Raw genomic sequence first — 142,109 nt, forward strand, 5'->3', positions numbered from 1 at the left:
GACATCTTCCATGTTCATATCTACAGACCTATAATCATCATCTCAATCAGCTTCATATTATCCTGTTATAAACTTTGAATGTACATATGATGGAAACCTACATTGTTACCAGCTTTTTAATATCAAAAATAACATTGCAATGAGTGTGCTTGTACTCATGTTCTCTCTCCCAACTGCACGTAATTGCCACCTGAAGATAAATGCCAGTAACTCAAAACCATTGTATTGGCAATGGTAACACCTCTGTGTCCATTGCATTGACAACTGTAAGGCCTCTGACCACGTCAAGTCTTGGCCAGAATGTGGAGTACTGGGTGCTCTTGCCCACTGCTGACCCAAAGGAAAAACGCTGTTCTATTGTGAGGTCAAACATGCCCATATCCTAGGACCCAGCATTTCTACTCTTGGGTATAATACACCCTAGAGCTATGAATATCCAAGTGTGATTTCCCCACCAGTAGCATGAGCATTTGGAGAAGGCAATGGCACCCCACTCCAGTACTCTTGCCTGGAAAATCCCATGGATGGAGGAGCCTGGAAGGCTGCAGTCCATGGGGTCGCTGAGGGTCAGACACGACTGAGCGACTTCACTTTCACTTTTAACTTTCATGCATTGGAGAAGGAAATGCAACCCACTCCAGTGTTCTTGCCTAGAGAATCCCAGGGACGGGAGAGCCTGGTGGGCTGCCATCTATGGGATTGCACAGAGTCGGAAACGACTGAAGTGACTTAGCACTTAGCATAGCATAGCATGAGCATTGGGCTTCTCTGGTGGCTCAGATGATAAAGAGTCCACCTGCAATATGGGAGACCCTAGTTCAACCCCTGGGTCGGAAAGATCCCCTGGAGAAGGGAATGGCAACCCACTCCAGTATTCTTGCCTGGAGAATTCCATGGACAGAGGAACCTGGCAGGCTACAGTCCATGGGGTTGCAAAGAGTCAGACATGACTGAGCGACTAACACTTTCACTTATATAACTTATATAATGAGTGTCACCTGGGATCTTGTTAGAAATGCCAATACATTCCTAATCAAACTGGGATCTCTGGGGGTGAGGTCCAGCTCTCTTCATTTTAACAAGCCCTCCAGGGGATTCTGAAGCCCACGGAAGTTTGAGAACCACTCACCTCAAGAATCTCTTGTCCATGTGATCAGGAGATGTGTACAAGAATTCCAGAGCAGCCTTGTTCTTAATGGCACAACAATCAGAAGCTCACCAAATAGTAGAGATGAGGAGAAGTGGCCAGATCTCGGTAGCCCCAGCTTTGGTGGGGACAGCTGTGGGAGGAACAGGTTTGGAAGGGCTGATAAGGAGTTTGATTTGGGTCACCAAATACAATGCCTAATCAATGTGCATTGAATAGGCCTTGGGATATAGGAATCTGAAATTAAGGGGAAAGTCGAGTTGGAGATGTAAGTTTGGGAGTTATCAGCCTTCTGATGGTGTTTAAAGACACAAGATGGCAAGATGAATAGAAATCACCATAATAAAGAATATCATTGAGAAGAGTTTCAAGGACTGAGTCCTGGTAACTTCCAAAGTGAGGAGGTTGGAAAGAGTGGAGACAATGAGAAAGGGTCAATCAAGAGTAAAGCGTTTCCAGAAGGAGTGACTCCTGTATCCAATGATGCTAACATATCCAGTAAAAGTAGAATGAAAGCTGACCACTGGACATAGCAAGATGGAGAGCACTGGTTTTAAAAAGAGCCATTTCTGTTAAGTGCTGTCCATGAGATAGAAGGGAAGAAGAGGAGTAAGAGAAAGTGTAGGTTCTTCTCTTCATGGTTGCTACTGAGAAATGGAGGAGGGAAATAAATGAAGAGTAGCTTGCATTTTGATCAAAATGATCCAACCAAGTGGAAATAATTGATGACCCAAGTAAAAGGTAGAAAAAACATTAGCAGGCCAGAGTAGGTGATAGGATATGGGGTCAAGAGCCCAAGCCAGGACAGGTCATCCTGAGTATCAGGACAAAAGTCATAGATAATGGTGCTGGCTGGTTGGCAGATGTTTATATCCATCACATTTTATATGATATACATATATACCACTTTATTGATATCAGATGATAAAAAGATGTTTTTAATTTTTGAAAAGTAAGCTTATTGAAGCAGAGTTGATTTACAATGTCATGTTAGTTTGAGGCATACAGCATGGTGATTCAATTTTTGGTTTGTTTTGGCCACACCACGTGGTTTTCAGGGTCTTGGTTCCCTGACCAGGGATCGAACCCATGTCCCCTGCAGTGGAAGCACAGAGTCCTAACCACTGGACTGCCAGGGAATTCCCAAAAAGAATTTTAAATGTTGGTATTGCTAGGTCAAAGGGAGTCCTCATAGTTCTTGTTACATATTTCTACAAAAGTTACAATTCATCCTCCCACCTCTAGGACCCTTGAGGCTAAGGATGACCATTTTACCACACCTCGGATAACCCTGGGTTTTGCAGATCCAATGTAACTTTAACTTCTCTGAGACTGTATTTGCATTTCCTTCGCATGTTAATGGGGCTCCCGCAAACCTTGTTTTGTGAATTGTCTGTTCCCTTCTTTGCTGGCCTATGTTTCCTATTGCTGGCTTTGAAAGGAGCCCGTTTTTATTTTTTGAAGACTAAGTCTTTTGCTGTCACATGCAGTTCAAATAAGTCTTCCTTGTTTGTCATTTGTCTAATGACAGTTATGATGGGTTTTGGCATACAGAAGTTTTTAATTTCTCTCTTTTCTTTTATGGTTCCTGGTTTTCATGACATACTTAGAAAGGCTGTCCCCATCCCAGGATTCCTTCTAGTACTTTTATGGTTTCACTTTTTTTTTTTTTTTTACATGACATTTCTGAGCCATCTGGAGTTTACTTCAGTGCGGATTTTGAGGTAGGAAATCCAGCTTGTTTTTCCACAGGACTAGTAGTTCCAATGTCATCTACTGAGTGATACAGTTTTAATCCCTGATTTGAAAAGTCAGTGTATTGCTTGATAATATATCACATTTGACATGAACTTTTATTCCTTCTTTCATTCGTTTGGCAAATATTTCGTTTGTGACCACTCAGGAACCCTACCAGTGCTTGAGTGAGCAGGCAAGCATAAGACATGTTTCCTACATCCAAGAGGAAAGGAGGAGACAGAAGACAGTGATTCTGTAGGGTAATGAGTGCTGGGACTGAAGGGCAGCCCAGGAAGAGACATGGTTAGGGACAACTTCCTGCTAGAGGTGTGTGCAGAGTAGGAGTTAACCAGGGCAGGGGGACCTCAGTCAACACCAAGGCTTGGAGACAGAGAACAAGGTTTCTGTGAAGATCAGTAAGAAGTCCAGTGTGATGGGAACCTGGAGCTTGGAAGTTGGGAGAAGAGGTTGGAACCACAACAGGCATCAGACCTGGAGGGTGACAGGGAAAGAGAAGTCTCAGAGGGTACCCCGATTTCCAGCTTGGACAGCTGGGTGAGTGAAGTCACCAGACTGACAATACAGGGGGACAATAGATGTAATGGGGCAAGAGTGGAAGCCAGAAGACTGTGATGGGGGCGGGGGGATCAAGGGTGATGGCTTGGACTAGGAGGCTGGTGGCAATGGAAGCAGGAAGAAGTGATCAGGCTCTGGGTATATTTTGGAAGTAGAGCCATAATCAGGACTTGCTGATTGATTGGATATAGGAGATGAGGGCCAGGTGCCTGGGCCTTTGGGCATGCACAGCTGGGAGGTGCCACTGATGGGGAAGACCTAAGAGAAGAGAAGTTTGAGGGGTGTGGAGTTTTTTTTTTTTTTTTTGATGTGTTTAGTTTCAGTCAACCCTTGGACACTGTAGGAATCCCTGGCTAGATCTGAAAATTAGACTGACAAGAGAAAGAGTACCCATTTATTTAATATAAGGTTGAGAGCCTTCATAAAAAAATGAAGACCTGAAGAAGTGGTTAATTCTGGGTGTTTTTTTTCTAGGTTTGATGGAGAACAGAAAGTCATGCAAAGCCAAGATAGGGTGAAGAGTTTTGAGCAAAGTGCAGTAAGTTCAGGGGAACTTAGCAAAGCCTCTTTGTTTGGATTCTTCTTGGCCTTATCCCTGTCTTAGAGATAAGGATGCTCCTTTTGTCCAGGTATCAGGAGGGCACCTCTCACCTGAGAGTCTTATGAACTGCTTCCAGGAGAAAGGTGGGAGTGTAGGGAAGGTCAGAGAGACCTTCTTGTTTCTGCCATTTTCTCAAACTCCCTCATCTTAAAATATTCAACATGTCATGTTTGCTGGTAGCGTGTCTCAAACCCCATCAGCACCCATGTGGTGGTTTCATTGAGTGTCTCTCAATGTAACAAGCTCTATTCTCAGCACTCTCTGTTACCAATGTAACCTTCACAACGACCCCAAGAGGTAGATGCTGGTATTCTCACCTCCTTCATACAGGTGAAAACCTAGAGGTGGCAAGTGACTTGCCCAAGGTCACACAGCTATTAATTGGCACAGCCAGGATTTGTACCCACACAGTCCAGTTCCAGAGTTTGTGCTCCTAACCTTCAATACACTTGGGGAAGTGGAGAGTCAGGGAAACCAAAGGATGAATGTTGTTCTGGCATGAAGGAATGATCAACTGTGGTTAAGAGGTTAAGTGAAGGCAGAGATGTGAGCACTGGGTTTGGCAACATGGAGAATCACTGGTAACCTTGAGAAGAACAATTTTAAGGAAGCAGTAGGGTTGAAATCCTGACGGGATTGGGTTTATGAGGGAATGAGAAGCAGAGACAGCCCGTGTAGACGACTCTTTCGTGGAGTTTTGCTCAGTAGAGGAGCAGAGAAAAGAGACTAAGTGGAGCTGAGAACAGGGTCAAGTGAGACGACTTTCCTTTTTTTTTTTTTTTAACATTGATGGATATGCTCCAAATAAACTGGACCTTCTTATGATGCAGAAAAGAAAGGGACAATTACAAAGATGGAAGTCCTCACAGAGGTGAGAAGGATTACGATCCAGAAATGGATATTGGCACCATTCTGCAGTTATATGACCTTTGCCAGCACCGTCATCACCTTGGGGTGGACAGGAAGAAAGCAGATGTTTAAACTTGTCCAGATCTGAGTGTCAAGTGAAGGTGACAGAGGGTCTGTGGAACAAGGGAAATTCAGATGTTAACAAAAGAGGTGTTAAACTGATGGGCCATTGATTCTATGCTGGACAGAGAGGGCCAGGAAGGGAGGAAAGAGCTAACAGATGGGAAGAACGCAGACCAACAGACAGGAGATCCCCATGAGCTGGAAAGAGAACTGACTATACGTCTCATCAGGAAGTAGAACTAATGTGAACAAGCCCACTGGAAAGAGAGGAGACAGGGGTCAGAAAGTGGAAGCCTTGCAATACAGGCTTCAGAGGTGATAACAAGATGTAGGTTGCCCCTGTAGGGCATCACTGACAGATTCTTCAGTGATGTTGGGGTTGAAGAACTGTGAGGCCTGAGGAGGATGGATGGTCCACTGGCAGGGATGCTGAAGTCCCACACTCACTGCTCCATACCATTGCACACCCTTCCAATTCTCCCAGTCACCTTCTCACATGCAGTGAGATCTGGGTGGAAAAGAACAATGTGTCCTGTGCAAACACTTGCCTGAATATTCGCTTGAGCCTCAAAGGAGGAGAGGTGTTCATCCAAAGACAGACTAGTCTTCTCCAAGTAAGTGGCGTGTGGGAGAAGGGAATGCCTCCCTTGGCTGAGGTTGTGGGGGGACCTCACTTAGTGGAGGGACCTCAGGCTGAGTTAAGAGGGAAGTTGAGAGCTTCCTTTTAAGGAGAAGTGATGCAGCTAGACTGCTGATATACGACAGAACTTGCTGCAGGGATGAATTCTTGTCTATCTCTGCTGTCTGTTACAGGAGCCCATGGCCACATGGGGCTAAATATGATTCTTGTGACTGAGGAACTAAAGCTTCAATTTTATCTCACTGCAATACATTTAAATTGAAATAATCATAAGTATGGAGAAGGCAATGGCACCTCATTCCAGTACTCTTGCCTGGAAAACCCCATGGATGGAGGAGCCTGGTAGGCTGCAGTCCATGGGGTCGAATAAGTAGCCAGTGGAGCTCTAGAGGTATGCTGGTGTGGGAGCAGCAGTCCTAAAGGTCACAAGGGGGGAAGAAAGGGGCATGAAGGAGGGTACAATGCCAGGGAGCCTAAAGCAATGTGGCAAGTTCATAGTCTCCAAGTTCAGGCTGCTGTGATTCCCTTTCCTCCACAAGGAGAGGGTGGTCTGCCCAGATGGACGAGGAGGCCGCTGAACTATCCCTCTCCACCCCCAATCTCTCGAAGGCTGCTCCCCTTGAGGAAATCAAGGCAGCTAGGCACCCAGGGAGGTTTCTGGAAAAACTAAGGTGAGTCATAGTAACTTGGCTCTCCTGCATTTCCCCTTCCCAGGTGGGCACGGCCCCTAGTGAAGGAACAAATCAGCAATTCTTGGAGCTTGACAAACCTTCAGGTTGCTGTGGCCTCAGCTCCTCCCACTAGTGGTTTAGCCAAGCCAGGCTTAGCAGGGCCCCTGAGCGAGAGCATCCTCCCTTGCTGGATGGATCCAGCTGTTCAGGAGTCACTTTTCCTGTGCATCCTGCATGCCCCGCTAGGTCTCCCAGCCCAGGGCCCCACCCAGGTGGAGGGAACCTTCCTGTTTCTTGATCAGGTGGTAGCTTTCACACCTTTCCTCTTCTTGGCCTGTGATCACCACGCTCAGTGGGCACCAGGCCTGCCAGATAGTCCAGGGACCTGGGCTGCTTCTGGGGCAGCAGTGGGGTCTCTGGGGGGAAGCAGGGCTTGGGCCCCAGCCCAGGAGGACCAGACAGCCCCCAGATCTCCCAGGCATGGCCCCTTGCTGAGAGCAGCTGAGCTCTGGGGACGAGGGGGCACTGGGCAGCCTGCCCACTGTCTCCTCCTCATGACTTCCCTTCCTCCTCCTCCCAGGAGCCTCCTTGCCGGCCAACTGTACTAAAACTCCGGAAAACCATGGCGGGAAGGTTTTCCAATTAGAACATTATTTTTCCGATCTGTGGATGATTTTTAAAGCAGCAAAAAGCCATTCTTCAGGGCATGTGGGGATTATCTGCCAGTGAGGCCTTGGCTCAGCTTGTGCACTCGTGCTCTGGAGGCCTGGCCTGGGGCTGCTTCACAGCCAGAGACAAAAGGCAGTCTGTGTTCCGGGCATCAGGTCACAGAGGCCAAGACGGATTGCGGAGTGTTTCCTGGGCTTCTTCGAAGTACTAGTTTCAAAAGGTAGCGGGGGAGTTCAGCCTGCAGGGGTGGGAGATGTGCACGCGGCCGAGGAGGCCTGCCTGTACAACCTCTCTGCTCCCAGAGGTGAGGCACTGTCTACAGGGCAGGAACTGCTTGGGCGTGGATTCTGCACCATGAACCTGAACTGGTCTGCCTTCCCCACCAGATCTGGGTGCAGGTGGCAGTGTGGTGGGGAAAGGAGGTCCTAAATGGGGCATTTGATGATTAAGAATAAGTGTGTATGTCACACACTGGAGGGGCCCAGCCCCTAAGCCTGCAGTGCAGGTCAAGGGCAGTGCAGGGGCCTCACAGGCAATACCCAGAAGGCAGGGTCTTGCTCCCAGCCACATGGAGAGCTGGTTATAGACTCAGAGGCCGGGCCTGAAGGTTTGGGGCTCCATAGGGGCCACTGTGGCTACAACCACGCCTGGGGACCCCTGTCATGAGGGGACCCACCCTGCTTGGAACCAGTGGAGTCACCCAACAAGTGGAAACTGGTTGAAGAGCTTAGGAGGATGAGGTGTCAAGGCAGGCCCTAGAAAGAGGGAGGGCAGGGGGGGATTAGGGTGCAAACAGGAGCCCAGCCCTACTCACATGTGAACCTGAGAACCCCAACTGGATGGGGGTTCCATCCACAGCAACCAGAGCCCAAGTTTTAGTCCTATTTCTGTCTCAGAATGGCTGTGTGGCCCCTGTGGGCTATGGTCCATCCCTCTCTGGACCTGTTTCCCCATCTGCACCATGGCAGGGTTTGGATCTGGCATGGGTCTCCAGTACCTTCTGGTGTGAGGACACTCTGCCTGGGCTGGTTTTGGTTGTTTTCAGGTTCAACTTCAGCCTGAAAACTGTCAGGCCCTACCCGTCGTCCCCCTCCCTTACCTGGGAAATCTTGGGCTAGACTGGCTTGCCTGGGTTCTGTTCCCAGCCCTGGAGACCTGAATGGGCTCCTGGAGCCGATGAGCCCTGCTGGCCACTTCCTTCCAGACTGCCGCCTGTCCCCCTGTCATCTGCTTGCTTCCCAAAGAACTCGCCTCCATTGCCTGCTCCTGGTTCCTGGCTCCCCTCAGCATAGGGGGTCACCACTTGCCCACTGCTGCCTCTTCCAGGCAGCCCAGACTGGCTGCACCCTCCAGCCCATCAGTGTTAGAGGCAGCACTTTTATCCTCAGAGCAAGGTCTTGCTGTGGGGAGACTACTTGAGCTGGGGGACTCCAGGAGGACTCTGCCAGAGCCTGGAGGGCTGGTCAGCCTTGGAGCTAGAGATGGTGGTCAAGGCACAAGAGGAGCTGAGAGTAGAAAGGGACAGGGCCAAGCTCAAGCCAGGCAGGGGTAGAGCCCAGTCTGGGGGCAACCAGGAGCCACCAGAGTCTTGGCCCTCCAGCTCTAATCCAAGGGGAAGTTCACGAAGGACCCAGTGTTCTGGCTAAGAATGGATGGCAGTTTACCAGCAAGGAGACATCTTGTGCAGGGCCCTGGTGGGACAAGAGCACTCAGTGTGTCTGGGTCCACATGACCGAGAGCAAGGAGTCAAAGAGGAGGCTGATGAAGTTGGCAAGGGCCTCGAAGCCTGGCTGAGATGGCTGGGGGTGGCCCTGGTGGGGGTAGGGGGGGCTCCATTGGCACAGTGAGCAGGTGGGCAGGGCAGGGCAAGGTAGGGCAAGGCAGTCACCTTTCGAGTCAAACTCGTTTGCAGGCAAGATCAGCTGCAGGGCCTGGCAGCCTGGCAAGGAGGGAGGAGTTAAGGAAAGGCCAATCCCTCTGGCTGGTGCTGTCATGGTGGGACTGACCCAGTGGGGGCTGAATCACCTGGTATGTAGGAAGAGCTGTGAGGCCCTGGGGCAACCCAGCCCCAGGCAGCCCTTGCTCACTGGCCATTGTTGGCTTTGGACACCACTCTCGCTTGTGCTCTCTGGAGTGAGCTTTCCATTTCCTGCTGGTGACCTTCGAGGGGGGGGGGCCACCCTCTTTCTCATCCTTATATCTACTGCATCCCTCTGACCTCTACCTTCTGCCTCTTTAAGTAAGGGGCTCTGGAAGGGTAAGGGGACCCAGAGAGGGGGTGAGACATATCCAAGGACATATAGTGAGTATCATCTTTAGGAGCTAGGATGCCAAGTCAAATCCATGGTGACCAGCAACCTGAGATCAGGGGCAGGGAGGTATTAGATGCTGGTCCCCAGACTGGAAGCAGAGAAACATTTGTTGGCAAGAGATGCAGATGAGCTGAAGTGACTTTATACTTTAGATATAATCCCTACTCCCACACCCCACACATATATTCACTCAGATATAGGGCCACTTCCTCTCTGCCTGATAAAGCCCGAGAAGAGCAAGGACAGCTTCCTGAGTGTTGATCACCTCCCAATCCTCCCCAACCCCCCATGTTGGTTTCCATGTCCCAGTGATGACTCAGACAGGGCCCTGCCCTCCCCAAGCTCACCATCTAGAACAATAAAAGGTGACAGCCATTATGCTTGATTGATGCAGTCAGAGGGAACTGGGGAAGCATGGACAAGGAAGTGATCTACTTGCCTGGGTGACCCGTGCAGTCAGGAGAGAATTTACAAACACTTGAGGAAAGTTTTGAACAGTGACTAAGAGCTCACTAAGCAGACAAGGGGACAAAAGACATTCTAGGGAGTCTGAGCACCAGGAGTAAAAGTGTCAAGGAGACAGGATGTATTCAAAAATCGGAAGGAGGTGAGTGTGGCTGGAACACATTGAACCAAGGGAAGAGAGTGGCTGGGTCTGCAGCCAAATCATTGAGCCCCTTAAAGAGGTTGCCTTTTATCTTGAGAGCAATGGGAAGCCATCAAAGAGCTACAGGCAGCTTTGGAGCCATGTGCAAAGTCCTCGACTGACTTCTGTGTGGAGACTGGATGGGGAGGAAGGCAAGACCAGAGGCAGGGAAAACAATGAAGAGGCTTGGACTAGGGTGGCGGCAGTGGGCGTGGAGAGAAGCAGATGGATTGGAGGACCCTTGGGACCTAGATTCAGCACTGTTTGTTGAAGGAGAACCCGTTGCTCCATGGTTTGGATGCTCTCATCCTCATAGACCATCTCCTTGCCAATTCTGTGTGGTCTCTTGGAGAGAGAAGCCCCACAGGTAAGGGTAGGGGCTTCTTCTGACACTCAGTCCATCCTAGCCCCTAGCCCAGTGCCTTCACTGTCACCAGTACTCAGCAAGCATAACAATGACACAAGTACACAAAAAGCAGGAATGAATGAATGACACTCATGAAACCGCACTGGACCTCTGGATCTGGCTGTGTCCCCCCACGGAGTCTGCGGGGATGCCCTGGCTAGGCGGACAGGGTGTTCGCTGCAGTGCCTTTGGAACCCCAAGTTTCCCAGGAGGGTTTCCCAGCGTGAGAACTCAGGCGCCGCCGGGTAGTAGGCTCTCTGCCTTTCCTCTCCTTTCCAGCCTCCGGGACTTCCTGCATGATCTGAGCCGACAGCCCCCAGTCCCCCTCCCCACCCCTGTCTGGTATCTCCATCTGTAAAATGGATCTAGGAACAGTAGCTCTCCACAGAATGAACCCGCAGCATCTGCGCAAGTCATCGCCCCGATCCGGGGCCAGATCGGGCCGGGAGCGGGCTGGGGCGCAACTGGGCAGCCCGGCCCCATCACGTGGCGGCGGCCTCCCAACTCGGGGGCCGCGAGTGCGGAGGAATTTGCCTGGAAGTTTTCCACCGCGGCCGAGCCTTCGGGAGCTAGCTCTGGGCTCGGTGCGGGGAGCCCCGGCCTTGATTTCTCCAGCGGCCCCGGGTTGGGGGGGGGGGTGGGGGGGGCGAGAAGTTGCCTGTGGGCCGAGGACCCTGGCGGGGGAATGTCCGGAATGTGCCAGGCGCATCTACCTACCCCAGGAGAGGGCAGAGGAAGGGGGCCGGCCGAGAGGAGGGGCGAGGGGCGAGGCTCTGGGCGCAGGAGAAAACCTGTTTGTTCTCCTGAGGGCGGAGCCCAGTCCGCGCCTCCTCGCCGGCCCGCTTGCTCCCCACCGCGTCCCGCGCCCCGCGTCCTCTCCCCAGCCCGGCCAGGCCGGCGCTGCCCACCGGAGGGAGCCCGCGCCCAGAGCCCGCCGGACCCTACGCCCGTCCCGCGAGCCAGGCACCTGTGCCAGGTAGGGCTGTCGAGTCGCCGTCCGCCGTCGACGCGGCCGGCAGAGTCCGTGGTGGAGGGAAACTCGGGCAGAGCCCAGCCGGGTGACAGCGACGACTTGGGGCCTCAGTTTCCCCATCCATAATCTTCACTCTCTCTAAGGGATTCTGCCGGCTGAGGGACGATACTTTTCTGATTTCGCTGTGAGTGAAGAGACTAAGAAGACAGGCACCTAAGGCTGGCCTGGCCCACCCTCTTTCTGCTAGAGAGGGTGTGATTGTTAGTAAATGGCCTGGGGCCAGGGTGCTCTGCGAGTTGATTGCAGGCCGGGGGAATAAGGGAATCTGAGATCAGCTAGTTCTCCCTGTGTCCATTTTGTAGATGAGAAAACCAAGACCCAGAGTCTGGCTCACCCTGATGCCCAGACCAGGAGGCTCACCGGTTACTTGTGATGAGTGTGTGCTGGGCACCAGGCAGTCTCCTGAAGGGCCACTGGGAAGGTAGCTGCTCAGACCTAAGGCACCGAATCAAGCGCCGCTGGGTGTTATCAACAGGATCTGCCATGAGCAGGCTCTGTGGCTGGATTGTTTCGGGGGCAAGGGAGCCAAAAGCCTTGTCCTCTTTGGAAAGGCACAGTGATACCTCTGCCTTGGAAAGAGACTAAAAACTCAACTCCTCTGCCTACTCTGCTACTTCTGAGCAGGGGGTGTCCAAGAGGGTAAGATGCCTGGTTGCCTCCCACCCAGGGCTGCTGGGGGCTCACATGAGGTCAGTGGTAAGTGTGCCAGGGCTTTGCAATAGGAATTGTGCTCACGCTGAGCCATTTGCACTTGGTCTTCACACTGTGGAAGGCCACATAGCCACATCTCAGGACCACTCAGCAAACCCTGAGAGAGAGCCCCTCACAACCCACCCAGAGGTGGTCCAGACCCCTGGCACCTGGACCCAGTCCCACCTGGGCCTCATGGCCTTGTGGACTTCTGATCGTGGTACCTGGCTGGGAACAGAAAACAGGGCCCCATGGGCCAACAGGCCTGGACAGTTGGGAGGAGCTCTGCATTCCCACTCGTCATTACCAGCTCACTTAGAGCTGTGGTGGAAAGTGGGGGTGGAATAGTGCCCTACCTTCCCAGGGTCTCCACTGCCGCATCTGAAAAATCAGGGGCAGCTCAGAGACTAGTTCAGAGGCCCTGCTTACTACTTCAAAGGAAGGGGCCAGGACATAGATGCATAGACCAGGAGCCAGCCTGCAGGTTGGCCCTGGCACTTGTGCTGTTCACCTCATCACCCCGGACCACCCCAGGATAGGAAGGAGCAGAACCATCTCACCTACCCTACCCTCACTGTCCATCAGTTCCCAGACCTAGCCCTTGTGCCTTCAGAAGCCAGGACCTTGCTGGGGCCTCTGTATTCAACCGGGGGAGCTGATGTGAGGCGCCAAGCACAGGGCCAGGCACATAGCAAGTGCTCAGATCTGTTCGTTTGTACCCTCTGGACACATACAACTCAGTGACAGAGGTGGACCACGACCACACTGAGGGCTGCCGCCCTGAGTAGCATTACCACCAGGGGCTGTGGGAGCCTGGGATAGGGGAGCAGGCCTGGCTGGGAGGATCAGAAAATACTTCCTGGAGGAGGAGGACTTGGAAGCAGCAGAAGGAGCTCAGGAACTGCCCAGTCAAGGCCTGCGCATTCTTTGAAATTGTCCACCTCCCTTCCTTCTCAACTTGAGCCAAATTCCAGACTGAGTGCCCCAACCTGAGGGCACTGATCCCAGGAGCAGCCAGTGCTTCACCTCGGCCTCCAGCCTGCTTTGTGCTTCTGCTTAGCACCCCTGTGGCCTAGGATTCAGTGGGACAGAGAGTCTAGGCCCCCAGCAGTGGGCCTGGGACCTGCCCATGGTAGGCATCGGCACCTGGTCCCCGAACTGCCCTCAGTTGATGCCAAGAAAAATTTCAAATCTGGCCCAATGCACTCTGGAAGCTGGAAGCCTGCTGTCTCCCTTCTCCACTCAGCCTCCATGGCTGACTGATCCCTTTGGACTGGATCTTGCTTCAGGCCACAGCCCATAAGGTGCCAGCTCATGCGTAATACCCGCTTGCTTTCTGCTTGCTGAATGAGGCTGCCCCAACTGCCAGCCCCTGCCCCTGGCATCAGACAGGAGTGTGGTTGAGGGAGAGGAGAGCTGCTTTCCATGGTTCCAGAGTCCTGAGCAGCAACCCATATGGTGCCCCAGGTCTTTGGGTCCTGAAGTTTGGGATCCATCAGGGATTCTTCATTCCTTCCTGCTGCACTTGCAGAGAGCTGACCTATGCCAGGACAAGGGCAGCCACCCAGAGACCTGCGTGCCTGAAAGTGACCCTCAAAAGAGGTTGACTGGTGGTCATAGGGTGTGTGATGGGACACGCAGGCACCTTTACAGTCGAGTGGTAGGAAAGCGGCTGGGAGACCAGACAGGGTTAAGACCCCAGCTTGGACACAGTATAGTTGTGCAAACCTGAGCACATCATGAAAGCTCTGGAGGCCCCGTGTCACCTGTCCAGAAGGGAGGCTGAAGCCAGGAGCACTGTGCTTTCAGAGCTGTCAGTGGAGCCAGGGTCACCATATCCTCCTCCAGGAGCCATGGTCACCAGGAGTGAGGTTGAGGCCAGGTTGGAAGGGATATGGCTTCTCCACCCGAGGAGAAACCATTTTAAAATCCCTGCTAGTCTGTGCCAACGATGCACATATTGTGTGCACCCACAGTTAAGTGATTTGCCACAGTACACTTCATTCTTGGTCATTTCTGGATGCCTACTAACTAGCATCTGATTTGCTTTCTTTGACGATTTTCACTCGAGTTTTTAACTTTTATCTTGGAGTAATCAAAAGCTCACAGAAAAGTGGTAAGAATGGTACCAAGACCACCCCCTATCTGGATCCCCCACTGTGAACATTTCTGGTCATTTTCTTCAGGAAGGGGGACGCTGATGTGGGAGCAGTTGTGTGACTGTCACCTTCCAGGGGCCACAGCAGGGCCAGGAGGTGGGACCGGCTGGACAATGAAAGGACCAGTGGCCCAGCGGGTGTCATTCTCAAACTCTATAAGGAATTAGGGGAGCCGGAACCTACAACTTAAGCACACGTCCTGGGAGACCTAGATGCCAGAGGGACCTAGAGGCCACTTTTCCTGTGGGGAGGGTGCTCACAACCCACTGCAAGAGGTGGTGGCAGCCAAGGTGGCTCTGTGGCCACAGCCTGGGTCTGAGAGGAGGCCTGGCCTCTGGGAGCAGTGGTGTGTAGGCCCCCCACCACTGCTGCTTGTTGTCCCTGGCAGTCCCTGGCTGCATCGTGGGTGCACCGCGGGTGCTCTGTGTGGCCCCTTGATCTGGTCCCTGGGATTGTTGGCTCAGCACACGACTTTCTGATGACTCGGTCAGTTTCCCACTGAGCAGGCCTGAGGATTCCTACCACCAGAACAGGTATCCCGGGTACAAATGCTCATATCAGGCAGGGCCTGGTTTAAGATTGAACTAAAACAAAATGCAAAACCAGGACTTGCCTCATTACTTCTGCCCAGCGAGCTCCTACTCATTCTTTCATTTTTTTCAGAAAGACCCGAGCCAAAGGCACCTTCTAGGGAAACGCAGTGCTGTTCTAGGCCCCTGTCTGTCTGCCCGGCACTGGGTCAGGCTTCAACTTTCTGAATAAGCCTTATGGGATAAATGAAAATGTGGCCGTAAATGAAAATTTGGGAAGTTGGGATCTGCAGTGGACAAGAGTGAGGAAGGAGGGGGCTGGGAAGGCAGATGACAGCCTCACTCGTGATCTCCATGACCAGGGGCAACTGGAGAGGACTTCCCTGTCACTGTACCTGCTCTAGCAGAGGCTGAATGGGTGGCAGGAGTAAGGGTGCAGGGGTGTTCCTGGGGTGGAAAGAGTTTGTTGGGGTGGAAGTGGGCTCTGATGACCCCTGGGTCCCTTTCAACTCCCTTGACTGTCCTTGGGCCCCACTGGAATGAACTGAAGACCACCTTGGTTCCAGGCTGCAGAGACACCTGGAGTGTGTGCTGGGAGGCTCAGCAGGGGAGGTGGCCACACTGGGGTAGCTCTTGTCAGTGGCTCTGGCAAAGGGTCCCCGGCATGTTGGTTCTGCCCAGCCCCCTGGCCTCCACAGAGACATCTCAGAGGGTCCTGCCCAGAAGCCCTTGCTGGTCCTTGATGCCAAGCCACCTCTTCAATAGCCCAGTTGCCCAGAGCAGTTGCTTATATCCAGCCTGCTGAGAGCTAGAAAGTGAAAGTGAAAGTGAAGTCGCTCAGTCATGTCCGACTCTTTGCCACCCCATGGACCATAGCCTATCAGGCTCCTCCGTCCATGGGATTTTCCAGGTAAGAGTGCTGGAGTGGATTGCCATTTCCTTCTCCAGGGGATCTTCCTGACCCAGGAATCGAACCCAGGTCTCCCACATTGCAGGCAGACGTTTTACCATCTGAGCCACCAGGGAAGTCCCTGAGAGCTAGAAAAGGGGCACAAAAGTGATGGGTGGCCAGGTGGTTGTGTCCTACTGGGGCTTGAACTCCCCACCTCCTGGAGGGAGCTGGCCAGCCTCAGACATCTGCCTCCCCGGGCCCTTCTGGTGCTGACGCCAAGAAGTCTATATTCTGGTGTGTTGAGGGGTGGAATGAGGGGAGGTAAAATTCCAGACTTTCATGCAGAAGTCATTTACCTGTAAAGCACATTTACAAATATTCCCCCCAGTCCATGCATTTTTTTTCCATATTACATTTTCCCCCTCTGCAACCCAAGTCTTCTCCAGCTCTTTTCCACGTGATGTGCTTCCTTCCTGCCACTCCTTGGCTTCCAGGCATGAGGCCTAGGATGGGAGCATCATGGGCCGGCAAGGCACTCTGCTCTGCTGCTCGCACAGGGCAAAGAGGCTGGCCAGGGCTCCTGGGAGCTGTGTGCTGCTTAGCCGACTGAGGGGCTTGGACATGACCCAGCTGCTCAGCCATCAATCTGGAAGGCCTCTGAGGGGCCCCTTCCCCCTGAACTGCTGCTGAGAATCTCTGGATCCCAGGAACCCTTGGAGGAAAACAACCTCTCTGCTGACTGTCCTCTTGCCAGCTCCCGGGACCGGGAATCAGGATGTCCTCGTTCCTGAGAGCTGGTCTCGAGAGACTGTCTCACAAATGGGATGTTTGATAATTCCACCCCTTTTGGCTTGGAGAATCAGGTCAGCTGACCCAGTGGTGGCTTAAGTTGACCGGGGTCCAAACTTCGATACTCGGCCAAGCTTGTGCATTGAGAAAAGGACCGGATGAGGATAACCAAACAGGGATCCCCAGCCCCCTTCCTGCTCCCTTCCACATCCTGCCTGGGGCCTCAGCATTGTTTGTCTGGGTGCAGGTCCTCGCTAGGGTGCTGGGCCTTTGACCTCTAGGGATGCTGCCAAGGAAGAATGGGAGGCTATGGCCCTGGTTATGAGCTTCACTGAAACCGGTGCCGCCCCCTCATGGACAGGCGCAGGGGTCTGGGAGTGCTTTGAGACCCGGGCTTCATCCTCAGCCAGACAGGGTAAGAGATGGGTCTAGTGATTTTTTCTGACACCGTGGGACTTGGACTCTGTGTCTCTTGCTCCTTCCTTTGCAGGTGAGTTGGAAGAGAGCAGGTGTGCCTCTGCTGTGAAGTCAGTGTCCTGTCAGCTTCTGTTTCTGCTGCTCCTCCCTTCAGGCTCAGGGCTGCTGGGCCGCCTGCAGAGGGAAGCTCGCTAAGGAAGCCCCTTGGCTAGAGGCAGGGCTCTCCAGCAGGTGGGCTTTGACTACCTTGTTGTCACCTGTCCCCTGGGACACATCATTACCCTGAAGGACCTTGAGAGGGGTCTCTCACAGGCATTCATACACAAAGGTGAATCCTCATCTTAAAGCTCGGAGGCATTTGCTTTAAACACAGCCAAAGAGGACCCAGCTGTCTCTTATGGGAGGTGGCTATAAGGCACAGGGACTTTTCTTTGAGCCTGTTCCCCAATGCTGGGACCCCTGGAGGCTCTTATTCATGGAGTACATGAGTACCAGCCCCACCCCTGGGCCCATATCCCCCATCGGCAGGGCCAGTCTTCTGGTGTGTTGAGCTGTTGCACAGCCTCAAGGATCATGCACAGGTGTCCTCCCCACCTCCCTATCTCCCCTTCTCACTGAGGGTGGCGGCCCCCAGGTTGAATTCAGCCAGGAGGTAGGCATGGAAGGACTCTGGCCAGGGGAGCTGACTGGATCCTCAAGCAGTTTGTCATAAGAGGGCCAGAGGAAACAGGTGTGACAGCCGGGGTCCTCCTTGCAGGTTTTGTTTCTCCATGGTTTAGTCACGACACCTTTATCCAATGGTGGGGGAGCCAGAGCCCCATAAAAATGCTCACAGACAGAGCTTTACTAAAACACTGCCTCAAGTTGGCCCAGCAACCATCCCCTGCACTGGGTGGCCCAAGGCCTCAGTGACTTCTTCCAGATGTCCCTGTCACATCTGTTTTCAGTCACTGGGCTTGGCTGCATGGGTCACGGTCAGCTATGCCCTATTGCCCTGTCCCACCGCTTCCTCACTCTTGAATTCTGAGCCATGCCTAACGTGTCTGCCCGGAGCTGAGCCAAGGACTCTGGTGCCAAGAGACTGCATTGTGTCTGATCCTTGCCAGCCAGAGATGGGGCCCTGCAAAAGGTCCATACACATGCGGAAACACAGCTGGACCTCCTGTCAGCTCCCTGGCTGCAGAGTGTCCCAACTCCTCTCTGGGAGGAAGGCCTGCCCCTCGCTCCCCTGCCAGTCGTGCACCCACTCATGCTTGCTCATGGTGGCCAGAGTCCAGCACATACACATGCAGAGAAGCCCCAACTCCTGTGCCCTCTGGCTGCAGCTCCTGGAAGGCAAGGCTGAAGGTGTTTTGTTCCTCTTCCCTCCCAGTTCACCTGGGAGGTCCCTGCCTGGTACCCAGCACCTGCCGCCCAGGGTGGGAGAAGGACAGTCACTCAGCCTGCTGTCGAACTTCATGTGAGCCCCACCGCCTTGCCCCCACCATGGTGTTCTTCCCATTGTCTGGAAGAAGGCAGCCCATCCTAGATGGGCCAGGGAGCACCAAGGAAGAGTGTGGGGGCAGCAACAGCACAGAGGGACCCCAGGGGGACATGAGGACTCCTGTGAGAGGCGCTGCCTGGGCTGAAGCTCAAGGCCTTTTGTCAAGGGTGGAGACACAGACGCCTGCTTGGGAGAGTGGGTAGACATGACATGGGGAGTCAGGCAGGTTGGTAATTCCAGAAAACTTTCCCCCAGTTAGTTTTCTCATCTTGGAGGCAGAGCGTGTGCCTGTGGGGTGACGGGGTGACCCTTCCTCCTGCTGTTTCTCTCTCCATCTCTGTCTCCTCATACATCAGCCAAGCACTGGTGTCCTTGTCTGCCAGCTCTCCAAGGTCCCTCCCTGCCACTAGTCTGCCTTCACCAGCTCCTCTGCCTCAGCTCTGACTGCACTCGCTGATGGCCTCAGATGCCTCCGGGCTCACTGTGCCTGGGACCACAGGCTCCGCATACCCCCCTCATTGGCTCTTCACTTTTCTCTATCCAGTCAAGGCCAGAAGCTCTTTTCCTGGGAGGTTGCCAGGCGGCCTTGCGAGGCTGCAGCAGCTGGGAGGAAGGTGTGGGGCAGCTACCCGTGTCAGAGAGAGCCTGTCCCTGCCAGGGACACTGCCCCAGCCTGCCCCAAGAGATAAGTGCAGGCGAATGGAAGAGGGAGGAAGAAGGGAGTAAAGGGCATGGAGGGTGGCCTGACTTGCTCAGGAGGACTTGCACTTAGTCCAGAGCTGCCCTGGGACAAGTCCGGATGTAGGGCCTTGGTTGGATTTAGCAAGGGAAAGGGTCCTGCCTAGTGGAACTGAGAGAGAGGATGAAAGGTGGTAGGGAAGCCACCCATTCCTTTGGTGGCCCAAGATAGGCACTTGGGCAGGGTGATGTGACACTTCCTAAGAAATGAGAAGCCATCTCCCTATCAAGGTAGATTCAGGCTGTCGTCCTGAAAAGGTGCACAGTGAGGACACCCATTAGCATCCAGATACCAAGCCATGGCATGGGATAGAGCTGGCACCAAATTACAGGGATGGGCACATCGTCTGGCTTGGGGGTGTCCTGCCACAGGTTTGGTGGCTCAGCACCACTTCACAGATGAGGCTCAGAGAGTGGGACTCATGGGCCAGGAGAGCCTAGAAGAGTTTGGAAGAAGCCCATGTGCCCAGAAAAGGAAGAAGACTTGAAGGCCTGATCAGGCGGGAATTCTGCCTTTTGAAGGTGGCTGGAGGTAGAGGCTTTGGGTGATGTGGCATCCATCTTGTCTTGTTCTCTACCTTCTGCATGGGGTAAGTCGGGAGGTGCATGGGTCTGCAGTTAGAACAGTTTCTTCCCATGTCTTCTTGAATTCAAGTGCAAGCCCTGGCCATGAGAGACCTTGGTGTGTTGGACATGGAAAGGGTAGAGGCTGGGGCTGCAGGGCGTTGGCTGCCCACTTTGGAGAGGATGCTGGGGTCTGGGGCTTGGAGTCAGTCATGAGGCTGAGAGGCCAGGCAGACACCATGTGCATGGCTGATCCAAGTTCTAGGTCTCCTCTGTGTAGCCAGAACCATACTGGTGCCTGGCCACCTGGACCCCAGGCTCTGTGATGTCGTACCTGGGGTCAGCAGGGCTACTGTGCAGCCACAGCTGGGTGCTTAGGTTCTAGCTGGGTCCACCACCCTCTGAAAGTGTTGGAAGTGTGGCCTGGAGCCACTTGCCCAACCTCCCCCAGCTGAGTTTGCTCATAGTGAAGCAGGAGGATGGCATACTTACTGCAGGCGGGTTGCCCCAGTGTCAGAGCCTGTGTCTGCAAAGTGTGCTCCTTCTGTCCTACTGTGTCCTTGTGGTTTTGAGCTTCTAGGAGTGTGTCTCCTGCCATGTGCATGTCTGACCTATCTGAGAACTCAACCCATAATGCAGACAGGGACAGCTTTGCAGGATGGGGTGTGGAAGATGATCATATACAGAGGAGTAAAATGGTTTTGTATACATTATTTAGATGTCTCTTTTCCTGTGCATTTTTATATAAATACAGTTTAAGGAAATGAACACATCCTACAGATATTGTTTTAAAAGCTGCCTTTCACCTAATAATATATAGAAACCAATATACATGAAAGTTTGTTAAATATAGCATATATCAATATCATTTGTAATGGCTGCCTACTATTTGCTTGAACGGTAGATCATATGTTTAAAGACAACTATTGGGAATTTGTATTATCACCAAATTTTCGCCATCATGTTCAACACTGAGATGACACCCTCTTGTATACTGAGTTCTACTTATGTGCTTGTCTCCTTAAGAGAGGTTGCTATGAAGGGAATGGCTGGATCAATGGCCTTGCCCTCTCTGAGGCTTTCAGTACACAGTGAGACTTGTCCTCCAAAATGATGCCCTGACTGATCCGCCGGCCAACCCTGTTTGAGAGCCTTCCAGGAAAGAGCCCTCTTGAGTGGTCCACACCCAATCCTGCAAAGCTGCCCCTGTCTGCAGTATGGGTTGAGTTCTGAGATGGGTCAGACTAAGGGAAGGGATGGTAGGTCTGAGAGGAGAACTGGGTCAGAAGACTGGTGGTGATATTGTGTAAGTCAGGAGCATGATCCCCGCCAACCTCTAGTCCAGTGGCATAAATGGGGGCAGGGGGCAGGGGGTGGCAGGAGGGGACTGACCTGGCAAGGTCAGCTCCCAGGGATGCTGAGGCGTATGGTCCACTTGGAGCACAGTGTTGACATTGAAGTGAGAAGAGTGACTGGGTCAGGGGAGTTTTCCCCCAGTCTTAGAGATGGTAGGGAGCCAGCAGAAGCTGAGTGAGAAGCGAGGGCTGATGTGGACCAAGAAGAATCAGGGGGCAGTGAGTGCTGCCAGAAGAAAGCACAGATGGCAGCTGGTAGTGACTGTGGCCTGTGAACTGTAGGTGTGAGGGGAGTGGTAAAGTGGAGGGAGAAGCTAACTAACTGGGACACGGATTCAGACCTCAGGTGTGTGTCCATCTGGCTGGGACTCATCACCTAAAAGTCTCCGTGTCATAAAGAGCTGCCATCTTCAGTCCCATGAGAAGATTTTTCTTCCTGACTCAAATTTATAGTCCCATCAAAAAAGACTTTTGACTTCTGAGACGAAACATCCATCCTGGTCTTTGCCTGATGAGGTAAGACAAGAAACTGTGAAGATGGAGTCTGGAGCAGGACCTACCAAACTCCACTCCCTTGTCGTGGGCTCTTGTAAGTGCCCCTGCCACTTTGGCCTGGGAGTCCCTGGTGGCCCCTCTGCCTGTATCATTGGGCATGTGCCTGCACCTGCCCTGATTTGGGAAGTAAGTGGCTTGTTTGGTTCTGATTTGACAGAAAACTTCTAGGCAGCGTGACCAAGAGGCTTGTCAAGGGGAAACTGGTGAGTTTCCAACCAAGTAGTGGGAGGTCCTGAGCTGAGGCCCAGAAGAGGTAAGGGCCCACCCCCCGCAAGGCCTGTCAGTCAGTCACCAGCCTGAGACCAAGATCTCAGGCGGCTCAATGGGCTGCTCCAGGGGCTGCTGGGATGGGCCAGTGGGCATTGTGGTCCTAGGATCTCCTCTGGAGTGAGCTGTGACGTGGCAACCTTAGTGCAGGGCTAGGCATGCAGGGCTCCCACTCGCAGTGATGAGGTGCCGTTCCTGGCATGCGGCAGGCTCAGGCCTCCTTGGCTGCTCCGTCAGTACAGTTTATGGGAAATCCAGCCCTTGCTGACATGGCAAATTTGGTTTGCTCTTGGCGCCCTGCCCTGCCCTGCCCATTTTAATGTGCCCCTGACCTCCGTGAAAACATGTCCTGGACTTGCCAGCTAGCAGCATGGCCCAACTGCTCAGGCCCTGGCCCTACAGGGGCCCAGAAGATGGCGGGCCTCTAATAGGGAGACCCTTGTGCCTAGGACTGTGTGGGCAGAGCCAGGAGCCCTGCTTACTGTCATGACCACTCACCGAAGCCTCCTGCCCCTCTCCTGAGGCCCAAGGGACAGGCTGTGGTGGGTCAGTGCTTTGACTCAAGCCATCTTCTGTCAGTTCCATCCTGGAGAGCTGGCTTCCCTTCTCCAGCCCCTCCTGGACCTGGGAGGCCCTCACAGGCCACGGAAGGGCAGCACTTGCCTCAGGGGCAGAGAGGCAAAAATGAGGCTAGAAGACAAAGTTAGGAAGAGAAATCAGAGCACAGGACACCTCACCTGGTGCCCAAGGGCTTGCCCATTGGACACAGAGCCTACCCTTGAGCTACACAGGGCTGACACCTCCAGGCCATGCTGACTAAGGACAGGCTGAGAGTCACTATGATCACTGTGCTAGGTTGTGCTGGGCAGTTGCAAGAATATTGGTGTCTTCTGTTCTCACAGCAGTCCTGAAAGGTGGACTTTTTTTTTTTTTTTAATTCCCATTTTATAAATGAGGACAATGAGGCAAGTCAGAGGGAGAGGTTAGATGACCCATTCAAGGTCTGTCAGATGGCCACTAAGGAGTGAGAGAGACAGCCCAACCCCAAAGAGACTGTCCCCCAGCCTCTATCCTTCCCCATTCCTCCTTCTGGATCCACTAGTGTTGACCACTGCTGCCAACACTCACCAGGCAGAAGTCTGGCCATCAGAGTTCTCTAAGAGAGTTGGTGGCCTGCCTGTCTCAGCCATCTCCCCAACAGACAGGCCATGCGTTCCCCAAGGTGAGTGGCCCTGGGCAGATGTAGGATGTGCTGCCCAGAGGGGCCTTTTGGCCAGACTTCACCAGCTCTGGCTTCCCCATGCCCAGAGGACAGTCTGGAAGGTCTCAGTGTGCCAAGGACCTTATGGTGATGAGCCATTATAAATACGAGAAGTAACAAACCGTGTGCTTGCCTTTGCCCCCAGGAGCCCTGTTGAATCTACTGAGAAGAGACGTTCACAATGAACACCATGAGCATCTCAGCTCTTGGAGGAAGCAGCAAAGGTGAGGTCTGGGTGCCCCCTGGGCCTGGACTTGGACACAAAGTAGCAGAGTGAGAGCAGTGTATGGGGAGGGCTGCAAGCAGGCCTTGGGGCCCTGAGGTGGAGCGCCCCTGCTGAGGCTGCCTGGCCTTGCCACCGCCAGGGAAGCCTCTCCCAGCAGGCGAGGAGGAGCGCAATACTGTCCTCAAGCAGATGAAGGTTCGCACCACGCTTAAGGGGGACAAGAGCTGGATCACCAAACAGGATGAATCGGAGGGCCGCACCCTGTAAGTCTGGGAGGCTGGGAGGGCCAGCAGCAACAGGCTGGGTCTTGGATGGCACTCCATGGGTTACATTAAACCAGTCCCAGGGTGGGAAAGGCCCTGTGCCAGAGTGTGCAATGTGGACGCGGGCCGGGGAAGGAGAAGGTGCAATGGGAATGGTGGGCCAAGTTCCTGAGGTACATGTGGCAGTCCCCTTTTGTGTTCCCTCTTTGCTCAGTGAGCTGCCCTCCGGCTGGACTCATGCCACCTCGCTTTCATCAGCTGGGGAGGTCCCGAAGGCCAGGTGAGAGGTGCTGCCCAGATGGCAGGTGGGTGGGCCTGCACTGCAGTCTTCGGGGGGCAGGGAGGCCTTTGAACTCCACTGGAGGGACGGATTTTCCACTTCCTGGGAAAAGGAGCACAGAGATGACTGGATGCAGGTCCCCTGGGGCCAGCTGCCTCTCCAGCTACACCTCCGTGACTTCAGCTATGAACTGAGACCAAAATTGTCACTGAACACCCCCAAAGGGGTGCAGACAATGTCTCTGAGATACTCTGGGGCCTTTAAGAGTCACACATGACTCTGTTGCATAGGTAATCAGAGTGCCAGGGCAGACTCCAAGTTCAAGATGACATGTTTTGACAGCTGGCTCTCCTCTCTATTTCAAGGACTTTTGCATAGAGGTGTCCAGGGTGGTTCTGAAGTGTCAGCACATCCTGCCCAGATCAGGGGGAACTACTCCTAAGAAGTAGGGGTTTAGCATTAGGGGATAGGGAATTAGGTTGAGGTTGGCGGGGGGGTGGGGGCACTAAATTCAGTCTTGATCCTTGTTCCAAAGAGACAGCAGTTGGCAGTTGAGGACAGTGGCCACAGCTGGAAGGGTGGGGTCCAAGTTCAGTGCTAGCCCAACGGGCTGCCTCTGGTCACGGTGGCCTTGCCCAGAATCTCTCAATGACTCAGCACCTGTCACCTACCAGGTCCTGTACTGGGCACAGAGGACACAACCCTTTCCTCAGGGAACTGACATCCTAGCAGGGTAAAGGGGCCTGACCCAAGTAGAGAGATGAGCTTAAAAGATAGACTTGCCGATTGTGATAGCAGTTGGCAGTTGGCAAGGGCCTGAGCATAGTTCAAAGATAATCTACTCATTGTGGGGTATGTTTACTTTGGGGGTGCAGTTCTCAGCTTGGGCTTTGGTTTGGAAGTATGTTTGGAAAACACATGGGATAAGGGACATTTTTTGCTCTGCTCCCAGCCCAAGTGAGTTGTGGGGATGGAGGGCAGTGCCCCTGCCACCTGCCCATGTGGGTCCCTTTAAAGGGGTGGTCTTAAGACCATCCCACGCTACTCCAGCCTAATCTTCCCTGCCCACATCCCTCACCGGACTCCTCTGAGTACTCCCTGCTCCCCAGGCAGGGAGTGAAGGCATCCCACCAGCTGGAGGAGGGAGGCTGGAGCAGAATGGGAGGTAAAGGATAGCAGGCCTTCTCTGGCTCCTGCCTGGGCTCCACCCCTTGGGCCCTCATGAGTCTTCCTGGAGAGTACTGGGCAGAGTGGGGCATCAGATCAGGTTAGGGTTTCTACCTGACATGGCTTCAGCCCCCAGGCTCTGACCATAGAGCCTCCAGCCTGAGCTGGGTCAGCTCTGAGGGTAGAGGTAGGGAGTGTTGTCATCCATCTCAGAAGAACACCTGCTCAGGGGAGCACTGGGGCCCGGCAGAACAGGGAGAAACCTGACTTTGGATGGAATACCTCTGTGTTCATGCCCAGCCATGGAACATACCTTCCTGGGCACCGCTGTGAGCCAGGGCCCAGAAGAATTAGCCTTTCCTGGGAAGCATGAGGGAGACAGGCAGACCAGGACAGGCACCCTGGCTAGGGATGCAGATATGGCTGGCTGCCTTGAGAAGCAACCAGGGCCTCTTGCTGCCCTTGTTCTGACCACACTGGGATACCCACCAGCCCACCCCCTTTACTGTCATCAGGCAGCCTGGGCCCACCTATGAGACTTCAGTTCACATCCTACCTTCTTTTCCCTCAGCAGGCCCCTGAGCACGAGGGCTCCCACAGGCTATATCATCCGGTAGGTGACTGCAGGAGCCCGCCCGCCTCCCCATGCCTACCCACATGGCCCTGGCTTCTCCCAGGGGGCTCACCAGGCTGCTTCTCCCGGACTCTCTTTCAGCGGAGTGTTCACCAAGCCTGTGGACAGCTCGTCCCAGCCTCACCAGCACTTCCCCAAGGCCAATGGAGCTCCAAAAAGGTGTGTCCACAGAGTGCTGGCCAGTTGTCCAGTGGGAGGTATGGGAGTCCACTGCCTGTCACTGAGTGGGTGGTAGGTGTCAGGTGTCAGGTCTCTTCCTGTGTAAGGAATGGCCCTGGACCACACAACCAGTGCCCTTGTCCTTGTGCCAGTCGTGGTACAGGGTCACCAGGACAGAGTCACAGGGAAGAGGCTGTGCAGAGCCCAGACTTGCTGATCAGCTATGCTGAGTTGTGTGCTTTGGGCCGCCGTCTTCTCAACAGGCTGACAACAGGCTGAACCTGGTGTCAGAAAAGCAGGACCAAGGGGGCTGGGCCTGTCTATGGCAAGAGGGTGGCCCTGCTCAGGGTGGTGCACATGTCCTGGGTATCTGGCAGGGCTTAGAGCAAAGAAGAAAGGGCACCAGCACTTACTTGTCCACCTGCCATGTGCCTGCTGGGCCATGTAGGCAAATGTGGAAGCAAGAGGGGGCCTGCAGGCACACACCTGAAAACTCCTTGTCTCTCTAGCATGGCCAGTCTGGGGAAAGCAGCTCCCACTGGCCCTCCCCGCCCCTTCTCCTCTGGCTACAAGATGACCACGGAGGATTACAAGAAGCTGTGAGTAGGCAATCGCAGACCCAACTTGGTTCCCTTTTCCCAGGGCACAAACATGGGGCCCGCTGAGGGCAGCTGCCTGCTTGCCTCTGAGCACAATGCAGACTGCTGTCCTGCCACTCTGACCTCCTTGCCAGTTGCCACTGGGGCCTGGACCCCACCAGAGGGTGGCGAGCCCCAGAAAGTTGGACATTGTACACCTTATACTTCTGATCTCAGGCAAAGCAGGGGCTGTAGGAAGCTTGCGGAAGGAGCTGGTGGGTCTAGAGAAAGTGTCTTGGGTCATGGCCCTGACTATTTCCTGGACTGGGCCGGGCTGGCCTAGCACCTGATGAGTCCAAGCATGCTGCTGGCCCTGGCAGCCTGTCAGCTATGGGCACTTTGTAACTAAATGTGGGTTGCTTCTTGTATGTCAATCTTTGGGGTCCCCCTTGGAGCTCCCAATGTGGCCCCACACAAGACCCCCTCCTGTGGACCCAGCAGGGCGGGGTCTGGACAGATGTGGATTGTGCCTGCATTCCCAGGGGCCCAACATCTTGCTTGTCCCCTGTCATCACCCATTGACATGGAGCAACTAGGGAATCTCTCTGCAGAAGGGAATGAGGCTTGAACTGGGTCTTGGGGGACAGTAAGGGTGGGAACAGGGAGGGATAGCAAGCCTAGCTTTCCAAGAGGAAGGAGTGGCTTGAACAGAGTCCAGGGGCAGCCAGGCTAACACATGTTGTTGTTTTTATAAGTTAGGAGGCCAAGCTGCAGAGGGCATGACAGAGAATGGTGTGAGGGTGGTCGAGGGAGGAGGGGCCATGACTGGCAGCATCTTCAATCCCCCACACCAGGGCCCCCTACAACATCAGGCGCAGCTCAGCATCAAGAGCTGCTGAAGAGGAGGAGGTGCGCTTCTCTTCTGATGAGCAGAAACGGAGGTAATGGTGCCTGATGGGTGTCCCACGGACAGGGCAGGGCCCAAGTCTCCACCGCCTGGGGAGACAGGGGTCGTGCATGACATATGGAGCATCTGTCTTGTCTGTTGGCGGAGGGTGGCCGCCAGCAACAGGGAGCATTCCTGGAGTCCCTGAACCACCCACTCAGTGCTGGGCCTGCCCGGGGGCCCCCTCTAAGGAACTTTCTATGAGGGCAGAACCGAGGTAACGAGCAATTTCTCTATCAGTTTGTTCAAAAGGGTCCTGAGCAAATTGGACCAAAGTAGGCAGTGCCTGGTGCCCAGGGACAAGCCACCTGCATATGGCTGGGGACAGGGCCAGGCTCTAGAGGGGCCCATGCCCTTTGTCCCAAAGTGAGGCCTGGGTGCTTGGGCACAGCTAGGCCTCAACCTCAGCCTGTTGCCCCCCAGTGCCAACATCTGCTGGCCTGTCCTTGACATTGGAAATGCACCGAAGGCCCCCATGCTGGAGGCCCAACAGACGGGCAGTGCTAAGGGCAGAGTCAACAGTAGCAGAGGGAAGAGCTAAGAGCTCCAGGGCCAGGGTGCCGGGCATTGATTTCCCACTGTGCAGCCAGCTAAGTGTGGGCTCTCAGGCAGGTCACTAAAGCTTTCTTTTGCTTCCTGAGTAGCTGCCCTGCCTCATCCATTAGCTGCCCCCTCTCTGTGCCACCCCAGGTCCGAGGCTGCCAGCAGTGTGGTGAGGAAGACAGCTCCCCGGGAGCACTCCTATGTCCTGTCAGCGGCCAAGAAGAACCCTGGGTGAGCAGCTCAGCAGGGGACCCAGCAGGGCTACCCACCTGCTCCATACTCTGGGCCAGGTCCTTTCCCCTCAGGGTTCTGCTCTTCCTCTGCCTGTGACAGTGGGTTTACAGGGACCCCATGTGTACTTTCTGGAAACCTGAGAGGTCTGGCTGCTGCCATCAGGGCAGGTAGGGTGCTGGGGATGATGTCATGTGTCTGTGGCTTCTGTGAACATGTCACCTTTCTGTCTCCTTCAGCAGCCCTGCCCAGGAGACACTAGCCCCGTTCATTGCCAAGAGGTAAGTGTGGGCAAAGGGAGGGAATCTCCTGCACTCATAGGGGTGGAGTGTGCAGAGAGTGGGTGCCGGGGGGATGCAGTTGCTGTCCCTGTGCAGAGGGAGTTGTGCAGAGTTGGTGGCTTCTGTTTTGAAGCCAAGGAAGCCCATGGTTGGCCATGGTGTCACAGAAGACCCTGGCAAGCAACGCTGCGTAAGCAGGAGCCTGGTTCAGAGAACACGGCTGGTGACAAGAAACTTCCATTTGCCAGTGGCCAATAGGACCAGGTCCCTGACCCAAGATGGAGCTGTAGTGTTTCTTGGAAACACTGGGGTTTTGCACACTGGCCTCTGGGGTTTTGCAGCAAGAGTAGGTACCAGGGAAGAAAGCAGTTGTTCCTTTGCACTCCTTCCCATCCTACCATGGGTTGGCTGGACAATGCCTTGGCAGGAGGGGTAATTGAGAACCCCTGCCAGACCAGGCCCTTGGGAGTGACCATGACATTGGAGATGGGTCCTAAAGGCTGTACAAGAGCCAGTGGGCCACGATCAGGACATCAGTCCTGCCGCTGAGTGAGGGGACAGGATATCTTCTGGGAGAGGAGAGTACTTGGGGAGGACAGGGAAAAAAAACTTCTGGAAAGCTGAATTTAGGGCTAGTCTGTTGGATAGAGAGGGAAGACATATATGACAAGCTGAGGACTGAAAAACAAGGGAAACTTGGCATGCCAAGTGTTCCAGGCAGAGGGCCCAGCTGTGCAGAGACTCAGAGGTGGGAAGACCAAAAATGCTGACCAGAATACAGCCAGCATGATCTTAGAGACAAGTTCCCACCAAGATTAGCGAGTACTTTGTCATGGCAGCCTCAGGAACCTCATAGAGCTGTCCCAGGCCTTTCTTCCAGCTTCTGGTGTCACTGGCAGTCCTTGCCTTGTAGACACATCACTCCTACCTCTGCCTCCACTCTCACAACACCTTCTTTTCTCTGTGTGTCTGTGTCCAAGTTTCCCTTTTACAAGGACACCAGTTGTTGCATTTAGGGCTCACTCTATCCCAGTATGACCTCACTGTAACTTGATGACAAATTGATTGCAAAGACTATTTCCAAATAAGATCACGTTGCCAGGCTCCAGGCAGACATGAATTTTGGCAGGACACTACTCAACCCCGTGTCCTGTCCTTATCCCAAACTGCAGTCACTCAGCCACCAACATGACTGAAAGAAAGCATGTCTTTCAGGCCCCAAGTGCATCTGTTTCTCTCTTTCCCAAAGGGTGGTTGAGGATGGGTCTTCTGAGAAAAGCCAGGACCCCCCTGCTCTGTCGAGATTCCTTGCTGGCTCAAGCAGGTAATCAATTGCTCACCTCTGCCCATGGCTGGTGACTGCCAGGTCACCTCCCTACAGGGCCTCAGGGTCAGTGTCCCCATGTGCCCAGTGACAGGATGGGACACTGAAATCAGTAAGGGCCTGTCTGGCTAGATGTCCTGAGGTTTAAAGGAGCAAAACAGCCTGGTCTTCTGGGAGAGAGTGCTTCAGTCTTGTCTGTCTGGTGCTTATCTGTGTCAACTTAACCCTTGCACCACTGAGCACTGTAGTGGCCAACTGTGGGATGTGAGGTGGTCTGCAGCCAGGGTACTCGTCTAAGGCTTTCCTGTAAGTTGGTCAAGTTCACCCTGCCAACGCTGTCCTCCCCCTCCTTCTTTGCCAGTGCAGACAGGGGCAGAACCAAGGTGTCACAGGCCATTTGGGTGGAGCTCATGCTGAGCCCAGGTGGGTGCCAGGAATTGGGTCTGGCCCATGAGCCCATGAGATGGGAAGCTCTGGCATTGAGGTGACAGGGCAGGGACAGTCTGAGTGCGGGTGATCTCACTCCAGGCAGGGCTCTGATTTGCCCTGATTTCTGAGCCCTAGAGTGTTGGGCAGATAATGGTGCTCTCTTTTGTCTGCAGGCAAAAGGCAATCAATACCTCTTTGTACTCTGAGCTGAATCATGCTAAGTCCTGTGAGAACGCCACTGCCCCTGGGGCTGTTATGGGTCTTGTAATGCCCCTGCATGTCCACACGCCCCTCCTTGACTCAAGCCCCTCAACCATTTGTATGTGACCTTGGTCCTTGGGGCCACCTCTTCTGTGCCAGGAGAGAGATATGATAACCTGCTACAGCCCAGACTGGTGGAGGAGAGAGAAAACTGCAGGAGTTCAAGGCCAGCCGCAGGTCACAGCCAGAGCAACAGGAAAATTTAAGAGCTCTTCACGAGGTAGCATTGATGGGACATGGTGACTAATGGAATACAGGGGCTTAGTATGCGAGCATTGCTGGAACAAAGGGTCACAAACTGGTTGACACAAATAGCCAAATGTATTGTCTCCCAGTTCTGGAGGCTGGAAGTTTGTAATCAAGATGTCAGTAGGGTTGATTTCTACTAAGACCTCTCTATTTGGTGTATAAATGGCTGTCTTCTCCCTGAATTTCTTCACAAGGTCTTCCTCAGTGTGTCTGTGTCCTGACCGCCTCTTTTTATAAGGACATTAGTCATATTAGACTAGGAGCCACCCTACTCCAGTGTGACTTCATCTTAATTATATCTGAAACATCCTTATTCCAAATAAGCTCACATTCTGAGGTACTGGGGATTAGGATGTAAATATATAAATTTTGGAGGGGACACAATTTACCAAAAACAAAGCACATTTCTGAAAAGTGAAAGAGACAATCTCTCAGTCGTGTCTGACTCTTGTGACCCCATGGACTATACAGTCCATGGAATTCTCCAGGCCAGAATACTGGAGTGGATAACCATTCTCTTCTCCAGGATCCCCAACCCAGGGATCTCCTTAATTTCTGTTTTGAAAAAAAAAAAAAAAAAAAGCAATTAACATTGGTTTCACATGCTTTCTTAAAGCACAGAGAAGGAGAACTAGGTTGTGCTATCAGTTGACAGGCATTTTAACATTTATTCCAGAGAACTCCTTTGGATGTTTACTACCCATCACCTGGCTGTCACAGCAAAGTGGCTGTCTGTCTTGGTCGGGCCGCCATAACCAAGTCCCCCACCATAAGTATGCGATAGTGGTTGGTCAGGAAGGCTCTTCCATTAGTGTTTGCAAACCACAAGGTAGCTTCCCCATGAACTGCTGGCTGGTCCCAGGCAGCCTTCCTGTCTGATGCTACCCCCATGAGGCCCTGCAGTGACTCAGGGGGTCACCATCAGCCCCCCATGCCTGGCTCCTGCCTGCTAGTTATCTAGAATTCCAGGCCTGGTTGTATCCCTGAAGGAGCCCAGACCACTGGGGAACAGGGATTGAACCAAAATAGCTGGTTTGTGGCCAACTAGGAGGGGAACCCCCGTCTTAGGCGCCAAACCCTACAGGGGAACAGAAAGAGTGCCACAGCAGGATGCACCATCCCGCTCTGGACCCCTGACCTGCCTGGGTGCCCCAAAGGCCCCTCAGTACCAAGTGTCCAAATCTGAGCTCCCATCTCCATTATCTCCTCCATCCTTTTCCCTCTCCACCTCAACAGCCCACCTGTGGCAGTGGCCCTGCCTCCATGCACCATGTGGCCTAGTTTCTTGGGTTCATCTCATTTCCCCATTCTTGATGTGAAAGATAACTCCTGCTCACCTTCCAAAGTGCACTTTCTCGGATAACCCCTCTCAGAGACACTAGCCTGTGTGAGAGCCCCAGGCCTGGCTGCTGCCCCCATCACAGCACTGCTCAAGCTTTCTTGCCTCTCTGCTTCACCTGATCAGATGAGGCTGGGCCCCAGCATGCTGCCTGGCAGAGGAACTAAGGAGCCGTCAGTAAGAGCACAGCTTCTGGTACAAGGCAAAACCCTTGCATTGCCCTCTATGGGCTGTGTAGCCTTGATTAAGTCTCTCTGTGCTTCAGGGTCCTCATATGTAAAATAGGGAGCAATAGGGAGCAGTGATACCTACCTCCAGAGGCTGTCCAAAAGACTAAATGGGATAATGCATGTGAAGTCCTTTGTGCAGTGCCTTGGTGCTGGTACGGTTGGGTGCTTCTTGAGCTGCAGAAAGAAAGTGAAAGAAAGTGAAGTCGCTCAGTCATGTCCGACTGTTTGCAACCCCATGGACTGTAGCCCGCCAGACTCCTCTTTCCATGGAATTCTCCAGGCAAGAGTACGGGAGTGGGTTGCCATTTCTGTCTCCAGGGGATCTTCCTAACCCAGGGATCGAACGGGCTCTCCTGCATTGCAGGCAGACGCTTTACTGTCTGAGCCACCAGGAAGTCCATCATCAAATGAAAAGGCCAATATTGCCCTCTACTGGTGTCAGAGGGAAATGCCACCATGGGAGGCAGAGGAGGAGTTCCTCTGTCCTTCCTCCCTGACTTCTCCCCCTCTTTTAGCTGGATGAGTCCTTTGGCACAGGCCACTTGCATTCCCACCTGCAGCTTCAGCCTCACTGGATAAGAGCTTCTGGCCTCCAGCAGCTCTCAACCTGGCCGACCCCTTCAGATTGAACTAAAGGTGTGGGTGGTTGAGGGTCTGGAGAGGGGCGAGGCTGCTGGCTGCAGAGGAGGAGAGGCTGGAAGGCCCCCGTGTGAATTTGCTGGGGCTTCCTTGAAAGGGTTCCAGAAACTGGGTGGATTAAACAACAGAAATGCGTGCTTTCAGAGTTCTAGAGGCCAGAAGTCCTAAATCAAGGAAGGTGTCAGCAGGGCAAGTTGCTCCTCTGAAGGCTCTGGAGTAGAGTCTGTTCCAGGCCTTTCTCTCAGCTTCAGTCCTTGGCACCTCTTAGCGTGTAGATGCATCAGTCCGACATTTGCTTCTGCCATCACATGGCTGTCTTCCCTCTGTGTATTTGTCCCCTTTCTATAAGGCACCCGCTCTACTCCAATACAATCTCATCATAAGTATTTACCTCTGCAAAGACACTATTTCCAAATAAGGTCACATTCACAGATACCAGGGGCTTTAGCACATCTTTTAGGATGGACACAATGCAGGACCCATGGGGGCTGAGCCTTTAAGTCAAAATCGCTCATGAGGCAAGCGTTGAGGAAAAGGTGCCAGCTGGGACAGCGCTTGGTTCCTGTTTCCTGTCTGACAGAACTAGAAATGCCAGGGAGAAGGTATGCTTTACTTGCCTGTGACATCCCCAGGGACAGTGGAACGTGTCCCTGCTCCGTGGTACAAAGGAGCAACAGGCTGTCTTCATGGTCATCACGAATGGAGATGGACTGAGATCAGAGCTACCCATGTGCACCAGGCCCCCTCTGGGCTTTCGTGTGTAGAGAAGCCCTGTCCACCACAGCCCTTCCATTTCCTCTCGTCATCTCAGTGTCCAGAAGGTACAGAGATTAGCAGCTCACTGACCTTCCCTCCAGGGGCTCCCTGTCTCCATCCTGCCCCGCACGCACCCCTCCTCCTCCTGGGACCCCCGAGTGTCCTTTCTGACGTGCCTGATCATGTCAAGGCCCCACCTCTGCCTCAAGCACATCTTGTGGACTTTCTTTGCCACAGTCGATCTGGTCTCTGTCTTTAAGAGCCCTGCCGGCCTCTACCTCCTCACTCCTTCCTCTGTCTCCCTCCAGTGAGTTTGGGCTGAGCTACTCCTCCATGGAACTTTCCAGGTGCCTTTGGGGCTTGATTTGGGCATGGCCTTACAGGTGACTTGTGTCAGTGCCCATGCCACTTGGCCCTCATCCTGTGTCCTGCTGGGCCAGGGGCTTCACTAGGGCAGGCCTGGGACTCACTCCTACCTGTACTCCAGTGGCCAGGAACAACCAAAGGAAGGAGTGAGTGGCTGTAATGTGGACCTGATAGGTGTCCTGATTGGAGTGAAGAGGAACCCCACAAAGCCAGAACGTTCTAGATTCTCTCCAGCCCTAACCATCAGCACAGCCAGATCCTCTTGGGTGTCAGGCCCTGCAGTGGGGACACAAAATCCAGTGGAATTGGAGGGCTGTGTGCAGTCACTCTCAACCAGGCTCTGAGCAAGGGAGCACTAAAAGGGACCTTCTGAGGGCTGAGAATGTCTGATCCTGCCTGGGCTCTAGCTCATGTGCACCTGCTCTCTGACCTTCAAGCCCTGAGTCTCCCCTTTCACTGGCTGTCACTCCAGATTTGGTGTGTAGGTTTCCTGAGCATCTTGCTCACCATGTGTTCCCATCAGCCCATGAACTCACAAACTGCCACTTTGGATGCTGCAGTGCATCCACTGACAGGGCTCACCTCTGTACCCAGAAGGCCCCTCACTGTGTCTGAAGGAGGCTGGGATCAAGAATACGAGACTGCTAAGAGGTCCTTTGGTCCCCTTCCTCTGGGACGTGGAGGTCAGTGGCCCAAGCTCAGCTGCGGCACCAAGAAGACTCAAGTCCAAAGAGGAGATAAGAGAAACAAAGGGAGGGCCAAGGTCTGGGTGTCCCACTGCACTAGCCAGGACGCTCCTGAGAGAGGACACCCTGGGACCCCCAGCACAGATGGAGAAGGGGAGGCCTTTCTTACCAGCAACTCTCTACCTCTCTCTTTTGGCTGCAGTGCAAGAGGTGAGGAGACTGTCCGCCTGCAGATCACAACACCCGGGGCAGGACTCCACCTGGTGGCCCCACACCTGGAAGGAATAAGGTACACATGATTCTAGAGATGGGAGCAGCAGGGCCAGGCTGCAAGTGATGAGGTCTGCGGGCTGGTTGGTGGGAGAAATAAGCAACCTGGATTCTTTGCCCCATCCCATTTCCCTCCAGAACTCCTGGGAGCAAGCACTTGGTTCCATGGGAGAACAGACGCAGCCCTGGGGACGCCCTGTCTAGAGTCACTGACTGTCTGCCTGGTTGGGGGGAGGCAGACACAGACATATGTGAGGTCAGGCCAGAGATGCCGACCTAGCCATGTGCCAGGAGCCCCTGGAAGTGATGGCTCACCCTGCTGGGCCCTGAGGATGGGAGCAGCCAGCTGTACTGGGTAGGCATCTGGGCTTTGTGGAGCCCCGCTCCCCCCACCAGGCCACTAAGGCAGTTGTGTGTGACGGGCTGAGGTCACTGGATCAGCCTCAACAGTTCAGGAGTGGGGGCAGGTCAGGGAGGTGCACAACCAGCAGGGAGCACAGTGGACTCAGGCTTACTTGGAGATAGGGGGCAGACAGTCAGGTAACATGCAGGCAGGGCTGGGGGGTGGGGGGATGTGTCCAGCAAAGCTGAGGTGGGAGCAATTGGAAATCTGAGCAGGGAGGGGAGACCCGTGAAGGGAGGGAGACTTCTGCGCTTCTCTGCGGCACTTTGACTCCTGCTTATTTAGCTACTCACCTGCCTCCATGCCAGCACCTGGGAGGCTGCAATGAAGCAGACAGATTGGGACCCCATCTCATGAGGCCAAGGTCTGGGGAGGGAGGCCAGACTGGACACCCAGGCTAGTCCCTGGGGCAGTGGGAGCTCCAAGCAAGGGCCTCTCACCCGCATGGTGGTGGGGGTGCTTAAGGAAGGCTTCCTGGAGGAACTGACATCCAAAATGACTCCTGATGGATCTGTGGGTCCCTTGACTCTCTTCTTTGGTACCCCCTCTCTACACCCCAGGCCCAGTCAGGCACTGAGTCCTGTCCATTCTGTTTTAGAGATATTTCTGTCCCTACTCCCTTCCCTGGGGCCAGGCCTCCTCTATCACTCATCCCATCCCAGAATCTTCATATTTCTACCTGGGTGCCATTTCTAAAGGGCAGCAGTAGTCCTCTACCAGGCCTGGGGAAAACCCCTGCAACACCCCCTTCCTTTTAGGCTCTGCAGCCTGAACTCTACCTTGCCTGATGGGGCCCATCCACCCCCTCGTGGCTCCCCTTATATACCCTCCTCCCTGGACCTTGCCTTCCAGCCTTCCCCAGCCCCACCTGGCTGTGCAGGTTGTAGGCTCTGCCGGGGATGCCCTTCCCATTTGCACTGTTCAGTCTCAGCCAGGATGTCTCCCATCTGCTGCACCTCCTTCACCTGTGTGTCTTTCTGTGAAGGGCTTTCCATGCTGAGCTCACACAGAGAGTCTTCTACACAGAGTCACGATTGTCCACACACAGATGGCTCTGCCCCAAGAACCCCAAGTTCCTGGAGAGCCCAGAGCCTGTCCCAGAACAGGACCGCAGTAGCATTTATTGCTGGAATAATTGAGAATTACCCAGTGTGACAATGTCTTTAATATGGCAACACTGGAAGCTGCTTCACTGGTTTCCTTAAGGTGACCAGTACCTGGGAAACAAGGGCAAAGTGACCCTGAGAGACACAGAAGGAAGCCAGGCTGTCTCTGAGGAAGGTCTGCACTGTGTGCCCCATAAGGCCTCTGGCATTTTGTCTGAAAGTGACAAAGCTATAACAGCCCATTGAGATCCCCTGGAGTGCCCCCTCCCACTTTCCAACAGAAAATCAAGTTGGAGAAAAGGAAGAAAGAGGGAAAACTCTTACTCGAATTCACTAAGCCCTGCCCTGCCCTAAACAGCCAAGCCCATGTCCCCATGTAGGATGTAGATGCAATCACTGTGTCCATTTTACAGATGAGAAAACTGAGACCCTGAATAGTTCAGTAACTGCCAAGTCCCATGGTCGAGAGCAGGCAGATCCACAATTCCCACCTAACCTGCCTGACTCCCACCCCACACTTATTGCTCCATAACTCACTACAGTAGTGGGGCTAGGGGTAGAGGGCAGTGTGGGATGCTATACTTAGTACTTTACAAATTACTATTTATGATGACCTTACCAGGAGGCCTTTCAGAGTTTGTGGTTGAGCGCTGGGAGAGAGGTCAGGGTCCAAGAGATTTCCATGTTCTATGCAGAGGGATGAGAGTGGAAATAATGGGGTTTAAGTTTGATGTTTACATGGGGTACAATGTCAAGGGGCTCGAGGAGAGAGGAGCCAGCAAACTGAGCACAGACCATATTGTGGAGGTGGTGGCTGCCTGATCATTCCTCTGGAGGCAGCCGGGGAGGGTGGTCAGTTTTGGCTATGTTGAGGGTGAGCTTCCTGAGGGCCAGTCCAGGAAGTAGTGGGTATATGGAGAAGTGGGAAAAGGCAGATGTCATTGGCTTCAGAATGACAGTTGACACCATGGGAGCAGAGGAGGTGACCAAGGTCAGTGGCAAAGCATGCAGATGGTGAGGAATGCCAGAAACACCAACATTTAATGGGCAGAAGAGGAGAAATAGGTGGAAGAGATAAGGAAGGTGTGGCAAGGCAAGTAGGCAGCAGTGACACAGAGTCATGATGGATGGATGGGGGAGAAAAGGTGGAAGTTACCCACTGGGTCAGTGGTCCTGAATGGTCACAATGACGGGAGTGTTTCTGTTGGGGTTGGCACCATAAGACTCCCTGATGACCTCAGAGAGAATACAGGAAGTTTGAATCAAGAGGGTAGGATCAATTTTACCCCATAGAAGATTATAGCCCAAAACTCTGAAGAAGCCAGACTGCTTGGGTTCAAATCTCAGCTCTTCTTCTTGTTACTTGTGGAACTTGGGGCAAGTCACTCCAAGTCCTCTGTGCCTCAGTTTGCTCATCTGGAAAGTGGGCATGGATAAGAACAGTGACCATGTTGTGGGGTTGATGTGAGTAATGCACGCAGAGTCATGAGAATGGGGTCTGACTGTCAATCAATATTAGTTGTTAGTAGATTTTTATAATTATCCAATCCTGCAACATCAGGATTTAAGCTCTTTGGAGAAAGTTAGAATTTGGGGATGAGGTACCTGCCCCCACTTAAGTGTGGGTGCTTAACTTCTGTTTCTTTCCACTATAGGTCTTCCTCAGGTTCCAAAGACAAAGAGGTCCCTCACCCCAGAGAGCCCAAAAGAAACTTGACTAATGAAGGAGCCTTCAGGAGCCCTGATGCAGACTCTGAAAGGTAATTCAGTGCAGGGACCAGAGGCCATGTGGCCCCCCCTCCAAGGTCAGTGGATGGAGTTGGGACCAGGGCTGTTCCATTTCTCACTGTGTCCCCAGTGTCTGGGGTGCAGGTCCACAATGAATATCTGGTGAAAGAATGAATGAAGAAATGCATAAGGCCTGGAGAAGGGTAGGCCTCCACCAAGATCCCTCAGGGAGCCACTTGGACAAAACTGTAGGCCAGGCCACCACAATCCCAGCCCTCAGTCCAACCTCATTGTACCTTTACTCTATGGAAAGCAACCCTGTGGACAGCCATGGCAAGCAAGGCCACTGAGCTGGAGGTTTAGGGAAGTCAGTGATCAAAGGATGCGTGGGCCCTTGCAGAGCATCCCACAGGGACTTCCAGGATGGCCTGTGGACAAAGGGAGATGTGGACGGGGTGCAGGGATGGGAGGCAGAATGATATCATGGAATGATGAGTCCAGAGGGGCTTGTTTTGCCCAGCATCATGTAACCATCCAACTCACCTCTCCCTGAAGCCCGACCAGGGAAGCCTGGGTGTAGTGGGCAGGGACTGAGAGTTGGGCATGTCCTCAGTGAGAAGCTTGTAGCTAGTAATGGAGAAGAGCCTACAGGCTTGTCCACCTGCCATTGTCTTCTTATTGTGGAACCTCAGCCCTGGGCTCTGTGGTTTATTAGTGGCCCCAACCGTTTTGCCCTTTGTTCTGGTGGTCATCCCCCTGCCCACCTCCCATTGTGCCCCCTTGCTCTGTTTCTTGGCTCCACTCTTGTTCCCAGCCCATCAGGTTTGGGATGAAAGCTAAAATAGTGCTGGTATCATCCTGGCTTCCGTTGAAACAGTACAGCATGGCAACTGAAGGCCTGGGCTTCTGGTCCTTGAGGACTGCTCTCAGGATGCCTGAAAGTGAAGGTCGCTCAGTCGTGTCTGACTCTTTGCAACCCCATGGACTATGTAGTCCATGGAATTCTGCAGGCCAGAATACTGGAGTGGGTATCCTTTCCCTTCTCCAGGGAATCTTCCCAACCCAGGGATTGAACCCAGGTCTACTGCATTGCAGGTAGATTCTTGACCAGCTGAGCCACAAGGCAAGCACATTAAATTAAATTACTTTATGTTAATTTAAGTAAAATTAAAGCCCATTTTTCCAGTGGTCATGCATGGATGTGAGAGTTGGACTATAAAGAAAGCTGACCACCAAAGAATTGATGCTTTTGAACTGTGGTGTTGGAGCAGACACTTTAGAGTCTCTTGAACTGTAAGGAGATCCAACCAGTCCATCCTAAAGGAGATCAGTCCTGGGTGTTCATGGGAAGTACTGATGTTGAAACTGAAAGTCCAATACTTTGTCCACCTGATGCGAAGAGCTGACTCATTGGAAAACACCCTGATGCTAGGCAAGATTGAGGGCAGGAGGAGAAGGGGATGACAGAGGATGAGATGGTTGCATGGCATCACCGATTCAATGGACATGGGTTTGGGTGGACTCCGGGAGTTGGTGATGGACAGGGAGGCCTGGCGTGCTGTGGTTCATGGGGTCACAATGAGTCGGACATGACTGAGCGACTGAACTGAACTGAACTGAATTAAATTACATCAAATCAAATTTACATTAAATCATTAAATTACATTAAATCAAATTTACATGAAATCAAAACCCATTAAATCAGCAAATGTTTATTTTCCCATCCAGATCAATTGCACAGTCAAGTGATGGCAACATGGGATCGGAAGCCATGGGCTCCCCAGATGAAGACTTGGTTGGAGCAGACGTCAGCTCTGGGAGAGGAGGGTGAGCTACCCTGGGGAAGCCAGTGGCCCCAAGTTGCTGATTCTTTCATGTTCCTGGTGACAGTCCAGGGTCAAGTGTCCACAGCTGCTTGGGTTGCTGGGGGCAGGGCACTGCTCATTTTCCATAGTCCTGCCCACTGCTTCTCCCATCTCCAGCATTCCCACCGCCACCACATCCTTTGTCCCTGGACTTTCCACTCTCGAGATTTACCTCTCCTTGAATCTTGCTTCTTCTCCTACTCTCTTCCACTGGCTCTCAAGTTCCTCCCAAGGAGGCACAAGGTAGACATGGGGAGCTAGGTTGATCTGTGGCAAGGAGAGAATGATGGGTGAATCACTGCCTTCTTGCTTCTTGGCTGAGCTCTAAGGGCAAGCTAGAAGGAAGTCCTTCATCTCTGCTTTTTCCCTTCCCTTCCAGAAGCCCCAAAGCCTCCTCCCTACCCCCACCTTTCTTCTCTGGCCAGCTCTACTCTCAGGTTCAGTGAATGGAAGAGCAGTGGCCCAGAGAGAAAAAGTGGGAGATGAGTGTATCCACCTGGGCTCTGACTTCTTGGACTTGGATGGAGTCAGGGCCCATTTTCTCAGGTGATTTGTGGAGTGGCAAGGTCGCACCTGTCCCCAAGTGGTTTCAAACCAAGCATAACTCTTCCTGGGGGGAAAGGTCCAGGTGTGAAGATGTTGGCAGAGATAGTTCAGCTCCAAGCTGTACTACAGCCCTCATGGTTCAGAGAAGATGGCCAGAGAGGAATGGCGAAAGTGATGCCTGCAGAGAGCCTCTAAAGCATTTGCCAGCCAGCACCCCTGCCCCACAGCAGTCTGTCCAAGGAGGGACTCCTCTGCTTTCCCAACTGGTCCCCTCAGTTGCCCCTACTTGTCCGAGCCCACCAGGAGCTGCTGCCCTCCCTATGGTTACTAGTTTGCAACTGATGCCTGAACCCTGACCCCCACTTCCAAATCAGGAGCTCAAGCCCACCTGGGAAGAGGATGGCAGGCTGGTGCCTCTGGTGCCAGGAAAGCCCATGGGGCCAGGGCCTTGGTTCTCTGAGCTTCCCCTAGTGGGGAGGGCTGTGCAAGAGCCCCACACCTGCAGCCAGTGTCACAGTGCTGGCCAGCACGGTCCTGCAGGTTGACTCCATTCTCTGGTCTAACATTACTGGACTTGGTTCTTGATTACTTCATCTTCGGATATTTATCCAGATCATCCTTCTTGTGCATGCCCCGTGACAAATTGAAGTCTTTGATTTCTGTTTTCAGTTTCCTTAAAATGAAGCTGAAGCTCATATTAACTTGCAGAATTATTTGAAGAATCTTATAGATTTTTATGACTTTTAATGCAGTGTTTTACACTGTCTCTTTTATAGTTATTTTGACAATGACTGTTAAGAGACTTGCTTCTATGATCTTTCCAGAGAAAAAGTTGTTTGTCATGAACAAAAAAGCACTCTCCCTTTCCGTTCATTTTCCTGAGTTTACTTAATAAATTAATTCAGTGATTATGGTGGGTGATTGGGTGGAGTGTGCAGGCTAGTACAGGTGACCAGGTGCTCCATGAGCCCTAACTTTGTGGAGTGCTGTGATTCATGCAGAGACAGAGAACTCAGCCTACACCTGGGAAGGCTGCATAAGACAGCACCCACTGAATCTGTTATCAAATTGACGGGCACAGACATACTGCAAACGGTTGCAGCTTCTGCAGATAGCCACAGGGCCCAGTAATAATCACGGGAGCATTTTAGCACATGTTAGGGCCCAGACTGATGCTGAAGCTGAAGCTCCAGTATTTTGGTCACCTGATGTGAACAGCCAACTCATTAAAAAAGAGCCTGATGCTGGGAAAGATTGAGGGCAGAAGGAGAAACATTGAGTGCAGAAGGAGAAGAGGGCATCAGAAGATGAGATGGCTGGATGGCATCACCAATGCAATGGGCATGAAATTGGGCAAACTTCAGTAGATGGTGAGGGACAGGGTGATGCTGGAAAAGAGTGAAGGCAGGAGAAGGGGATGACAGAGGATGAGATGGTTGGATGGCATCACCTACTTGATGGACATGAGTTTGAGCAAGCTCCGGGAGTTGGTGATGGACAGGGAAGCCTGGTGTGCTGCAGTCCATGGGGTCACAGAGGGTCAGACACGACTGAGTGAGTGACCTGAACTGAACTGAGGGAGGCTTCGTGTGCTGCAGCTCATGGGGTCACAAAGAGTCAAACATGACTGGGCGACTTAGCATACTTGTGCACACGCTGTTCTCAGAAAACATATGAGGCAGACACAGTTATCACCCAATTTCAGAAGCCACTCTCTTGGGGGAAGTAGACATAAAGACACAAAGTCCTGAACCAAGACCAGGCTTGGTCTCCTTCCACAGGCCGTGCTCACCTGCTGGCTTCACCCCTCTCCTGGATGATCAGGAGGTGCCCAGTGCCAACTCACAACCTCTCAAGCCTGCACCAGCAACCATCAGGTAAGGGTGGGCCAACTGCCCAATGATCAACCTCTTTGCCGTTGGCACCTTAGGTTCCCCCTCGCACTTCTCAGCTCTATGACATCTTCACATCAGGCAATCACCACAGGACAGGAAGCCTAGAAGGGGCCCTGACATAGCCCACCCACTGGGGGCAGTGGGAGAGGAGGTACAGGTGATAAGTCAGGTGACCCAGACAACTTAGCACATAGCCACAGGGACTCAAGCTGAGGTGGCAGAGAAGAACACATTGGAAGGTGGAGCTTAGAAAGAGACCCTGCTCTGGAGTACTCAAGGGGAAGAATCCCAGGGACAACCAGTAGAGGGCTCAGTCCCAAGGAGCTTTTGGAGGTGGCTGGGGAGGTGCAAAGGTGCAATGGGAAGAGGTTGTACATTCCCAGGCTGCACTCTTCTCTGCCCTATTTGATCTACCAGTCCACCAGTGGAGAGAAGCCATTTTGCTATGGATTTGTGGAACATTTAGTAAGTAAAGGTCTTTCTGGATTTCCACAGAGCCCCAGGAAATGTAAGTCATGCAAAGATGCTGGAACCCAAAACTAGCAGGACACTTCCCTAGGGATTCCAAGCTGGTCATGACCAGTGCTTAGTCTTGAACTGGAGTGTTAAGGCCACAGCCAAGGCTCACAGGATGCTCTAACTCACAGCAGCCTTTATTGGCACACGTAGGTCCCCCTTTCCCAGGAGAATGCAGCCAGGATAGGGAAGACCCGGGCCCCCAGTCTTCTTTGGTCTGAGGCTTCAGCAGGCCTGTGTGCTTCCTCCCTCAGCTCTGATGCTATTTCGGCCTCTGCTGTCCTGGCCAACAGGAAGAGCAACAGCCTGGCAGACCTGGAGGATATGGAGACAAATCCAAAGGGGTAAGGCATCAGCCAACAGTGCTTCTGTGGTGGAGAGACACAGCTCAGGTGTGCATTAGCCCTTGGCTGGGAAGGTGAGATCAGTGATGCCTACTAGCCAAAGGGATGTGGCGAGGGCTGAAGCTCCAGCTACAAACCTCTGGCCTGTGCCTCCGAGGCCACAGAGCCTCCCAGTACACCTTGTTGCATCTAGCCAGGAAGTCCTCCATTATCAGGAAGTCACCCACTCTTTTGGTCAGCACTCACTTGGATGGCACCTGCCCTGTCCTGGAGGTTGGGACATACAGACAAAACCCAGCCCATACTGGAATAGGGTAAGTGGGGCCAAACACAGCCTTGTGCAACAGGTGATTTTGAGCTGAATTTTGAAAGGTGAATAGGAATCCTCCAAGCAAAGGGAACAGTATATACATAAGACTCCAAACAACCTGGTATTTACTTGTCACTGCATGTAGCTGAGTGTGGAACAGGCTTGTCACTACAGTAGGCATGGGATGACTGGCCTTTAGTACCAGATATCATTAATAATCACAACAGCCACTTCACTTTGGGGAAACTCCTGTGTGCACAGACCTGTACTTAGTTTCTCATACAGTCCTCCCCACAATCGTGAGCTTTGCACCTAATTATAATGAAGAACAAAGGACTAGAAGTCACATCTCTGTGACTCCTGGGAAGAACAGTGCTCTGAAAGAAATAACCAGTTTGCTAAGATAAGAGAGTAATGGTGGCGAGGAGGGTACTACTTAGATGAGTGGAGTGGGGCAATGACTCAGGAGAGCTCCTCTAAGGAGGAGAAGGAACCAACAACTCTAGGAAGAGCAAGGAGAAAAGAACTGGAGATGGGGAAACATAAACTAAAAAACTCTGCTGTGGGAACACACTTAGCAGGTTCCAAAGCATCAAGTAGCTGGAGCCAACTTGATGAGGGGGATCACAGATGGAACTGGGCCCTGATAAGCCATGAGAGGGAGACTGAATCTTATTTCAATTTTTAAGCCAGAGAGGGACATTGTCTGATTTAGGTGTTTAAAAAGTGAGTGAATTCCTGCAATGTCACACCTCATTACAGCTACCTTTTTTTTTTTTTTTTTTTACATTTGTCACCCCTATATAAACCACAATGCTGGGGGTTGGGTTGGCAACAGATCTCTAAGGTATGAGGCCCTATTATGTGACTTTTTTATGTTTTGAATTGCACTGAAAGTTAACAGAGTGAAAACAAAAACTGACACCTGTTACCAGATTTGAGGAGGGTTAAAGAGGACCCTCCTGTGGGCCTCGGTTCTTGGTAAGGAACCAAAGAAGAATCTGAGGTCTTACCCATGGCAAAAGAAAGTTTATTAAGGAAAAAACAGAAAGTACACCTCAACTGAGACATAGGCCAACCCAAGAGAGGCACTGGCAACAGAATGATGAAGTACAGGGCTTTTTCAAGACAGAGGGCTTTTACATATTCACCTAGGCCAGCATGGACTGACAGTTTTGATTGACAGTTGGAAGTTGCATAACAACAGGCTCTATCACACATTCTTTCCCATAATTCAGTCTGTTATAATCATGTATGTATGCATAGATAGATATATGTATGTATGTATAGATGTATGTATGTATGTATAGAATATTTATGAACTCTCAATGGACTCCTGGATGCCTAATGTTAATTGAGGACACACCTGCACATCAAGGGCACATGTGCGGGAATTGAAAAAGCCCCTGTGGGCTTTGTATGGACTGTCTGCCTAAGGCACACGTGCTAGAGCTGGTAAAGTGTGGTTATTTTGTAGCATATTGGTGAGCTCTCCTGGGCCATAGTGGCACATGTCTGGGGTGGGGTTTAGACATCAGCTTGAATTATCCATTATCTTATGTAATATTCCTCAAACCTAGGGAAGGATCTTGCTTCTTGCTATGCAATTTGACAGTGGAGGAAACAGACGACTCCTGTGAAGAGCAGAGCTAACAATAGAGCTCAGATAGGGCTAACTCTGGGCTTCCCTTGTGGCTCAGTGTAAAGAATCTGCCTGCAATGCAGGAGACCCAGGTTCAATTCTTGGGTCTGGAAGATACCCTGGAGGAGGGAATGGCAACCCATTCCAGTATTCTTGCCTGGAGAAATTCGTGGACAGAAGAGCCTGGCCGGCTATAGTCCATGGGGTCGCAAAGAGTCAGACATGACTGAGTGACTAACTCTAGAGCCCAGGTTTGCAACTACTTTACTCTGCTTAAAAGTTTGCAAAATCAAAATTGATCTGTGTTTCACAAATCTAGCTGCACTTGATAACCACCTGGGAAGTTTTTGTTTTTTTAAGTATCCAGAAACCATGCAGAGATTTAGACTTTATTGTTCTAGGATAGTGGTTCTGAACATGGGGCATCTCCCCCACCTCCAACCCCCGTCACTTAGCGATGTTTGGAGACACTGTTGATTGCCACAAATGGGAAAGGGTGTTACTGGCAAGTAGTAGGTGGAGACCAGGGTTGCTGCCCAATGGCCGACAGTGCACAGGACAGCTCCCATCACAGTTATCCAGTCCAAAATTTCAATAATGGTGAGGTTGACAAACGCTGTCCTAAAGCTGAACTCTACGGAAAGTCAGAAGATACGGTCTGGAAAAAAAAAAAACGGCGCACACACTCCCCACCTTCGCTGCAGGTATCTGAGCAGTGGGCGCAGAACGTATACGCCTGCACATGCGCACACCTGCACACCTTTGGCTCTAGGCCAGCGCGAGGCCTTCCTGTGTGCGCCTGTGCGTGCGTGCCCCGCGGGGGGTAGGGGGGAGGTGAACGTATACGTCCAGCTCCTGTGCGCCTGCGCGCGCCGCCATGTCCTGCGGCCGTATGCTCGCGTCGCGGTGCATATCGGGAAATGCGACAGTCCACGCTTCGAAATGGCTACCCTGGGCGAGAGAAACCTTGGCGGCGGTTCTCGCAAACGCCGCCAGATGGCGCTCGAGGATCACAATTCTGCCTGGCCGCCCGTCTTGGCGCTTTGGGCTCACTGCCCATCCCCCTATGGCCTGGAGGATCTGGGCGGTCCCGCCCGCATGGAGTTGACCCAGGCCCCCTGAACCCGATTGCACCATCACCACAGTGCAGGCGGAGGCAGGAGAGAGGAAGGGAGCTGGGTGGCCGCAAAGATCCAAAGGGGCTGTTTGGCGAGCTGCCCTGGAGGTCTCTGGACGCCAGACGCTGGTCTTCAGAGCTGGCCGCGGCCAGGACCCATGGACACGAGGGGAGGGCGGCTCGACCCTTCAACCCCGAGGGACCCTGGGTCGACCTGCCAGCTCAGGGTGCTGGGGCTCCGTGGGGAGAGGACGTCATTATCAAGAAGTCAAGGAGAGAGGTGAACAGGTTGGGTGGTCCAATCTGCACAGCAGTGCCTTTGTCCTAAAGTTGAAGAACTGCGCTAATCTGACTTTGGTTTTTGTTCATCACAGTATATGACAGGTACAGGAAGAGGTGGTATAGTGTAGTGAGCATGTACTCCTGTGCCTGGGCTCTAATGTAAGCTCTGTCCCTTACTTGCTGTGTGGCTTTGGGTATCTTACTCATCTCTGTGCTTCAGTTGCCTTACCTGTAGAATAGTGGCAAAAATACATCATACCAGGCAGGGCTGTTGTGAGGGTTAAATGGTTTTGTGTGCAGGTCATTTCCTGGCACAAAGTACTACATACATGTTGGAGTCTCGTTTTATTAAAAGTTAAAGCTAAATAACCAGCCCCAGAGGAATACCTCTTTCCACCAGAACTATTTAAGGACATGGGGAATGCTGGCCTCTGCTCCTCTTTTCCAGGTTTATTGGCCTGATTTCATTTAATAAGACACAGAGTCGCTCACCCGTTCCCCAGTAAATTTTTGTCATTAGACTTTACATCTAAAGCATATGCTGTTTTCCTCTGTGTTGCAAGTCTGGGCTTTTCAGATTTATGTTCTCTCTGCATTAGGAACATGTGAACTTTAAGCACGTGTATTCACTGTGGACAACTGCTGTCAATCATTGGAAGAGTCTAATGGAGGTACCAAGAGTGGAAGGAGCTGTTGTTTTCTATGTAAAGAATATGACTGTGTCCACGGTTGGCAGTAGCTGGACTAGGCTTCCAGATTTTTGATCTAATTACAGCCAGAAGTATTATAATACCTTTACTATCTCTAAACACTTGACTTCTAGGCAATTTATTAGGGGCCAGGAGGACTTCTGGGTTGTTATATTGCTCAGCAAGACTTCTTGTGACTGTTTTACTAAAATTTATTTTTCATGGGTCAGGTGGGTTATACCTTCTATAATTGTAGTGACTCTGCTCTGAGGCCTAGGGCAAAGCAGCTTTATTCATCTACTTGTCCCTTCATCTACTTGTCCCTGTGCCACAGTGGACATTCAAATTGCTCTTTGCTGAGAATCTTGGCTTTATTCACAAACTTGGTGAGGATAACTTCTATCATCATAATTCTACTGGAGCTATGGGTTGGTACAGGACTCTGATTAAGTAAAGTTAGCTCATGGGGTTCTCAAGGCAAGAATACTGAGAACTAAAGAGCCTCTTGATGAAAATGAAAGAGGAGAGTGAAAAAGCTGGCTTAAAACTCAACATTCAAAAAACTAAGATCATGGTATCTGGTCCCATCACTTCATGGCAAATAGATGGGGAAACAATGGAAACAGCGAGACAGTTTTTTGGTCTCCAAAATCACTGCAGATGGTGACTGCAGCCATGAAATGAAAATATGCTTGCTCCTTGGAAGAAAAGCTAAGACCAACCTAGACAGCATATTAAAAAGCAGAGACATTACTTTGCTGACAAAGGTCCTTATAGTCAAAGCTATGGTTTTTCCAGTAGTCGTGTATGGATGTGAGTTGGACTATAAAGAAAGCTGAGTGCTGAAGAATTCATGCTTTTGAACTGTGGTGTTGGAGAAGACTCTTGAGAGTCCCTTGCACTGCAAGGAGATCAAATCAGTCAATCCTGAAGGAAATCAGTCCTGAATATTCACTGGAAGGACTGATGCTGAAGCTGAGGCTCCAATACTTTGGCCACCTGATGTGAAGAACTGACTCATTTGAAAAGACCCTGATGCTGGGAAAGATTGAAGGCAGGAAGAGAAGGGGATGGCAGAGGATGAAACGGTTGGATGGCATCATCAACTTGATGGACATGAGTTTGAGCAAGCTCTGGGAGTTGGTGATAGACAGGGAAGCCTGGTGTGCTGCAGTCCATGGGTCACAAAGAGTCAGACACAACTGAGAGACTGAACTAAACTCAACTGAAAGCTATCTCAGGGCTTCCAGAGTCAGGAAACATGCTCTTTAGGCCTTTTTGGTTTGTCATTGACTCAAGCCTATAAGTCATAATGGGATGAGTGTGTCAGGGTATTCTGCTGGCTAAGGGAGTGGCACTATTGGAGAAGAGCATACTTTCCAAAAGTTATGAGTTCTGTTCCTCTTGTTATTCCAGCTTGAAGGCAGTGAGTCTGTCTACTATGCAGTTAACTTCCATGAATAAAGAGCCCCAAGGCTGGAGGTAGCTGGTGGTATGATCTTCTTGCCCTAATATAGCCTCCCAATATAGTCATCAGCAATTGGAGGGAGGCTGCTGATTGGCAGGGTTGAGTTCAGGATGGACCAGGATCAAGGTGATGGTGAACTAGATAGTAATTTTCTGGAAGGCTAGGCTCATGTTCTCAATAACCTGACTCAGTCTTGGCCGCTGGCCTAGTGGGCGTATGACATCTTTGGTGCCTGAGGCCATCAGGCACCAGCACCATCACACAGGATGTGGAGGAGGCACCAATGATGAGTACAAGGCCCTTGGAAGCATGCCAGGATGATGGTGATGGGAGGGAAGTGCAAGTATACGGTGATGTCAGGCCAGGAAGGATGGAAGATCTCCCAAAGAACTTGATACTGAGGACAGCTGGGAGGCCACTACCTCCTTGCTGGATTCAGAGGGTGGCAAAAGCATCTGGGCTCAGGCTTCATCTTATACAGGGACAGCCTTTGTCAGTTGGAGGGGAGCAGCGGTGCTGGGGTCCTCCTGAAGAGGACATGAGCACTCCCTGACGTGGGGGCCATGCCAGGCTCCTTCCCCACCCTCTCTGGGAGAGGAGCCTGCTGTGGTCATAGGAGGGGATATGGATGTGCAGTGGATGATCAAGGACTCATTCTTCCTCAGCACCTTGGTTGTTTTTGAGGAGAAGAATGTGGTTACCAAGGTGGGAGAGGCATGGCAGGGGAGGCCCCGAGTCCTGCAAGATGATCAAGGACACCCAGCTGTACCCACCCAGAAGTGCACAGACCCCAGCACCTCAGAGCAGAGCAGCCCCAGAAATCCTGAGCAGCGCCTGGAAGTGGATAGCCCAGCCAACAGGTAAGAGCTACTCTGTGCCAGGCTCCTGCTAGCCTGCCTGAACTGGAGTTTTGTCATGGGCCATGACCAAGGTAGGACCCACTTTTGCCCCACATCCATGCCAGTGCCTGGCACATTGCACACCTAGATACTCAGGCTCCTGCCTGGTGAATGCAGTTAGAATGGTGAGTCCCAGGCATGGAGCAGTGTCAAGTGGCTTCCTTTGGCAGAAGGAACTGAGATGGAGCCTGTGATGGGAGCAGTCATCTGTTCCCAGAGGTAAGAAACTCTGGCTAATTTCTTATGTGTGGAGGAGGAAGGAGGTCTCCCAGAGTATAGGAGCACCACAGGTCAGGGTGAGGGTGGTCCCAGGTAAGATGAGGATGATATATGCGTGTAAAAAGGCTCTGTCAGAGAATTAGAAAGGATGAGGGTAAGGGGTGACTGTGAAAGAGTACATCAAGGTGGAGCAGAGAGAGAAGGTCACAGTGACAGGGAGAAAACAGGAGAGTGCAAGCATATTTAGAGAGGTGCCCTGATACTAGCAGTAAAGGTGGGGGCGGGATTATGATTGGTGATGTGTTGGTATGTGGTATGCATGAGTGACAGGGCAAGTGTAATTGTCACTAGAGATGACCTTGTGGTGTGGGTGTGAGGTGTTCAAGTCAAGGCTTTCCTGATGGCATCTGCCTGGCTGAACATTACATTCATGCCCTATAAAGCTTATGGATGTGCTGACAGATGGTTGAAACACTACAGGTTTGTATTGCTTGGAAACTTCATGGAGAGCAAATGAAAGCACTTATCACTTCTGCAGATCCAAGCAAGAGCGAAATGCTAGAAGGGAACACAGGAGTGTTTCACCAACCCAGGAAACAGGGAACAGTAGCTGTGGCTCCTATTGCAGAGACAGATAAAATAAAAAATTAAAGCTCAACATTGAAAATACTAAGATCACGGCATCCAATCCCATGACTTCATGGCAAATAGATCAGTAAAAAATGAAAATAGTGGCAGACTTTATTTTCTTGAGCTCCGAAATCACTGTGGATAGTGACTGCAGCCATGAAATTAAAAGACACTTGCTCCTTGGAAGAAAAGCTATGATAAACATAGACAGTGTCTTAAAAAGCAGAGACATTGCTTTGCTGATAAAGGCCCATCTAGTCATGGTTATGATTTTTCCAATAGTCATATATGGATGTAAGAGCTGGACCATAAAGAAGGCTGAGTGCTGAAGAAGCCTCTTGAGAGTCCTTTGGATAGCAAGGAGATCAAACCAGTCCATCCTAAAGGAAATCAGTCCTGAATATTCATTGGAAGGACTGATGCTGAATTGAGGCTCCAATACTTGGGCCACATGATGAGACGAACTGACTCATTGGAAAAGACCCCGATGCTGGGAAGGATTGAAGGCAGGAGGAGAAGGGGATGGGAGAGGATGAGATGGTTGGATGGCATCACTGACTCGATGAACATGAGTTTGAGCAAGCTCTGGGAGTTGGTGATAGACAGGGAAGCCTGGTGTGCTGCAATCCATGGGGTCACAGAGTCGGACAGTACTGAGCAACTGAACTGAACTGAATAATTTTATAGCTCTGTCATTCCTGATGCCTGAGTATAACAAAGACAGTGTAACTTGAGGTATAAAGGAAGACCTTGGATTTCTTGGATGACTTAACTGGTGAAATTTATTCCTCAGTTACTTGAAAGAATCAGAATTCCTCATGAGGGAGTACTTGTTCCAACAAAAGTTTAGCAGCAGTAGTCGCAATGGCCCTTTTAAAAGCGAAAGCTTCAAGCCAGTGAAGGAACAGACATGGTAGTAAGAACATATTTAAAATCATGATATTTGGGAGATGAGTGAAATCAAATTGCCATTGAAGGAAAAGGTCTTGAACATGTGTATATTAAAAAAATTCTATACGTAAGTGATAAAAATTTCCAGTAGAAACCCACTGGCTTAGAATACCTGAATTTAAATTTTAAAAAGTAAAATTGCAACCAAATTAACATTTTAAAAATAATTGAAATTATGACTGATAACATTGTGCTGTTGTTTTCTAACATCAGGCAATTCAGGGCAGCACTGGGACTCCTAAAAATAAAAACATATCATGGACAGTGAGGGCACTGATAAATCTCTAAGAATTTTATATGATTTCTGAAATATTTATGTAATTAACATTTTACCCATTAAATTTAGGAAATGCTCTGCATTATTATTATTGGATTGATGCTTCTCATGTAATTTATATAATATAAAATATATTGTATATTGTACAGTATAAAATACAAATATACAACTCACAAGACAGCTGTTTTTATTAAATTAACAATATTAGATTAGCTTTGTTTGCCAAGGATTTACCTAAATTCTTTGAATTTGAATTTTTTAAAAATTCATGTTTATAAAAAATTCTTATAAAAGAATACTTCTTCTTCTGTACATTCCAAGTACTAGAAAAATTTTATTGAGTTTTAGAAATATTTAATTTATATAAGTATTTATCCCTAAGTGAACTGGAATAAAGGATAAGTGATCTTGTAAGTTTACTTGGTAATTCTATTCAAAAGTAAAAAGATATTACACATATATAACATACACGTGTACATAAATGTTCAGATAGACATAAATGGAGATCTTATGGCTTTAATTCTAAAATTTCAACCATGTGTCAGGTATAAACACAAAGTAAAGACTCATTGGTTTGTATAAGAGCTGGTTCTCCTTTTTGCCACACTTTATATTTTTATCAGAATTCTGTTTCTGGCAGATGGGACAAGTTGAGGTCACCTGCTCAACACGAAGGCTAAAGCTTCCTGCTAATATTTGTACAGGAGGCTTTAAATTTTTTTGCCCTAATATATAATCTTATGGAGACTGTAGACTAAATTTTGGGTGAGGAACCAAGGAGAAACTAGTCAGTTGGGGTACCTTAAAAGTTATCTACCTGGACAAAATATCTAGAACATTTCCAATTAGGTTTTTCAGCATGTTGTTTTTATGCTTTGTGACCATGGAGAGCTCACTGCCAGTGAAGGCAGGACCTAGAAGGCAATATATTTGTCCTAGACACTTAGGGGAAGAGAAGTCCTTAATCATAGATAGTTTGGGATATTGGGAAGCAATAGTAGGTTCTGTGGAGAGTTGACAGGGAGATGGGAATGAAGAAGTGAGAAGAGCTAGTGCACCCAGCTCTTTCAAGAAGCTTGGCTGTTGCAGGGGGGAGAGAAGCCGTGGAGTTGGAGTGGGGTCGGGTATTTGAAGTTAAGAAAGACCTTTTTGTTTGCCTTAAACGGGCCATCTAAGTTATTAGCCCATGCTTCTGCTTTTATCCCACTTCCATCCGCAGACTTAGTGATGGGAAGTGTAGTGGCAGCTACTTGGTCAGACTAGGGATGAGAAGGGCAGTCGGAGTTACATCCTGAGAGCAATTTGTGACCTGCAAGCAGACCCTCACCCCATAATTTTCATGTGTGGGGGGAAAATAAAAATGCTATTACTTCGTTAGAAATAACTGTGACGGCTTGGCAATAAAAAAGACAAGGAGATCCTAACTGCGATCAACAAACGGGCAACAATGGTACGTCTGTGCCTGAGCCTGTGCATGTGCCTCGGGCTCATGCTCAGTGGAGTTTGGCAGGTGTGCGCCTGCAACAGCCGCCATTTTCTGCAGCTGAGAGCTCTGACCGCGATGTCCGTCGTGAAATACGACTATAAATAAATAAAATGGCTGTCCTAGGCGTGCTCAGCTTTGGCAGGGCTTATTCTGGGCTTTTCCCATGTTAGCCAGCAGATGGCAAGCAAGGATCACCAATGGGTTGAGCCTCACCTGTTGGGCATGCTCAGAAGCCTTTTGGTTTTCATGGCCCTTCCCCCCGCATTGCAGGGTCATCAGTCTGTTTGAGAATGTAGCGAGCCCCAATGATTCTCTTCCCACTCCTTTGCCCTCCTACCCCCGCCCCCCGCCCCCCAGCCAGCCAAAACAGGACGTCCCTGTAGCTCAAACAGTAAAGAATCTGCCTGTGATGCAGGAGACCACAGTTCCATCCATGGGTCAGGAAGATCCTCTGGAGAAAGGAATGGCAATCCACTCCAGTATTCTTGCCTGGAGAATTCCATAGACAGAGAAGCCTGGTGGGCTACAGTTCATGGTGTCGCAAAGAGTCAGATATGACTGAGCTACTAACACACACAGCCAGCCAAAGCAGCTGAGGGCAGAAGCCTCTTGCCAGAGAGCTGGTGCCCTGCTGGATTTTTGTGTACAGGCATTCTGAGCACCTCAGCCTGGGGAGAAGACAGGATGGCTTGAGACTATTTAAGCAGGACAGGTGAACTGGGACGGGAAATTTGGAGAAAGGAGCGATGGTAACAGGACGAAGGGGACAGAAATGCCACTGTTTCCAGCCAAGAGAGGTCTTTGTCTTTTAAAACATCATTGAGGTCATCAGTAGTCATTTCCAGTAGTCATGTATGGATATGAGAGTTGGACTATACAGAAAGTTGAGCGCTGAAGAGTTGATGCTTTGAACTGTGGTGCTGGAGAAGACTCTTGAGAGTCCCTTGGATTGCAAGGAGATCAAACCAGTTCATCCTAAAGGAAATCAGCCCTGAATGTTCATTGGAAGGACTGATGCTGAAACTGAAACTCCAGTACTTTGGCCACCTGATGAGATAAACTGACTCATTGGAAAAGACCCTGATGCTTGGAAAGATTGAAGGCAGGAGGAGAAGGGGATGACAGAGGATGAGATGGTTGAATGGCATCACTGACTTCATGGACATGAGTTTGAGTAAGCTCCAGGAGTTGGTGATGGACAGGGAAGCTTGGTGTGCTGCAGTCTATGGGGTCACAAAGAGTCGGACACAAATGAGCGACTGAACTGACCTGAAGTCATCAGGTGTTCTTGGGGACTGTGTTTGCGATGGGAGGGGAGCAGTGGTGCTGGGATCCTCCTGAGGAGAACATGAATGCTCCCTGAGGTGGGGGCCATGCCAGGCTCTTATGTGCCCCCCAACCCCCCACCCCCAGGAGAGGAGCCTGCTATGGTCACAGGAGGGGATATGGGTGTGCAGTGGATGACCAAGGACTCATTCTTCCTCAGCACCTTGGTTGTTTTTGAGGAGAAGAATGTGGTTACCAAGGTGGGAGAGGCATGGCAGGGGAGGTCTGGAGTCCTGCAAGATGATCAAGGAGACCCAGCTGTACCCGCCCAGCAGTGCACAGACCCCAGCACCTCAGAGCAGAGCAGCCCCGGAAATCCTGAGCAGCGCCTGGAAGTGGACAGCCCAGCCAACAGGTAAGGGCTACTCTGTGCCGGGCTCCTGCTAGCCTGCCTGAACTGGAGTTTTGTCAGAGGACACACCCCAAAGCAAATCCTAACACTAGTCATGCCCGTTACCTTCTGCAGGTGTGATTGGCTAGGAGTCCTTGTGAAGCTGACCAGCAATGAGCATACCAGGGGTAGGTCTCTGTGGGCTTGAGTTTGAAGCCACAGCATCAAATCTGTTACCCCAAGCCTGACAGCCGTTTGGAGCATGAAGACCTGAGTTGACAGAGGGGTACAGAGTGCCTTTGCCACTCATGGGGGTGGAAGATTTCTGAGGAAAGTGTGTTATAATGTGAATAAATTCTTCCACTGCCATAGCCACCAGGATGGCCTTGCATGGCAACATATCCATGTTCCTTAGCTCCCCAGAGATCTTTCCCCAGAGTGGCCACAAGTTTGGGAAATGATATACAAATGAACTTCCCTGGTAGCTCAGACGGTAAAAAGTCTGCTTGCAGTGTAGGCAACTTAGGTGCAATCCCTGGGTCGGGAAGATCCCCTGGAGAAGGGAATGGCAACCCACTCCAGTACTCTTGCCTGGGGTATTCCATGGACAGAAGAGCCTATATACTCCATGTGAGCCAGCTGTAGATAGCAAACAAAATGGCCAGCCCTCTATCCCCACCCTCATGAAACACACAGTGAACCAATGACCGACTACTACAGCAGTAACAACACAGTAATAGCCATTAGCATTTGCTTCGAGCTGAGAATGTGCAGGCGTCCTTCTGATGCTTTATGTGTACTCACTTAATTCTCACACCAACCATATGGGAGAAGTGCTATTATTATCTGTTCTACAGATAAGAAACTGAGGCAGAAGTAGGTTGAATAGCTGGCCAGTAGTCGTCCAACCAGGCAGTGGCCTAATAGGGATTAAAACACAGTCAGCCCAGGGTCTGTGTTGCTAATCACTGTGTCATATCTGCAGCCTCTCCATTTTTGATAAACTGGCTCGTCTTATCCTTCAGGTCTCCTTGCTGCTGCAGCTCTTTTGTCACCTGAACTATTGTGTTGGGTGTGGATAAGTGGATGCCAGACACTTGCTAGCTGCTCAGTCAGAAATGGATGCTGTACTTCCTCTTGTACTCAGTCTTCTTTCCACTGTCTGATTTTGTACTTTATCCCCCCACCTGTCTTTCCAGGTTCCCATGGGGCTTCCCCTCCCAGCTAGTCCACCTCCTCCAGTCTCCATGGTGCATTCCTGTGTCCTAGAGTGATATAGAACCAGCACAGGGTGACTGGGCACATTGAGGCAGGGAACCTCATCCAGCCTGGGGTGAGAAGGCAGGTACCCTGGAAGGGCTTCCCAGAGGAGAAGGTTGTGTTGTGTGCAAATGTACCAGAGAGGTCAGGTGCACATGACATAATCCCTAAAGATGGGGCTTGGGATCTGGGCAGGTGCTAGATCATGATTGTTCCCTACAATCCCCACTCTTAAACTAGTTGAAGTCCTGTGCACTGGATTCTCTGGCAAAGGGGTGGTATCCCAGAGGCTAGGGCAGGTGGATGAAGCCACAAACTCAGACATGATCTGAGTGGCACCATGTTGGAGAGAAGCCAGAATTAACCCAGGGTAGTATGTTCCCATAAAGCTGGGCTGAGAGTGTTAAGACAGGGAGTTGACATGAGGTGATGGCACAAATGGGGAAGGCTCAGGGATGGAACCTAAAAGAATTCCCTGAACTGTAATAGGCAGGCAGCTGCAGCAGCTTTTGGTATGGGACTGCTCATCCAGGAACGGGCAGAATAAAAGCAAGTAATGGCCTGGCCAGAAAAACACCTTGTGAGCTGGCTAGGAGGTCCAATTCCAGGCCAAGGGTTGTGTGTTATACCAAGGGGTTGAGATTCAGTAAAACCATTATACCCATAAGTTTTCTTCCTCTTCTTATGGCAGGTGACTTCCAGAATAAGGTCCATCCACATCTCTTCCTTGGTGATGCCTAAATTAATTTGTCCCTCTCTTCCTCAGCTTTGTATTCTCCAGAGACTTCACTGGAGGAAGGGGGCAGGGAGCTCATTCCAGGAAGGGGCTGTTTGTCAAGTCTGTGCTAGCCCTATAGCTATGCTATAACCAAGTGAATCACAGGCCAAGGCCCTTGGCTGTAGGAGTAGTTATGGGCACATGCTTGAAGGCTGGGGTCTTGCCTCTGACTTACAAAATGAGTGCTTCTACCCATTGATTTCAGGAGCCTCAAAGAACAGAAGCTCAGTGATCTTCAAAGTTTGTTTAAAAAACCTTGGCATTCTTTTAAACTCCTTGACATGGCAGTTTTGGCATTAACCCCTGATAACCCTGTGTGACTCTGCAACACATCAGTTCTCATTGTTGATGTACTTGCCCCTCCCTCCACTTGTTTCAGGATGAGAAACCCCTCGAGCTGTATGGTCTCTGTTCCCAGCCCTGCCCCTCCTGAGCAGCATCCTATTCACATGCCAGGCTCCCCAAGTGAACTGGAGCCCAACTCAACCAGGTAAGAAGAGACCATCTGGGAGATGTTCTCTGGGCTATTCCCTGGAGCTAAAGGACTCAGCTTTTGTCTCATGCTACTTCCTTGACACTAGTTCTAGTGCCTACTGCAATTCCCAGCAGCCTGCTGGTCAAGGGGCCACAGAGTGTAGCCCAGGTTCCCCTAGTATAAACTCCTATGTGGAGGCCTGCATGGAGTCTCCCAGTGAGAAGCTGATGTGTCACTTTCTAGGGCTCTGCTATCCTTTTGACCTTGCTAGTGTTTCTTGGGGAACATGCTTGAAAAGGCCAAAGAAATACCTCTGAGGCCAGGGCCTATGTCATCTCTTTCTCTCGTGATATCTGTTGTGAGAAGAGGCACATACCTACTGCCTCACCTCTGCTCCTGGCCCCCATGCCATGTTAGAGTTCAGGAAGGGAGTCATAGCAAGGAGGCTGAGTGAGGTAGGGGTGTGTGTGTGTGTGTGTGTGTGTGTGTGTGTGTAGGAGAGATCAGAGGAGCCTCTACTGCCATCAAGCCAGCAGGCTGGAGTGCAGAGCATGGAAATGGGGCCAAATTTGGGGTCATTATGAGTCTATCATGAAATAGACCTTGTTTCCAATGATGCCAGTGGCTTGTCCAGGGTGAGGCAACTTCTTGACCTCCGGAACTCCATGGGTGAGAAGGGAGAGAAGGGCGAGATTAGATTGCAGGTAGAGATTTGAAAATCTAGGATTGAGGCTTATAGGCAACCTCAGTCCCAGACAAAAGGGAAACAAAATGTGGTGAGAGAGGAGGATAGAAAATCTACTGGATTGAAGTCTCAGGAGGGTAGTGTACCACCACTGGCTGTAGGGAGCCTCTTTCTAGCATTCTCAAATCTGCACACAGCCGGCTATACCCATGAGCTTTGATTTCAGCCCAAGTCCACTAAATGGGGGTTCTCCCTGCCCTGGATCCCTACTTTAGATCAGGCCCAGTCCCCTGAAATCTTCCAGTATACCTATTTCTGTTCTGTTATGCTTTTTCTACAGCAAAGGGATTCTCTTTGTGAAGGAGTATGTGAATGCTGGTGAGGTATCTTCCAGGAAGCCACTGTCTTCATTCTATGGCAGGTAAGAAGTCCCAGATCTTTCATATCATGGCCTTCTCCTGCCAGGCCCTGTGTTGTTCTCATTCCTGCATCCCCAGTACCTCACTAAGTACATGGCCCGAGTACCTTCATTTATCATATAGGTGGATGATTTAATTGCCCATGGACATGATATACCTTTCCAGCTGTTCTACCTAACTTGATGTCTTGTGCTCCTCTTTTATCATTACTTCATCCTATGCTCCACTTGCAGCCTCATCCATTTCTACCTATCTTTCTCAGTAGACTACAAGCATTCTTTTTGTGAAATCCTGAGAGTATCACTCTTGATAGAGCTGTTGAGGCCCTTAAGAACCGTCTAGTTAATTCTATCCTTCCAGAGCTCAGAGCTCCTCTCTTCAGATCCCATGCTCCTTCCAGCATGCCCGTTTGCTTCATTTGAACACACATTTGACTGTGTGTATTCACACAGATACATGCATAACTTTTCACTCATCTTTTTGCTTGCTTCCTGATGTTGTATTGAAGTCTACCTCTGTGCCACCTAAGCTAAAAACTAACCCACACTGAGACAGTGTCCTCCTGGGAATTTTTGAAAATGACACATCCCCTCACTTCTGGGGTTAGGATTTTAGTAACAGAAAGGAACATCCTGGCTTTATTTCAGGATTCGGCCTCTGGAGATTCCAGGCCAGCTTTCACTGCTTCTATGGAATGATGAGCATGGGCATAGGGATCAAGTTCAAGTACACACTCAACCCTTATTTGTTAGGTCATTTTGGGCAAGATGGTCAACTTTTATGAGTCACAGTTTCTTCATTTGTAACTCCTTAGAATGATTTTTCCCCAGTAGCTTTTTTGAAATATAATTCATATATCATAAAATTCACTCTTTAAAGTGTACAGCCCAGTCATTTTTGGTACATCCACAATGTTGTGAGATCATCAAAGCTATCCAATTACAGAAATTTTTATCACCCAAAAAGGGAACTGCAGACCCATTAGCAACTCTCCCCCTCCTCCCACCTGACACACACACCACCAGCCACAGCCCTTGGCCACCACTATTTTCTGTCTCTATAGACTTTTCAGGGAGGTTTCAATATGAGAAATACTGTTTGCTGTTATAAACCTCCAGCACCCTCAAGAGAGCTATCTTTGCCTCTGTGAACACTGTCCATCTGGTATTTCTTCTTCCAGTCTCACCAGTACTTTGTTTAATTGGACACTTAGAATTGTGTAGTTCAATGTATTTCCCCCTTTTGCTTTACATTCCAGGAGGTTTAGAAATAAGCTTAGTGCTCAAAAGAAATCAAAACCTGGGATGAAATTCTAGTTCACTCCTTTTACTGCAAGCTTGACCTTAGCCAGGTCACTTACCTCAGGAGGTCATCGCACAGCTCCTATGAGAATGGAAGCTTCACCAAAGCATGTCCTAGAGCTTGTAGCTAGTTTTCCTTCCTTGGAAATAGTTTTTAATCATTAGTTTTTATGTAAGAAGTCATATTATTGAAAAATAAAGACATAAAAAGAAAAAAAAAAAAGCCACCCTGAATCACACTCTGTAACTCAAGCACAGGTATTATATTGGAATGTTTCCTTCCTTTTTTGTTCCTATTCTTAGTATCTGATTTCTGCTGTAAGTGGGCTTCTGGTGACTGTCACATTATAACCCAGGTATATATGTGAGGAGAAAAGCCATGGTCCTTTCCGCCTGGTCAGTGAAAGTGACAGTTCTGGTATGCACAGCCTCCAGAATCCTAGCCACACACTTGTCATCTTCCTCATCATGGCAGGTCTTCTTTGTCCCCAAGGCAAGGGATCTTCTCTGCAAGAATTATGCCTTGGTGGCACCAAGTTTAAAGCTTCCCCTACCATTTAGCATAACAGACGATGGCAAGTCAGGCAGTCACGTCTCAGCTTGTGGCCACAGGGTTAATCAGAAAAGCATTCTCCACTAATGACTGCAGTAGTGATCTGCCTCCCATTTTTTGCCCTCCTCTCTCCCATAACACTCCCTGCAGCATTGGCAGCAATGAGGACTCATGCAACATGGAGGAGAAACTCCCATATGATGGTACTCCATACTTTGAGAGGTAAGTCTGCTGTGTTACCAGGGAGCACACAGGTCTACAGATGAGAAGCAGCTGAGGGAGATGTAGCCATTAAGTCCATTTGCTTTTGTCTACTGCTTTGCTACTTCTGATCCATTTCCAGATATGATGTGTCACACCACACAGCACAGGGCATGCGTCCCTCATCTAGGTGTCACACTTGTGGCAACCAAAGCCTTTGAATCCAGCTAAGACCAGAAGGCAAACACAGTGAATCAGTGACAGAGCTAGGACGAACCCCAGGGCCCTGACTGCTCTGCCTTCTAACTGTGAGCTGGAACTGGTGGTGGTAAAATACGAGCGAGGAACAGAGCTGTGACGAGGGCAGGAGTCTTTAGCAACAGTGTCAAGAAACTGAGCCCTGGGCCAGCAGCAGGACAGGCAGGGACGTTCAGCAAGTTCTGTCTGAGGGGGAAAAGCAGGGGTGACTCCAGGAACAAAGGCAGAAATCCTGGAACTGGGGAGATACTCAATCTACAAGTCGGTATCTAGGACTCCAGTATTAGGTCCCAGCAGGCTCCACAGCCACACCGACATCATGATAGTCCTTGGGTCCTTGCTGTCCCTGTGATATTCCAGGCAGGACCCAGTGGTCCCAGGCATGAACAGAAGGGTCGTCAAGACAGGGAGCCGGGTAGGGCATACAAGGACGTGTCTCCTGTAGGAGAAGACATGGGTCTTCCCGTTCTAGAGGGGAACAGCCCACCATGCAGATATGTTTGGTAGGGGGACAGGGAGAAGCAAGCTGCCTGGAATAAGAATCACATTGCAGTGTCCACGTGTATGATAGAGAGTAGGGTGAAGATATGTGACTGGTTTCTGGAAACAGTGTGAGGGTCTACAATGGGCTGAGGTCCAGCGTGGCCCAAGGCTAGACATGGCCAGCTGCACACCACAGGTAAAGATGTCAGGCTGCCTGCATCAAAGCACAGAGTCTGGCTGCATCACATCAGTAGTTTGCATACCAGCCTGACTGTGGATTCTTCTTTTTCATTTTCCAGAACAAGTGGCGGGATCTGTACTTACTGCAACCGGGAGATCCGAGACTGTCCAAAGATCACCTTAGAACACCTCGGCATCTGCTGCCATGACTATTGCTTTAAGGTAAGGAAGAGGGGTGGTGTTGCCGAGAACATCATCCAGAGCTGGGGATTCCTTTTGGGTTCAGAGAGTATGGAGAAGGCTTGATTCTGAATGCTCATGCTCCATCTCTGGGGCTTTGCAGAAGTGGGAGCTGAGTGAGCTCTCAAGTCTAAAGGATTTAATGAATGTTGGCAATTCTATGTGCTGAATACTGTGAGGGAAACAAAATCAGTCTTATGGGGAAAGACTATTCCCAACAGAGGACCAGCAAGTGCAAAGGCCTTGGGGGCAGGAGCATGGAGTATTTTAGCTCACATGGCCTGAATAGCATGAGTAAGAGATTAGTGGTAGGAGATAAAGTCACAAGGATGCCGAAGAACTGGATCATGTAGGTGTTGGAGGACACAGAGAGACTTTAGATTTCATTCTAAATGAAGCTGGAACCTACTAGAGGGTTTGGGTGGTAGAAACACAATGTCTGACTGAAGCTAGAGAAAACAAAACAGTCACTTGATTAGGGAGTTGGCATGGCAGATGTCAAGATGGTGGCTGGATTGGGGATACTGTTTGAAAATAGAGCTGGCAGTTTGTGGGGTGTGAAAAAATGAGAGGAGTCAAAGGATACTCTAAAGTTTGGGGCCCAGCTGTTACCTGAAAGGATAGTGCTGGCTTTTACTGAGAAGGGAAATACTGGAGGGGAGCAGGTTTGAGCAAAGGGGAGGTGTAGATGAGTGAAATTTCAGGGAGAGCTATATAGGGAGCACCTGTGGTCATATGGATATGTGTGTTTGTGTTCCAGGGAAAGGCCAGGGCTGATGAAATCATCTAGGGTGTGTGTAGGTGGGGATGGGGGCTGACACTGAGCCCTTGTGTCTTTCTAGCGTTTAGAGGTTGGGAAGAGGAGGGGGTCTACAGAGGAGGATGAGAAGTCACACAGAATATAATGCCCCAAGTGACACAGTTTCTACAGAAAGTCCAGTGGTCACAGTGTCAGTGGCGCTGAAAGATTGAATGGGATGAAGCCTGAGGACTGCCCTTGAATTTTGCAGCATGGTGATCGTTGATGACCTCAGTTGAAACAGTTTTGGTGGAGTGATGGGGATAGAAGCCTGACTGGAGTGGGTTCATGTGGGAATGGACAGAGTCACTCTGAAACACTCTCCTGATGGGTTGGCTTTATAAGAGAGCAGTGCAAGTGGACAGTGGGGCAGAGGTGCCAGGCACGGGTTTATGCTGATGGGAGTGGTAAGAGTCACAAGCAGACACTGATGATGCAGGAGACATGGATGCTGATGGTGATCCTGATGTACATCTGGAGGAGAGAAAGATGGGCACCAGTTAACACATGGCAGGGACAGAAAAGGCTGAATCTGTGGGTCATTATTATGGAGAGGTTCCCAGGTTGGTGGGTGGAAGAATGAGGAACTTCTTCACTAGTTGCCTCTGTTTTTCTCAGTGAATGATGAAAGGATCACCTTTGAGGGGTGGGGAGGAGTGCTGGACACTTGAGAAGAAAGGGGAGGATTTGAAAATTGTCTCAGAGACAAGGAGGGTGGATGGGCTCTGCAGAGCCTGCTTGAGGGGAGGACTTGTGCAATCCTTTGGAGACCAGTTAGCATGTAGTGTGTTGTTCCCTAGCCACAATCAGTCACAGAGGTGAAACAGGGACACTAGCATTTACTGGGGCAGAGGCTATGCCAGGTGAGTTGGCATGGTTTAGTCTGTGCTCAAGGGAACAATAACAGTAAGCCAATGGCAGAGACTATCTGAGTGAGTTGGAGGACATGGAAGTCAAGGAGATGGGTGAATGACTTATTGGTTGTGATGAGTTCTAGAGCAGCAGTTCTCACACTGGAGCATGTGACTCATACTTCACTATCCCCTGAAGGGCTTCTTAAGACAGAGTGTTGGGCCCCAGCAAGGTTTCTAACTCAGTACATCTGGGTGGGACCTGAGAATTGGTTTGTCTAAGAAGTCCAGACAATACTGAGGCTGCTGGTCCACAGAGAGTCTGGCCAGAGCAGCGGCTGAGGTAGAAAGGGGCCCAGAACATTGGAGGAAAGGAACAAAATGCTAGGTGTTGGAAGCTCTTCTGTCTGCGCAGATGCAGAGTTGACTCAAGAGTAGAGGTGCAGACAGAGACTGTGACATGTGGTTTGGCAAAGACCAGTCTGTTTTCATGATTCCTGGACTTAAGTGAAAGGTTATTAGAAACAGTTATCAACAATTAAATACCAATAAATTGGATAACTGGGAAGAAATGGATGCATTCCTAGAAACATACTAAGATGGAACCAAGAAGAAATTGAAAGCTTGGAGAGACCAATAATAAATTGATTAAATCAGTAACCAAGCACCTCTCAAGAAAGAAAAACTCAGGGCCAGGTCTTCACAGGCAATTCTAATAAATATTTAAAGAAAAAAATAATACCAATTCTTTAAAACTCTCCCAAAAATAGAAGAAAGAACACTTCCAAACTCATTTTATGAATCCAGCATTATCCTAACACCAAGTCAAGCATAATATTAGAAATAGGGCTATGCTATGATCCAGCAATCCCACGTCTATGTATATACACAAAGGAATTGAAATCAGGATCTCAAAGCAGTCTCTGAACTGTCTGTTCACTGCAGCATTTTCGACAATAGTCAAAACATGGAAGCAATCTAAATATGCAGTGACTGATGGATAAGAAAATGTGGTATATACATTAAGATGGGATATGATCCAGCCTTTACAGACAGAAGGAAGTCCTGTCATTTGCAGCAACATGGATGAAACTGTAGGACATTGTGCTAAGCAAAGTAAGCCAGACAGAGAAGGGCAAACACTTCTTAGTACCACTTATACGAGGAATCTAAAATAGCAAAATCCTTAGAAGAGAGTAGAACAGTGGTTGCTAGGAGCTTGGGGAGGAGGTGAAACAGGGAGGTGATGGTCAAAGGATAGACTGTCAGGTTCGCAAGATGGGTTAGTTCTAGAGATCTACACAGCACAGTGTCTGTAGTTAATAATACCATATTATATAATTAGAACTTGACTAACAGAGGGAAAGAATGTTAAATAAAAAATCCCAGAGTATTTTTTCAACTTTTATTTATATACCTTAATCACAGAGCACCCCTGTTAAACACAGCAGAATTACTTAAGCAACTCTTGGCACATTTGGTGCCACAGAGCCCAGTGTTAGAGGAAAGGTACAGTTGGAGTGGGTGGGCATCCAGGGAAGGCTTTGTGAGGGAGGTGGGTCTGGAGTCAGAGATGAAGACGTGTCCAGGGGTATTTTCCAGGTGGCTGAACAGGTATCCATCATGTGTGCAGAGGGAATACGAATGAAGAGGCCAGCAGGAGGCTGAAAGGCATGGGAGGAGGAGGCCCACAGTAGCAGGAATTTTAAACTTGCCTGACTGGGTCGCACACAGGGCAGGGAAACTTAGAATTGTGGCAAAACAGTGAGACCTGGTATTCTTGGAAAATTCTTAGAATGTGGGCAGGGTGCCTGAGACCCACTCCTGGGGACCACGAGCACAGAGGTGGAAAGGATATCACTTTCACAAGATCACAGAGCTGCTCAGAACTGAGGGTCAAAATCCTGGCTCCAAAATCAGAGTGAATGTTGTCCGAGCTGTACTCTATGGCCTCCCAGGAAATGCCATTCCACTGCTCAGGTTCATCTGTATAAATTCATCTGTCACTGTCCTTTATCAGAGGTTTATCTTACCTCTGTTAGATTGGCATAACATTTTAAAACACTAGTTTGTATTGCTACGTTTAGGAATAAAGAGAGGACACTTAATGTCCACAGCATCATAACAGCCTTTTAGACTCCTTGTTCTCCACAGCGTGAGGCACGTTGCAAGCTGGGGTTGTTGATTTTTTTTTTTTTTTCTGTTTGCAGAGGTTATCCTCTAAATGCATCACCACCACTAGTTGGCTAAGTTGAGGTTCAAGCTCTGGCCTACAGTAACTAAAATGACAGAGGGCTCATTAATTTACAGTGAAAAAGTGGCCAGGAGACAGGAACTGAAAAGTAGAAGAAGAAAGATGTCAGAGAGGTGCTAGGTGAGAATAAGCAGAGGGACTTAGGGATCCTAGCAGCTGATCTCCACTACATTCAGCTGGAAGCAGAAGGCTTGTCCAGGGTGTGCCTGGAGATAGCTGGAGCCCCAGATATATGGGGTCATTTTTGGTCTCCTCTTATTTGAGACTGTCTGCAGGCCCCTCTGCTCTAACCTCTCAGAACAGGAGGGGCTGCAGCAGATGGATAGCCATTTCATCCTTTAGAAGTTGGCTGGAGAGGCAGGCCAGAGGGGCTGGACTGCTGAAATCACCTTCCCTCTCACTGCGCCTTCATATCACCTTCCTTTCACTTTCAACATCACAATTGAAGCTGTCCAATAGATGAGGAAAGAGAGCCTCAGTAACTCACCCAAGCTCAGCCAGCTAAGGAGCAGTCGATTTAGGGCTCAAACTCAGGCCCAATTCTGAAACCTGGGCTCCTAACGACCGTGTGATCATTCTGCCTGTTAGTTTTTGTTTTTGTTTTACTGTTTTACTGTTGCTTTTGTTTTTGTTTGGGATTTGTCTCTGTTTATGCCATTTTTAAATTGTCTGCTTCAAAGTCCAGGATGTGACATCAGCTTGGTGCCTTCCCACTCCACTCATTTAGATTGTTGCACTTGTATGTTGACCTCTAGCTTGTTTTCTCTTTCAGTGTGGGATTTGCAGTAAACCAATGGGTGAGCTTCTGGATCAGATCTTCATTCACCGTGATACCATCCACTGTGAGAAATGCTATGAGAAGCTGTTCTAGGTGGGTGTTGCCAAGCAGCAGGAAATTTACTAGGGGGAAGAAATGTGCCCTAGTGTCTCCCTGAGTCTTGACCTGAGGTACTGCTATTTCTCCTAGCCTTTATGTTCAGGGTGCCTGAGTCCTTGTGTCCCTATGCCCTGTGACACTTTGAAGTCTTAGGTGGTACAGATTAAGACCTTTCCCATGGACATTTCCAAGCTGCAGAAGCCACTGTCTTCCTCTCAAGGAGCACCTTCCATGCAGCACCTCACCTAAGCCCCCTAGCTTCCCTGCTAGGTTATTGGCCCATCTAGGGACAAGGAAGTAAAGACCTAAAGGAAAAGGACATGGAGAAGCACTTAGCTTGTAGATGGTACAACCAGGACCTCAACCCAGGACTTCAGATTCAGCTTCTCTGATACAGTCCCCTGGGCTGCCTCCACCATTGCTCAGATAGCATCAGATCAGGACTCAACAGCCAAGATATTCAATAAAACAGGATATTTAGCTGGGGACCAGCAGCAGGTAAAGGCCAGGATAAGTGAGCATGTGTGGGAAGTGATGGTGCTGTCCTGGTGCTTGGGAATCTTCTGGTCCACATTGTCAACTCTGCTTGAACACAGGTTTGCCTGCTAAAAACCAGTGGAATTGACCCCAATGTCTGAGCTTCATGGGGACTGGTGATCCTGGCAGCCCCTCCTCCTTAGCACCTATTCAACTAGAAGCACAGGACAGAGTATCTCTCTTGAAGGCAATGGGAATGGGTAGCAACCAGGCCCTCCACCACCTATGAGCCTGTTCTGCCTTTTCTCCAGAAGACACATTGATCTGGACTATTACTTCCCATGCCTGGAGCAGTCACCCTCCCCAAGATCCTCTGACTGCTCATTGGATTGGGTGTGTGTTTCCAATCTCATGGATACTTCTATTTTCTTTTACTTCCTGCAGGCTGAGAAGAAAGTGATGACTCCTGGACAAGTTTGACTATCCCCAGTTGCCCCAAGTTGCTGGCTCTTCTTCCCTCACTTCCTTCCTCATGCTTTTGATTTGTTCATGTTTTTGCCCTTCTTAAGTTGAACTTTCTTACATCCAGTAGCGTATCTTGATGATCTTATGATAATCCCTTTGTGTGTACCTTTTTTATAGCTGAAAAAGTACTTCCCATCCATGATCTTACTTCAGGTTCAAGCAAAGAGTGTTGAACCATAATTCTGTTTTGACTTCCCTAAGACCGGTCAGCTTCCTGATGAGTTTAGGTGGCCTAAGTGTGCCTTTGGGACTTTAAAGCAGAAGGAGACCCCCCTGAAGCTTCTTAGAGGCCAGGTTAAAGAATGTTGACGATCCCTGGTGGGTAAATTGCATACACTGAATGCTAGGGATCGACATAGGCTAATGTTTAGCTTGTCTATTTGCCATATATAGTTTTTGAACTTTCCATATCCTTTTGCAACTAGTTCGTTGCTTCGAATTGAGTTACATAGCAGATTTTAGTTACCTCCTCCTACCTACCTTTCAGTATAGCTGAGTTCTTCCCCGTAAGTATGTGGGCATGTATTAGAAAGTTTACACATTAGGTTTAAATTCTCTATGATGTAATTCTGAAGAGCCTACTGACCAAATGGACATCTGTGTCTGAATTTTGATAGCTGATTAATACCTTTGATCTCAGTTTCCAACGCCTAAACTTTACACAAAGATCCCCTAAAGTAGGTCTTAGAGTGTATAGACTCCAGCAAGATTATGAAGGGGGGAAATCAGCTAGCGTTCTTGAGGCCTTACTACATAGCAGGCATTATAACAGAGCGATGGCATTAATCCCCGTTCTAATCTTGTGAAGAGGGTATTCTTCTCCCCAGTTTGCAAATGAGGATATTGAGGCTAAGATAAGTGGTCAGAACCATTGCTGTGTCTCTCCAGTAACTGTAGCCATAGTCCTGAGCCTGTGTGGAGGTTACCTAGTCCTCCTGGGGAACCTGCCCCCCTCAGACCTTCCCTGAGGCACACTTTTACAAAGAGAGGCAGGTGGGAAATTGTACTCCTCCTCTGGGCATCCTGGGTAAAATACAAGAAGAGCCAAGCTGGCCCCACTCACCCACCTTTTCCATGAAAACACTTCTGAACTGCAATAATCTTAGCTGGGAAGAGATTTGACTCACAGATCTTCCCAAAGAAGAGCTTGTCGACCCAGGGGAAGCTCCAGTGGGCTCACTGATCTGAGCACAAGGCCCTCAGTGACATCCCATTTTCCAGTCCAGACTCTGTCCCAAGCTAACAGCAACTACCAAGACCCCAGGAACTTGGAACAGGGACTCCTGTTGGCCTGCTGGACAGATGTAGGCCCATGCAACTGGGCTCCTCCACCTTTGGGACCAGGATTACTGTGTAAATTGGGCTTCCCTGGTGGCTCAGTTGGTAAAAAATATGCCTGCAATGCAGGAGAACCATTTGATTCCTGGGTCAGGAAGATCCACTGGAGAAGGGATAGGTCACACACCAATATTCTTGGGCTTCCCCTATGGCTCAGCTGGTAAAGAATCTGCCTGCAATGCGGGAGGCCCTGAGTTTGATCCCTGGGTTAGGAAGATCCCCTGGACAAGGGAAAGGCTACCCACTCCAGTATTCTGGCCTAGAGAATTCCATGGACTGTGTAGTCCATGGGGTCACAAAGAGTAGAATGAGACTGAGCGACTTTCACTTTCACTGTGTAAGTTCCGGAAAAGGACAAACTGACAGTTTTTCTGATTAAATCATTTTTAATGATTGGCCTTTTTTTAATGGCCTTTTCTCTTTATTTCAAAGAGATTGGGTTGTCTGGTGTCCTCCGCTGGTGTTCAGAAGTTGTTTTGTGGATGTTTCTCCACATTCAAATAATCTTTTTTTTTTTTTTTTTTGATGAGCCTGTGGGGGAGAAAGTGGTCTCCCTGTCCTATTCTTCCACCATTTTGGGACCACCCCTTCTCATGATTTAATTAGAAAATGTCTCTCTATTTCTGTCCAGTTTATGAGCCCTGTGCACATTGGATGGTGGACTTGTTCTTGCAAAATGATCAGAGAAGAGCATTCAATTTATTTGCCTTGATGTGCATCAGATTTGCTCTGGAGGGGAACATTGGCACAGCATGCCATGTACTGACACAAAATATGAGCTGGTTTTCCTCAAGACTAGCTCTCAGCCAGGGACTTGGCACATGGTGGGGATTGACACATAGGTGCTGAATGAATTAGTGAAAGGGAAAGAGGTCCAAGATAGGCTGGCTTCCCCACCTTCAAGATACACTATGCCTTTAAGGGAGTTTTAGAACCAATGTGCAAGATACTGATTTCAATCTGAAAAAATCTCTTTCATGGTTAAAATGGCTCAAAATTCTTCAGACATGGAAAAAAGTGGTTGTATTACACTTGCCTTGTTTTTAGTTGCCTAGAATTTTTAATCATACTTGCTTGACTCACGGTAATGTACACAAACATAATAAATGGTGAGATACTTCATGTGTAAATGTTAAGGTTTCCTTTTTTAAGTGTAATAACTTGGTGCATTGGGCTGTGTGATTAATTTTCTCCTATTACTTGAAGCCATTCTCTTTACAAAATCAAATAAATACTTTTAAGAAGTATCAAATATAAAGAGCAAAAAAAAAAAAAAAAACAACCCAGCATTATCTAGAAACTATACATGCACTGGAGGTGTGCAATTCTAGACCTGTCAGATCTCTTTTTAAAAAATTTAATTTTATTGGAATGTAGGAGAAGGCGATGGCACCCCACTCCAGTACTCTTGCCTGGAAAATCCCATGGACAGAGGAGCCTGGTAGGCTGCAGTCCATGGGGCCGCTAGGAGTCGGACACGACTGAGCGACTTCACTTTCACTTTTCACTTTCATGCATTGGAGAAGGAAATGGCAACCCACTCCAGTGTTCTTGCCTGGAGAATCCCAGGGATGGGGGAGCCTGGTGGGCTGCCGTCTATGGGGTCACACAGAGTCAGACATGACTGAAGCGACTTAGCAGCAGCAGCAGCAGCAGTTGCTTTACAGTGTTGTGTTAGTTTGTGCTGTACAGCAAAGTGAATCAGCTATACATATACATATATCCCCCCTCCCTTTTGGAGTTCCTTCCTATTCAATAGACCTGTCAGATTTTTTTTTTTTTTTAGACCTGTCAGATCTTAATGAGTAATGTTTTATTCTTTTGGGCCCATCCTTTCATTGCTGATAGGTGGCTGCTTCATCCTTATTGAGTACTTGCAATCACCAGGAGCACAGTCCCTTACAAGCCCATTCTGTCTCTGGAAATGCATTCCTCAGTTGAGTTATAACCTGTTTCCTTTAACTATCATCCACTGATATCTATAGTCCCTCTCTTGTATGCTAGCCCCTAAAATACATAAATATGCTTATTGGATTCTTCCTCTGTCAACTCTTCCAATTTAAACACCTCTGTTCCCATCAACTCTGGCAGTAATTCTGAATAGACATCTCTCAAACACCCTCCTCAAAGGTGCCCCCTCAACCACACATCCCAACCCATTCCTCCAGATGTGTACCAACAGGAAAGACTTTTCGTCTTGTTCATTAGGGCCAGTGGCCAAGGCTGTCAGAATCCTGTTGAACAGCTATTCTGCATATCAGGTGGTCCATGCTTCCAAGTTTTGTACCCGAAAATATAATTTACATGCCATCTATGTCTTGATCCCACCTGGGGCCAAAAAGGGTTGATTAGGAAATCAGCTCAAAGATAGAAGACATGACAGAGAAATCCCTCCACTACTGAGTAGGGACATTGGGATCCAGTATTCAGTAGATATTGAACTAGTATCCTTGTAGCTACATTCTCACCGCAACCTCAGCCACCATCTTTGCTACATGAGTACCACTGGGAAATGAAGAAGATGCTTTACCAATTCAAAGGAAAAGAACTATAACAATAGCTCCTAACCAGATATTTCTAGGACTCTATTGGTGATAGTAAGTGACACAATCACCCCCAACTCCGCCCAAATAGGGTAGTGTTATTTTGAAAAATGACTCAGCAGAGCAGGTTCCTAGCAAGCCACTTTATCCCCATACTCAGCCTTTGCTATTCTTCCTTCCCCAACTGATACATCCCACATGGGGTCCTCTGGGGGACTCTACTTATGAAGGTAGTCCACCTGTGAATTTCCACACAACACATTCCTCTTGTCCTGTTTTTCTGCACAATATTTTTTCCCCATGAATTTCCCAGTGGAGGAAATCTTCCACCGGGGACCCAACAGTGGTTATATTGAATTCAAAATTGAGATTGCCACCCGGTCATTTGGGGCCCCTCTTGGCAATGAATCAAAAAGACAGGTGTTATTTTACCCGCTGGATGACTGCTCCTGATTATTGAGGGGGAATGGAGTTACTACTACACCATGGAGGCAAGAAGGACAATATTTGGAACCTAGGAGAAAAATATGAAAGTGTCTCGTAGTGTTCCCATATCCAATAATATAATGTAATGGATGACTATAATGACTCATGCAGGCAGGACCAGTAAGGGATCAGATTGGTTAGGAATAAAGATTTGTATATTACCACCACATAAACAACCACAATCATCTAGATGAGGTCATAGGGAACTGAAGTGCTAGTGGAAAAAGGAAGTTATAAATACTGAGTATGACCTCATGGCCAGTTGCCCAAATAACAACTATAGAAGCTACACATACTTTGTCTTGCTTTGTTATTATATTGTTGAATCTCATGCCCATTATTTTTTATTCCTCCCATTTCCAAATGCTGTGTTTGAATTGTGTGGGTGATACTTAAATATAATTTAACCTATATAGTACAGTATATCAAAGTGTAATTATGGCAGAACTAGAGAAGGAACAGACATCCCCCAGAGAATGAGAGTGTATCTAATGGGACTTTTGCCATCCCGCCTTCCTGGAGAAGACAGAAGTGCATTCACCTGTATGAGGAATGGTTGCATCATGCTAAGCAGAAGCATGGTATTGCTACTGTTATCATTTGGAAGAAAATCATGGAGAGAAGAGTATTATGGATGATGAGTGGTCAAAGAGTTGGACTGTGCTGGATTGGCTGTTAGCAGCTAGGCCACATCTCTGCCCCTTTGTACATTTTCTACTCAATATATGGGATAGTCCTTGGAACTACGTGTTCTATAATCCCTCATCAAAGCACCTCCAGGTTTGATTATCCAGCTACTAGAGTACTTTGAGAGAAGAAGAAGCCCTTATTCTCCAGCAGCAGCACTGGGCACTAAGGAGTCTCAGAAAGAGGTTATACCTGGTTTCTTTCCCAGTGACTTCTGGGAAACCTCCTGAGAATCATCCATGACAGTCCTGCCTGCAGCTGAAATCACTGGGGGCTTTTTCCTAGTGTATCAGCAGCAGTCTCCCTCCCCTTCACTGCTCCAACCTTCTACTGGTTGTGAAAGCCACTGATTTCCTGTTCTCAACCCTTCCTGCTTAGGAAAGAGTGGCACTGCTTTTCTGATGGGCTACCCTGTTAATGCTGTCTCCACCCAGCCTTCCTCTGCACTGTATACCCTGCCTGTGAGTGGCTTCTGCACCATGCCATCTGTCCCATGAAAAATCCCCACACCAGGCCTTCCTCACTGTACACACTGAACACCTTCTGCACAGTGCTGTAGCCCAAGAAGCACCTTGTGTGCCAGGCCTATTATCTAATGACATCTGCAGGATTCTTTTTTCTCTGAACATCCTCTGAACACAGCTTCACTCATGAGTGCTCCCTGTGTTCCCTCCTCATCCCATCCCCCACTGCCCAGGAACTCCTGTCTGCTGACCTGCTCCTCTGGGTGCCTACTATATTATTAAGAGTTACAGATAGCTTAAGATAAATGAGAAAGCATTTCTTGTATCCAGAATATAGAGCATGAAAGCAACAGCAATGTTCCAAACAAAACCCATAATCTTCCTTAATCAGTTCATTAAGTCCTATGTAATTAATTCTCATTCTGCTCAGTCTCGGGTTAGCAGTCTCATAATCTATCAGCTTATACCCTAGAGTTCTGGAAACTCTGGCTCACTGCAGTAATAGGATTTCAAAGTTATTTAAGTAATGACATCAGAAACTTGTGCCTCAGAACATTTGGCAAAGTCCTTTACCTGAGGGTCTGAGACAGTCCCTTTTTATTGAAGATAAAGCATTGTGGCCTGTAGGTGATTGCAAGCGCTTTTGGGGAAGCATAAGTGCAAGAGAAAAGATTTAAAATGCCATAGTTAAAGATCTGATGAGAGTTCAACACAAAAATAATGCAACTGACAAGGAAATTTGGTTGTTTCTGTGGCGTGCAACATTTAAAAAGATAACTAGAATTATGATTGATAACACTACACTGTTTGTTGTTGTTCAGTCCTAGGTTGTGTCTGACTCTTTGTAACCCCATGAACTGCAGCATGCCAGACTGCCCTGTCCTTCACTATCCCCCAGAGTTTGCTCAAACTCATGTCTATTGAGTTGGTGATGCCATCCAACCATCTTATCCTCTGTTGCCCCCTTCTTCTACTGCCCTCAATCTTTCCCAGCATAACGGTCCTTTCCAATCAGTTGGCCCTTTGCATCAGGTGGCCAAAGTATTGAAGCTTCAGCATCAGTCCTTCCAATGAATATTCAGGGTTGATTTCCTTTAGGATTGACTGGTTTTATCTTGCAGTGCAAAGGACTCTCAAGAGGCTTCTCCACACCACAGTTTGAAAGAATCAATTATTTGGTGCTCAGCCTTCTTTATGGTCCAGCTCTCACATCCGTACATGACTACAGGAAAAACCATAGTAGTAATAGTGTTAGTCACTCAGTTGTGTCTGTCTCTTTGTGATCCCACAGGCTGTAGCCTGCCGGGATCCTCTGTCTATGGGATTCTCCAGGCAAGAATACTGGCGTGGATTGTCATTCCCTTCTCCAGAGGATCTTTCCAATCCAGGAATCGAGCCCAGGTTTCCTGTGTTGCAGGCAGATTCTTTACGGTTTGAGCTACAGGGAAGATCAGAAAAACCATAGATTTGACTATATGGACCTCTGTCAGCAAAGCAATATCTCTGCTTTTTAATATGCTGTCTAGGTTTATCATAGCTTTCCTTCCAAAGAACAAACATCTTTTAATTTCATGGCTGCACTCACCATCCACAATGATTTTGGAGCCCAAGAAAATAAAATCATGGTTTCTATTTTTTCCCCTTCTATTTGCCATGAAGTGATGGTACTGGATGCCATGATCTTAGTTTTTTGAATGCTGAATTTTAAGCCAGCTTTTTCACTCTCCTCTTTCACCTTCAACAAGAGGCCCTTTAAGCTCTATTCACTTTCTGCTATTTGAGTGGTGTCATCTGCATACCTAAGGTTATTGATATTTTTCCTGGTAATCTTGATTCCAACTTGTGATTCATCCATCCTGGCATTTTGCATGATGTATTCTGCATATAAGTTAAATAATCGGGGTGACAGTATACAGCCATGACATATTTCTTTTCTAATTTGGAACCAGTCCGTTATTCCATGTCCGGTTCTAACTATTGCTTCTTGACCTGCATACAGGTTTCTCAGGAGGCAGGTAAGGTAGTTTGCCATTCCCATCACCTGAAGAATTTTCCACAATTTGTTGTGATCCATACACCCCACTCCAGTACTCTTGCCTGGAAAATCCCATGGACGGAGGAGCCTGGTGGGCAGCCGTCTATGGGGGTCATATAGAGTCGGACACGATGGAAGCGACTTAGCAGCAGCAGCATACAGTCAAAGGCTTTAGTGTACTTAATGAAGCACATCTTGTATAGTTATTTTAGTTTAAGTGTCAAGTTTTAAGTTAGCAAAAGATCTTGTAAACTATCTTTAAGGCTGACATAATATATATAAAACATAATTACTGCTAAAATAAAGTTGTGTGAGAGTAAATTCACTTTCATTAATTTCTGAGAACTTTAAGAGTGTTCAATTCATAAAAAGCACTTTATCTCTAAACCAATCATAACGGAGCTTCTTGAAGGGCTTTCATAATCTAATTCGGTAATACCATCAGGGTAGGACATATTATATACACATACACACACATAAACATAAATGTAAGATAAATAAGTCCTAGGCATGTAATGTACAACATGGAGACTATAGTCAATAAAACTGTAATGTACTGTGTATTTTTCAAAGTTGCTGAGAGGGTAGATTTTTAAAAATTCTCATTGAAAGAAAAAAAAACTATGTGCATTGATAAATGTTAACTAGACTTATCATAGTGATAATTTTGCAACATATACAAATACCTTTATGTTATAAACTTGAAACCAATATAATGTAATATGTTTTCAGACATGTTTCTTAACCTCCACTGTTTTCTAGGATGGCAATCAGAACACCTCTTCCCATGGTATCACCTTTTGTGACACCTATCATACCTGTAATGCCATGTGGCTGAGTGGGGGCTTCACAGAGCCACAGTGGACTTGTGTTATGAGATCCCTCAGGTAAAATGTTCCACTTGGGGGTCTGTGACTTTCTGACACCAGCAGGTAACCACTTTTTCTTGGCATGGGAAGGAGATTGATTTAACAGGCTTTTCAATAGTACTTCCTAGTGAAGTCAGGCATATTTAGGTCTGTGTTCCCCTTCTCAGACATAGGAAATACCTACACTTAGAGGGGATTCTGCAAGTATCTTGCTCAGTAACCACCCAGCTTTCTAGAAAGGAGAAACACAGAATCTCAGTCCCACTCCAGTCCTCCTGAATCAGAACTTGCATTTTTATCAAGATCCCCTGGAAGTGGGATCCCACTATATCAGGCCTGATGCACCAGGACCATGCCGTTTATCAGGCCTGGCATGCACCAGTACCGTGCCATTTCCAGACATTGTGACCAGCTTCGGAATTGCAAGGAAACCTCTTGCATGCCTAACCCTGCTTACAGCCATTGTGGTCAGGACTGGTAGCTCTGGGCCTTACCCTGGAGGGGAAGTGGCTTCAGCGCTTTCTCTCCTGGCCTCTACCAACTTCCACTGATCAGACGTATTCCTGCTCTGGAATGAGGGGTGTTTCAGGTAGAGAGTGTGTAAAGGGGTGGAGGGATTTAGGAAGGTGGGCCTAGGTGAGGGTGGGGACCACAGTGAAATGAAGGCAGAGGCTTTGGGACAGTAGTTGGATTTGAGTGAGGTCGGAGCTTAGGACAGGCATTGTGCTTGGGAAGAGGTGGGGACATGGCTTGAGTGGGGGCAGGGATCAGGCTTACGTAGTGGCAAGGCTTCCTTAGGGATGGGACTTGAATGGGGGTTGGGTCACAAGAAGGGGTGGGGCTTTGTGGGGGCAAAGATTGAACTTCCATGGGGTGGGGATTGGCATCAGGGGCTGAGCTCAGTTGGGGGTAGGACTTCATTGGAGGTGGGACTTGGACAGGGTGGGGCTTGGTGGCTACCTGGGTCAAACGTGCAGGGAGGCTTGGCATCAGGGGTGGGCCTTAAGGCCAGTTGCGCTTTGGTGGAGGTGGGACTTGACAGCGGGGGCAAGGTTTAGGAGCCAGTGAGGGACTGTAGTACTCTGGCCTGGAGAGTCCCATGGATGGAGGAACCTGGTAGGCTGTAGTCCATGGGGTTGCTAAGAGTCAGACACGACTGAGTGACTTAACTTTCACTTTTCACTTTGTGTATTTGAGAAGGAAATGGCAACCCCCTCCAGTGTTCGCCTGGAAAATCCCAGGGATGGGGGAGCCTGGTGGGCTGCCGTCTATGGGGTCGCACAGAGTCGAACACAACTGAAGTGATTTAGCATCAGTAGCAGCAGCAGAGGGACTGCAAGTCGCTCAGTTGTGTCTGACTCTTTGCGACCCCATGGACTATACAGTCCATGGAATTCTCCAGGCCAGAATTCTGGAGTGGGTAGCCGTTCTCTTCTCCAGAGGATCTTCCCAACCCAGGGATCGAACCCAGGTCTCCTGCATTTCAGGCAGATTAAGGTTTAAAAGAGGGCTGGAATTGAGGGCGGAGTAATAATAATTGAGGGCTTCCCAATGGCTTAGCCGGTAAAGAATCTGCCAGAGATGCAAGCAGACGCGGGTTCAATCCATTGGTTGGGAAGACTCCCTGGAGGAGGAAATGGCAACCCACTCCAGTATCCTTGCTTGAAAACTCCCATAGGCAGAGGAGCCTGATGGGCTATGGTCCATGGGGTCGCAAGAGTCGGACACGACTAAGCACGTACACTGCAGTAATAATCTTAACTGCACTAGTGCTGAATACCAGTTGAGCAGTTTCTTGTACCCCTGTACCAGAGTGCTTGTGAGCACTTCTGTAGACTCAGAATTGGCACAGCCTGAGCAGGGTCTTGTGAGGCAGAACCTCGGCCTTGCCTGGAACAGATCCAGTGAAGCAGTGTCCACCGCCCCAGCACCAGGAACTGCCTGTGCACAGTGCTGGAGGGCAGGTCTGGTGCTGCCCATGGGTAGAATTCTAGCATCTGCACTGCCACTGGATCCCTAACCAGCGTGGTGAACAGCTGTGAGGCGGAAGAGGCCTCTGTAACCCTGGCAAAAAGCAGGAGGGGTGGGGTTGCCTGCCAAGTTTTACAGGGTCTGCAGGATAGGGTCACACCTAGGGTCAGAGTCGTCTGTTCCTGCAGTGTGGCACTGGAGACCCTTTTTGGGTCCCTTTTCTGCCTCTGATTCTAGCTTCCAAACATCTAGAAACCATAGGTCCCTGTTTTCAGCTCTTGATCCTTGCTGCCCACCCCCCATCTTCCCTCCCCCACAACAAAGGATACTTCTTTGGTTAGAGGCCAATGACATCACCTGTTGCTCCTTAACCTTATCTACCACATGACACCCCTCAGTGATGCAAACCCACAGCCCATGCTGTCCTCAGTATCCATGGCAATATGACAGCTTGTCACACAATCTCTTCACCCATCAGTTCATTGCCTTGTGCAGAGCTCCAGTCATCTTTCTCATCTGTCAGGCATTTTCTGAGAAAGAAGGGAACTGTACCTCTTCGTCCTCTAACCTTTGCCCCAGAGAAGTGGGTACCAGGTGCCCCGGGATTGCACAGCCCTGAGCCAGGGCATGGGCGTGGGCACACACACACACACACACACACACACACACACACACACACACAGACACCCACAGGCTTTGTCAGGCCCCGCCTCCTACCTCTATCTCTGGCCTTTTCACCACAGGCACCTCCAGGACACACAGCAGAGTCCTAGGACTTTGAGGAGGAGCCCACAGCAAGTGGAGGTCAGCAGGGACAGGATGAGCTGGGGGAAGCTGGGCCTAAAGAAACCCCTCCATCAAATGATTGGGGAAGCCGTGGGAAACAGGGGCTGAATCCCTGTGACCAAAAAAGAGAGGGGGGTAGTGGAGGGGGTTTGGTGGGGGTTGGGAGGGTGGGCATTAATGATGTTCTCATTCCATTTGCATTTATAGGCTGTGGAAAACAGAGATGATTCTGCCTTCATAGTTGGCATTGACCCAAAATTTCTTGACTCCTTGTCACACTTTGTGAGCTGATTACTGCCCTTAGTATTAGACCAGTCCATAGAAACTGGGAGCAATGGCTGTGACTGTTGGAGGATTGGTGCAGAGGAATGGACCTGGACCCTAGGAAGGACTTGCTAATCATGGGGATCCCCATGGAGTGTAGTGAGGCAGAAATTAAAGAGACCCTGAGGAGGGGCTTAGAGTCCCTCTGCACCTACAGGGTGCTGGGCACAATGTTCAGAAGGGAAGACCACGCTAAGGCAGTTTTCCTTGAATTGACTGACACCATCAACTATGCTACAGTGCCCAGCTGGATCCTAGGAAAGGGAGGTACCTGGGAAGTGGTGAAACCCCATAGCCCAGATGAGGAATTTATCAACAGACTGAAGTACTTCCTAAAAGATGAGGGCTGAAGAATGGTAGATGTGGCCAAAACCCTGGGGTACAGCACTCATTCTGAGGGTGCAGAGCTGGAGGGCTTCGCTCAAGTCAGGCAACCAGTCTTGCAGCTTCTGAAAGAAAGCCTGTGGTACCAAAAACTCAAGATGTTTTCAGGAAACACTCTCCCAGGCCCAGGTGAAGAGAGCTTTGAAACCTGGCTAGAGCAGGTGACTAAGATGATGCAGCTATGGCAGGTGTCTGAGATAAAGAGGCAGGGTTTGCTGGAGAGCTTATGTAGCCCTGCCCAGTCCATCATGTGGGTGCTGAGGGCCAGCAGTGACTCTGTGACAGTGGAGGAGTGCCTGGAGGCCCTGAAGCAGATCTTTGGGGATAAACAGGACCATAGAACCTCACAGTTAGCTGAGACCTTCCAGAAGTCTAGAGAGAACATCTCTGTTTTTTTGGTATGGTTAGAGACCCTGATTCAGAAAGCCGGGCAGCACAGCCCCCTGTCAGTGAGAAGCACAGACACGATTCACCTGAAACACATCCTAGCCCGAGCCTCCATGACCACTGCCCTCCGGGGCAAGCTAGAGCTACTGGATCAGTGAGAGTGTGTGCCCACTTTCCTGCAGTTAATGAAGCTCATTCGAGATGAAGAGGAGTATGAGGCCACCATGGCAGTGACTGAGGAGAACCAGAGTCAAGCAGAAAGGGTCTGAAAGGCATCAGAAGACAATGTCCTGATCCCTCAGGTCATGGTGCAGGCAGGGTCATTTGCTGAGAGCAGCACTCAGACCATCCGGGAAAGGATCGTCCCATTTCTGAAGTGCAGGTGGCTGTCTTCCAGCTGTGACACTGGGGAGGAAGGCCACAGCCAGGCATTATTTCCTAGGGCTGAGAACCAGCCTCCGGCAAAGCCCAGGCCTCAGCTGGCAGCAGAAGAGTCAGGGAACGAGAGAGGGGCTGGAGCCGTTGAACCACCCCAAGGCTTAGGAAGCATAGGCTCAACATATTCAGGCACACCCTCTGCTAGCAGGCAACAGAAAAAGTGTAACGGGGGAAGAGGCAGTCCACACAAACAGTGGGAGCCTTGAATGTGGCAGAGGGGCAGGGAAGCCAGGCCCAGCCCCCTCAGCCTCTACCAGCTAGAAGGTGCTCCACCAACCAAGCCAAAATCAATTCAGGGAGGTGTGGGAGGTCCAAGTATGGGGCCATAACATTCAGCAAAAGGGGTGCCCGCACCTCAGACAGAGACCCCAACATAGCAGAGGCTGAAGGTGTAGTCAGGGTCTCTGGCATTGGCCCTGGCTTTTGGCCACCTGCAAATGCCCACCCAGTGGGCTCTGAGCTAATGATGCTGATGGTCCCCCAGGCCACGTGGGACCTAGAGGAGCCTCTCTGGAGGCCATCTCTGCCACAAGGTGCCAGCACTGGCAAGGAAGAGCTGTGGGGCAGACGGGAGATGCTCTGGCGGGGAGATCACAGGATCCAGCCTGTCTTCAGGATCATCTGCCCTAGGGTGTCCCCCAGAAGGCAGAACCCTGGAGCCTTTCCACAATTGAGGGCAGAGGACCCAGAGGCCCATGGCACCCAGCACCAGCCTACAAGCAGTCTTCCCCTACCCTGGCCCCTGCAGCCTGGAAGGACTGTAGGGACAAGGACAGTAAAGACTGTGAGGAGATGATAGGGCCCTGGGTACCTGGTGGGCCAGTACCCCACAGCTGGCTTTGGTGTGAGTGAGTGTGCATGTAAACTTTTGTTCTAAAGGAGGAAAAGGAGAAGGAGGAGGAAAAGGGGGAGGAGGAGGAAGAGGAGGAGGGGGGTTCAGGAAGAGGAGGGGGATGGAGGAAGAGGAGGAGGAGAATTCATTAGCAGGAGGGAGAGTTCTTTTGTTCTGCTTAGGTTTGTGCTTGGTCACTGGAGACCTGGGACTGGCCTGGAGAAGTACCACTCACCAGCTGCCAATGCCAAGGTCAGCCCCAAAGCCTGCAACTGGGAACAGCCCTGAGTGGGCAGTACCTGCCTAGGTGAGGGGTGCCTGCAAATAGCTGCTGCCCATACTGGCCTGAGAGACGTTAAGGGCCATGTCATGGTGCCTGGGCCTCCCTCCCACCCCACCAGAGGGGACCCCTATTCAGCATCCCCTGGGGCAGGCTGCTCCCTGTCCTGGGAAGTCCAGATGTGTCCCTGTAGGCCCCCTAGTGACCCAGGTCTCAAGGAACCCCTCCCTGCCCCAGTCCCCTCTCCCCTCCCCAACAACACACACCCGCAAGCCGTCGTCCATTTCCCCCTCCCACCCCCCACAGAGCCCTGCAGTGCCCATGAACCTGGGCTGGTTGTCCCCACCTACCCAGTCAGCCACCCCTGGGCCCTGCCACGTGCCCTGAGCTTCAGCACCAGCCAAGGCCCTACCCGCTGTGGTCCCGAGTCCTCAGCTCAGCGTGTGCTTTCCCAGTGCATATTCAGGCCCAGTTTTGCTTGCTCTCCTGGAGATGTGCGTGTGTTCTTCTCTGAGCAGTTCCCCCAACTGTGGTGCAGAGACACCCTAGCCCAGTCTCAGGAACTGGTGGGTAGTAGGGGATGGACGAGGGCTTGGCCAGCGTCCACCCCAGGACTTCTGGAAGGAAGATCTGCATTGGTGCCGCAGTGGGGCTTCAGGAGGCCCCCAGGACCTGTGCTCTGTTGGGCCACCCTGTGCTTCCTCGGGATTCTGTGTCCTCGGCTTGGTGCAGCATGCCCTGCTATTTGACTGACTTGTGCCCACCATAGAGCATGTGGGCCCAAGTGGGAGGAGCTGCCCTCAGGGGATTGGGCATTGCCAGCGCCCACCTTCCTGGCAAGACACCACCTGTGAGGCCCTCAGGAAGGGAGAGTGTGGGGGGAGGGAGGACGGCTGCGTGGGGCAGTACAGGCACCTTGTTAGGGACCCTGGGAGGATAAGAGGGGCCAGGACCATGATCTGTGGCCGTTAGTAGTTCTCTGTGTTGTCATCCCCTGTCTTCAATGGTTTCAGTCAGTGCTGCTCTTCAATAAAGTTTCCTCAAAGTTTCAGCTGCTCTGACAGCTGCTCTGGACAGTGGAGGGGAGGCGCTGCCTGAGGTGGGGGTACAGTGGCCTGGTACCCCGAGTCAGCACTGCAGTGTGGTCCCGGCAGGGTCCGAGATGGTCTGTGTGGCCCCCTGGGCTGGACGGAGCTTGGCGACAGGGATTTGTGGGCAGGGACTGTGGCTGGTTGAGTCCTCAGGAACCTCCGGGAGCCTCCAGGAATAAGTGGGTTAGATGTGGGGGAGGGCAGGGTCAGCAGGTAGGACGCCAGGCTCTAGGATCTCTGGCAGCTCTGTGGGGGCTCCAGGCACCCAGATGGTTCAGAGAGGTCACATGTGCCATCCCAAGGACCAGCCAGCCACAGAAAGGTCCTGGTGTGAGATCGGAGGCCACTGTCAGGAGTGTGGTGCAGGATTCCAGGGCAAGGGTGTTTGCCCACCTTCCTGAGATAGGCCTACTCCTGCTGGCCAATGGCGGCCAGCCCTGCTCTGTGCACCCAGGGACGGGGGTCGGGGAGTGGTGGTGTGATGCCCGAGGCAAGGAGGGTGGGCCAGCAGGAGTTCCACAGCCCCCTTTCCTCAGAGGCGGGGAAAGGCTGGCAGCGCTGTCCTCCACCTTGAGTCCAGGGCAGGGTGGCATGCTGAGAGGCATGGGCACCCCTCTCCCTGTTCCACTCCCCCACACTAGTCCTGTGTTTTGGGAGCAGGCAGGAGGCAGGGTGCAGGGCTGTGAGTAGGAGGCTGCAGACAGGGGCCCAGCGATGGCCCCTTCCTGCCCAGAGGCTGACTCGGGGTCTGTGGCTCCCCCAGAGCCCTCGGTGAGCAGTGCAGTCGCCAGGGTGGAAGGCACTACTGATTCGGGAGACATTTTCTCGAGCGTGAGGCCATCCTGCGTGCGCCTGCGTGTTTGTGCCCCGTGAGGTTGCGCGTTTACGTCCGGCGCCTGTGCGCCTGCGCGCGCCGCCATTTCCTGCAGCCGCGACTTTGCGTCGCGGTGCTTACCCGGAAATGCGACCATCCACGCTTCGAATGGCTGGCTGCCCTGGGCGGAGAAGCCTCGGCGGCGGTTCCCACGACGGCCGCCAGATGGCGAGCGAGGATCACAGTTCTGCCTGGCCGCCCATCTTGGAGATGGCCATCCCGGCGCCCTGGGCTCTCGCTGCGCATCCCCCGATGGCCTGGAAGCTATGGGTGGTCCTACCTGCCTAGAGCTGACGGAGGCCCTCTGAACCCGAGTGCACTATCACCACAGTGCAGGCAGAGGCGGGAGAGAGGAAGGGTGCCCGCAAAGATCCAAAGGGGCTGTTTGGCGAGTTGCCCTGGTGGTCTCTGGACGCCAGACGCTGGTCTTCAGAGCTGGCCGCGGCCAGGACCCATGGACACGCGGGGAGGGCAGTCGACCCTTCAACCCTGAGGGACCCTGAGTGGACCTGCCAACTCATGGCGCTGGGTCTCCGTGGGGAGGGGACGTCGTTATCAAGAGGTGGAAGAGGGAGATGGACCGTTTGGGTGGTTCAATCTGCAGAGCAGTGGCTGGCGCCTTTCCTTTTTCAGTGGTAGAAAGTGAGTAGAAGAGAACTGAGAGGATTACCCTGGTTACCGAGTTGTAGAACTATGCTTAAGTCTGCGACCTCTGTTACTGTCATCAAAATATATACTGCTTCCAGTTTGTGGGTAGTTACTACTGCTAAGGCCTTGGTGAGCCTGGTGGACATGGTGCTCAGGCAGTCGGTTCAGCCATGAGTGAGAGGTGCCTTTTCAACTGTCCTATTTGTTATCTAACCTCCTGCCTCCCAGATGCTTATGCAAGTGCACCACCTCTTCTATTTAGACATCTAACATGGTTATGCCTCCTGTTGTCTTCCTTTCTACAGTCAGGTTCTGCTTTTCTGCCTTATTGATTTTTATTTCTTCTAGCAAAAGCTCTCCCTGAATTAAGGCCAGGCACAGCACAGGCCATTTTGAGGTTTATATTTCCATATTTCCAGCCCTAAGGGCCTCCATTTCCCAGAGCCCCAGCAGTGCAGGGAAGAGTAACACTCCCATCCCTTATCATTGGTAGAATTTGGCCTTTCCTTTTTCAGCTAGCCCTTCCTCTCCCCCTTATGTGTGATATCTGGGTAAACTGGGAAGAAAGCCTGGGTGCTCCTTCCTTTAGCACCACAGGGAGATCAGAACCATGTATGCTGGTAACCACATGTGAGAACTCTCACTTTGGCCCCACCTGTCCTCCATGGTAAAATCCCAGGCCACTCTCTGTTCCTTGATCTCAAAAGTCAGTTCACAACTGGTTGAGAGGCTTGTCCTGCTCTCTTCAGAACCCTTGATTCTGAAAGTAATGAACCATTTCTTCACTTCTTGATGTGGGTGGGGTGTGTGTGGGGGGAGGGTTTCATTGGTCTCCACATCCAAACCAAATTTTAGGTGGTCTTTCATTGTCTTTACATTGGTGGAAGTTATGTGCAAGTCTATGGAACTGCACACCACTCACACCCCGTCCCCCCCGGCCCCAGCACACACACACAACCAAGAGAGTCAATTACAAACAATATCACTGAAGACATGACAGAGATTAGAACCACTTTTAAAGATTTAGGGGTGGTGGTCCCCATCATATCTACATTTGCATTGCTAGTCTGTTGACTGCAGAAATTGGATGAATTCTGTAAAATGACTTCACCAAGTAGTAATTCCAGTTGTGGATGCTGTGTGCTGGATGTGGTATAATTGCTCAAGCAGATTAATAAGCCAGGCTTCACCAAGTAGTAATTCCAGTTGTGGATGCTGTGTGCTGGATGTGGTATAACTGCTCAAGCAGATTAATAAGCCCTTAGGGCCATGTTATTTGGCCATTGATTTGATGAGTACATTCCTTTCTATTCCAACCAATCAGAGGAAGAGGATGAGAAGTAGTTCACAATCATATGGACAGACATCTCTATTTAAAGTTTACTCCACTGCTATGTTAACTCTTCTGCCCTACATCATATGCAATCTCATAACATAGTACAAAGAGATGTGGATCACCTAGACAGCCCATAGAACATCACTCAGATCAGTTAAACTGACATGATAATATCGATTGAAGAAGATGAGTAAGAGGGGTCTGTAAGACATGTGCTCAAGAGCATGGGAAGTAAACCCTATGAAAATCCAGGGAGCTGACAATTCAGTGAAGTTTTTAGGAGTTCAGTAATCAGAGGCCTTGCAAGGAAAGTTATGACCAACCTAGATAGCATATTCAAAAGCAGAGACATTACTTTGCCAACAAAGGTTCGTCTAGTCAAGGCTATGGTTTTTCCTGTGGTCATGTATGGATGTGAGAGTCGGACTGTGAAGAAGGCTGAGTGCCGAAGAATTGATGCTTTTGAACTGTGGTGTTGGAGAAGACTCTTGAGAGTCCCTTGGACTGCAAGGAGGTCCAACCAGTCCATTCTGAAGGAGATCAGCCCTGGGATTTCTTTGGAAGAAATGATGCTAAAGCTGAAACTCCAGTACTTTGGCCACCTCATGCGAAGAGTTGACTCATTGGAAAAGACTCTGATGCTGGGAGGGATTGGGGGCAGGAGGAGAAGGGGACGACAGAGGATGAGATGGCTGGATGGCATCACTGATTCAATGGACGTGAGTCTGAGTGAACTCCGGGAGTTGGTGATGGACAGGGAGGCCTGGCGTGCTGTGATTCATGGGTCACCAAGAGTCGGACAGGACTGAACGACTGAAATGAATCAGAGGCATGCCAGGATGTCCCCTCCAAAGTGCAAGACAAATAATTGCATCTTGAATCCTCCACCACAAAGAAGACAGCAGGGTTATTGCTACAGTCCACATGATGATGCAGAAGGCTCAGAGCTGGGGTGCAGGAGAGGAACCTGCAGCAGGTCCAGGCTGCAGTGGAAGCAGTTGTGTGGACCATCTTTTATGACAGTCCTCATGGTGTCAGATGTATCAGTAATGGGCAGAGATGAAGTGTCAAGTTCAAGGCCAGCCCCTGTAAGAGAATTGCCACCTACGTCCCTGGGGTTCTGGAGGAAGGCCATGCCATCAGCATCAGAGATTATATGTCTTTCTAGAAATAGCTTCTGGTGTGCTTCTGGGCCCTGGTAGAGACATATGCTTGACTATGGGACACCAAGTGTTTTGGCTTTTCTCCTGCGTTTGCCATGAAAGAGGAGAAGGAGAGGTACACTCTACCCTCAAATGAAATGTGTCAGTTCAGGTCCTTCAGGAAGTCAAGCTGGAGTTGGAAAATGTGAAAGATGTATGTTTCACCATGCATTGCCCCAAATGTCAGAGATGCAGCTTATTAAAAAGCAGAGACATTACTTTGCTGACAAAGGTCAGCTAGGCAAAGCTATGGTTTTTCCAGTAGTCATGTATGGATGTGAGAGTTGGACCATAAAGAAGGCTGAGCACCAAAGAATTGATGCTTTTGAACTGTGGTGTTGGAGAAGACTCTTGAGGGTCCCCTGGAGAGCAAGGAGATCCAACCATTAAATTCTAAAGGAAATCAACTCTGAATATTCATTGGAAGGGCTGATGCTGAGGCTGAAGTGCCAATCCTTTGGTCACCTGATGCGAAGAGCCAACTCATTAGAAAAGACCCTGATGCTGGGAGAGACTGAGGGCAGGAGGAAAAGGGGGAGAGAGGATGAGATGGTTGGATAGCATCATGGACTCAATGGACATGAGTTAGAGCAAACTCCAAGAGATAGTGAAGGACAGGGAAGCCTGGCATGCTGCAGTCCATGGGGTCGCAAAGAATCAAACACGACTGAGCGACTGAACAACAACAGCAATGCATCACCACAGATGCTCGAGATACAAGGGACATTGAAACTACTCATTGTGCCTGCCATTGTGGAGCTTAGAACTGCTGAAGGAATTGCAGAAATACATATGTAACCATTGTGCTAAGTGCTTAAGAAAAGCAAGTACTACAAGATTTCATTAGAGAAGAACGTAACTTAGATGGGGACAGGAATGCCAGTTGAGGTGCTGTTGGTGAAGGGACAGGAATGCTGAGACATGAAGGATGAGTAGGACTTGGCCAGGCAAAGAGTGAGGGAGGCTGTGCTCAGGCAAAAAGAACAGAGTATGCAATAGGCAGAAAAATGACCTCTACCTCAGTCATCCACTTCCCCTGGTCACTTCCCAGGCGTTGTCATCTCCTATAACTGCCCTCTCCCACCTCGATCATCAGTGATTCAAGTGTCCCACTCTCTGATTACAGACTCCTCACTGTGGTCATTTTCCAACCTCTTCAGAGCCTTCAGGCATTTATTTTTTCTGTCTCTGTCAGCCATCTCCTTCTTGACTTAATCTTTTTATTTAAAAGAACTTACTCAGGTATAATTGAAATGCACATTCTTAAAGTGTACAGTTTGATAAATGTTGATATCTGTATACACCCATGTAACCATCATGACAATCAATATAATAAATATCTCCATCCTCCCAAAGCTTTCTCATATCCCTTAGAAGTCCCGGACTTCTCTATAGCTCAGATGGTAAAGAATCTACCTGAAATGCAGGAGACCCGGGTTCAATCCCTGGGTCAGGAAGACCTCCTGGAGAAGGAAATGGAAATCCACTCCAGTATTCTTGCCTGGAAAAACCCATGGACAGAGGAGCCTGGGAGGCTACAGTCCATGGGGTCACAGCATCGGACATGACTAAGCGACTAACACATGTACCCTGCAACCTTGCTAAAGTCACTTATTACTTCTAGGTTTTTCTTGGTAGATTCTATGGGATTTGGGGGCTTCCCTGATAGCTCAGTTGGTAAAGAATCCACATGCAATGCAGGAGACCAAGGTTTGATTCCTGGGTCAGGAAGATCCCCTGGAAAAGGGAAAGGCTACCCACTCCAGTATTGTGGCCTGGAGAATTCCATGGACTCAGTCCATGGGGATTTGTACACGACTGTATGACTTTCACTTCATGAGATTTTTATATATAGAAACTGTTGTCTTCAGGTAATAGCAGTTTGACTTCTTTTCTAATAATGAATACCTTTTATTTCTTTTTCTTACCATGAAACAAATACTATTATCTGTCTTAGAAAGGCTTTCTGCTTAGCTCATTAGCTTCTGACTACAATGTGACAGACTCAGTCCTCCATCTCTTCTTTCTCATTGCAACCTTGGCTCCTTAAGTCTCTAATTTTGTCTCTCTGGGCCTGTGAGACCACTGAAAGCTACACTGGTTTTTTTTTTTTTGGTCCTCAGATATAGCCATCTACCTGGATGAAGCCTGGATTCTCAGCCTCCTTCACTGTGCCCTAGAATTGGGAAATGTCTCCAGAGGAAAAGAAGTTGCAAAATGTCAGTTTATCTTTCCATGGTTCTCCTTTCTCCAGCATGTTGGCTCCTTAAGTCCTGATCACTTCATTAGTTCTCCAATGGCTTTAAACTATTTTCTGTCATACTTTAAATAATTGTTTGCTATTTATTAATGTTATTGTTGTAAAATATTGCATATATACAAAGGAAAAAAATGTATCATGTACATTAACAGTCCAAGGAACAGTAGAAAATCCCATAAATCTGTATCAGAGAAGAACAAGCCTGATTCCGTATTGGATCTGTTCCTTTAGCTCTAATCTTTGTGCTCTGTCGCCTGTGCTTAGTCATGCTGGCTCTGCACCTTCATCTCTTCAATCAGTAAAAGAACATTGCCTATCACCTAAAATACATAATAGACTTTTTCTCAAGTCTCTGACTCCCAGGCTTAACCTTTAAAGCCATAACACTTTTCATTCATACAGAGATAAAAAGTTGCAGAACAGAAAATAGCATTTGTCTTATTGAAGGTTTACAGGAATTTCATGACCTGACCTACCTGGACACCTGCAAGAACAAGGGATTATCACATTTCCTCCAGGGTCTTCCTGGCAGCAAGAAGTCTGCAACAACCAGCCACACTCTCCCCTTTTACTATAAAAGAAACCTGAATTCTAACTCGGGTAAAATTGTTCTTTTGGATACGAATGAACCATTTTCTTGATCTGCTGACTTTCTGAATAAAGTCACTATTCCTTGCTCTAACACTTTGTCTATTTATTTGGCCTGTCATGTACTTAGCAGTATGACCTTGTTGTGCGTGTGTGCATGCTAAGTAGCTTCAGTCACGTGCTACTGTTTACAATGCTATGGCCTGTAGCCCGCCAGACTTCTCTGTCCATGGGATTCTCCAGGCAAGAATACTGGAGTGGGTTTCCATGCCCTTTTCCAGGGGATCTTCTCGACGCAGTGATTGAACCCACGTCTCTTACATCTCCTGCATGGGCAGGCAGGTTCTTTTCCACTAGCACCACCTGAAGCCCCATGAGCTTGGACTTGGTAACAAATCCACCATGCATATGAGCTTTAGGTACCCTCCTCATTTATAATTAGTCCTAGTCCCCCTTCATGCCATTATCCTATATTATTCTTTTTTAAAAATTCCTTTAAATTCAGATATAATTGACATATAACATCATGTAAGTTTGAGGTATACAATGTATTGACTTTACACATTTATATGTTGCAATGTGTTACTGCCTTAAGGTTAGCTAACACATCTGTCACATCACATAATTATCTTTTTTTTTTTTTTTTTTTTTTTTGTGGTGGGAATACACGATGTTTTAATGGGGTTTTCCTGTTGTTCTCTGTAGGAGCATTTGTCTGCCAAAAACTACCCTGAAAACTGAAGAAACATTTTTAATCACAATAAATGGCATTTGCTGAGTTGTGATAATGCTCAATGAACCAGGCAAACACTATGTCACTTTTCAGAGTAATGCAAATAATTATTTCCATTATTTCCCTTGTATATACTAATAAGTAAATAGAAATCTATAAAGTTTAATTGGTTGAGAACACAGAAGTGAGGAAGCTGGAATTCCCAGTCAGGCCTTTTCAGCTCCAATGAATGTGTTTGAAACACACAGACACACATATCTATATCCGTATCTGTATCTATATCTATATCTGTATCTCTGAATTGTTCAGTGCAAGCAGGTAGGCTGAAGATACAGGGAAGAGTTAGTTTTACAACTTGAATCCAAAGGCAGTTTGGAGACAGAATTTCTTCCTCTTTGAGGGACCTGTCTTTTTCTCTTAAAGCCTTCAACTGTATGGATGCAGCCAACTTAGATTATGGAGAATAATCTATTTATAGTCCACTGATTTAAATGTTGATCACATGTAAAAATAACTTCACAGCAACATCTAGAGACATGTTTAACCAAGCAACTGGGCAGTATAGCCTAGCCAAGTTGACACATAAAAACAGCTACCATGCTCCCTAACTGTATTTTCAACAGTTCAAACAATGGAAAGAATAGAGAAGAAATAGTGTCACACTCTCACCTCTGTCCCCTTCCCTTCACAAAGAAGAACACTTCAACCTCTCAGTGAACATCCTTTCAGAACTCTGCCTATTCCTTTAACACTCATACATATAAATATATGCATATACAATATGGTTAATTTAAATAGGATCATTCTACAGGTATTGTGTCTTGTTTGCCCTCTTGAATGGTAAGTCACATATATTTATCCTTTTATTTACTTGGACAAACATTTATCTAATATTTATAATATTAAATGATACAATTGAGTAAAAAGCAAAAGTCCATATTTGACCCCCTTCCTGAACCTCACTTTCATCCTCAAAAATAAATACTGTTATCGTTTAAGGAAGCAGATCCCTTAATTGGCTGCCTGTCCCACAATCCAGATTCTAGAATCTCCAGACAGTATTTATTGGGCACCCTGACCCTGGTCTGAGGCTCTTCTGCCCTGAGCATTCACTGCTTGGGTACAGAATCCTCCTGAGCTAGACTGGCTCCATGGCTAGTCAGAGTTCCCATGAGGCACAGGCAGCCCAGCTGGCCCTATCAACTGATGGGGAACCTGCAGCAGGGGACTCCCGTGATTCCTCCCCAGATTGAAACGTAGATTGAGGGGAGGTTTTGGAGAAGCAGGGTGAGCAACCTGAGAGCCAAGATCGACGCCTCCAAGACAATCTGCCCCCACAGGGCCTGAACCCAAAAATGGCCAAGGAGGAAGACATCCTTGGGCTGTCCTTTCCCAGGAAGCTCTGGAGGATCGTGGAGGATGCGGCCTTCACTTCTGCGTGCTGGAACGATGAGGAAAACATGGTGGTCATCGAAGAAGATCTCTTCCGGATGGAGATCCTCCAGCGCAGAGGCATGGACCAGATCTTCGAGACAGACAGCATCAAGAGTTTCATCAGTGAACTGAACCTGTATGAGTTCAGGAAAATCCACCCTTTGGGCTGCTCTGCAGGGAAGAAGATGATGATGGTAACGTAGAGCCCTTCCGAGAAGACTAGGCTAGACGAGCTGAGTGCTGGATGGGTTTCATTTTCCAGGAAAAATTTTTCTCGTGAGAGGGTGGTTAAGGAAAGAGGAGAAAGCAGGATGTGTTGTGTTCCACCACCCCTCTTAGACAGGGGTGATCCCAAACCTTGAGGGGCCACTTGATGTCAGGGAGGGCCAGTAATACCTCAAGTGAAGATGGCCTGGGGGGAGCTCTAGGGAGTGACATGCTAGGGCCTCACAACCTGCCAGGAATGAAGAAACGTCTCCACAGTTAGGCAAGGCTGGGATAGTGGTGGGGAGGAGGGCAGCAAGGAAGGGCTCTTCTCCCACCTGATGGTTAAAGTGATTCATTTCTTTCAGATCTATCCCAACTGCAATTTTCAGAGAGACAAGCCTCTCCTCCTGCAGAACATCTGGAGGAAAGGTGACCCCAGAACAACTGCTCAGCCTACTGCCAGTGCAACAGCGACCACAAAGACAAAGAAGCTAGCGGTGGCAACCAGACAGTCTCCTCGACTCCACCACAACCAGTGCACCCAAGAGGCGGGCAAGAAAGTCCAGAAGGGAATGCCACCTGCTCGCAGAATGCCCAGCTGGTGCTCATTTGTGTTCTCTGGCCTTTGGTCTATGGGCAGTGTAGCCAGGTGGGCTGGGAGAAACCATCTCCACAGCGAGCAGGGTGGTCCCAGTGGAGAGGGCACATCCAGCAATGCCACGTCTGTTTCCCCAGCTACTTCTGGAAGTGATTGAACAGGGGAACTGCCCGAGAGCCCCCCAGAGTACCCAGATTATGATTTGGTGATGGCTTTGCACAAGATCTGCTACTACATCCCAATGGTGGCCCTTTCAGTCATGGTCCCAAATGAAGCCCCTGAGGCGGAGGAGGAGCAGGGAGAGTCCTCAGATTACAAGTGTGTCCTCTGTGTGCACTTCAAGGACAAGCCCAATCCCTGAACTGCTAGGTCCCTTAGTTCAGTTCAGTTGCTCAGTCGTGTCCGACTCTTTGTGATGCCATGAGTCACAGCACGTCATGCCTCCCTGTCCATCACCAACTCCCGGAGTTCACCCAAACTCATGTGCATCGAGTCGGTGATGCCATCCAGCCATCTCATCTTCTGTCATCCCCTTCTCCTCCTGCCCCCAATCCCTCCGAGCATCAGGGTCTTTTCCAGTGAGTCAACTCTTCACATGAGGTGGCCAAAGTATTGGAGTTTCAACCTCAGCATCAGTCCTTCCAATGAACACCCAGGACTGGTCTCCTTTAGGATGGACTGGTTGGATCTCCTTGCAGTCCAAGGGACTCTCAAGAGTCTTCTCCAATACCACAGTTCAAAAGCATCAATTCTTCGGTGCTCAGCTTTCTTTACAGTCTCTCACATCCATATATGACCACTGGAAAAACCATAGCCTTGACTAGACGGACCTTTGTTGGCAAAGTAGTATCTCTGCTTTTTAATATGCTATCTAGGTTGGTCATAATTTTCCTTCTAAGCAGTAAGTGTCTTTTAATTTCATGGCTGCAATCACCATCTGCAGTGATTTTGGAGCCCCAAAATATAAAGTCTGACACTGTTTCCCCATCTATTTCCCATGAAGTGATGGGACTAGATGCCATGATCTTAGTTTTCTGAATGTTGAGCTTTAAGCCAACTTTTTCACTCTCCTCTTTCACTTTCATCAAGAGGCTTTTTAGTTCCTCTTCACTTTCTGACATAAGGGTGGTGTCATCTGCATATCTGAGGTTATTGATATTTCTCCCAGCAATCTTGATTCCAGCTTGTGCTTCTTCCAGCCAAGCATTTCTCATGATGTGCTCTGCATATAAGTTAAATAAGCAGGGTGACAATATACAGCCTTGATGTACTCCTTTTCCTATTTGGGACCAGTCTGTTGTTCCATGTCCAGTTCTAACTGTTGCTTCCTGACCTGCATATAGATTTCTCAAGAGGCAGTCAGGTGGTCTGGTATTCCCATCTCTTTCAGAATTTTCCACAGTTTATTGTGATCCACACAGTCAAAGGCTTTGGCATAGTCAATAAAGCAGAAATAGATATTTTTCTGGAGCTCTCTTGCTTTTTCGATGATCCAGCAGATGTTGGCAATTTGATCTCTGGTTCCTCTGCCTTTTCTAAAACCAGCTTGAACATCTGGAAGTTCATGGTTCACATATTGCTGAAGCCTGGCTTGGAGAATTTTGAGCATTACTTTATTAGCATGTGAGATGAGTGCAATTGTGCAGTAGTTTGCTCAGATGGTAAAGCGTCTGTCTACAACGAGGGAGACCGGAGTTCAATCCCTGGGTTGGGAAGATCCCCTGGAGAAGGAAATGGCAATCCACTCCAGGACTATTGCCTGGAAAATCCCATGGACAGAGAAGCCTGGTAGGCTACAGCCCATGGGGTCGCAAAGAGTCGGACACGGCTGAGTGACCACTTTCACTTTTGAGCATTCTTGGGCATTGCCTTTCTTAGGGACACTCAAAAGTACTCTCTTGTAATCAAATAGATTTCTGGCTGTAATAAAGTAGAGCAAAACTCCATGGCAGTAAATAAAAATTGAATGACAACTTCGAGTCTGTGTTCTTTCTGTCTGTCCATGCTATTCACACATGGCACAGGGTGAGCCAGATGAGGTTGGAAGCCCACACCCCAGGCAGGCTTCAGTCCGGTCCCCATGGTTCCTTTTCAACTGAAGCAGCATCATTTCACACGCTCGGCCAAGGGTCTGACCCCCAAGCCGAGCTCAGGACAGGCTGGTCCCTTGGCCTTGCCTGCCACTCAGCAGATGGCCCAGCCGGGCTCCTGACCTTGGGGGTGTCACTTTCCCTGATTCTTGCACCCTGAAGCAGAAGGGGCTCCTCAAGGGTCCCCCAACGATTCCACAAGTTTCTGATCAGCAGCTGAGCATCTCTAGCTCCCGATCTGGGGGCCTGTTTCTGGGCCTGTGGGCCTCTCCGCGTGCTGGATACCTCTCTACCTGCCGACGCACAGCCCAGTCCCCAGCCTTCCCCCATCAGCCCCTGGTCACTGTTCCAACATCGGGGAGTTTGGACCAGAACAGAGAGGAAAAACACTAAGCATTTTCCCAACAACACGTTTCTCTCAACCACCCAGACACAGCAGGGCCAAAACGAGTGGCAATGCCATCTTATCGTAAAGGTCAAATTCCTGCAGACTCTTGCTGAGTCCAGAGCAACACCGCATGAGGGGTGTCCTGGCACCCTGACCCACATCAAGTTGGCAGAACACCCCAGGGTGGGGCCAATTCAGACTGAACCAGACAGGCATGTCCAGGGTGCAATGGTGACGGGACAGTGTCACCATGTGCTGGTCTCTTGGTCACCTTTTGAAAGCCCAGATTGGACAGGCTTCCTGCCCAAAGGGGATCAGGTGCTGGGGGATGTCCACCAGGAAGATGTCCTTCCCACCTCTTCCAGGGATGGGCTGCAGCAGCCAACGGGGGTTGGTGAGCACAGTCAGGTACTTCTGTCGCAGGTCAGGCAACAGGGCTTGATTCTCCAGCTCCTCCACCTCTTCGGGATCTAGGTTTTCTGGGCACAGCAAAGTGTCCCCAATGTCCACGAGACCTGTGTGCAAAGACAGGACACAGAATGAGAACAAGGTCATTCAAAGTCTCGCCTGCTAGAGACTAAAACGTATCACGGCAAGGAACCAGTGAACTGAATCCTCTGGCTGAGCATTTCAGATGGGCTCACCTTGGCAAAGGGAATCTGGGGCAAGGGCAAGCGAGGGAAGGAGCGAAATGAAAGGGAGAGGTCTGGTGCTCCACAAACCCACCAGGCCACAGGCAGCTCTCAGTCTGCCCACTGCAGGCCACAGGGACAGAGCAGGAGGACCCTGACAAGGAACCTGTGGATATCAGGTCCCGAAGCGATTCACCACCAGAGTTATTGCTGTGGGGCCTCACCCCTGGGGAGTCAGGGGACTTGCTCAGGCCTGGCTGCAGGCAGTGGCAGTGGGGAACCCAGGCTGGGTGCTTTCCTGCCTCTCATGGTCTCTGCTGGGGACACACACGTGGGGACACACACACACAGACAAATGCCACACACAGACCTGGACCCGCCTTTGCCTCAGAGCACAAATGGGCATTGAGGCCCAGACTGGTGGTCAGGGACCTTGGGCCATCGTCTCCCAGCCAAGGGACCCTTGCTGCTCCTCTGAAGAAACCTCAGCTCCCCCCTCCCCGCTTACCAGCTGGTTCAACAGAAAACAATGTAGGGCAGCATTGGGGCCATGCAGACAGCGTGGGGCAGGGTGTCACTTGCCCGCAATCACTCCGCGGCCGAACTTGTCCCCATCCCGCAGCAAGGCCTGGATCTGGGCGGGGCTCATTCCCAGCCTCTGCTCCAGCAGCTCCCGCCAAGCTGCATCTTCCCAGTCCCGGCGAGCGATGTGGACTGCCAGGGTACAGTGCTGGTGGCCGCGTAGCACGGGCCGCCACCGCGTCTCCAGGGTCTTGACACCGTTTAAGATGAAACCTGCATAAGGCTGTCTGAAGGACAGACAGCCGAACTTCATCTCCCAGGGCTCCTAGGGCCTCATGTGGCTGTGGAAACACAGAACCACCAAGGTCAGGAGCCTGACACAGTGGCCTGCAATCTCACAGCCCTCGGCTGGACCTCAGCCCCATGTGTCCGAGCATCCTCCAAGCCTGCTGACACAGAATCTGGGGGGTTAGAGAGGGCTGGCTCTTTCCATCCATCTCCACATGGTCCACAGATAGGGGGGTGGTGACCCAGAGGACCCGTCTATCACATGGAGTTTGTGGGGCGGTCAGGAAGGAGGGCAGGGCAGTGGAAGAGAGGTACATGGTGAAAGGCACGTGGTAAGTTCCAAGACAGAGGGACTGGAAACCCTGGGAGCACCGAGGAGGGAGGGCAAGCCTCCTGGTTTCACAGCCCAGTGGCTGGGCTCTAATCTTCTCAAAGCACAGACAGGCACTGTCTTGGGCTTAGCTTCCCCTACCCCCAGCCACCACCCCACCCCTTAGCTCCCGGCCCCATCCCTGCCCATGCTCTGGAGATCTCCATCTTAGCCCAGGGCTGCTGAGGGCAGATCCATGCTAGCCAATCTGGCCTCGGCCCTAGGGTGCCCTGGAGCTCAGACAGCCCTGCCAGGTATCTTCCCCACACCTTTGGCAGCCACATTCCTCCCAGTCCTTCCCACATCACTGCCTCCACTGTCATCAGATGCCCGAGCCCTTGCCCAGAGCCTAGAGAAAGAACGGAGAGCAGAAACTACTGGGAATGGCATGCTTCCTGTCCTTGCCAGGGCCTGGGATGGCATCATGCAGGGATCACAGAATTCAAACCCCAAATTACCTGCTATGTTACTGTCACCTTGTTCGACACCTGAGGAGGAGCCGAGGCACAGAGTCACAGCCCATGACTGCAGGGGACCTGACTACACGTACCTCCAACCTCACTTCTTTCCTTGTACCTGGCGGGGGGGTCCCTGTTCACTGTAGGGGAGTGGAGGTGGAGGATCAGAGCCATGGGCCTGAACCTCAGTAGTCTCAGCACCTCCGAGGGAGCTTCCGTTTCCACATGGCTATGAGCAACTTCCCTTTCACTTTTCACTTTCATGCATTGGAGAAGGCAATGGCAACCCACTCCAGTGTTCTTGCCTGGAGAATCCCAGGGACGGTGGAGCCTGGTGGGCTGCCATCTGTGGGGTCGCACAGAGTCGGACACGACTGAAGCGACTTAGTAGTAGTGGTAGTAGTAGTAGTATGAGGATGGGGACAAGGTCCTAGAGGCACCCAGCCCAGGGCATTCTGGGCCTTTCCTTCCCCTAGCATAGGAGAGCCACAGTTCTCCCAGGCCCATGAGGAACCATGTGATCTGGTTCGTAGCCTGATGGCCTGCTCTCCTTGCCCCTGGATTCACCCCCGGTAGCCATGAAGGCCATCCTTCCATCCTTGGAACACTCCAGTCAGTTCCTACCTCAGAGACTTTGTAGGGTGTGAGGTGTCACATTGTGTCCCCTCAAATTCAGGTGCTGGAGTCCCAATCCCAAGTACCTTGGCAGGACCTTACAGACAAAGGAAAGGTCTTCACAGAGCTGATGGAGGTCAAGTGAGCTCATTAGGATGGACCCTCCTCTAACAGGATGGCTGTCCCCATACAAAGGGCACATTTAGAGGCAGACAGGCACACAGGAGAACTGGGGTGAAGAGGAAGGCGGAGATCTTCAAGGCCAGACACACCCACCATGGCCAGCAATGCCCAGAAGTGAGGGGGTGGATGGGACAGACTCTCTCTACAGCCCTCACAAGAGCCAACCTCCGCTGACACCTCGACCTCGGCTGCTGGCCTCCTGAACCAACACGGTTCGTATTTGAGCCAGCCGGCCTGTGTGACCCTAACATAACTGCCAGCAAATTAAGCCAGAGGGTCAGTTGTCTGGAATCTCTCCGCAGAGGCAAGGGGGATGGCTTCTCCACTCCCAGCACCTTGGGCACACTCCTCCACGTCTGCACATCTATTTTCATGCGTTTGTTTTCACCCTTATATGGTGTCTGTTTACACCTCCCAGTGTTGGGGGTCCCACAAGTTACTGATGCTTCCCTCCTGACGGAAGGGTAGGGAAAACTCATTCTGCCAATACAGCCACTCAACATGACCACACACTGACTGAAGAGTCATGCAGGAGGTGGCCCAGGGAACAGGGCACACACCTGAAGTGCTGACACACACTAGCAAATGGTCTTTCACAAAGGCTCCCCTGTGTCCACTTCACCAACCACAGGCAAGGGTGCCATGTCCTCACCCATTGGCTAGCGCTGAGCATCATCATCCCGCTGAACTTCTGTTGACGTGCTGGGTGACAGAGGGTCACCCTCTTCACTGGGTCTGGCTTGGTTACCAGGGAGCCTGGCTGGCCCCTGGGGCATGGCCATTGCTATGTCTTGTACTGGGGTATGTGATTGGATCCCAGGCTTGCCCAGTTTCCGCCACTCAGTGTCTCAGCCAACCCACCCCCTTCCTCCTGGGCACCTCTGAATCTCATCTGTGTGGGTGGAATCCCTGAGCAAGAAGGGGCTCAAGCTTTCCCACCACTCGACGCAAAGGGTGCCCGCTTGGTGGCCAGAGGTGAAAACACTCTTCCGCCTGCTTGTCTGTGTGTCTTCACCTGCGCAAGGACCAGAGGAACAGGGAAAAAATCACCAGTGAGAAGACAGCAATGTTGGACAACAAGCCACTATGTTCTTCTCCTTGGCAGGGGCCTCAGACCACAGGGATCCAGGAAGGCCCAACTGATGAGAAACACACATGCAGGTTCCCTCAGGGTACGTTCTGCTCATCACAGCAGCTGGCCTGTCATGTGACTGGGACAGGGACCCCACAGTGCCTCAAGGGTCAGCACAGAAATCCATCCCCCAGCAGTGACGGTGATTTACAGCTCAGGAGACTGGGGCAACTACGAAGAGAAAATGATTCCTCCCCTAACACTGCCACTCTGGAAGGATCCGGAGGCCGGCACAGTCAGTCGGCCGCCCTACATGGACTCCTGGTTGGGCCCCACCAGGAGGGGAACGCGTACAAGCAGCTGAGCTATTCAGGTCAGGGCCCGGTGTGGGGAGCTCACAGGGGGCGGGGTGGGGGGGCTCGTGTGAGGTCACAGTCCGGGGGGAGGAGCAGGAGGCTGGAGGGCAGGTCTGCTGGCATCTTCGCATGAGTCCCGGGGCATCGCCAGGACACGTACGTGGAAGGAAAGCAGGCGGGGACTGTGGCCGTGGAGGGGACCGGAAGGTCCGGTTCGGCCCCCTGGCAGGGGCTCCTGGTCCCAGAGTCTGGAAACCCCCGCCCGGAGGTACCGTCTGCACACGAGGCAGGTCCCACCTTCCTGCAAGTAGAGCGAGTCGCGGGCGCTTTTTTGGGATGGCCGGGCAGCGGCCACCAGGCAGGACAGTAGTCCGCCACCAGGACCGCTGTCAGGGGACGGCGCCAGTTGGCCTTAGTCCCGTCGCGCCAACAAACACTGAAGCCCCTGATTTCCGGTGTGTATGGCTTCCGTACTCACGTAAGCACGCAGTTACGTAGACACGCACGTACGAACAAAGGCGCTTTCCCTCGCTGGCCTTGTCTGCTAGGAGACGGAATAGGAGCCGCCACGCTCTGAGGTGCCTGGAAGGTCAGGCCGAGAGGAGCCTCGAGACTTGCGGCCTGGAGCGGGACCCGAGGGAGGACCAGGAAGTGAGCGGTCGGGCGGAAAAGAGGAGGGGAGATGGGAGGAGCAGGGAGAGGAGTCTGGGGCTGAAGCTCCTCCTCACCTGGGTGAGGAGGCGCTTCTGGAGAAGGAGGCGCTTCTGGAGAACGAGGCGGGGCGGGGCGAGGCGGAGCGGAGCGGGGTGGAGCCACCGGGAGAGCGGAGCAGGGCGTACAGTAATGGAGCTGTGGGCCTGGGGAGCCCACGGAGGTTGGGCTTGTCCAGCTCCATGGCGGAGCCCAGACTGTGCCCTTTTGAGTCCGTACCATAAGCGTCCAGTCCGCGAGATTCGGCGAGAGTCAAAGTGACCGCGACCCAGTGTCCTCAGCGACTGCATCCGAGCTTCAGGGTGGACCCCAGGGGCCAGGGAAGCGGGAAGAGGCGCAGCCTATGGGCGGAATTCCCCAACTCTGGGTTGAAAGCCCAGGCTGGCTCCCCTCCAAGTGACCCTGGGGCTGCTGGCCCAGTGCTGAGCAACAGTCTGTCTTTTTGCAGATGCGAAGGAAAATCCTCAGTTTCCTGCTGCCCCTGGGACCTGAGATGTCCCATAGAAAAGAAGCTTCGCTTTCAAAACAGTTTCCTGTCCTCTTCCTCTTGTCTGAGGGCTCAGCCCACCCAGGGCAGCCCCCTGACTCTGCTCCTGACCGCCGCTCTCCCTGCTGTGCCCCAGCCTCCCAGGTGCCTGATCAGAGTAAAGGATCCTCTTCCTGTCCCCACTGCTACTAGCTGAGTTCAGGCTTCACGGCCTGGGGCCAGTTCTGTCAGCCTAACCCCCACCCCTCACCCCCGCCCCCGCACTCTCCTGGACCCCTGCTGTCTCTCCTCCTCCAGCTGGAGTTGCACACACTATCGGTTCTGTGTCACAGAGCACACACATCTATCCTTGTCAGTCCCGGGTTGAAAGTGCAGCTGAGCCCTCTCCTGTTTAAGCTTCAACCCGTCCATGGTGCCCTGGGGGACTTCCGGTGGTCTGAGGTCTCCTTCCTCCTCACCCAGCACTCTGGGTGGCTGTGCTGGTCCTACACTCTGTGCAGAGCTCATCCGGGACCCCACACTTTCTCATGCAGTTCTGCCCCTTGACTGACTACTGGCTCCTCTTGTCCTGACAACCAATTGTCCTCCTTCCAGGCATGACTGTAACATTCCTTTCTCTGTCTGCCCGAGTGTCAGCCGCTCTCATCTGGGAGTTTTTGGGCGCCCTACATCTTCCTGCTGCCCACCTTTGCCCCCCTCTTCTTCCCAGGCTGTGGCTGCTGGGCACGAGTCTGGACCCCTGAGCGTCGCCAAGTCCCAGGAAGGTATGGTTGGTGTCTACCTGGTTCCCATTAGCCGGGCACCCACACAACTGCTGCCATGGGAATGTTGAGTTGGAGCAGTGCTTTCTCTTCCAGTGTGCAGCCTGCTCTCTCCTCACAGAAGCCTGCCAGCCACGAGTTGAGGGGCAGAGGCTGCCTCCTGGATTTGAGGCCTCAGCACTGCAGGTACCTGAGTGATCACCACATCCACCTCCCTCATGCTGGTGCCCTGCTCCTCGCCCTGAAAGTGGTTACCAGCTGCCTCCAGAAACCCCAGAACCTCCTGGTAGTGGTTTCAGATTGTTAGGGAGGGTCCTGTGAATGGTGGGTGGGATCCTGCTGATCCTCCCGAATCCTGGTTTTGAACTAGACCTTGCCCAGTGAACTGGACACCTATGAAGTGTGGCTGCTGATGGGGGCAGCTGTGAGGCCCTGCTCCGTGGCGTTTCTCCACACCTGTCCCTTCCCTGCTGCTGGCCCCAGCTCTCCTCACATGCCCACATGTGAGGACTGAGCCACGGGGAGTGCTGCCTCCCACCCCACCTGGGTCTCTGAGGCTTGGTGAGGGTTCCACTTTCCTCCTGCTGTGCGTTTACAGGCAACACTGACCCTGACCTGGGACAGGCTCGACCTAGATTCTCGGTTTTCCTCATGTCCTCCTTGGCCGATGTGTTTTCTTCTCTGAAATGCATGTTGCTCATCTCTCTGCTGAGCCATGTGTCCTTTCTGTGCCAGGTTGTGGGCACTTTTTTCGGGGTCTGGGCACTCATCCCGCCCTGGTGTTTGTATTGTAGATTCGTTCGCTTCTGTTTTCAGGCTAGCAATGAACTCAGTATTCACCTGGTCTCTTGGAGCCGTAAGTGCCCCACAGGTCAGTGCTTGTCTGTCAGGCCCTCCTGCTGGGGGCCACCATCCACCCCCTCATACCTGGGCTGAGCAGTCCCCAAGGTGATGCTGCCCTGGCATCAGCACTCTGCCCGTGAGAGAGGGCTCCTTCACATTCGTGTCAGTCCCTTGGTCCCTGCCTGGCTTTAGTCCTGGGCCTTGGACTCCTGCACGTGGGACAAGCCCAGGGGCAGCCATGTAGCTCTGGGAGGTCAGCCAGACCTATTTCCTCTCTGTTCCCAGGGCAGGTCCTGTTGTCCGCACCCCTCTCTATACCACCCAAATGGAGGGGCCAGCCTGAGAACTGGATGTGTTTCTGATTTCATCTCAGTTCTGCTGCAGTTCTTTGAGAGGACACGGCACACATGGGACCTGTGGACACGGGTGGCCACTCTGCTGCCGGTACTCAGGGTGCTGTATGCCAAAGGGCTGGGGCACTGCCCAGGGGGACCTTCTGTGAGCCTCTGGCACTGCCCCACTCACATTCACATCACAGGCCTTTATATCACGTTTGACACACGGGTGGGAGATGCTGGTTTATGCGTGTCCATCATTCCTGAGTTCTGGGGTCTATGTGCTCTTCACTGTCCTCTGTCTGGGCAGGTTGGCCACAACCCAAATGCTGGACTGCCCAGCACTGGAAGAGGCTTCCAGACAGCAGGCTGCAGCGCACTGAATGGATCCACCTGTTTAGTTTGTGAGATCAAGGAGTAGGAAGGTAAGACTGGAGTGTGCATTGCCATCCCATACCCATGGTGAGAGGACTTCCATGAGTGGACTCTTGAGCTCTGGGTGGGAGCCCCGTCTGGCTACCCTTTGAGTACTTATGTGCCCACCGTGGCAACTTGGCCAAGCACAGAGAGGGTGTGAGGAGTTAGGAGCAGAGAACACCCGTGAGGTGCCACCAGAAGTGAGAAGGTTTTCCAGTTCATGAGTGGGGCATGTATCCCACCCACCCCACCCCCCTGCCCATTTTCTGTGCGTTTCTATTTTACTTAATGGAGTTCAGTCAATGGAGTTCTGTTCAGCCTTACCATCTTTTCCTCACATCACATGTTCCCCCAGGTTCTGAAGGAGTGCTCGACAGACGTCTCACTAAGCCCTGCACCTGGCTCTGGGGATACTGCATTCCAGGCTCTCCCAGCTCAAGACTGACTGACAAATCCTTGGGACTGGCCCTGTGTCCCTTACCGCTTGAGCCCCTGTGCCCAGAAACCCCAGCACAATGGGTCCTTCCAAAGTGGTCGCAGAGTCAGAGTTAACCGTGTCTGTCACGTCAGTGTCAAGTTGACCCTGTCTAGCAACCTCCACCCCTCTGGTGGTTCCACCACCCCACGTGGGGTCACCGACACAGAGCCCGACGTCCCTTTGGAAGGGGCTGGGGTCATCCCTGTGTCTGTTTGCTGTGGTGCAGCAGCATCCATACACCAGGGGCCTACCCTGTCCCTGTTCCTCAGTGCGACCTGAGAACTGGCTCAGGGCCTGAACCTGGACGAGGGATCTTGACCTGTTTACTGGGGCAGCTGCCCTTGGCCTCAGTGTAGTTTTGGACTGTACCTTGGTCAGTTGCCCACCTCTTGAACCTCCGGGAGGCCATATTTTACTAACCACCTGCCCTGCTCTGTGGGTCCGGCCTCCTGGGTGGTGGCAGACCTTGTCATGGTCCCTGGGTCCTGGCTGCTCAGAGTGACTGCGTGACCTCTGCTGCAGCCCCTGGGTAGTGGTGACGGGGGGGTGGAGGGTGTCGTCCGTCTCCTCCACCACGAGGCCCGTTGAGCCTGGCCTGTGTTGCACAGTGACTTCGCTCTGCTTGGTGGCCAGGCAGTAGGTGACTAGCTATTCCCATGGTTCCTTGGTTCTCATGCTGGTAGTGCTCTGGGTCCTGCCGCAGATTGGAGTGGCCAGCTCCTGTGCTTCCTGGGACGGAGGGCACATGTGGGGGAGGACTCTGGTCCTGTTTGTTCCCTTGGGGGTGGCGGGGGGGCCACCAGCTCTTAATGGAGTGTAGGAGGTGGGCTGCTGCTGCAGCCTCAGAAGTTCAGAAATCTGGGATGTCCCAGTCTTCTGCACCCTGCCTCCTGGTCTCCCTGGCCCTCGTGTCAGGGATGCAGGTTTTCCCAAGAGGACCTCCAATGCCAGCGGTTCAGGCCTGCCTTGGCGGAACATTCAGTCTCTTTGAGGTTCAGCCACTCCTGTCGAATCCTGGGCTGATGTTTGTCCACTGCCTAAAGCTTTGTCAGCTACTGGGGAGACCCTGCCACCCCCCTTGGCTCTCACTGTTCTTCACCCTGAGCTGGTCATCTGCCTGTAGAGAGCAAAGCAAAGAAGTTACTTCACTCTATTCCTCCCACGTTCCACACGCCTGGATCTTCTCACTTGCCAGGGAATTCCGCTCCCCCTGCCAGCCCAGCAAAAGTTCTAGGAGCTGAGCTGTGGCCTTGAGCTCAGGGCTGAGTGCGCACAGACTACCCCTAGGATGGGTCCTCATAACCAGTGGGGCAGGGGATGTGAACCCTGTACCAAGGCCCCATGTCGCCACCTCTCCTCAGACATCTCCAGGGCCACCAGGGGGACGGGGCAGGCAGGGTCGGGCAGGGCATCCCTTCACATGTGATGCTGATCTGACAGTTCCTGCCAGCCCGTTGGGAGGTGCAGAGCACAGACAGGCATTGGAGGTGTCCACAGTGGGCCCCAGTTGTCAGGCCCTCACAGTGCCTGAGGCCTCATGATTGCTGTTGACAAAATGGGAGAATTGACACCAGGAATTGGTGCCTGAGTGGTGGCTGTGTGTACACACAGGACGCCAAGTGACTCTGCTTGGGTGGCAGCATACTCTGCCCTGCACACAGCTTGGTGGGAGGGGCTCTTGGTGTCTTTTGCATCAGACAGCTGCTGGGTTGGAGAGGAGAACTGCTTCCAGTGCGCTGGCCACCCGGACATCTGCTAGCACAGCCTGATGGGAGAGGGCAGGTCTGGGTGCCTGACCTCACAAGGCAAAGTGCATTCAAATCCAAGGATACCCATTCTTCAAGAAACTCCTCCACCGTGCAGGAAATCAGGTGTCCACTCACCCCTGCATCACTCAGGGCTGGGGGTGGGGAGGCTAGAGTGCATCTTCTAGACAGACCTGTAAAGAACAGAACCTGCAATGAGGCAGAGATTGGGGAGCGTGAAGTGTTCCCAAGCAACCACTGACTCACAGCAAGGGACCAGGGAGGGCTTTTTAGTTGGGAGGGCCATCTGGACTGGGTCTTGTAATGAAGAGGGTCTCCTTGGCTGGGAAATGGTGGAAGGGCCCCCAGAAGGGTCAGACCCATGGAGGGAACTGAGCTCGGGTCTGTAGCTGGATCAAGGTCATGGGAAAGGGGCTGGGATGCTGGACTGGGTCCAACTCAGAGGCAACTCTAAGGCATCTGGCCTGTACCCTGCGTACAGTTAATCAGTGCTCTCACTTGTAGTTTAAAAGGCAAGCCATCGCTTCTCTCCCTGAGAAGAATCCATTGATTCAGTCATTTGGTTAGTCAGTGATTGGACAAAACTTTGTGTGCCTCCCACAGACAGGGTCAGGCAGCAGGTAGACAAGAGGGACATACAGGTGAGTCAGGCAATGACCAGCATGGCTCTTTCCAGGATGAGTGGCTCTGGCAGCTGCTACCTGTCCTCTCTGAACTGGACACAGGCACCGTCTTCTGCAGGCTGACCTCCTGGCTTGTGTGGAGGTTTCCAAATCTTGTTCCTGACTCCAGAAAGAGATTGAGAGAGATGACATTAGGTCTTTATGTTCTGAGAGTTATTGCTCAAATACAGGATGAGATGGTTAGATATCATCACCAACTCAATGAATGTGAATTTGAGCAAACTCTGGGAGATGGTGAAGGACAGGGAAGCCTAGCATGCTGCGGTCCATGGGGACACAGAGTCGGACACGACTTAGCAAATGAACACACACAGAGGTGAAGGTGTTGGGCCCAGATATTCCTGGCCCCCAGCAGAAGGTTGATTTACCCCCTGTGGCACCTAGTGTCCCCCAGGCTGAGCAGAGTGGCTGCTGCTGATGCATTGTTCAGAGAAGGAAGACGTGGTGCAGGTTTGCCCAGACCAACTCCCTAATGTCCTGAGCTGTGGCAGCTTCAACCACCGGGGGTGGGGGGAGTTTAGCCATGTGGGCCCCTCGCTTACTGCCTTTGAAGAAGTAGTGCAGGCAGTGAAGACAAGATGAGATGGGAAGCTGACCTTGGTTTGTTGTATTACCCAACTAGTGTTCCCAAATGGCACTTGGAGGAGGCTTTAGGAAAGGGGCCAGCTTTGTGTCTGAAATGACAATAGGGCTTGACAGTAATGTGCTGCTTGCTCGTTGTGCTATCTGCTGGCCCACTTTCCAACTTTACTTTTTTTTTGTTTTTAATTGATGTATAGTTAGGGCTTTCGTCATAGCTCAGTTAAGAATCTGCCTGCAATGCAGGAGACCCAAGTTCACTTCCTTGGTGGGGAAGATCCCCTGGAGATCTTCCCCTGGAGAAGGGAAGGGCTACCCACTCCAGTATTCTGGCCTGGAGAATTCCATGAACTGTATACTGCATAGTTCATGGGGTCACAAAGAATTGGACACGACTGAGTGACTTCACTTTCACATAGTGGATTAACAATGTAGTGTCTGTTTCTGATATACATAACACTTCTGGGTTCTTTTCCATTATAGATTATTGCAGATATTGAGTATAGTTCCCTGTTCTATACAGTAGGACCTTATTTATGCATTTTATACATTGTTGTTCAGTTGCTCAGTCGTGTCCAACTTTGTGACCCCATGGACTGCAGCACACCAGGTTTCCCTGTCTTTCACTCTCCCCCAGAGTTTGCTCAAACTCACGTCCATTGTGTTGGTGATGCCATCCAATCCTCTCATTCTCTAGCACCCTCTTCTGTCTTCAGTCTTTCCCAGCATCAGGGTCTTTTCCAGTAAGTTGCCTCTTCACATCAGGTGGTCAAAATATTGGAGCTTCAGCTTTAGCATCAGTCCTTCCAATGAATATTCAGGCTTGATTTCTGTAGAATTGACTGGCTTGGTCTCCTTGCTGTCCACGGGACTCTCAAGAGTCTTCTCCAGCATGACAGTAGTACTATTTTATACACAGTAGTGTGTATCTATTAATTCCAAACTCCTAATTTATCCCTTCCCCTTCTTTTTCCCTCTGGTAACCAAAAGTTTATTTTATGAGTCTGTTGCTGCTGCTGCTGCTACTGCTAAATCGCTTCAGTCGTGTCCGACTCTGTGCAACCCCATAGATGGCAGCCCACAAGGCTCCCCCATCCCTGAGATTCTCCAAGCAAGAGCACTGGAGTGGGTTGCCATTTCCTTCTCCAATGCATGAAAGTGAAAAGTGAAAGTGAAGTCGCTCAGTCATGTCCGACTCTTAGCGACCACATGGACTGCAGCCTACCAGGCTCCTCCACCCATGGTATTTTCCAGGCGAGAGTACTAGAGTGGGGTGCCATTGCCTTCTCCAAAGAGTCTGTTACTGCCTTGCAACTAATTTCATTTGTATCATCTTTTTAGATTCCATCGATAAGTGATGTCATAGAATATCTGTCTTTCTCTTTCTGACATACTCCATTTAGTATGATAATCTCTCGGTCCACCCATGTTCCACAAATGGTATTACTTCATTATATTTCGTAGCTGAGTAGTATTCTTGTGTGTGTGTGTATACCACATCTTCTTTATCCATTTATCTGTTGAGGGACATTTACATTGCTTCCATATATTGGCTATTGTAAATAGTGCTGCAATGAACACTGGGATGCATGTATCTTTTCAAACTAGAGTTTTTGTCTTTTCCAGGTATATATTCAGGAGTGGGATTGCTGGGTGATATGGTAGTTGTTTGTAGTTGTTTTAGGACCCTCCATACTGTTCTTCATATTGAGTGTACCAATTTACTTTTCCATCAACAGTGTACAAGGGTTCCCTTTTCTCTGCATCATCTCCAGAATTTATTCTTCATAGATTTTGTGATGGTGGCCATTCTTTCCAGTGTAAGGTGATACTTCATTGGAGTTTTGATTTGTATTTGTCTAATAATTAAGAATGTTGAGCATCTTTCATGTACCTTTTGGCCATCTGTGTCTTCTTTGAAGAAATGTCTATTCAGGTGTTCTGACCATTTTTTGATTGGATTGTCTTTTCTTTCTTTTTTTTTTTTTAAGCTCCAGTTTTAATTAAAGGTCGTTAGTAATAAGAGTTTCCATGGCAGAAAGCTCCAGGCAGTGCTTGGAGGGTATGAATATAAAAATGAGGTGCCAAACCTAATGTGTCAATATATTATAAAGTGTATCTTTTCCTGTTCCTCCTCTGACCATTTCTGCCTTCTTAATCTTTCTAACTTTCCCAAGGCATGGAGATGTCAGATACATTGCAATGGATATTAAAATGAATTCTTAAGTGTCATTACCATAAAGATATAGCAACCGAATTTGCAAGTTCCATGCCTTGAGCTTATAGGACGAGCTCAGGCATTGGCACAGAAGCCAATTATTTGTATCTTACAGGTCTGTGAGGGTGGATTGCTCCTTTTGTGAGTGGATGTGTGTCCATGTAGCTCATAGGCTGGGCCAGTGCATAGGGCACACAGAGGGGCTGCCTGTTTGTGCTCATGATGTGAATGACATGATCCAGAGCCTGGGCTTTGGGATCCAGGGACCTGGGTTTGGATGTCAGTTCTTCTTTTATTGCATAGCCTTGGCACTTGCTATCTCTGGGTGTGTCTCTCCTCTGTTGAAAACCAGGTAGCACAAAATGCCACTCATGTCACAGGGCTTTTCCAGGGCACAACCTTGGACATCATGATGTCTACCACTGGGGCTCAGGGTCTGTCCCCCTTCTTCCTAATCTCTTCCTGGCCCACTCCTCATAGAGGCCCCCCAAAGTGTTCCACAGAACACAGTTTGAAAACCAGTGACCTAGATCTCAGATTTCAGTGTGCATTCAGATCCCTCAGTGATCTTGTCAAATGTGGCTTATGATTCACATGTTCTGAGGTGGACCTGAGATTCTGTGCTTCTGATCAGATCCCAATTGATGCCTAAGTGTCTGGTCCAGGGATAGCATTTTGAAAAGCAAGGGTCTGATCACAGACTGCCTTTGACCTTTCACATCCTTTGATTTGGAGTTCTTACTGTTATTCTGATTGTGTCTTAAAAAAAAAAAATCTGTTGCAGGAATGTTTCTATTAAGGGCAAGATCCTCAACTATACAGATGTGAAAATTGACCTGGGATAGGAAAGAGACAGAAAGTATTTGTTTCTCAACTGTGAGTGTCTGTATATTGTCACCCTGTTTATTTAACTTATATGCAGAGTACATCATGAGAAACGCTGGACTGGAAGAAACACAAGCTGGAATCAAGATTGCTGGGAGAAATATCAATAACCTCAGATATGCAGATGACACCACCCTTATGGCAGAAAGTGAAGAGGAACTCAAAAGCCTCTTGATGAAAGTGAAAGAGGAGAGTGAAAAAGTTGGCTTAAAGCTCAACATTCAGAAAACGAAGATCATGGCATCTGGTCCCACCACTTCATGGGAAATAGATGGGGAAACAGTGGAAACAGTGTCAGACTTTATTTTTCTGGGCTCCAAAATCACTGCAGATGGTGACTGCAGCCATGAAATTAAAAGATGCTTACTCCTTGGAAGGAAAGTTATGACCAACCTAGACAGCATATTCAAAAACAGAGCCATTACTTTGCCAACAAAAGTTCATCTAGTCAAGGCTATGGTTTTTCCAGTGGTCATGTATGGATGTGAGAGTTGGACTGTGAAGAAGGCTGAGCGCTGAAGAATTGATGCTTTTGAACTGTGGTGTTGGAGAAGACTCTTGAGAGCCCCTTGGACTGCAAGGAGGTCCAGCCAGTCCATTCCAAAGGAGATCAGCCCTGGGATTTCTTTGGAAGGAATGATGCTAAAGCTGAAACTCCAATACTTTGGCCAGCTCATGCGAAGAGTTGACTCATTGGAAAAGACTCTGATGCTGGGAGGGATTGAGGGCAGGAGGAGAAGGGGACGACAGAGGATGAGATGGCTGGATGGCATCTCTGACTCGATGGACATGAGTCTGAGTGAACTCCGGGAGTTGGTGATGGACAGGGAGGCCTGACGTGCTGCGATTCATGGGGTCGCAAAGAGTCGGACACGACTGAGTGACTTATCTGATCTGATCTGATCTGTGAGTGTCTGAAATATCTGTAAAATATTTTCTGAAGAACACAGTTTGGGTTAAGAAGCTGTTGCACTTTGTTAAGAAGAGTTGCACTTTGGTTTGGTTGTAGTCTGGATCATAGCAAAAGTGTTAGTTGATGAGTCGTGTCCACTCTCTGCAACCCCATGGAGTGCAATCTGCCAGGCTTCTCTGTCCATGGAATTTCCCAGGCAAGAATACTGGAGTGGGTAGCCATTCCTTTCTCCAGGGGATCTTCCTGACCCAGGGACAGAACCTGGGTCTTCTGCATTGCAGGCAGATTCTTTACCATCTGAGCCACAAGGTAAGCTAATGGACACTTCTAAGGGAATTTCTGACAGAAACAAGTGACTTGCTTTCAGACTCTGGCTGAGGCCTGTCTCCACACTGTATGTCTAAGTGAAGGTTCAGAATTGTGGATAGCTGTTGGTGTGTCTGGCATCTGCTTTCTTGATAATCTTAATGATGTGGCATCTAGAAAGATACCTTCATGTAAGTGGCCTTCATTCTTTCTGTCCATTGCTTAGTTGAGTGCTCCAGGTTCAGAGTTGGTAGAGTGTTCTGTCTTCTGCACTCTGTTGGGACTCCTCTGGTGTGTATCCAGAAGACCGGCTGCTTTGACAGACCATCACGCTTAGCTTGTCAATCTTTGTTTCAATTCAGTAACTTCATGGCTAAGGTGGAGAACTCACTTTAGCAAGGAGACAAAAGCCCAGTTGCTAGAGTAGCCAGTGTGTTGAAATGTCAGGTATCCTTTGTGGAATATGGCAGGAGAACAGTGTGTGCTCAGTGGCTTTGCCTGAGCCCTTGATTAAGAAGGATGACCACTTTCCCATGAGGGTGGAGGTGGCATGTGCACCATCTGAGGAAGCAAGGTGAGACTGAACACCAGGGAGGCTGGATCTAAACACAGAGGTGTTCTTTTGGTGGTCAGTCAGTGAAGAGAACAGTCTAGGGGATGTGTGTTCCCAGGACTTGTCAATGGGCTTCTTTAGCATCAGGCACCTGGGAAGCCCAGACGGAGTGTGCCCAACCACCCCCTCCTCCAGACGCTGACAGTATGGTGACTGGTCCATCAATAGCTCTGTCAGTGGCCACCGGTCACCTTCTTTCCTTCATTAATCCCCTCATTGTCTGGTGTGTGAGCACCTCCTTGGTGCCTGGCATTGGGTCTACAAGGGTGGAGAATATGGGGAACTTTTTGACAAGCCCCAGACAGGCAGACCACAAAAGGGGCCTTAAGAAAGGCTCAACTCCTAGAATCTGGAATCTCTGAGGAGGGATGCCAGGGATGGTGGCATGGGGGCCATGGAGCTCAGTGTGTGTCTATGGTACCAATCTAGAGTGCTTTGCCTTCCAATGACATCCCCAGAGCGTTTGGGTCACCTCAGGTACATGTGGAGGGCCTGTGCCTGAACCTTCCTTGTACGCCTTCAATGAAGCATGAGAGTCTCTTTTCCCAGCCACCCCTCTCCCACTTAGTTCCCCCTGGCTTAAAATCTTCAGTTAGGAGTAGAGGAGTCTCAGATAGAATCCTTAAGAAGTTTCTGGAAGAATATCCTGCTTGCCCAGTGCTTCTTGAGCTCTCTTAAACCCAGAGCCCTTGGTGGCATGACACAGGCAGATTTCTAATCCCTCTCAAGCCCCTGCCACCCAGGCCACCCTAGTAGCATAACCATAAATCCTAAAACACAGGTTTCCCGGAACCGACCCCTGACTCCCACAACTTCGTGTTTGAGTGCCTGTAACTCTCTGGCATCATCTTGCCTGTCTGTCAAATGAGGTCAATGAAAACAGTTCTGGGCCCAGGATCAGCCTTTGCCCTCCATGCTTCTTGGGGCTCTGACCCCCACTGCAGGCCTTCCTCCCTTTCTTGCAGCAGCACTTCCCCCTGCCTCCTCAATGGTCATGGCTGTGCCTCCACTCCCACAGCCTGACTCTCCAGGTACCCAGCACTCCACACTGCTGCTCACAGAAGATCCCTCCCTGCTCACTTCCTGTGTCTTCCTGAAGCCTCCGAGGCTGACTTCAGGACCATTCCTTCCTCCCCACAACCTTCCAGAACCCTCTCTACAGTATTCTTTTTGTGAAAGTTTACCTTGGGTGGTTTCTGTGTGTGTGTGTGTGTGTGCATGCACGCACGTGTGTCCATGAACTTTTACCCCAGCTACACCACAAACCCTCTGAGGATAAAGACCCCATTCAGTTTACCTTGGTACTTTCTCCAGAGCTGCCTCTGCAGAGCAGGCACTTACTAGGTGCTGGCTGTTGGCTTCGAGTCACTTAACACTCATCAACTCTGCTGTACCACTGTGGATTCGGCAGGTGATGAGATGGGCCCTGCCCAGGCATCAGTGCGTGTGAGGCAGGTAAGCAAGGCAAGTATGTCAGTAATCTCATTGGATGCAGGACCACTCTCTGTAGAAACATCTGAAGTTCTAGGATGCCTCTCCCTGTGAGAAGAGGGAGGTGGGCTCTGAGTGGCACACTGCAGAGTGGGTGGGGTGTGGATGGTAGCGAGATAGGAGTCCACCCCCAAGGGACCAGTCCTGACTCTAGCACTTGTGACCTGCTCCCTGTCCCCATAGATGGTGGGGCCTGGAACATGGGACATAGGAGGTCCTTTCAAGCTCAGCACACATTAGTTTCTATGACTGTACCACCCGGGAATTCAGTGTTGACAGACTCAGAGGGTTGTCTTTGGTTTCTGCCTTACTTGACTCGATGCTGTGCTGGCCTGGCATGGTTCTTCTCTGATGCTGGTTCAAAAAACCCGCCTCCCCTGAACTGCTTCCTCTTCCTACCACTCAGTGTTGATCCAACGTCATGCCAGGTTTCTCACCTCAGCCATGGAAGAAAAACAGCTCCATACATTGGGTCCTTGTGTGTTGTCCCAGCTCAGGCTGTCTTTCCATTCCTTAGGTCACATGCTAGTCACTCACTCCCAGGTACTTTTTATTTTTTTATTTTTTGAGCCCTCAGTAAATGTAGATGTCTTTTCAATTTTTACTTATTTCTTTTGGCCCTTCTGTGAGACATGTGGAAACTTAGTTCCCTGGCCAGAAATTCAACCCATGTCCACTGCAGTGGAAGCGAGGAGTCTTAACCACTAGACCACCAGAGAAGACCCACACTCCCACTTACTTTTGCATTCTGGTTATCTGGAATTTGTCCTGATTGCCTTATCCTTTCTTCTGGTTAGGTACCTTCCTGCCTTCTGCCTTGTTATCTGAGTCCCAAGGGTTTTCTCAGTGTTTTGTTTCCCTTCTGCAAGTCTCTGGATAAGACAGAGATGAACAGCAAAGCTAATGAAGTTTAAGTTTAAGCTTCAGAGTCATTGGCATTCCCAGGTCTGGAAGCGGCCCTAGCATTATGGTATATGCCAGTCGTCTGGTTTGTAAAATCATCGAAAGGTGGTTTAGCCACAGTTGGCTCAGGGCATCTCTGTGTCCATTCTGGTGCCTCCATCCCTCTTGCTCTTGTATTGGGTGGCTATACAGTGACCATGGGCATATTGGGAATCTGGCTAAGGGGAGATTAAATCAGGATAAGGTAGTTTGGATTTGGGGAAACATATTTTAGGGGCTCCCAACCAATTCTATATACATTCAAGTTATTCCTAGCCATCCTGTATTGCAATAGCTTCCAGGAATACTCAAATTTACCATGCCTCTGCGCGGTATGAAGACAAGAGGTGAGAGGCTGAAGTGAACATAGTGCTGTGTTCACCCAGTGAAGAGGGTGACCCTTTGTCACCCAGCAGGTGAACAGAAGTTCAGTCGGATGATGGTGTTTGGGGGCAGCCAGTGTGTGTGAAAATGGCGCCCTTGCCTGTGGTTGGGGGAGTGGACACAGGGGAGCCTTTGCAGAACGCTGTTTGCTGGTGTGTGTCAGCACTTCGAGTGTGTGCCCTGTGCCCCAGGCCTCCTCCTGCATGGTTCTTCAGTCAGTGAGTTCTGGTCACGTTGAGTGGCTGTATTGGCAGAATGAGTTTTCCTTTCCTTTCCTTTCCATCAGGAGTGAAGCCTCAGTAACTTGTGGGACCCCCGACACTGGGAGGTGTAAACAGACACCATATAAGGGTATAAACAGACGCATGAAGATGTGAAGACGTGGAGGAGAGTGCCCAGGTGCTGGGAATGGAGAAGTCATCCCCCCACACCCCCTTGCCCCTGCGGAGAGATGTCCAGACAGGGCTGACCCTCTGTCTTCATTTTCCAGCAGTCATGTCAGGGCCCCACAGGCTGGGTGACTCAACCTATGAACCGTGTTGGTTCAGGAGCCCGGTAGCTGAGGTCAAGGTGTCAGCTGACGTTGCCTCTCGTGAGGGCTGTGGGGAGAGTCTGTCCCATCTCTTCCCCCTCACTTTCAGGGTGTTGCTGGCCATGGTGGGCATGCCTGGGCTTGGAGAGAGCTCTGTCTTCCTCTTCACCTGAGTTCTCCTATGTCCCTGTCTGTCTCTAACTGTGTCCTTTGTATGGGGACAGCCATCCTGTTAGAGGAGGGTCCATCCTAATGAGCTCACTTGACCTCCATCAGCTCTGTGAAGACCCTTCCATTGACTGTAAGGTTACTTAGGATTGAGTCTCCAGCACCTGAATCCGAGGGGATGTGATGTGCCTCCTCACACCCTACAAAGGCTCTGAGGTAGGAACAGACTGGAATGTTCCAAGGATGGAAGGATGGCCGTCATGGCTACTGGAGGTGAATCCACGGGCAAGGAGAGCAGGCCTCCAGGGTAGGAGTGAGATAACATGGAGCCTTGTGCGCCTGTGAGAACCATGGCTTTACTGTGCTCGGGGAAGGGAAGGCCCGAGAAGCTCTGTGCTGGGCACCTCTGGGACCGTGTCCCTGTCCTCACAGCCATGTGGAAACGGAGGCTCCCTGCGAGGTGCTGAGACCCTGCTGAGGTTCAGGCCCGTGGTTCTGCTCCTCCACCTCCAACCCCCTCCAGTGAACAGGGACCCCCCTCTAGGTACAAGGAAAGAAGTGAGGATGGGGTGGTTGTGGTCAGGTTCCCTGCAGTCATGGGCTATCTCTCTATGCCTCGGCGCCTCCTTGGCAATTGAACGAGGTGACAATAACTTAGCGGGTTATTTGAGGTTTGAATTCTGGGATCCCGGCATGGTGCTGTCCCAGACCCTGGTGAAGACAGGAGCATGCCCATCCTAGAGTTTCCTGCTCTCCTTTGTTCTTTCTCTAGGCTCTGGGCAGAGGCGGGGCATCTGCTGACAGTGGAGGCCATGGTGTGGGAAGGGCTGGGAGGAAGGGGGCTCCCAACGGCGTGGAGAAGACACCTGGCAGGGCCGTGTGAGGTCTAGGGCAGCCCCAGGGCCGAGGCCAGATTGGTTAGCATGGATCTGCCCTCAGCAGCCCAGGGCTAAGACTGGGGATCTGCAGAGCATGGGCAGGGAAGACGCCTGGGAGTTGAGGGGTGGAGTGGGGGCCAGGGGTGGCGAAAGCCAAGCCCAGGACTGTGCCTGTGTGTGCTTGGAGAGGACCAGAACCTGGCCACTGCACTGTGAAGCCAGGGGACCCACTCTCCCTCCTCAGTGCGCCCCGGGTTTCAGTGCCCTCTGTCTTGCATCTCACCTCCTGCCTCCTGCTGTCCTGCCCTCCTTGCTGACCTCCCCACAAACTCCATGTGATGGACGGGTCCTCTGGGTCACCACCCCCCTGTCAGTGGACTGCATGGAGACAGATGGAAAGAGCCAGGCCTCTGTGACCACCCATCATTCTGTGTCAGCAGGCTTGGAAGATGCTCAGGCATTTTGTGCTGAGCTCTGGCACAGGACTGTGAGCTTGGAGGCCTCTGTGTCAGGCTCCTGATCTTTGTGGTTCTGTGTTTCTGCAGCCACGTGAGGCCCAAGGAGCCCTGGGAGATGAAGTTAGGCTGTCTGTCCTTACCACAGCCTTACACGGGTTTCGTCTTAAATGGTGTCAAGACCCTGGAGATGCTGTGGCTGCCAGTGATATGCGGACCTGGCACTGTACCCTAGCTGTCCACATCAGGCACTGGAACTGGGAGGACGTGGCCTGATGGGAGCTGCTGGAGCAGAGGCTGCAGTTGAGCCCCACCCAGATCCAGGTTTGGCTGCAGGATGGGGAAAATTTCGGCCATGGAATGATCTCGTGCAAATGACGTCCTGCCCCGTGTTGCCTGCATGGCCCCTCGTGCTGCCCTGGAAATTAGCTGGGTTGTGCTCCTTTGTTTTCTGTTGAACCAGTTGCTGCAGGGGTTGGAGGGGGGGTGATGCTGAGGTTTCTTCAGAGGGACAGTGAGGGTCCCTGGGCTGGGAGATTGTGGCCCAAGGTGCCTGACCATCACTCTGGGCCTCAGTCTCCATTTGTGCTCTGAGAGGCAGAGGCGGGTCCAGGCCTGCACGTGGCACTTGTCTCTGTGTGTGTACGTATGTGTGTGTGCCTGGCAGAGACCATGAGAGGCAGGAAAGCATCCAACCTGGGTTCCCCATCCCCACTGCCTGCAGCCGGGCCTGAGCAAGTCCCCTGAGTCCCAGGGGTGAGGCCCCACAGCAGCACCTCACTGCTGGTGAATCACTTGTAGACCTAATGCCCACAGGCTCCCTGCTGGGGCCCTCTGCTCTGTCCCTGTGGCCTGCAGTGCAAAGACTTAGAGCTTCCCATGGCCTGTGGGTTCCTCAAGCACCAGCCCTCTCCCTTTCATTTTGCTCCCTCCCTCGATTGGTCTTGCCCCGAATTCTGCCACAAGGGTGGTATCATCTGCATATCTGAGGTTATTGATATTTCCCCTGGCAATCTTGATTTAAGCTCTTGCTTCATCCAGCCCAGTATTTCACATGATGTACACTCCACAGAAGTTAAATAAGCAGGGTGACAATATACAGCCTTGATATACTCCTTTCCCAATTTTGAACCAGTCTTGTTCAATGTTGAATTCTAACTGTTGCTTCTTGACCTGCATCCAGGTTTCTCAGGAAGCAAAGAAGGTGGTCAGGTAGTCCCATCTCTTTAAGAATTTTCCACAGTTGTTGTGATCCACACGGTCAAAGGCTTTATAACATGGTCTGTGAAGCAGAAGTAAATGTTTTTGTCTGGAATTCTCTTGCTTTTTCTATGATCCAGCAAGTGTTGGCCATTTGATCTCTGATTCCGGACTTTTCTGAATCCAGGTTGAACATATGGAAGTTCTCAGTTCACATACTGTTGAAGCCTAGCTTGAAGGATTCTGAGAATTTTGAGCATTACTTTGCTAGCCTGTGAGATGAGTGCAATTGTGCAGTAGTTTGAACATTCTTTGGCATTGCCCTTCTTTGGGATTGGAATGAAAACTGACCTTTTCCAGTCTTGTAGCCACTGCTGAGTTTTTCACATCTGCTGGCATATTGAGTGCAGCACTTTCAAAGCGTTATTTTTTAAGATTGAAATAACTCCGCTGGAATTCCGTCACCTCCACTAGCTTTGTTTGTAGTGATGCTTCCTAAGGCCCACTTCACTTCAAATTCCACGATGTCTGACTGTAGGTGAGTGATCACACCATCGTGATTATCTGGGTCATGAAGACCCTTTTTGTATAGTTCTTCTGTGTATTCTTGCCAACTCTTCTTAATCTCTTCTGCTTCTGTTAGGTCCTTGCCATTTCTGCATTTCAGGATTTAATACAATAGAGCTAAGATATACTGAAAGTCAAGGCTGATCTTACTGCAGGTGATCCTCACATCCTGAACTGAGATCCCAAGGAACTCATGAAATGTCTCTTCCAAATTAAAACAGTGGTTAACGTTCCACCTATTCATTTTTTGCCTGTAATGATTTGCTTGAGCATGGTTAAAACACTGCTTTCCTTCTTAACAGAAATTTTACAAATCTAAGTGATGAATATACTCATTACTCTCTGTCATAGGCTGAATTTTCTGCACCTCTCCAAATTCACATGCTGAGGCCCTAACTGCAGCATTTCAGAATGTGCTTCTGCTTGAAGATAGGGTCTTTAAAAGGTAATCAGGGATCAGATCAGATCAGATCAGTCACTCAGTCGTGTCCGACTCTTTGCGACCCCATAAACCGCAGCACGCCAGGCCTCCCTGTCCATCACCAACTCCTGGAGTTCACTGAGACTCACATCCATTGAGTCAGTGATGCCATCCAGCCATCTCATCCTCTGTCGTCCCCTTCTCCTCTTGCCCTCAATCCCTCCCAGCATCAGAGTCTTTTCCATTGAGTCAACTCTTCACATGAGGTGGCCAAAGTATTGGAGTTTCAGCTTTAGCATCATTCCTTCCAAAGAAATCCCAGGGCTGATCTCCTTTGGAATGGACTGGTTGGACCTCCTTGCAGTTCAAGGGACTCTCAAGAGTCTTCTCCAACATCACAGTTCAAAAGCATCAATTCTTCAGCGCTCAGCCTTCTTCACAGTCCGACTCTCACATCCATACATGACCACAGGAAAAACCATAGCCCTGACTAGATGGACTTTTGTTGGCAAAGTAATGTCTCTGCTTTTGAACATGCTATCTAGGTTGGTCATAACTTTCCTTCCAAGGAGTAAGCATCTTTTAATTTCATGGCTGCAGTCACCATCTGCAGTGATTTTGGAACCCAGAAAAATAAAGTCTGACACTGTTTCCACTGTTTCCCCATCTATTTCCCATGAAGTGGTGGGACTGGATGCCATGATCTTCATTTTCTGAATGTTGAGCTTTAAGCCAACTTTTTCACTCTCCACTTTCACTTTCATCAAGAGGCTTTTGAGTTCCTCTTCACTTTCTGCCATAAGGGTGGTGTCATCTGCATATCTGAGGTTATTGATATTTCTCCTGGCAATCTTGATTCCAGCTTGTGTTTCTTCCAGTCCAGAGTTTCTCATGATGTACTCTGCATATAAGTTAAATAAACATGGTGACAATATACAGCCTTGACAAAGACCTTTTCCTATTTGTAACTAGTCTGTTGTTCCATGTCCAGTTCTAACTGTTCCTTCCTGACCTGCATACAAGTTTCTCAAGAGGCAGATCAGGTGGTCTGGTATTCCCATCTCTTTCAGAATTTCCCACAGTTTATTGTGATCCACACAGTCAAAGGCTTTGGCATAGTCAATAAAGCAGAAATAGATGTTTTTCTGGAACTCTCTTGCTTTTTCTATGATCCAGCGGATGTTGGCAATTTGATCTCTGGTTCCTCTGCCTTTTCTAAAACCAGCTTGAACTTCAGGAAGTTCACGGTTCACATATTGCTGAAGCCTGGCTTGGAGAATTTTGAGCATTACTTCACTAGCGTGTGAGATGAGTGCAATTGTGCAGTAGTTTGAGCATTCTTTGGCATTGCCTTTCTTTGGGATTGGAATGAAAACTGACCTTTTCCAGTCCTGTGGCCACTGCTGAGTTTTCCGAATTTGCTGGCATATTGAGTGCAGCACTTTCACAGCATCATCTTTCAGGATTTGGAATAGCTCAACTGGAATTCCGTCACCTCCACTAGCTTTGTTCATAGTGATGCTTTCTAAGGCCCCGTTGACTTCACATTCCACGATGTCTGGCTCTAGGTCAGTGATCACACCATCGTGATTATCTGGGTCATGAAGATCTTTTTTGTACAGTTCTTCTGTGTATTCTTGCCATCTCTTCTTGATGTTTATATCTTTCCTTTTCTCCTTTGCTTTTCGCTTCTCTTCTTTTCACAGCTATTTGTAAGGCCTCCCCAGACAGCCATTTTGCTTTTTTGCATTTTTTTTCTATGGGAACGGTCTTGGTCCCTGTCTCCTGTACAATGTCATGAACCTCATTCCATAGTTCATCAGGCACTCTATCTATCAGATCTAGGCCCTTAAATCTATTTCTCACTTCCACTGTATAATCATAAGGGATTTGATTTAGGTCATACCTGAATGGTCTAATGGTTTTCCCTACTTTCTTCAAATTAAGTCTGAATTTGGCAATAAGGAGTTCATGGTCTGAGCCACAGTTAGCTCCTGGTCTTGTTTTTGCTGACTGTATAGAGCTTCTCCATCTTTGGCTGCAAAAAATATAATCAATCTGATTCAGTGTTGACCATCTGTTGATGTCCATGTATAGAGTCTTCTCTTGTGTTGTTGGAAGAGGGTGTTTGTTATGAGGTCATATGAGTAGGCCCTAATTCATTCTGAATGTGGTTCTTATAAGAAGAGGAAGTTTGGAGACATAAAGTCACACAGGGTTAGGCATGCACTGAGAAGGTGCCATCTGAAGATTCAGGATGGAGACCACCATCTACAAGTCAAGGAGAGAGGCTTCAGGATAAACCTGACCTGCTGACACCTTAATCTTGGACTTCCAGCTTCAGAACTGTCAGAAAATGAATTTCTGGGGCTTTCCTGGTAGCTCAGTAGTACAAAACCTGCCTGCTAATGCAGAAGACAAAGGTTCGATCCCTGATCTAAGAAGATCCTACATGCCACGAAGCAACTACCCTCTGCACCACAACTGTTGAGCCTGTGTTGTAGAACCTGGGAGGCAAAACTGTTGTAAGTTGTGTGCCCTAGAACCAATACTCTGCAGCAAGAGAAGCCACCACAATGAGAAGCTTGTGCACCACAGCTAGAGAGTAACCGCTGCTCACCACAACTACAGAAAAGCCTGTGCAGCAACAAAGACCCAGAACAGTAAGAAAAAAATAAAATGAAAATATTTTTTAAAAAAGAAAATGAATTTCTCTTGTGCATGGTACCCAGTCTGTGACACATTGTTCTGGCAGCCCTGGCAATCTAATACCTGCTTCTTCTTTTGGACCTTTGTCTCTTCCTACTGATGTAACTATAGAAAAAGGGAAATGGGGATCTGCTTGAAGGAAATGGGAGAAAAATAAACTTTGGGAGAAACAGCATGTTTGCCTAAAAACTCTGTATCATGGCCTAATATTTGGGAGATTTTCTGAGGAAGACCTGTGTGGCAGATCCTGCCCATGTCCCCTCTGCCTCATGACTGTGGCACACACCAGCCAGACATTAAACTGCCAGCATCTCGTCAGTGCTGTGGAGGTTATTTCCTCATGCCTGAAACCTACTTTGTCAGTGCTTCGGGCAGATTGAAAATGTCACTGAATTGATGCTTCATGACCCATATGAACTGGAGTATAAATAACCCAGCTCCCTCATCCTCAAACATAACTCAGATAACTCTCCAGAGGCTTGCAGAGTTCTCCAGCAGGATTAAGCTCCCCTAATCTTTCTTGAAATGCACCTTTTCTTGGCTCCCTTCCTATCTCTATGGAAGGTCTCCATCCTTCCTCTGCAAAGCACATCTCCCAAGGAAACTACTTGCTATAGAATTCTTATTTTAGGGTGTCATTCTTGGGGAAACAAAACTAGGCCCACCTGCCTTTTAGCCACCTCTGTGTGGATGTGAAATGTCCATATTTCAAGATGCTGCTGTGGTTTCTAATTTAACAAGATGAGATACTGCATTGGGGCTTTCTCTATGGCTCAATGGTAAAGAATCTGACTGCCAATGCAGGAGACTCGGGTTCAGTCCCTAGGTCAGGAAGATCACCTGGAAAATGTAATAGCAACCCACTCCATTATTCTTGCCTGGAGAATTCCATGGATAGAGGAGCCTGGTTGGCTACAGTCGATGGGGTTGCAAAAGAGTCAGACATGACTTAGTGACTAAACAACAACACTGCATCCAATTCTTTCTGTGGTAAGGTGGTAAATGGTTCATCGACTGGTGAACCCTGGAGCCTCTCACTGCAGGAAAGGGTATTCTAAAGTCCTACCTTGTGGAAATGCCTTGGCATCAAATCAACTATGCTGCATTTTTTCTTCTATAAACACCAAAGCCCAATCTTTTCAGTACTTATTGGCTTTTTGGAAAAAACTTAAAAATGAAGGATAATTGCTTTATAGAATTTTGTGGTTTTCTGTCATACATCAACAAGAATCAGCCATAGGTACACCCATATCCCCTCACTCCCAGACCTCCCTCCCATCTCCTTCCTCATTTCATCCTTCAGTCTGCTGCAAAGCCCCTGTTTGAGTTCCCTGAGTCATACAGCAAATTCCCATTGGCTATCTGTTTTACATGTGGTATTGTAAATTTCTTTGTTACTCTCTCCATGCATCTCACCTTTTCCCTCCTCTCCTCCCACCATGTCATTATTGGTTTTGCTTAGCCTGCACTCTTGCATCACATCTCCATGATGGGTAGGTGTGTTTGCATCAGGGTGGAGCGGTTTTAATAAGTTGTCTTGTGCCTGAGCCGCATGTTTCCTTATGGGGCTGCTCTAATACCTGCTGTGAAGTTTTCATGGTCCATGGGGGTGCAGTTGGGGGTTACTTCTGAATAGGAGTCCAAGCGACTATGAGAGAGACAGCTTTCTGAGGAACAAGGCAAGCTGCCCTCGGTGTGCAGTAAAGCTTCTGCTAAGCCCGCTGACCCTAAGCCCTTTCTCATTACTTTCACCCTGCTGTTGAGCATGTCAGAGTTTGAGGTCCTCTCAGTGACTACTCAGAACAACGCTAAGGATGTTCTAAATTGAGTAACGTTCAACCTTCTAGGCTCCCTTAACCCCCTGAATCTGTTTACAGCCAGGCCCACATTTCTGGAATGAGGAGCCCTGGGACAAGTCTGTGGTTGAATGCATTAGCCATGCCTCACCTGACTGTGCATGTAGCCTCTGCAGCTGGTTTCCTGACAGGATCACTTGTCTTTGCCCCAAGAGGAAAGGTTTTGTCACAGAAGCTATTTCTCTGCCACATCTTTTGTGAATCTTTTGCTATTAGCACATTAATCCTAAGAAGTATTGATGGCTTAAAGGATTTATGTGAGTCAGCCAGGAGTCTACCACCATCGAGTTTAATCCCTGCCTGAATCCTGTCTCATCTTCCGTTCCTATCTGGTAGGGTTTTCCTTCCAGATGCTCATCTCTTCTTTGCTTCTTCACACCTGAGGCCGGTGTCATCACCTCAACTGGGGGTCCCTGTGGTTACCTCCAAGTCTGCCTCCTTGATCTTAATTCTACATATTCCAGGCAACTTTGCCTCCTGTTTCTCTGCTAATTATCCCCAAACATGCTTCCACCAGGTCCGTCCCCAACTAAGAAACATACTGTGTTCTCTATGGATTACCACGCACCTTCCATTTTTCTCTACTGCACTTTCGAGGCCCTCCACAATCTAGCCTGTCCCACACAGCCCAGCATGCTCTCATTCTCCATTACTCAATGCTCTTTGCTTTTTCCTCTTACCATGAGCAAGTCAGGACCATTTCCAGGGCCAGTGGGTATGGGTGTCCAGCTTGTGTACTGCCCATGGCCCTGGGCATCATGCAAAGCTGGTCATTTCTACCTCCATGATCTTTTTTCCAAATGCTTGCCTGTATGAATTCTTCTCATCCTTCAAAACATCCCTTAGCCACAATGTCTTCCTTAGTTGTGCCAAGTTTCATTAGCTTCCTCTTCCTTTGAAGTTCAACAAGTCTTAGAAGCTCTTCCCCTACCCTGCAATAAGAAAACGCCTCTGTTATGGAGGGCACATTGTTTTTGTTATTTAGTTTCTAAATTGTGTCCAGCTCTTTTGTGACTCCATGGACTGTAGCCCATCAGGCTCCTCTGTCCATGGAATTTCCCAGGCAAAAATACTGGAGTGGGCTGCCATTTCTTCTCTAGGAGATCTTCCTGACCCAAGGATTGAACCCATGGCTGCCCCATCTCCTGCACTGTAGGCTGATTCCTGAGGGCATGTACCCCAACTTATCTTCCATCTCAACAACAGAACACAGTAGGGTTTAGTGACTATTGAATAGTTTTCTCGTTTCAAATGTGACTATTTTAACTCTCCCAACTACTTTCTGTGTTCCTGGAGGGAATGAAGGCTCCCATTCACATTTGTAGCTCACATAGTGCTAAGCACAGGATTGGTGTTCTATAAATATTGGCACTTTGATTCCTAAGAATGAACTATAATTAAGACAGAAAGGAGGAAGAACATCACATGTTGATATGCTTGTTAGGGAAAATCAGCATCATTCTTAGTCTGAGCTCAGAGATATGTAATGTGACCGAAAGGTGTGTGATTTTCAAGTAATAAGGCCTGTTCCAGAAAGTTGTCCACATTGTTCCGATACAAGAAAGGATGAATTATTTTTCACCGCTGACAATATAATTGATTTCAAGCAAGGCAGCTTCAATTACTTAGAATCAGTTCAGTTCAGTCGCTCAGTCATGTCCGACTCTTTGCGACCCCATGAATCGCAGCACACCAGGCCTCTCTGTCCATCACCATCTCCCAGAGTTCACTCAGACTCACATCCATCCAGTCAGTGATGCCATCCAGCCATCTCATCCTCTGTTGTCCCCTTCTCCTCCTGCCCCCAATCCCTGCCAGCATCAGAGTCTTTTCTAATGAGTCAACTCTTCGCATGATGTGGCCAAAGTACTGGAGTTTCAGCTTTATCATCATTCCTTCCAAAGAAATCCCAGGGCTGATCTCCTTCAGAATGGACTGGTTGGATCTCCTTGCAGTCCAAGGGACTCTCAAGAGTCTTCTCCAACACCACAGTTCAAAAGCATCAATTCTTCGGTGCTCAGCTTTCTTCACAGTCCAACTCTCACATCCATACATGACCACTGGAAAACCATAGCCTTGACTAGACAGACATTTGTTGGCAAAGTAATGTCTTTGCTTTTCAATATGCTATCTAGGTTGGTCATAGCTTTTCTTCCAAGGAGTAAGTGTCTTTTAATTTTATGGCTGCAGTCACCATCTGCAGTGATTTTGGAGCCCAGAAAAATAAAGTCTGACACTGTTTCCACTGTTTCCCCATCTATTTCCCATGAAGTGGTGGGACCAGATGCCATGATCTTCGTTTTCTGAATGTTGAGCTTTAAGCCAACTTTTCACTCTCCACTTTCACTTTCATCAAGAGGCTTTTTAGTTCCTCTTCACTTTCTGCCTTAAGGATGGTGTCATATGCATATATGAAGTTATTGATATTTCTCCCAGAAATCTTTATTTCAGCTTCTGCTTCTTGCAGCCCAGCGTTTCTCATGATGTACTCTGCATATAAGTTAAATAAGCAAGGTGAAATTTACAGCCTTGATGTACTCCTTTTTCTATTTGGAACAAGTCTGTTGTTCCATGTCCAGTTGTAACTGTTCCTTCCTGACCTGCATATAGGTTTTTCAAGTGGCAGGTCAGGTGGTCTGGTATTCCCATCTCTTGGAGAATTTTCCACAGTTTATTGTGATCCACACAGTCAAAGGCTTTGGCATAGTCAATAAAGCAGAAATAGATGTTTTTCTGGAACTCTCTTGCTTTTTCGATGATCCAGCAGATGTTGGCAATTTAATCTCTGGTTCCTCTGCCTTTTCTAAAACCAGCTTGAACATCTGGAAGTTCACGGTTCATATATTGCTGAAGCCTGGCTTGGAGAATTTTGAGCATTACTTTACCACCGTGTGAGATGAGTACAATTGTGTGGTAGTTTGAGCATTCTTTGGCATTGCCTTTCTTTGGGATTGGAATAAAAACTGACCTTTTCCAGTCCTGTGGCCACTGCTGAGTTTTCCAAATTTGCTGGCATATTGAGTGCAGAACTTTCACAGCACCATCTTTCGGGACTTGAAATAGCTCAACTGGAATTCCATCACCTCCACTAGCTTTGTTCGTAGTGATGCTATACTGAGTAGCTATTCAAGGTTATTTTTTAAATTAATTTTTTTATTGCAGGATATTTTCTTTACAGAATTTGTCTCTTTTGTGTCAAATATCAACATGAATCAGCCAGAGGTATACATATATACCCTCCCTTTTGAAACTCCCTCACATCTCCCTCCCCATCCCACCCCTCTAGGTTGATACAGAGCCCCTATTTGAGTTTCCTGAGACATATGGCAAATTCCTTTTGGCTATCTATTTTACATATGGTAATATAAGTTTCCATGTTACTCTTTCCATACCTCTCACCCTCTCCTCTCCTCTCCCCATGCCCACAAGTGTATTCTCTATGTCTGTTTCTCCATTGTTGCCCTGTAAATAAACTCTTCAGTACCATTTTTCTGGATTCCGTATATATGTGTTAGAATACGCTATTTATCTTTCTCTTTCTGACTCACTTCACTCTGTATAATAGGTTCTAGGTACATCTATCTCATTAGAATGGACTCAAATGTGTTCCATTTTATGGCTGAGTAATATTCCATTGTTTATATATACCACAACTTCTTTATCCATTCATCTGTAGATGGACATCTATTAATGTTCTAGCTATTGTAAATACTGCTGCAGTGAACAATGGGATACATGTGTCTCTTTCAATTTTGGTTTCCTCAGGGTAAATGTCTAGGAGTGGGATTGCTGGATCATGTGGTGGTTTTATTCCTAGTTTTTAAAGGAAGCTCTATAGCATCTTCCATAGTGGCTGTATCAACTTACATTCCCACCAATAGTGCAAGAGTGTTCCCTATTCTCCACACCCTTCCCAGGATTTATTGTTTGTAGAGTTTTTGATGAGGGACATTCTGACAGGTGTGAGGTGATATCACATTGTAGCTTTGATTTGCATTTCTCTAATACTGAGTGATGTTGAGCATCTTTCTATGTGTTTGTTAGCCATCTGTATGTATTCTTTGGAGAAATGTCTGTTTAGTTCTTTTTCCCACTTTTTGATTGGGTTGTTTGTTTTTCTGATATTGAGTTGCATGAGCTGCTTGTGTATTTTGGAAATTAATCCTTTGTCAGTGGTTTCATTTGCTATTATTTTCTCCCATTCTGAGGGTTGTCTTTTCACTGTGATTATAGTTTCCTTTTCTGTGCAAAAGCTTTGAAGTTTAATCAGGTCCCACTTGTTTACTTTCATTTTTATTTCTATTACTCTAGGAGGTGGGTCATAGAGGATCTTGCTTTGATTTATGTCATCGAGTGTTCTGCCCATGTTTTCCTCTAAGAGTTTTATAGTGTCTGGTCTTACATTTAGATCTTTAATCCATTTTGAGTTTATCTTTGTGTATGGTATTAGGAAATGTTTTAATTTCATTCGTTTACATGTAGCTGTCCAGTTTTCCCAGCATCATTTATTGAAGAGGCTGTCTTTTTCCCATTGTATATTCTTGCCTCCTTTGTCAAAAATAAGGTACCCATAGGTGCATGGGTTTATTTCTGGGCTTTCTGTCTTGTTCCATTGTTCTATATTTCTGTTTTTGTGCCAGTATCATACTCTCTTGATGACTGTAGTTTTGTAGTATAACCTGAAGTCAGGAAGGTTGATTCCTCCAGCTCCATTCTTCTTTCTCAAGACTGCTTTGGCTATTCAGGGTCTTTTGTGTTTCCATATGAATTGTGAGATTTTTTGTGCTAATTCTGTGGACAGTTCCATTGGTAATTTGATAGGGATTGCATTAAATCTGTAGATTGCATTTGGCAGTATAGTCATTTTCAAAATATTGATTCTTCCTACCCAGGAACATGGAATATCTCTCCATCTGTTTATGTCATCTTTGATTTCTTTCATTTGTGTCTTATAATTGTCTGTGTACAGTTCTTTTGAGGCCTTCTTAGGTAAGTTTATTCCTAGATATTTAATTATTTTTGTTGCAGTGGTGAGTAGGATTGATTCCTTAATTGCTCTTTCTGATTTTTCCTTGTTAGTATATAGAAATACAAGTGATTTTTGTGTATTGATTTTTGTATCCTGCAACTTAGCTAAATTCATTTATTAGCTCTAGTAATCTTCTGATACTGTCTTTAGGGTTTTCTATGTACAGTATCATGTCGTCTTCAAAGAGTGAGAGCTTTACTTCTTTTCTGATCTGGATTCATTTTATTTCTTTTTCTTCTCCGATTGTTGTAGCTAGGACTTCCAGAACTATGCTGAACAATAGTGGTGAAAGTGGACACCTTAGTCTTGTTCCTGATCTTAGGGGGAATGCTTTCAGTTTTTCACCATTGAGAATAACGTTTGCTGATGGCTTATCATATATGTTGAGGTAGGTTTTTAAGGGTTATTAATATGCAAACTAAAAGGCAGAAAACTTGAAAAGCAGTATCTCTGCCCTCTTGTTAGAGACTGAAATTTTATTAGGACTATCTGTTGTCATGGCAGAAAATTATTCTAAATACACAGCTAACAGTAACTATGAAGAGTCATAAACTCTCTAGTAAATGCTCCAGAAAACAGGCACAGAATTCTGTCATCTCATCTGTCGTTTTCTTTGTACAGAGGATCTGTGCTGCCTCTGAAAGAAAAATGCAAAACTGAAGCAGAAAATAAAGCAGCCTCCTGCAAATGCCTTCTTTGCTGTCTCCTCCTCTAGCATTTTCCCTCTCATACCTGGTCCTGTGATGGTTGGTGCTTCTTTGTGGTATTTTTAGGATGTAAACATCAACAGAAATGTCGGGTTTCCACTTGTTTTGCCCCTTCCCAGACTGCCTTCAATCCTTCCCAAAACCTCTTGGCCAGCAGATACTGGGCTACCTGATGACCACCAGTGTGGATTGTGAACTTGTGCTCATTTTCAGGTTCATAGCTTGTGGTAGTGGTGCTGGGTTCTGGAAGGAGTTCCATTTGTACTAGATATGGGTTCACTAATGAAGGAGCAACACTTACATTGTGGTGGACATCATGATTAATGCTGCAAGTGTAAATGGGGCAGCTTGCATCTGTCTTCATCTATGGTCTGTATATACACACTCACATTTAGAGTAAGGCTCAACCCAAGTGCCGTGGGTCTTATAAATTTTGTGATTAGCGTACCTATTTTGAATAGGGGGGCACAGCAACCCACTCCAGTATTCTTGCCTGTAGAAGATGACATGGTCTTATATATACAAAATCCCCAAGACTCTAAAAATAAATAGATTCAATAAAGTTGCAGGACACAAAAAAATATAAAAATTATTTTTGTTTCTATACACTAAAAACACTATCTGAACAAGAAATTAAGAAAACAATTATATTTACAATAGCATCAAAAAGAATGAGTTACATAAGAAATTTAACTGAGATGAAAAATGTGTACAACAAAACTAGACGTTACCGATGAAAGAAAATAAAGAAGACACAAATAAATGGAAAGATACTTGTGTTCATGGATTGGAAGAATATTATTAAAATGTCAATACTATCCAAAGTCACCTACAAATCTAATGTAATCTCTCTCAAAGTTCAAATGGCATATTTCACTGAAATAATAAAGTGATCCTAAAATTTGTGTGGGGCCACAAAAGACCCCAAGTAGCCAAAGCAATTTTGGAAAGGAAGAACAAAGCAGGAGACTTCATACTTCCTGATTTATAACTATATTACAAAAGTATAGTAATCAAAACGGTATGGCACATGCATAAAAACAGACAAACCAATAGAATAGAATAAAAAGATGGAAGAAAGATACACTTATACCTACACACATATGAGGTCAACTAATCTATGCCAACGGTGTCAAGAATACACAATGGAGAAACAATAATCTTCTCAACAAATAATGTTCGGAAAACTGCATATTCACATGCCAAAGAATGAAACTGAACCCTTCTCTTACAATATCCACAGAAATCAACTATAAATGGATATAAGACCTGAAACTGTAATATTTCTAAAAAAAAAAAAAAAACAGGGTGGAATATTCCTTGACATTGGTCTTAGCAATATATATATATAAAACATCAAAATCACAGGCAACAAAAGAAAAAATAAACAAGTGGGGCTATATTAAGCTAAAAATATTCTCCACAGCAAGAATCATTCAACAAAATGAAAAGGCAACATATGGAATGGGAAAATATATTTGCAAAAATTTATCTGATGAGGGTTAAGTATCTAAAATATATTAGAAATTCATGCAGTTCAATAGCAAAAATTATATGCTATATTTAAAAATGGGCAGAGAGATGGAAGAGATTAAGATGGTGGAATGTGAAAATGCTGGAATCACCTCCCCTCATGAACACACACAAAATGCATCTAAATGGGGAGGAGTCCTCATTGAAAACAAATTGGAGTCTAGAAGAAAGATACACTTATACAACCAAGACTGTAAATGAAGGTCTACATGGAGTTGGATAGGAACCACTTAAATAAGCTAGTATGAATATTAAAAGAGAAAAATTATAAAATCAACTATACAAAAAGCAGTGAACGGATAAACATGAAGATGTAAAATATGACATTGCAAACAAAATATGTGGAAGAGGGGAGTAAAAAATGTAGCTCTTTTAGAATGTGTTTAAATTTAAATGACTACCAAACGTGTTTGAAATTAAATGACTACCAGTTTATAACAAGTAGATATAGTTATATGTCAACATATACAAATACCATGGTAATCACAAACCAAACCCTACAATAAACAAAACCTAAGCACAGAAAGGAACATAAGCATATCACTAAAGAAAATCATCAAATCACAAAGGAAGAAATCAAAAGGAAAAGAAAAAGACAGAGAAAAACTATACAAACAACTGGATAACAAGTAACAAACTGGCAATAAGTACATACCTATAAATAATCACTTTAAATATCAATAGACTAAATGCTCCAATCAGAAGACATAGGGTGGCTGATTGAATTAAAAACAAGACCTATCTATACACTGCTTACAAAGGCTCACTTCAGCGCAAAAGTCAGACTGAAAGTGAAAGTACAGAAAAAGATACTTCTTGCAAATGGAAATAATAAGAAAACTGGGTTTCTCTAGTGGCTCAGACAGTAAAGACTCTGCCTGCAATGCAGGACACCCAGGTTAGATTCCTGAGCTGGAAAGATCCCCTGGAGAGGGAATGGCTATCCCCTCCAGCATTCTTGCTTGGAGAATTCCATGAACAGAGAAGACTGGTAGGCTACAGTCCATAGCATCACAAAGAGTCAGACACAACTTAACACAAGTTAGCAATACTCATATAAGACAAAACAGACTTAAAAGTGTTTATAACAAAAGACAAAGAAAGGCACTATACAATGACAAAAGATCAACACAAGAGAAGATATAACATTTATTAACTTATATGTACCTTATAGAGAAGCACCCAAATATATAAAGCAAATATTACCAGATATAAAGCGAGTAATTGACCATACTACAAAAACATCAGGGAAGGGAACTTTAACACCCTACTTATATCAATGGACTGAAAACTCAGCAGTGGGCACAGGGCTGGAAAAGGTCAGTTTTCATTCCAATCCCTAAGAAAGGCAATGCCAAAGAATGTTCAAACCACCACACAATTGCAATCATCTCACACACTAGCAAAGTAATGCTCAAAATTTTCCAAGCCAGGCTTCAACAATACATGAACTGTGAACTTCCAGATGTTTAAGCTGGATTTTGAAAAGGTAGAGGAACCAGGGATCAAATTGCCAACATTCGGTGGATCATCAAAAAAGCAAGAGAGTTCCAGAAAAAACATCTATTTCTGCTTTGTTGACTACACCAAAGCCTTTGACTGTGTGGAACACAGTAAACTTTGGAAAACTCTGAAAGAGATGGGAATACCAGACCACCTGACTTGCCTCCTGAGAAATCTGTATGCAGGTCAGGAAGCAACAGTTAGAACTGGACATGGAACAACAGACTGGTTCCAAATAGGAAAAGGAGTACATCAAGGCTGTATATTGTCACCCTGCTTATTTAACTTATATGCAGAGTACATCATGAGAAATGCTGAACTGGATGAAGCACAAGCTGGAATCAAGATTTCTGAGAGAAATATCAATAACCTCAGATATGCAGATGACACAACCCTTATGGCAGAAAGTGAAGAAGAGCTAAAGAGCCTCTTGATGAAAGTGAAAGAGGAGAGTGAAAAGTTGGCTTAAAGCTCAACATTCAGAAAAAAAAAAAAAAAGATCATGGCATCTGGTCCCATCAATTCATGGCAAATAGATGGAAAAACAGTGGGAACTGTGTCAGACTTTATTTTTGGGGGGGGCTCCAAAATCACTGCAGATGGTGACTTCAGCCATGAAATTAAAAGATGCTTGCCCCTTGGAAGAAAAATTTTGACCAACCTAGACAGCATATTAAAAAGCAGATACATCTCTTTGCCAACAAAGGTCTGTGTAGTCATGGCTATGGTTTTTCCAGTAGTCATGTATGAATGTGAGAGTTGGACTATAAAGAAACCTGAGCGCTGAAGAATTGATGCTTTTGAACTGTGGTGTTGAAGAAGACTCTTGGGAGTCCTTTGGACTGCAAGGATATCCAACCAGTCCATCCTAAAGGAAATCAATCCTGAATATTCATTGGAAGGACTGATGTTGAAGCTGAAACTCCAATACATTGGCCACCTGATGCAAAGATGTGACTCATTTGTAAAGACCCTGATGCTGGGAAAGATTGAAGGTGGGAGGAGAAGGGGATGATAGAGGATGAGATGGTTGGATGGCATCACCGACTCAATGGACATGAATTTGAGTAAGCTCTGGGAGTTGGTGATGGACAGGGGAGCCTGGCGTGTTGCATTCCATGGGGGTTGCAAAGAGTCAGACATGACTGAGTGACTGAACTGAACTGAACTACATCAACGGACAGATCATTCCTGCAGCAAAGCAATAAGGAAATAGTGCACTTTAGTGACACATTAAATCAATTGAACTCAATACATACCTACAACTCATTCCATTCTAAAAGAGCATAATACATATTCTTTTCAAGTGAACATGGAATATTGTCCAGAATAGATCAGTGCTAGAGCAGAAAACAAATTTAACAAATTAATCAGGATAGAAACCATATCAAGCATTTTTTCCCAACCACAATAGTATAAAACTAGGAATCAATTACAGGAAGAAAAGTGGGGAAAACACAAACATGTGAAGACTAAACAACATGCTACCAAAAACCAATGAATCAAGGAAGAAATCAAAGAGGAAATAAGAAAATACCTCAACACAAATGAAAATTAAAACTTACCTGTATACAATATCTGCCGGGAGCCGGTGAGGCATTCCACTCGTGACAAAGGTCATGAGGAAGGAGGCTCGGCATACGCAAAGGCGGGATCGAGCCTCAGGAGTCCGCCCGGATATTCTCGAGCATTTTCCCCCAAAAAACCAGAGTCTGCCTACTTTATTGCTTTGTGCTCTCACCTCTGACTTTACTGGGGGCTGTCCCCTACCACCATCTCGCTCTCTCTGTCAAAGAGTTAACTTACAGCTCCAATTAATAAAGTTCCTGGGCAATTAGGAGTGTTTAAATCCAAACCCCTCAGATGGCTCTCTAACTTGCTTGACAAGTTTACCCGGACTCCTGCAGCTATGCATACGATTGTTTACAGTCTCCCAGCCTCGAGAGGCACGGAAAGCTTAAGATATTCAAATAGCTTAGAGCCTCTCAGAGAGTTAAAAACTGTCAGAATAAACTAGTAAAGGATTTCATTGATGAGTCAATGCTTGTTGCCAAGTTTTCACATCCCCTAAATTGTATCCTTGAATATGTATTAATTAATAGTTGGTATATAGAAAAAATAAGTAGTGGCCTTGGTGTTAGTAACTTTAGACCCTTAAGGTAATAAATTCTTTCCTTTGTTGTAAACCCATTACAAATCCGCCCTATAGGAATGCAATTTTATCTTTGGAAGATGGCGCCAAACCTTAAAATAATTACTCTTAGAGAAAATAAGTCTTTGTTGATAAGTCCTTGTCAAGAGTCATAAAATGTTAGTAGGCCTTCTGGCCAGAAGATGATGTAAATCACCTAAACCATTTGTATACGATAAATTTGCAGGAAAGAAACCCTGGTTTTTGATAAGAATCAAAGACTGCTGACTTTGTATCCCCTATTATCCTCTATGTGCAACTTAGGGTATAAAAGCCCCTGTTAAAAATAAAGCTATGGGCCTTGCTCACCAGCGCTTGGTCTCCCCATGTCATTCTTCCCTTTAACTTCCAGCTGAGTCTCCATCTGGAGCGCGGAACCCACCACGCTTACTAATTATGCCTGGGCTTCTAAGACCCACTCGAGAAGGTGTCTAGGGTGAGGCACCTTCCGCTATTCGAGAGGGCGCCTGCGGCCTACGTAAGTGGTGCAAACTTCTTGTCTTGAAGTTTTATTGGTCTCCCGCATAAACCAAGCTACTCAGCTTCTTTTCTCCACTGAATTTTCCTACTGAGCTATCCTCATTCTATTATTCTTTATATCTCCAATTAGCATATAAATAGTCGCCTAGGCCGTCTCTCCTTCGAATACCCTGGATCAGCTGGGGCTGGTCCCCAGCAAATATCTATGTGTGTTAGCTCAGTTTTGTCTGACTTTTTGCGACCTCATGGACTGTAGCCCACCAGGCTCCTTTGTCCATGGGATTCTCCAGGCAATATCTATGGGACATAGCAAAAGCAATTCTAAGAGGGAGGTTTATAGTGATACAGGCCTACCTCAAAAAACTAGAAAAATCTCAAATAAATAACCTAACTTGCCATTAAAAGAATTAGAAAAAAAGAAACAAAGCCCAAAGTCAGGAGAAGGAAGGAAATGATAGGGATAAGCGGGAAAATAAATAAAATTGACACACAAGAAACTAATAGGATAAATGAAACAGAGTTATTAAAAAAAAAAAACAAAACTGATATGCCTTTAGCCAGGATCATAAAAAAGCAAGGACCCAAATAAAATAAGAAATAAAAGAAGAGAAATTACAACTCATATCAAGAGATACAAAAACATCTTAAAAGAATACTGTAATTTTATGCTAACACATTGGACAATCTAGGAGAAACATAAATTTCTAGAAACATACAACCCTCTAAGGCTGAATCAGTAAGAAATAGACAATCTACAGACCAATCATGAACAGACCAATCATGAATAGTGAAATTAAATTAGTAATACAGAAAAACAAACAAACAAACAAACAAACAACTCCCAGCAAACAGAAGTCCAGGACTGGCAGGCATCACAGGGTGAATTCTACCAAACATCTAGTCTAAATAAAGTGAAGAGGAAGGAACACTCTTAAATTCATTCTAGGCCACCATTGCCCTGATGCCAAACCAGACAGTTACAGGGCTATATTCTGGATGAATTTTTGTTGTTTAGTCACTGAGTTGTGTCTGACACTGGTGGGACTGTGGCCCACCAGGCTGCTCTGTCCATGGGATTTCCCAGACATGAATACTGAAGTGAGTTGCCATTTCCTGCTTCAGGGGATCTTCCTGATCCATATTTCAGATGAATACAGGTACCCAAGTCCTAAACAAAATATTGGCAAACAGAATTCAAGAATATATAAAAGGATCATACACCATATCAAGTGGGATTTATTTCAGGGATAAATGCAAGGATACTTGCGAGGATAGTTCAATATCCATAAATCAATCAATATGATACATCACATTAACATAAAGAATTATAAAAATCACATGATCATCGAGAGATGCAGATAAAGTTTTTGACAAAATTTAACATCCATTCATGATAAAAACTCTCATAAAAGTTGGTATAGAGGGAACATATCTGAAATTATGGGGACTACAAAGCTAAGAGTGTGGATAGATAACTGGGGATAATGAAAGAAGTCATGTTTTGGAGGTGGAGCCATCACTCATGATGACAATGGCCAGAGTATAACCATAGGAGTCTTAGCTCTAGTGGAATGGAAAAAAGATAATTGGAAGTCAAATGCTGAGGAACTGAGGTTATGGATCTTTGGGTTGTGTCACCCACCATAGATGCTCAAGTCATGGCAGATTGTAACAGGAATGGCAGAAGAGGGAGAGGCAATGAACCAAGAGCCCAGGCTTCCAATAATGAAGAAAATTTAAGCAAGATGTTGATACTGATTAGAGAAGTGATAACTAGAATTATACCCTGATAGCATGGACTACAAATATATTGGGATTTTTTTTAGTGGGAATTAAATAGAACCTTCCAGTGTCAGGAGGTGCAGAGTTTCTGGTGTCTGTGGAAGAACAAATAGGAAAGGGAGAGAAAACTGTTAAGGATGACATTAGAAAGGACATGTGTCAAGCTAAGACTTTTGTCACATTTGAGTGCAGAGTGACAAGTCAGATATGACCTTGGCTAGCACCCCTGGGGCCTTAGTATACACCAGGATTAAGAAGAGACAAACATTAAATAAAATACAGTTGCGATGTTTCAAGGGTGTGTTTTGACTTGGCAAAATGGAAATAGAGACTGTAAAGGGTTTTTTGTTTTTTGGTTTTTTTTTTGGAGCATTTACTTTATTTTTTTTAATTAAATTTATTTATTTTAATTAGAGGCTGATGACTTTACAATATTGTATTGGTTTTTGCCATACATCAACATGAATCTGCCACAGGTGTACACGTGTTCCCAATCCTGAACCCCCCTGTTTTAATGTGGCTGATATTACAATATTTCTCAGTTGGCACAATAAGGTTAATAACTAATGAACAATAATACTTATCTGCTGAGTGGTAGCCATGGTGTTAAGGAGAGCAGTGAAGGGAGCCTGCCTGGAAAACAGGATGAACAAGCATCTCTAATCCTCATGGGGAAGAGCTTCCTGTATAAGCAGTAACTCTACTTTAGACACAAACACACAGATGAGGTGGCAGAGCCGGGGTAGCTCCTTGTACAAACACAAAGGACCAGGGTAGACGGGGCTCAGGCTGCTGCCTGAGTCTGGGGCCAACACCCTTCCGAAGTGAGCCCAGACTCAGGGGTGTGCCAGCCCTCTGCCTGTGGCAGCTGCTCTGGGGCTTGGATTTGAGCATGTCTGAGGGCAGAGCTGGGCTCACGAAAGCATGGCTAGAGGAAAGGAAAGAGCTATTATGAGGTCTCAGGAAAAAGAAAGCAAGTCTGATAGTTTCCTTCTATTGGTTCCCTCCCTATTTCCTGAATCCATGCAGACCCCTGTTCACAATCATTTTAGGCTCCTATAGTCACATCCAGTCAAGCCTGGGAACTGTCATAGACTAGCTGCTCCATCAATGCCTCCCTCCACCTACTCACTGCATGCTCTGCCTGCAACCATTGCAGAGTGGTGGGTACTCCGAAGTCCCACATGAAGAGTCCTCCCAGCCAGGAAGGCTCTTCATCTACAGCCTCAAGTGAGCTGAGAGCTGCAAGGCCCCAGGGAGCTGTGGACAGACTCCTCCCTGGAAAGGCCCTTCTGCCAAGAACAAAGTTGTATCTCAGGAGAGAGAGAACGCCTCCACCTTCCATACCCAGGAAGCCTGCTACAACCCCAGCCCTGGTCACAGCACAGAGGCCCTCCCCAGTGAAGATGGACACGGTGGGATCCTAAGGAGACACCGCTTGTTCACCAAGGACAGAAAACTCTGCATTTCCTCTTTATAATATTGTAAATATGTAGACAAAATGGTATGGGAATAAAGAACCACTCCAGTAATGTAATCAAAGTGGCAGGTGATCATTGAAAGGGCTCTGAAGAGGGCTCACAGTGAGGACATAATTATTCTAACACCATTCTAGACACAAAACTTTAAAAAAAATTTATTTATTTTAATAGGAGGCTAATTATTTTACAATATTGTAGTGGTTTTTGCCATACATTGACATAAATCAGGCATGGGTGTACATGTGTCCCCCATCCCGAATGCCCTTCCCACCTCCCTCCCCATCTGATCCCTCAGGTGGTCCCAGTGCATTGGCTTTGAGTGCCATGTTTCATGCATTGAACTTGGACTGGTGATCTATATCACATATGGTAATATACATGTTCCAATGCCATTCTCTCAAATCATCACACTCTCGCATTCTCCCACAGAGTCCAAAAGTCTGTTCTTTGTATCTGTGTCTCTTTTGCTGTCTCACATATAGAGTCATCATTACCATCTTTCTAAATTCCATATATATGTGCTAATATACTGTACTGGTGTTTTTCTTTCTGACTTACTTCACTCTGTATAACAGGCTCCAGTTTCACCCACCTCATTAGAACTGATTCAAATGTGTTCTTTTTAATGGCTGAGTAATATTCCATTGTGTATATGTACCACAGCTTTCTTACCCATTCGTATGCTGATGGACATCTAGGTTGCTTCCATGTCCTGGCTATTACAAACAGTGCTGCGATGAACATTGGGGTACACGTGTCCCTTTCAATTCTGGTTTCCTTGGTGTGTATGACCAGCAGTGGCATTGCTGGGTCATATGACAGTTCTATTTCCAGTTTTTTAAGCAATCTCCACACTGTTCTCCATAGTAGCTATACTAGTTTGCATTCCAGCCAACAGTGTAAAAGGGTTGCCTTTTCTCTGCACCGTCTCCAGGATTTATTGTTTGTAGGCTTTTTGATAGCAGCCATTCTGACCAGTGTGTGATGGTACCTCACTGTGGTTTTGATTTGCATTTCTCTGATAATGAGTGATGTTGAGTATCTTTTCATGTGTTTGTCAGCCATCTATGTGTTTTCTTTGGAGAAATGTCTGTTTAGTTCTTCGGCCCATTTTTTGAATGGGTCATTTATTTTTCTGGTATTGAGCTGCATGAGCTGCTTATATATTTTTGAGAGTAATTCTTTGTCACTTGCTTCATTTGCTATTATTTTCTCCCATTCTAAAGACTGTCTTTTCACATTGCTTATAGTTTCCTTTGTTGTGCAAAAGCTTTTAAGTTAATTAGGTCTCATTTGTTTATTTTTGCTTTGATTTCTATTACTCTGGGAGGTGGGTTATAGAGGATCCTGTTGTGATTTATGTCAGAGAGTGTTTTGCCTGTTTTCCTCTAGGAGTTTTATAGTTTCTAGTCTTATGTTTAGATCTTTAATCCATTTTGAGTTTATTTTTGTGTATGGTGTTAGAAAGTGTTCTCCTTTCATTCTTTTACAAGTATTTGACCAGTTTTCCCAGCACCGATTGTTAAAGTGATTGTCTTTAATCCATTGTATATTCTTGCCTCCTTTGTCAAAGATAAGGTGTCCATAGGTGCACGAATTTATCTCTGGGCTTTCTATTTTGATCCATCGATCTATATTTCTGTCTTTGTGCTGTTACCATACTGTCTTGATGACTGTAGCTTTGTAGCCTAGTCTGAAGTCAGGCAGGGTGATTCCTCCAGTTCCATTCTTCTTTCTCAAGATTGCTTTGGCTATTCGAGGTTTTTTGTATTTCCATACAAATTGTGAAATTATTTGTTCTAGTTCTGTGAAAAATACCATTGGTAGCTTGATAGGGATTACATCTACAGATTGCTTTGGGTAGTAGAGTCATTTTCACTATAGTTATTCTTCTGATCCTTGAACAGGGTATATTTCTCCATCTATTTGTGTCATCTTTGATTTCTTTCATCAGTGTTTTATAGTTTTCTATAAAACTATAAATATAAACTATATAAACTTTTGTTTCTTTAGGTAGATTTATTCCTAAGTATTTTATTATTTTCGTTGCAATGCTGAATGGAATTGTTTCCTTAATTTCTCTTTCTGTTTTCTCATTGTTAGTGTATAGGAATGCAAGGGATTTCTGTGTGTTGATTTTATATCCTGCAACTTTACTATATTCATTGATTAGCTCTAGTAATTTTCTGGTGGAGTCTTTAGGGTTTTCTATGTAGAGGATCATGTCATCTGCAAACAGTGAGAGTTTACTTCTTTTCCAATCTAGATTCCTTTTATTTCTTTTTCTTCTCTGATTGCTGTGGCTAAAACTTCCAAAACTATGTTGAATAGTAGTGGTGAGAGTGGGCATCCTTGTCTTGCTCCTGACTTTACGAGAAATGCTTTCAGTTTTTCACAATTGATGATAATGTTTGCTGTGTGTTTGTCATTTTATTATGTTGAGGTATGTTCCTTCTATTCCTGCTTTCTGGAGAGTTTTTTTTTTTTTTTTTTGTCATAAATGGATGTTGAATTTTGGCAAAGGCTTTCTCCTCATCTATTGAGATAATCATATGGTTTTTATCTTTCAGTGTGTTAATGTGATGTATCACATTGATTTGAGCATTTTGAAGAATCCTCCTATCCCTGGGCTAAATCCCACTTGGTCATGACAAGTTTCATCTTTTTAATATGTTTTTGAATTCTGTTTGCTAGAATTTTGTTGAGGATTTTTACACCTATGTTCATCAGTGATATTGGCCTGTAGTTTTCTTTTTTTGTGGCATCTTTGGCTTTGGTATTAGGGTGATGGTAGAATGAATTTGGCAGTTTATCTTCCTCTGGAATTTTCTGGAAGAGTTTTTGTAGGATAAGTATTAGCTCTTCTCTAAATTTTTGGTAGAATTCACCTGTGCAGCTATCTCGTCCTGGGCTTTTGTTTGTTGAAGATTTTTTATTACAGTTCTGATTTCTGCACTTGTGCTGGGTCTGTTAAGATTTTCTATTTCTTCCTGGTTCAATTTGGAAGGTCATACTTTAATAAGAATCCATCCATTTCTTCCAAGTTGTCCATTTGATTCCCATATAGTTGCTAATAGTAGTCTCTTATGATCCTTTGTATTTCTGTGTTATCTGTTGTGATTTCTCCATTTTAACTTCTAATTTTGTTTATTAGGCATGAAATTTTTTAACCTGAGGTAACCCTGAGTATCTGTCTCATGTGCTCTGAAAACCAGCCTCAGCATAATCGCAAAGAAGGAATTCCAAAACACACTGACAGCAGCGTGGGGATAAGGCACCATTGATAACTGTGAAACCCACACACTCCTGTCTGTGTTCACCCTGGTCTGCCTCTTAAAATTGTAGTCACTTGACAGCAACACTTAATACAATCTTTTATCAGATAAAATAATGAGATTTCTTCTCCATATTTGTTTCTCTAATTTAATCATGAGTTTAACTTGGCTGTGTTTTAGATTTTCTTCTAGTTCTAATTCCAACCCTAAATAGCTGCTGAGGTGGGCTTCAAAAGCCCCTCTACCAAGGGCTAAGGAAGCTGAGGAAATACTTACTGGAGGAAAGGACTGGGACTCAACAGGGGAGCCCACACAGCTATACCATCATCTGCATTACACACGGAACATTAACAATAAGCAGAAAATGGACCAGGACCAAAAGAAAGTGAGAGTGCTGGGCACTCCAAACCACACTGATAATTTTTTTTTTATATATCAAAGCCCTAAACACTTTTAAGTAGTGCAGAAACAGTGTGCTCTTTTGTCTATAGATCATTAACTCCATGGTTATAATGAAATCATTGCACAAGATACTATATTTAGTATCTGATTTGTCATAAGTTTCAAATATTTCATAAGTCAAACCTTCAAACAAATACATATGCCACTCAAGGGTGAGTGAGTGAGTGAGTGAAGTCGCTGAGTCGTGTCTGACTTTTTGTGACCCTATGGACTGCAGCCTTCCAGATTCCTCCATCCATGGGATTTTCAAGGCAAGAATACTGGAGTGGGTTGCCATTTCCTTCTCCAGGAGATCTTCCTGACCCAGGGATTGAACCCGGGTCTTACTCAAGGGTAGAGGCAACATTTTCAAGGAATGAGGTCTTTCAATACATGTTTGTGGAGCTGCCTTCAACTAACAACGTCTGACACTGGATGGCAGTGAATGATTATAAAAGACAAATAAGGGGGAAGATGGTCTTTCCCCTCCCAACCACCCGTACCCCCTGCCCTCTGTATTAGTTTCCTTTTGTTGCTGTAACATATTACCACAACATTAGTGGCTTAAAAGAACACAAACTTATTATCAAACAATTCTGTATGTCAGAAGCCCAACACAGGCATCACAGGGCTAAAACCAAGGTGTCAGCAGGGCTGTGTTCCTTTCTGAAGGCTATAAGGGAGAATCTGTTTTCTTGACTTTTCTG

General features: G+C 48.7%; 3 protein-coding genes and 1 long non-coding RNA gene across 12 annotated transcripts; 2 read left to right on the forward strand and 2 right to left on the reverse strand.

Annotated features, from left to right (window-relative positions):
• The first annotated feature begins 11,294 nt into the window (after positions 1-11,294).
• ZNF185 (zinc finger protein 185 with LIM domain) lies at positions 11,295-70,081 on the forward strand. 7 transcript variants are annotated; one of them, XM_070784681.1, is made up of 24 exons: positions 11,295-11,353; positions 23,256-23,334; positions 23,476-23,599; positions 23,814-23,879; positions 25,618-25,659; positions 25,762-25,839; positions 26,349-26,438; positions 27,272-27,358; positions 28,054-28,137; positions 28,377-28,418; positions 29,668-29,742; positions 34,900-34,986; positions 38,132-38,236; positions 39,933-40,031; positions 42,397-42,492; positions 43,281-43,370; positions 49,544-49,738; positions 54,827-55,021; positions 57,415-57,525; positions 58,536-58,616; positions 60,619-60,690; positions 61,710-61,812; positions 66,507-66,605; positions 67,533-70,081. In XM_070784681.1, exons 2-23 carry the CDS (start codon positions 23,292-23,294, stop codon positions 66,603-66,605), a joined length of 2,064 nt encoding a protein of 687 aa, XP_070640782.1. In that variant the 5' UTR covers positions 11,295-11,353; positions 23,256-23,291; the 3' UTR covers positions 67,533-70,081. The 7 variants fall into 7 exon arrangements, with proteins under 7 accessions (XP_070640782.1, XP_070640784.1, XP_070640785.1 ...); XM_070784683.1 differs by having other exon boundaries at positions 28,380-28,418; XM_070784684.1 differs by having other exon boundaries at positions 25,621-25,659.
• On the reverse strand, positions 30,735-32,653 carry LOC139181390 (uncharacterized). Of its 2 annotated transcripts, XR_011565369.1 has the most exons (3): positions 32,583-32,653; positions 32,333-32,424; positions 30,735-31,236 (listed from the first exon to the last, which is right to left on the reverse strand). It is a non-coding gene; the product is annotated as an uncharacterized lncRNA (long non-coding RNA). The 2 variants fall into 2 exon arrangements; XR_011565368.1 differs by having other exon boundaries at positions 32,333-32,640.
• A 9,058-nt stretch (positions 70,082-79,139) lies between the features above and the next one.
• Positions 79,140-83,710, forward strand: PNMA5 (PNMA family member 5; the record flags this gene model as incomplete). The annotated part of the gene is given in 2 exon segments (XM_070785013.1): positions 79,140-80,487; positions 83,403-83,710. Coding segments are annotated over 2 exon segments (1,656 nt in total), but the record flags the coding sequence as incomplete, so codon positions are not given.
• A 4,078-nt stretch (positions 83,711-87,788) lies between these two features.
• On the reverse strand, positions 87,789-100,146 carry LOC139181264 (protein EOLA1-like). 2 transcript variants are annotated; one of them, XM_070784180.1, is made up of 3 exons: positions 99,861-100,146; positions 96,101-96,381; positions 87,789-95,401 (listed from the first exon to the last, which is right to left on the reverse strand). In XM_070784180.1, the coding sequence occupies exons 2-3, from the start codon at positions 96,351-96,353 to the stop codon at positions 95,154-95,156; spliced, it is 501 nt and encodes a 166-aa protein (XP_070640281.1). In that variant the 5' UTR covers positions 96,354-96,381; positions 99,861-100,146; the 3' UTR covers positions 87,789-95,153. The 2 variants fall into 2 exon arrangements, with proteins under 2 accessions (XP_070640281.1, XP_070640282.1); XM_070784181.1 differs by lacking the exon at positions 99,861-100,146 and adding an exon at positions 99,543-99,854.
• Positions 100,147-142,109: the final 41,963 nt, after the last annotated feature.

Source organism: Bos indicus, chromosome X (assembly GCF_029378745.1).
Source record: "Bos indicus isolate NIAB-ARS_2022 breed Sahiwal x Tharparkar chromosome X, NIAB-ARS_B.indTharparkar_mat_pri_1.0, whole genome shotgun sequence".
NCBI classification, from domain to species: domain Eukaryota; kingdom Metazoa; phylum Chordata; class Mammalia; order Artiodactyla; family Bovidae; genus Bos; species Bos indicus.

What these genes read in the sequence shown, in the direction of transcription:
- ZNF185 (XM_070784681.1), top strand. Translation starts at nt 23,292, where the DNA reads ATGAACACCATGAGCATCTCAGCTCTTGGAGGAAGCAGCAAAG. An exon ending in CCTGCACCAGCAACCATCAG is followed by an intron (nt 42,493 to 43,280) that starts GTAAGGGTGGGC and finishes TTCCTCCCTCAG; the next exon opens with CTCTGATGCTATTTCGGCCT. An exon ending in GTGGATAGCCCAGCCAACAG is followed by an intron (nt 49,739 to 54,826) that starts GTAAGAGCTACT and finishes ATTCTTCCTCAG; the next exon opens with CACCTTGGTTGTTTTTGAGG.
- LOC139181264 (XM_070784180.1), bottom strand. Translation starts at nt 96,353, where the DNA reads ATGAAGTTCGGCTGTCTGTCCTTCAGACAGCCTTATGCAGGTTTCATC. An exon ending in CGGCCGCGGAGTGATTGCGG is followed by an intron (nt 95,402 to 96,100) that starts GCAAGTGACACC and finishes CTTTGCACACAG; the next exon opens with GTCTCGTGGACATTGGGGAC.